Below are 144,179 nucleotides of genomic sequence, written 5' to 3' on the forward strand. Positions count from 1 at the left end.
TTTCCTTCGACGCACCGACCGAGGAGTCCGGTGCGAAATTCCGACATTGCCCTTCCACGCGCACTCCCTCCGCGAAAATTCTGGAGGGGCAAAACAAATTTTTCATGTCCCCCCCCTATATAAGTGAGGGTGCCCGGGCGGGGGAGGGTACGCTCACATTGTTTTCCGGCGCCGACCTCTCTTGCTTCCTTCTGCCTTTGTGCCTCTTCGTCTCAGTTTTAGCTCCTTTCCCTTCGCTTGCGCCACGGCGAACTCGCCTGATCCTGCGATGGCTCCGAAGAAGAGCAAGTTCCCACCTACCACCTTCTTCGGCCAGACGAAGATGACTCTGGCGATGCTTGGAGAAATGGAGAAGCAAGGGGTACTGACTCCTGGCCTCGGACGGGTTCCACCGGAGACGGACACCTACGCGAAGCCCCGAGAAGATGAAGTGGTTGTCTTTAAGGACTTCTTTCCTGCTGGGCTTCGCTTCCCCCTCGATCCCGCTGTCGTCGACATCTTCGCCCAGTACGGCGTCTTCCTACACCACATGACCCCAAACTCTTTTGCCCGTGTCAACCTTTTCATGTGGTTGTCGAGGACCTGCCGCACTGTCCCGACCCCGGAGAACTTCGCTTGGGTGATGCGGGTGCATTACTAGCCAAAGAGCATCTCCGTTCGTGGCTCTGACGGTGCATCAACAGAGATGGAGCCCCAGTATGGGTGCTACACATTCGCCTTTCAACAAACTGCTCCCAGCCCCGTCGGGGCGTCGAAGAACAAGTGGCCGGGGGACTGGTCTTCGTTCTGGTTTTACCACAAGGTTCCTCTCGACCCAGAGACGAAGCGCCACCCTCTGGTTGTCCGGAAGCTTGGCAATTTGGGCGACACCCCGAAGGTGGACGTGGCCCGCATCCCTGACAACGAAGCATATATGACCGTTCTTCGCGTGGTGTCAAAGGTGCTTAGCATGCGTGACATAACAGAAGAGTTCGTCGCATGCGGGTGCTTCCCTCTGAGAGAAGGCTGGACCATTTCCTCCTGGGCTCATTCGGAGAAGGAAGTTTATGGGCTTCCGATGCCCAACTTCAGTGAAGTCTTCGACATCGAAAAGAACGTAAGTTTTTTTTTTGCGAAGACAACAAGAACCTTTGTCTTTGTTTTTCAGAAATAGATGCAGCGGAGGTGGAGATCCGTGCTGACGAGATTCTTAGACAAGTGTCTGGGAATGAGTATGACTTACTGCTGTCCAAGCTTGCCGGTGCCTGAGGCAATCGGGTGTTTTCCTTCTTCGGCATCGAAGCCCCGCAATGTGCTGCCAAAGCTCTTCTTGATGTTCAAAAAGCGGGGGGAAAGGCTGGAGGCACCGGTGGTGCCACTGCCACACTTGAGAAGAAAAAACGGAAAAAGGGGGGCTCTGGCCCTGGTGGAACGAAATGCTCAAAGCTTCTAGAGTTCCTGACCTCCTCGCCCCTTCGCAGTGCTGGGGAGTCCGAAGACAATGGGGGAAACGGAAGTCCCGTCACCGCTTCTTCGCCTCCCATTGCTGCTCTGCCTATCGCGGCCGCCGCTCCACCATCGAAGCCCTCGCTGGCTTTGGAGTACAGCACCATGGAGCCAGGCAGCGATGACGAACTCGTCCAGGAGATCCAATCTATCCTGGCGACCACGGAGCCCCATGCGAAAACCTCAGCCGCATCCCCTTCATCTCCAAATTCATCATCGACGTCTTCGGATTCGTCATCATCGTCCAGCGGCGAGGACGTGGAGGGGTCCGGTCCTGGTCCTCAGAGACATGCCACTGCCCCCGAGACGGGCCCGACCGGCGTTGTTGGCGAGGGCGGCCGGGTTTCTCCCGCCGGGTCTTCCAGTCGAAGGCCCGCGACGTTCACCTCGACAGAGAGTAGCGGCTACCATGTAAGCACCTCCAACCCTGTTGAGGTGGCTGCCGCTCTCGGGATGCCGAAGGCAAAGCTGATCGAGGACAACATCGTTGGTAGTCTTTGGTTTTCGAGCAGCGATCGGGAGAGGAGATTCCTCGCTGAAGCCGGCTCCTCCTTCGGCTTTTCCCTTATGGAGAAACGCCTGATGTCCACCAAAGTGAGCCAAATTCTTCAAGACGTCAAAGACCTCTCTCTGAAGGCCTTCGTTGCTTCCCGCTGCGCATCCTGTCAACTCAAGATTGACAACGAGCGGACTTTGCATTTGGCAGGGGTAGAGGAGCGCGTGGCTAGCCTCGAGAAGGAGAAAGCAGCTCTTGAGGAGGCCCTCGTTGCCGCACGCGTCGAGGCAAAGAGGAATGCTGAGTCTGCCGAAGCCGCCAGACAGGATGCTCGCGCGGCGGAAAAGGTGAAGGCCGGCACTGAAAAAGCCAGAGCGAAAGCTGAAGAGGCCCGGAGAATTGTCGAAGATCAGCGTGTGCGCGGAAGGGACACTATCTAGCGATGGCGCACTGCTATCAGCTTCGCAGCAGATTCGGTGCAGGCTGATATGCATGGGCAGCTTGGGAAGTTTGCCCTTGACCCCCCAGAGATGTCGTAGGAGGAGACTGTCGAAGTAGCGGAGCTCTTCCGCTGGATTCGTGCCTCCTTGTCGATGGCCCGGTCTGACACCGACTTCAAGTGTGAGCTGTCCGCTACAGTTGCAGCGCAGACACTTGGCGCTGCCGTCTGCCGACTCCTTCCAGCGGAGAGTGGCAGCTCTTCAATGGGTATTCTTAAGGCTCAGCTTCGGCTCCTTCATGACACATCTGAATGGCCTTCGCTGGATTCCTTGTGCCCCGAGTCCCTTCCTACATTGCCGAAGAACATCACCAAAAACTTTGTGAAATATTTTCATGAGAAAGGCCGAGGACTCGTCGACTTGGAACTGGAACGTATGAAAGATCAGGTAGCTCTTCGATTTCAGCGGTGTTTGATTGTTTTTCATTTTTCTTCTTCTAACTGATGGGTTTGTACCTTCTCAGATTCAAGAGAAGGCTGAGATTTTCGTGCGAGGTTTTCTTGGAGAGGCTGACACCGGCAACCTGCGCAGCGGCGAAGGTGAAGTCCCTGGCCGAGGCGAAGGCGAAGTCCCGTTGCAAGGCGAAGACGCCGGGGGGCAAGCAGACAATGCGCCAAAGACCGGCGAGGTGTGATGACCGAAGGCCGAGTGATTTTTGTAGTAGTGTCGTATTGAAAACAGAAGTATCATTATATCTAACGCCTTCGGTGTCTGCGTAGGACTCTACGTTGGCCCCTGCGCGGATCACCGAAGGTATTGTTCCCTGGCGCCTGAACCGCGGGAATTTTTATGTTTCTGATTTAACTTGGGAAAAAGCCCGTGCTCGCCACCCTTAGCTTTCGTTTGATGACTTTTGGTCTGATCGAGAGCGCGTATATGAATATCAGAACACTGATACGAAGCGTTTCTTTGCGGAATTTCAACACGATCCTGAAAAGCACGCAAAAATTCTGCCTGAGCGCCGGCTTTGATGTGAAAAAAAAACATCTTTTGGACACCGATAAGCCGTATAATGCGCCCATGGGCCTTTTAGAGCCGAAGCCGGACCCTGTTGAAGACATGATTGCACTGCATGAATTCATGTATCGTCGCAAAGGGATTTTTGACGAAGGCTCTTCTTAATGTTACGGTGCCCTCGCTTGCAGGGGATGATTTTGAAGCGTTTCTTCGCCGGACTGCCGGAGAAATAATAGATGTTGCGGTCTGCCAAGTCATATCTGACTTGGACCGCCTTATCTTCGACGAAGAAACTTTAGATGTAACTTCATGATTTAGTTTTCGTGGATTCTTCGACTTAGCGCGAAGGGAAACTTTTATGTGAAGTGTATACTTGCATTTTCTTTGCTCTTATTGCGAAGTGTAATCTTTCTTGTAACGCGAACCGTGCTTTTTATATGCAAAGAATATATTTATGTTTCCTCGTCTTATCCTTCAACTGTGCAAATTTGTATTTTGCGAAGCACCAGCCCCCCTTTTGCACGGGCGAGCAGATGAACGTCGTCGATGCCACGGTCGAGCGTATGTAAGTTTTGCGAAGCGCCACACCCCCCTTCGCTCGACTTGCGGGGGGCGATGAAATTTTACGTGCGAGATTTCGACTTAGGCTCTTCGCTCATCAAGGACTTTCCTGCCTTGGGCTCTTCGCTCGTGAAGATTTTTATGCCTTCGAACTTTTCGCCTTGGGCTCTTCGCTCACAAGGGCTTTTCTGCCTTAGGCTTTTCGCTCATAAGGACTTTTATATCTTCGAATTTCTACCTTGGGCTCTTCGCTCGCAAGGACTTTTTTGCCTTAGGCTTTTCGCTCATAAGGACTTTTATGTCTTCGAATTTCTGCCTTGGGCTCTTCGGTCACAAGGGCTTTTCTGTCTTAGGCTTTTCGCTCATAAGGACTTTTTTGTCTTCGAATTTCTGCCTTGGGCTCTTCGCTCGCAAGGGATTTTCTGCCTTAGGCTTTTCGCTCATAAGGACTTTTATGTCTTCGAATTTCTGCCTTGGGCTCTTCGCTCGCAAGGGCTTTTCTGCCTTAGGCTTTTCGCTCATAAGGACTTCGTTATTAATTTAGTTGGAAGTAAAGCTAAGGGGAGCGAAGCCCCTATCCAGGATTGCGTCCCGTGCATACTTCTTTCAAGCGTCATCGCTTGTTTTATGCGCTGATGACTCCCCTTTTCGCTTGGCGAAGAGGGATAGACGCTTCGGTGCCTTCACCATATTCATGTTCCTGAGAGATTTTTCTTTTCGGGGGACCTTGCTTATATTTCACAAGGGGTTACACAGGGTTCCATCTCATTAAAAACCTCACATCTCCGACGTCCATAGTGAATGTGCGAAGGTTTCCCCCGTGAGGAAAAGAGTATGGTCCCTTCGATACATTGTGCGAATTTCTCGCAAACAGAAAATAAAATAAAAAATTGCAGAAATAAATACTAAGCTATTGAGCCCCTTCGGTTATTTTTCTCCACGGGCTCTTACATTGTTCCTACACATAGTACTTTTGCAGCATATCTTTGTTCCATGAGTATGGGTCTTCGACACCTTCCAGCGTGCGAAGTCTGCAGGCTTCTGGTCTCACCATGGAGGCGATAATGAATGGTCCATCCCACTTGCTGTGCATTTTCCCTTTTTGTTTGGCCTTCGGGATTCTGCGAAGCACAAGATCCCCTTCTTGAATCTCCCTGGGCTTTACCTTCTTGTTCTTCCATCTTTGAGTTTCTTCTTGGTATTTTTGCCAAGGTTGATTGCTGCTTGCATCTTCGCTGCCTCGATTGTGTCAATTGAAGGCTTTAAGTCTTCCTCTATATTGGCCGTCCCTTCGGACGTCCTCCAAGATTTGAGCTTGGTTTCTTCGGGGGTGACAGCTTCTTCGCCGTACAAGAGCTTGAACGGAGTAAACTTCGTGGTTCTTGACTCAATCGTATTGTGGGACCAAATTACCCTTGGTAACTCATCGATCCACTTCCCCTTCGGCAGCTCGGTGATATTCTTCTTTATGCCTGCGAAGATGACGATGTTGGCCCTTTCCACCGCGCCATTCGATTATGGGCGATAGACCGAAGCGAAGCATAGCTTCGTCCCAAGCTGTGTGGTGAAATCTCTGAATGTGGCGCAATCAAACTGCTTGCCATTGTGTACGGTGACCTCTTTTGGTACGCCGAAGTGGCATAGAATGTTTTGCTAGAAGAACTTCTGCAAGGCTCCGGCTGTGATATCTCTAAGAGCCTTAGCTTCGACCCACTTCGAGAAATATTCTACTGCGACTGCAACATACTTGTAGTTTCCTGGCGCTGTGGGCAAAGGCCCTACAATGTCGATGCCCCATCGAGCGAGGGGCCACACCGGAGGCAATAATTGCACTTCGTCTGGTGGAAATTTGCTGTATGGTGCATGCCTTTGGCAATTTGAGCATTTTCGGACCACTTCGTGCGCGTCTGCAACCGCCGAAAACTAGTAGAAGCCTTTGCGAAAAGCTTTGCTTACCAATGCCCTTGTTGCAATATGCGAAGAGCACATGCCTGCGAGAATCTCTTAGAGCAACTGTCTGCCTTCTTCGCGAGAGATGCACTTCAGGAGGGGCGCGCAGACACCTCCTCGATATAGATTTTCGTTGATGATCTTGTAGTTGCGGGCACGAAGAGCCATTCTCTTTTCTTCCTTGTCATCTTCTGGGACGAAATGCCCTCACAGATAGGCCATTATGGTTGCCCTCCAGTCTTCGCTGGTTATGGCATTGATGAATTTTACAGGCTCTTCGGCGCAGTTGACAGAGCCCTGCTTCAATGTTTCAAAGAACACATCGGGTGGCAACGGATCATATTGAGCTGCGGCCTTCGCCAGTATATCAGCTTGCTTGTTTTGTGATCTTGGGAAGCTTTGTATGCTGAATTCGAGGAAAAGCCTCTCCATGCTTCGGATGGCTGCTAGATACTTTGACAGCTCCGGCTTTAGTGCTCTATTGGATTTATTGATGTGCCCGGTGATTAGCTCAGGGTCGGATCTGATGGACAGCCTTCGCGCTCCCAGCGCTCTTGCCTTGCGAAGACCTAGGAGCAGGCCTTCGTATTCTGCCACATTGTTTGTGCACCCTTTGAAGTCAAGCCTCACTGCATATTTCAATTGAGTGCCCGAAGGGACAGTGAGGATTGCCGAAGCCCCTGCCCCATCTCTCTAGTATGCCCCCATCACATTCAAGCTGCCATATTGATTCTAACTTCAGTGTTTCTTGCGAAGGCACCGCTAGAGTCCAGTCTGCAAATGAACTCTGCCAAGACCTGGGACTTGATTGCTGTTCTGGGGACGAAGTCAATTGTGTGCTCTGCTAGTTTTGTGGCCCATTTGCCTATTCTGCCGGAGGCCTCCTTGTTTTCAAACATATCCCGAAGATGAAACGAAGTTGGGAATTTTATCTTGTGACTCTGGAAATAGTAGCGAAGCTTCCGCGAAGCCATGACTATTGCGTAAGCCATTTTCTCCATTTTGGAGTATAATAGTTTTGAGCCACTCAGGGGTTCAGAGACGAAATAGATAGGAACTTGCTTAAGTTCGCCTTCGATTGATCTCTCTTCGACGAGAGCTGCACTGACTGCGGCACCCGAAGTGGCGATGTACAACAAGAGCTCTGCCTTCTCCGAAGGGCTGGACATGATTGCCAGGTTTTCTATGATTGTTTTCAAGGCTACAAAAGCCTTCGCTTGCGCTTCGCCCCATTGCATGTTGCCAGCTCCTTTCAATGCCTTGAAGAATGGGAGACACTTTTCTGCTGACCTGGAGATGAATCTGTTTAGCAAAGCCAATCGACCTGTCAACTTTTGGACCCTCTTTCTTTGTGGTTGGCGGCTTCATCCGCCTGATTGCCTCGATCTTCTCAGGGTTCGCCTCTATGCCCCTTTCCGTGATCATACAACCTAATAACTTGCCTCTTCGAACACCGAAGACACACTTTTCGGGGTTCAGCTTTAATCCATGTCGGCGAAGGTTTGCAAATGTTTCCCGAAGATCTTGTATGTGATCTTCCCTCTTCCTGCTTCGAACGACCACATCGTCCACATATGCAGAGATGTTTCTATCTAGCTGATCCCCGAGTACCTTCTTGATCATTCTGTTAAATGTACAGCCCACGTTGCGAAAGCCTTCTGGCATCCTGATGTAACAGTATGTCCCGAAGGGAGTGGTGAAGCTGGTTTTCTCTTCGTCTCCCTTATTCATGAAAATCTGGTGATAGCCGAAGAATCAATCCAGCATGATCAGCATTTCTGAGCCGGCCGCTACATCGACCAATGTGTCGATGCGAAGCAAAGGGTATTCATCCTTCGGACAAGCCTTGTTAAGGTTGGTGAAGTCAATGCACATTCTCCATTACCCATTCTTCTTCGGCACCATGACAACATTTGCCAACCACTCTGGGTATTGCACCTCGCGAATGACGCCTGCGTCTAGCAACTTCTGCAACTCGCCTTGTGCTGTTTTCTTCCTCTCTTCGGACATTGACCTCTGTCCCTACTTTATTGGTTTTTCCTTCACGTTGAGTGTAAGTGAGTGTTCAATGACTTCTCGACTGACTCCCTGCATGTCCGACGAGGACCAAGCGAAGACATCTTGATTGTTTCTTAGGAATTGTATGAGCCTTGCCTCTTCATGCTCTTCGAGCTCTTTGCTGATGGTCACCATGCGATCAGGTACATCTTCGCATAGCGGTACCTTCTTTGTGTGTTCTGCTGGTGACACCCCTTCGTTTTTCTTGTGCATGTCTTCGCCAACAAATTCTTCGGTGTCCTCTTCGGACGCTTCAATGGTGTGCACAGTCTTGTTGGTGCTGTATGCATTGTCTTCGCATCTACGCGCTTCTTCTTGGTTGCCATGGACAGTCACGACTCCCCCTGCCGAAGGTATCTTCATGCATAGATACGGCTGATGGATTGCAGTTGCAAACATCACCAGCGTGTTGCGGCCGAAGATGGCATTGTAGGGGTAATTGATGTCTACCACATCGAAGGTTATTGCTTCTGTTCTTTACGTGGCCCCTTCGCCGAACATTACGTTGAGCTCAATCTTGCCGAGGGCTTCGATTCTTTTGCCTCAAAAACCAATGAGCGGGTACTATGATTTTTTCAAAGCTTGCTCTGTGAATCCCATCTTGACAAAGCACTGCCATACCAGAATGTCTGCGGAGCTGCCATTGTCGACTAAGATTCTTCCAACATCATTCCCAGCGAAGTGTACAGAATTCTTGCCAATGTTAGCTCTGATGACGAGGGGGTCATTATGAGGATAATGCGGCAGCCGAAGATCTGCCTGCGTGAAAGATATTGGGACATGGGACCACGGAGTTCGGAAACATTTGCCTTCGCTCACATGAGACACTGTTCTGAAATATTCTTTGCGTTGTCTCTTTGTTTCGTGCACTGGTTCATTGGACCCCCCGGAGATGGCATTGATGATGTTGACCATACTGCCGGAGGGGGCATCGGCTGCTCTTTCCGGGATCTGTCCTGGCTCAAACTTTGGTGGTGGCGGCAAAGGCATGGAGCTCCTTGACCACGTGTTGGCGTACTGTGGGGCGGGTAGCATCGGCATCGGCAGGTGCGAAGGTGGTAGCATGGATTGATGCGAAGGTAATGACATTGGAGGTGTGTATGACGGGTTGTAGTTGTAGACTGGGTAGGATACTAGCCAATTTGGTGTTGGGGTCCAAGTGGTGGGTGGAAGGGGAACTTGATGCGGTGGTTGCAAAGTGTAATTTACTGGTTTTGCTGACTGTGCATTTTTGCGTTTGAGCTCTGCCTTCGTTTCAATTGCGATTGGGCATTCATTGGTCCAATGACCTTGGTCCTTGCTGTGGAATTAGCAAAATGGTGTTTTTTCCCTTCAGCCCCCCTTTTCTCTTCGGTCTTTCTGGTAGCGGTCTTCGCGATTGTATCTGTCTTCGCGGTTGGACCTGTCATCATGGCTGGACTTGTCTTCGCGGCTAGATCTATCTTCGCGGCTAGATCTGTCTTCACGGTGATCTCTGCCACTCTTGTTCTTGTGGTGCCTGGTTTCGCGTGACTCCTCCTCGGAGACGCTATTGATAGTTTTCTGCTTCGACTGGTCGGAATGCCATGGCTTCTGGTGCGACCTCTCGCTGTTCCTTGACTTCCTCTTCTCATTCATTTCTTCGAGCTTCTGTCTCTTTGCACGGTCGGATATGCAATATTCTTGCATTATCTCGAACAATTTGGTAACTGTCTTCGGCCTTCGTCGGGTTAAGTATTCCCCGCATGGGCCGAGGCTGATCCCATTGACTACTGAGTCAATAATGCTCTGGTCGGTGACGTCTGGCCCTCTTGCGCGAAGCTTTATCAAACTCTGAAGGCACTCCTGTAAAGTCATGCTTCCTTGCTTCAAGTTATGGAAGTCGCAGGATGTGACTTCGTCGGGCCTGACGGCTCAAAAACTTGAGCGCAACTGGGAACGAAGCTGGTTCCATGATAGAATGCTTCCTGGGGGTATGTTTGCATACCATCGCTGAGCTAGTCCTCGCAGCGTGAGGACAAGTGCCTTCGCCTTGCACGTTGTTCCTCCTCCGACTGCCTCTATGGTGGCTTCGTACTTCAGGAGAAACTCTTCGGGGTCGGACTCATTGTCAAACTGAGGCAGTACTGCTGGGTTGAGACGATGAGGCCATTGTATCTCTTCCAGCTCTTCGGACAATGGCATTCTTCGTGGTTGGCCCCTTCGATAATACCCTTCCTCCTCTGGCTCAGACTGGTCAGAGATCTCTTCGATTGGTATAGTCCTTGTTCGAACCCTTGATGGTGCATGTCTTGGTGGGTTCGTTGCGACCGTGCCCTTCGGCAGTGGCTGCGGCGGCTGCGGTGCTTGCGTTTTTTCGAGCAGCAGTCGTTGTGCTCTGATCTTCTCTTGTAATGCCTTGCAGCAGAGCTCTTCTTCTTGCAGCTTGTACTGCTCTTGCCTTTCTGCTTCAGTCAACATTATTTCGTTCCCCTTCGCCCTCGTGATGATTTGAGGCTCCGTAGTTTCTTCCTGAAGAGCTTGTCTCTTGGCTCTTCACGCCTCTTCGAGGCGAGCATCAACCCTTCTCATTGCAGCGATGTCTTCGGCAGAGATGCCAAGGTCCAACAGATCGACTTCGTGTTGTCCTTCTGCGATGTCTTCGACGGTGATGTCTTCGTTGCCGGTTACGGGCTCTTGCCCGGCGGCGGCTTCGTCTTGCGGAGGTGTCGTCGTCATTGTCGTGTCTGTCGAAGTGGTAGTAGTGTCTCCCTTCTTCGCCGCCATGTGGCGTGGTGTGTCGAACCGACGGGTGGAGGCCAAACTATTGGTGGAGAGTGCCTCCGGAACGGACAAACACCACAACAGTGAGGTAAGAGCGCACCAATCGAAGAGAACAACTCCAAATCAGAAACAAGGCTTCGCACTGTAAGAAGGATTCTCTCTCTGTATTCCAATCTCTCCCATCAATGTATAGGGGTCGGGTATTTATAGGTGATGGTTCACCTACCACCATCCGTTATTACACAGTAATGCCCCCTAACAACTATATTCCCGGAATATTCCCGGGGTACAACCGTATTTTTACATCCTTTGATAAATTACATCCGAACCTCTTCTGCCTATTGGGCCCATTGGGCCCAGACTCGCTCATCACCATTCGGTGAACAAGATTCCCTTCGCGGCTTCCGAAGTGCTTACTCTCCGACGTCGTCCTTTGCTGGTCTTCAACTTCGCAATCTGCGCCCTGGTCTTCGCCGTAGGCGCCTTGGTCTTCGCATCTCTTCTCTTATCATTGTCTTCGCCTTTGGCGCCTCGGTCTTCGCCGTATGCGCCTTGGTCTTCGCCACTCTTCGCTTATCTTCGTCTTCGCCTTTGGCGCCTCGGTCTTCGCCGTAGGCTCCTTGGTCTTCGCCACTCTTCGCCCGAAGCTTGAGACCCTTCGACTGCTCGGCTTTCTGAGCCGGCAGAAGACCTTGTCGTTGCATTCAAATTGCGCGCGGGCCTTCGGTCAATGGCCGAAGGTGGCGCCCCCAACAACATCTTCAACAAACTTCAATCAGTTTTCTCCTCTAAGCAGTGTGGTTATAGTAAGGGTGAGCACATGTCGTACTCAGCAAGTATATTGGAAAATAAATGACATGCAAGACTAAATGAAGGATAAAGGCTGGCTAAATTAGCGGTATGCATTTAAATAACAGTTGAGAATTAACAGCCTATTTACTAATCATGCATTAACAACCTATTTACTAATCATGTATGAAACCATTCCACATTTATGATAAAGATATTGATAACTGAAATAACTAAGCCTTGGGACAATTAAGCATCGGAATTAAACAATGATTTCAATTCAGTAGACATGTGAGGGTTCGAGCCGCTCTTGACCGTGAGCACGACTGTTATCCGTCACGCGGTGCTGATCAGGCATTCTCACCACACTTTCTTAAGTATGGCTGTATGGCTACACTACGAGGCCTTTACAAAGACTCTCTAACCAGTAGTAGTCGGCTAAAGTTTCAGCCGCTAGACGTGTGCACCCTCCCCCAGAGCGAGCGTACCCTGTAGTCGTACCAATACCTATCCGGCAGGCCGAGTACCCCTCTTGAACCTAGTCCCTCCTCTTACGCCTTTCGGTAAGCTACTAATAAGCTAGAGACATCCAGTTAATCAGGCAAAACTAGAGCCATATAGTCCTTGTGGTTGTGCTGTGCTTCACAGGCTAGGGGCGGGCGGATAAGCAAGGCGTTGGCACGAGACCTAGGGCGGAATCACTGCAGGGGCGTGCCTTCGCGAGAGCTCCAACACTCTACGCTATGTGGCACGCACGCCGAGGGAAGAGGCGGCGGCGCACGGTGGCTGGCCGAGTTCCGCCCAGGGAACGCTGCCCTGTGTGGGTTTGGTTGGGCCCAAAGCTGGGCCGGTTCTGGCCTGTTAGAGTTTCTTCTTGTTCTTTTTTTATTTTCAGAACTCCCTTTCCCATTCAAAACAAATCTATAAATATATAGATGATGCATATTGAATCAGGGAAAAGTATCCAAAGTCCTTTTGAAACTCTGAGGAAAAATTCTCATAAATATTTTGGGAACGTGATGAGTCCAACTAAAATAATTGGAACTTGGACTCGAGAAACCATGCAGGTTGCATGTGCGGCTCGCGTCGGACTAGGATGAAATAGGTTCGTTCGTGGGCCCAATTAGGTTCGGACATGGGCCGCACAGGCAAGACAGTTTGACGGAGAAAGACAGGTGCTCGGCATAGGCCAATATCGATTCGGGCCGATGGATAGAAATTCGAGTCGCGGAGAGGAAGGTACAAAGGAGAGGTAATGCGCTGGGCGATTGAGATGGATCGAGTTGGAACTAGTATTTCAGAGCGACAATACTGGTGTTCTGCATTGACGGCGACGACAATGAAATATTGCCAGAAAACACCGAAATTAAGTTACGGCTCCGTTTCATGCATGATTCAATTGGGGAGAAAGATTAGAGAATAGGAAAATTCAATACGGCAAGACAAGTTGAAACTGGTTCGGGAAGGAAACAGAAAGGCTTTCATTTGTCCAGAATATATTTGTAGGCTTAAAACAAATCTAGAAAAGTCTAGATAAATCTTTAATCCACAAAAAATATATCCCGAGAAATCCCAAAAATTCCAAGAAAAATCCTAGAGATAGTTTGGGACACGAGAAGTCCAAATAAAGTACTTGAGTCTTGTGATTTTAGAACTTTCCATTAAATGAATTTAGCTCTAGGAAAATAAGAATAATTGCCAGAACAATCGAAAAAATTCCCGATATATTCAGAAGATGGACAATTATATTTGAAAAGATATTCACATCCCAAAATTGAAATTTTGGGGTGTGACAGCGCATGATTCTGAAGATCGTATTTTGCATATACAAGTGCAAATAATTGAATAACTCAATACAGTATGGAAGTTTAATCCAAGACAAATGTGAAACTATTCTTGTCATGCCATCAATATTGTTAGGAATCACTATTTTAAAGCTTTGACATTAGTCTTACAACATTCTGTATTTAGTTGCAACTTGAGTAAATATGATTTAGCAGGGGGGTTTTGGTTATTGCCTATGTCTCGATTAATTAATCCCCTCTTTCTTTCTCTTGGTATTGAAAATACTACCACATACAAACACTTAGTCATTCACCAATTGCCTGTTCTTTTTTACTTAGCAAATTAGGTAGGTTTCCTTACACTTATTATGACTTTAGATTCATTATCGTTTAATGTGTTAAGGAGTAGGTATTATTTTAAATTAGAGTTTGCCCTCTGGTTGATATATATGTTTCCTGCATTCCTGTTCCTAGCAAAGAAGAAAAAGGATAGTGGCAATATAATAGAATAGCTCATGGTTATGCCAAGGGTAGAGGAATTCAGATTGGGGAAGAACTAGTAGGCTATAACAACGAACATTTGAAAATTACACGAACCTGATTCTTGAGAAAGGACTAGGCAACTTCAGCCTCTAACTTCTTGACATGGTGGTATGGTTCCTCTGCCATCATCCCTCGGCCGACCCTGATATCCCTTGTGGTGACAACTACACGGCTACCACGAGCAAGGACGTTGACCAAGGGAGTTTTGTGCACACACTCAGTTCCAAACATCATCCATCATTAATAAGGTCTTATGCCCATCCAAGACTTCCTTAAGGATTCGCTCAAGTGCACCCTTTTTATTTGAACTAGTCTATCAACTCATGCTCCCGCACGGGCTAATTAGAATTAATATAAAAATAAGGTCAATAATTATAATTATCTATCTCATGCCTTTTTCATATATTAAATATTCTAACACATACTCTAAATATATATTTATCATTATCTAGTTACAATAGATTTCATTTTGCATCACACCTCCATATATTTTCGATATATATTTAGTTGAACTATTTGTTTATAAATTGGCATTCTTGTCTCTTCTATCATAAATGAATACATAGTGACATATATCGTTGGTAGTACTTTTATATAAATATATATTAATAATGATATAAACAATAATTTATAATTTTATGTTGGTGCACTTTAATATTTTATTATAATTATATAATTAGATTCATATTTAGGAGTAATTTAACTTGTAATAATAATAATATAATTGGATAATTTATATGCAAATTTAAGGGGGTATTTGTATTATTTTTATAATTGCATAGGTGGGTAATTAAGATACATGTTTAGGGGGTTAATTTAGTCTATTTTTTAATGACAGAGGTGGGTAATATATTAGGAAAGATAACAAATCCGATGGTTATTATAATTAGAGTTGTTGAATTTGATGGCTGAATGTTTCTGATTTTTACGAGAATTTATAGGATTTCTCTATTTTTTTTAGAGTGTCCACCTAGGATCCTAGATGGCTTTACGTAGAGGCTCCAAAGAAGCCTCTAATTAGTAATAGTAAGATTTCTAGCTGCTTGGTGATCACCTTTGGCTTCAACGATGGTTCTTTGTAACAGCTCAATCTTATCAAATTCTTGGTTAACGCTCAACCATATTCTCTTTGTGAACTCTTGTTGTATGATGTTCTTTGTTGAAGATATTATACCCATCCCACCAGCTCCCACAATAAAAGATCAAAATTTTCTTGTCACCATAGTTAGTTCCTCTACCCTGTGTCATCATCTGCACTAGATTCCTTGTGTCCACCTCTATCTTTTCACCGACCACATCTGATTTGTCCAGCTCCCCCGATGTCTCCCGCTTTGAAAGATGAGAGGATGCCAGCATTCGATTGCGGTCCTACAAACCAAGGTTGATGAAGTCGAAGGCAGTGCCACGGTTCTTGATGCCATCTAACCTCTTGTTAAGCTTCTTGATCCGTCTGTTGATTTCATGGGCATGGAGGGGATTCCGCATGCAAAAGAGCAAGGGGTTGAAGCTCCCCGCATCCATACCAGGCTGCCTCTCCATGGACTTGAGGTGACATAAGTCAAGGATGTCGCTGGCCTCATACATGGCGTCCTTCTCACCCATCCTGCACACTCTGTTAGTGATGTTCCGTCGATCCGCATCTGCGAGGGAGTTCTTGAGGTCCCCGAGCTTGGTGCACATCTTATCGATCTCGACCCCTAGCAGCATGTGCACACCTCTTCTGTCAGCATGTTTTGGACATAGGATGCCAAGATATCCAAGACTACCACCATGGATGTCAGCTTTCGTTTCTGCGCTGTATAAAAGTAAAAAGTAAGTACCATCTTCGACACGCCATTTTCTTACACCTAATTAAGGTCATTGGCACCATGCATGCAGTCATCTCGACACTATGTCAAAACCGGTTTTAAGGACAAAAACGAATGCATAACTATATGTATGTCAGGATCCAATTTCATACATATAGAAACATTATAAGTGAATAATCAGTAACAGTATCACAAAAAGGAGAATTTAAGCAACTAAAAGACTATCAGAATTATACAACTTATCCTGAAAACGAAGGCTTCAACTTTACAGGCAATCGACCTGGGGTTGCATGATGCACGTGCCAAGGATAGGAAACACAAGTTATCAGACTTCGAAAGAAGCCCAAAACGAGCACCTGACAAACCATTAGCTCAGCCTGCACGTGGCATTTAGGAGTATGATGAGATCGAGCATATGGGATAGATCAGACTCGACAAATGAGTCCTAGCGCTCATAGGAAGGCAAGGTTTGGCATGGTATGGCTGCCGTGTGCAGGAAGAGATGGGAGGAGGATGATAGGTGGACCTCGGAGAGAGATGGAAAGGAGTGACAGGCTAGCTACTAAGGAAGAGACCGGGTAGCAAGGGACGCTCGGATGGATTGAGATTGATTCGTGCCGATGGACGGAATTCGAGTCGCGGAGAGGGGTCAACGGTTGGGACAGAACGAGTTGGGTCTCAAGTTTTAGGGTGGCGATGCTGGTCGCTGAAGCTAGCCGAGGGCGACTGCGGAGCATCGATGGAAAAAATACAGAAAAGGAGCGATGGGGCACTGTTCCGAGCATGACTTGACCGGGGAGAAAGATTAGAGCACAGAAACTCAAATGGGCAAGATGAGTTGAATTAAGTCCGGAATGAAAAGAAACTGGATTCATTTGCTAGAATATATTTTTATTTTAGTTTAAAACAAATCTAGAAAAGTCTAGATAAATATTTTAAACCACAAAAATATTTCAAAGATCCGAAGATTCTTGGGAAAAATTCCAGAACATAGTTTGGGGCATGATGAGTCCAAGTAAAATACTTGGGACTCGTGAAAAGATTTTAGAGACTTCCAATAAACGGATTTAGCTCTAGGCAAATGAGTATAATTGCCAAAAAAATTCTAGAAAAATTCTCGGGAAACCCTAAAGATGGCTAAACACATTCTGAAAGAAATTCACATTCTAAAATTAAATATTTTAGGGTGTGACACACTACTGATTGATTACTGTCTAATAATTTCTTTCGTGGCAGATGTTAGTTTTACCGAACAAAGAAAAGGAGAGAGAGATATCCAGAGAGAAAGAGGGGCGTGCTATATTCACCTGACGTGATCTATTTGCAGTTTGCAGGGTCCTGTTGGGTCTTGCACTACGGGATTCCCATACTTTACCATGTGCCTGAGGCACACGCAATGACCCATAAACACTGGGTAAAAAGTTTGCCGTGTGTAGCACACGACAAGGCTACACGGCAAACAGAAGCCATCAAAGCCATGTCTATCATGGGTTTTTTATCGGCACACGGCACATGTTGCCGTGTGAAACTTTAGCCCACGACAAAAAAAAAGTTGCCTGAGGGGCTCTCAGACGGTGATGGTCTCTCTGCCGTGTGCCTGACGGCATGACACACGGCAAAGATGAAAGCTATGTCGTGTGCCTTGTCTCGTGCACACGGTAAAGCTTGGTCACTTTGCCATGTGTCATGGCCAAAGCACATGGAAAAAATGGTTCCAGCTTGGCATATATGCCCTCTTTGCCGTGTGCCATGGCCCTAGCACACGGCAAAGAGAGCATATTTTCCCTGTTTTGTTCCGTCATGGCACCCCAATCAGCACAGACAGCTCACATATATCACAATAAACATCACATGTATTTCATATATCATAATACGCATCACAGACATTTTATATAGTCAAAGTTATCTAGAAATGCAAATAAACTCGTTCATCCACAACCACAAGCCATACAAGTTCATACAAGTCGATATAAGTCCAAATCAAAGTAAACATATATGTCCATATGAAGCAAGTCCATACAACTCACTAGGACGCCGGCGGTGGCGGCAGCGGCCCCGACGGCGGCTGCGACCACGCAGGCTACTACGACGGAAAGTGTGGCGCCCAGTGAGGCAGAGCCGGCCACTGAGGCGACATATCTGGATTGACTGGCCCATCATTAGATGCCGCCGATTGATTCTACACATAGGTGAAGAGATTGCATGTGTTGGACAAGATTTAAGTTAGGAACATTCGAACTAGGTCATTGTAGTTGTATTCTAAGTCATTCTAGTTTTATCCTTCATTCAAAGTGCAAAGTCACTATGAAAAATGAAACTACAAGGTTGTCAAGTCACTCACAGGAGGAGTATTAGTAGCTGCATGAGGTGGAGGTGAAAAGGAAGCACACGGCAAATAGGCGCTTTGCCGTGTGCTTTGTTTTTGCCATGTGCTAGACAGGAAGCACACGGCAAATAACTTATTTGCCGTGTGTCCGATATTGTGCACACGGCAAACAACCTGGCACATGGCAAACGTGCAGTTTCCAGCTGTAGTGTTGAGCTTGTTGCTCTGGGACGTACCGATGGAGGATGAGAGGAGCCAAGGCTCTTCTTAGCATTGCAAGTCGCAACTCGCAAAGCCTGGTTGCCTACTAAGACGTTTCTGCAAGTCAACGGGCCTCTGCAAGTCTTACGGATCGGGCCATACCGGTGTTGCCAATTGAAACCGGTAGGAACAGCATGCTTGCTGCGGAGTTAGCGTGAGGAATCGACATTAAGAATGAACATAGTGGCTGATTTTTCTCATTTGATGACCCGCTCAAGCGAAATAAATACTAAGTATACTTCTTTTCTTCACACTCAATAATGATTCAATTTCACATTTCGCATAAACATTCAAATTGAAATTTATCTATAGTACATGTATAAATACAAAATCGTTTCATTTTTTGTCATTCCAAAAATTGTAAATTTCTCTAGCTACAAAATGATTGAAAAAAATAACTATAAATTAGCTACATTCAAACCATCCAACAAACCTTTTCTCAAATTCAAGTCATCGGTTCTATATGTCTCAAATAAATGAGTAAATCAAAAACATCGTGCTTATTCTAACTCTTTCTAAAAAGCACAAATTTCTCTAATTATGAAGCAACATGAAATTAAGCATAAAGACCATCAAAGAAGAGAGGATAAAGTTGCTAATCTTTTGAGCACTCGGATGAATGAAATCCCCACAAAATTTGAGAAAAATAGGCAGCATAGCCCTCTCTATAGCGCCATGGAGAAGAAGAAGCCCGAGCTCGGTCAAATTGTTGGCTTGAGCTCAGGAGGAAGATGGTGTGCTGAAATAGAGAAGGCACATTAGTATCGGCTGGTGGCTCCAGCCGGTACTAGATCTCTCCACTTCATACTGGCTCGAGCCACCAGGGAACTGTTCTTTCAGCCCGGTACTAATGTGTGCATTAGTACCGGCTCAAAGCCAGCCCAGTACTAACACCACAAACGAATACTCCATTTTCTGGCGGAGTGGTAGTGGAAATAGCTTGCTGCGTGGCTGGAACGATGCCTCGGTGTGACGGATTGTATCTGTTCAAAGCTGGTACACTGTTCAAAGCTTATCCACGTCAGCAAAAACATTATATATCTTGAATCCTACAATCTTTCATCAATAAAGTGTGGAGCAGAGCGCCCAACTTGCTTAAACAAAATGATGAGTTGGATCCTTACTAGCTGATATGTCATTGTTGGAGAATGCCTAATTATGTATGTAACCCCATCATTTTTGTTGTAAATTCTCACGTGCAATGATAGATGCTAAAGGTGGAGAACGCAAATCAAGTACACTATTCCAGATACAGCTATACATCTACTGTTTCTCCGGACCAAATCAGCACGCGAATTAAACACGATAGCAATCGATCAGCAACCACATTTACGTTGTCAGTCTGTAAGGAAAATGGCCCCATTAGGCCTTTGTGATTTTGGTGATTGAGTAACAACACAATCAATGGGACAAATACGTTTGTCAAGTGAACATTAATAGATCCCAGAGATGAAGTAAAAAGGCCAAGCAAAGCAAAACACGAAGAAAGAACTCAAAGAAAGAATGAAATGGACGAGTTCTGCAGTTTCCAGTAGCACCGGATGATCCGAAGCAGGGGCACCGGAGCATCCGGTTGCCATCGGATAAACCGACGCCTTAGCGTCGGTGCAATTTGCTGCACCAGTTGGAGAAAGGCCCAGTTGCATCGGATGATCCGACGCTACCAAGAATAGATCGTCGGAGCATTGACCAGAGGATTACTCAGAGACGATGTCAAGCGTGTTGAAGCGAAGCCTTCAGCACCGGATGATCCGAAGGGGCACCGGAGTATAGCGTCGGAGCAATGACGTCAGCAGATAGCTGAAGAATTCTTCAGCACCGGATGATCCGATGCCCACCGGATGAACCGACGCCAAGCCATTGGTTTATCCAGTGCCTCCTGCATCACGCTGTCAGAGCCCCAATGGCTACCCCGTGGCTCAGAGTGACCGGATGAACCAGTGCCCCACCGTCGGTCTATTCGACGCTACGCAGAAATGTGGCCAACAGCTCTCAATGGCTCTATTCACTTGGTGGCCTATATATATGGGTTCCCCCGGCCATTTCGGAGTTGCTGGAGTTCAAGGACATCACACCCACACCCAAGAACATCTCCAAGCCATCCAAGAGCTTAGTGTTCATATCTTTAGACCTTAGCACATTCTTGAGAGTGTTAGTGCTAGGTTAGCTCTTAGTGAGTGAGAAAGCAAGGCCTTGAGCCTTTGTGCTGTGGTTCTTTGTTGAACCAAGAAGATATCTTGGTGCGCCAGCCCCTTGGAGCTTGGTGGCTCACCGGCACGTCATCGACCCTCCGACTTGGTGTGCAGTGGCGACGACAACCTTGTGCGGGGGACGTGAAGACCCACAACCTTTGTTGAAAAACTCCTTAGTGGAACCTGAGATCAAGGTGACCGTGGTTAAATCCGCGGAAGAGACTTGGTTTCCGAGAAGCGATACTCTTAGTGAGTGCTTCAACAACGTGGATGTAGGTGTGCCTTTGTGGCTAACCGAATCATGGGATAAACACCTGCGTCGAGAGTTTGCTTCCTTCTATCCCGCTCTTTAAGCTTCCGCATTTCATAATAGCTACTTGTGTGCCTTTACTTTCATAGAGTAGTTTCTTGATAAGAAAGGCTATAGGTTGCTAAACTCTTTTGGGATAGGGGTTTTATACTAGAACAATATTAGTTGCACATATAGATAGCATGTTTTAGTTTAATATTGTGCAATTTAGTTGGAGCCATAGGTTAAAGTTTTAAGTTGTCTAATTCACCCCCTCTCCCTCTTAGGCTAGAGCACCTGATCCGGTCTTTCACAGTCGCCCATATATAGGTTCTAGTGGCCTGACATGGATTTTGGCAGCTGCTTGACAGTGATGGGTTCCCCCCAGCCGCCGACCGTGTCTCTTAAAATTTACATAGCCAGAAATGGATGCGATGGAGACAGGTTTAGCTAAAATTCATACTTTGAATTCGCACATTCGCATTTTAAAGCAGAGCTTGTTTTGAAAACTTAAACATTTCTATACAGACTTGGATGGAGAAAAGCTTTGCACGAAAACTGAAGCCTTTTCAACGAGCACTATAGACACTGTTTATTTTTAAATGAATTTCTAAACGGTTATCAAAATTAGTTTCAAATTGACTACATGTACATCTAATAGGATATGAAAAATTGTACAAAAACTATATTTAGGGTTCTATGTTTCATTGCAGACCATGTCCAAGGGATAGGTGAAAAAATTTCATTGCCTTCCAGGAACAATTCAAAATTCTTTTTCCAAAGTACCATATAATACTCACCATAATATCTAACTGTGATCCAAAAAATCTACAAATTGGTGTGGCAACATGTTTTTGGTTCATAAGCTTCCCAAAAAAAAATATTAAATGGTTTGGATAAAGTGGAAACATACATTGTTCACAAATGGATACATCTTTAATATAGTTTCTTACAACTCAACTCAAAATTTAAGATTTAACTACCATATAACATTTTCGATCTCGTATGAACTTCAAATATGGATATAACCTTGTGGTTACCATAACTTTAGCAAATATGAAGTTATATTACTGATTGTTATGTAAAAATATTTTTTCTATTCTCTTCTTTGGTGGGAAAAATGATGCCATATGAATATGATTCAAAAAATAGCAATTAACACAAAAACAAATAATATTAAATGAAAGATCATGATTTTACAAAAAACCAGAAAAAAAGAATCAACAAATTTGAAGTTACTATGACAGAGAAATACCAGTTTCAAATTTGTAGTATGAATTAATATGGGAAATATGAAGTATCCAGCATGCTCGGCGCCGCACGTGTCACCCTGGACTGCTGGTCAGGCATGCACAAGGCCAGTTAGATCGGGGCCAAAATATGAGCAAACACTAGCTCAGGTATAATAATATTTAAAAATATTTATTGCCCATGGCCTTCACAAACCAAGGTAGGGCGCTCGGTTCTTGTCATGGTGACCCCGGTTCGAATCCCCAATTTTGCCTCCTTTTTTGTTCGAATTAAAACATGGGAAACATATGTATAAAACACTTAGTACCTGATATATTGTCCAAACATTGTTGTAGCGTAATGGAAAGGTGGGTGCCTCTTATCCTGGTTACCAGGATTCGAACCCCTCCACCCCATGCGCTACTTTTTTTTTCCTTTTTAAGCCATACTGACTAAAAAAATAACGCCTAGCATCCCATGAATGAGAGCATAGCTCATTTATTTTCTTTTTAAGCCATACTGATAATTTAACTAAAAAAATAACGCCTAGCATACCATGAATAAGAGCATAGCTTGAATAAGCATCAAATAAGAGAAGCAAAAACTTGAAAAAAATGATGAATGTCAAAATATATAGTCAAAATAACTATGACGATTTCTATGACACTAATGTTAAAACATCATACTTTGTGGGCTCAATTATGACGAATTCAATAAAACGTCACTAAGTTTTGGGCCTAGGGCCCATACCTTTAAATTCATGACGAAAATCTGAAAATTGTCATGGATTGTATGCAATTGTGACGCCGTTTAAAAATGTCATAAAATTTTCGTCATAGATCACCACATTTCTTATAGTGAATATTCGAACTAGGTCATTGTAGTTGTATTCTAAGTCATTGGTTCCAAGTCATTGTAGCTTTATCCATCATTCAAAGTGCAAAGTCACTATGAGAAATGAAACTACAAAGTTGTCAAATCACGCACAGGAGCAGGAGTAGCTGCACGAAGAGGAGGTGGATAGGAAACACACGGCAAATAGGCACTTTGCCGTGTGTTTTGTTTTTGTCATGCACTAGACTGGAAGCACGCGACAAACAACCTATTTGCCGTGTATCCGATATGGCACACAAACAAAAAATCTAGCACACGGCAAATATGTAGTTTCCAGTAGTGTTGGGCTCGTTGTTCTGGGACGTACCGATGGAGGATGAGAGGAGCCACGACTCTTCTGTCACACCCTGAAATTTTTGAATTTCAGAATGTGATTAAAAGTAAAAATAAAACAACAATTTTTGTCATAATTTTAAATTTTTTCCAACATTTATCTTCTTCACAGGAAAATTAGTATACAAAAATAATAAATGGTTGCCCATTAAATTAAATAAGGTTGTTCTTCTCGTGTTGCATTCATGTTGCTTTGCATTGTTTTATTATTTGTTGTTCAATTTAAATTTGAATTCCCTGATTTTAAATTTGAATTGAATTTGTTTTGGTCTTCTTTTCAAAAATGCAAAACCTCTCTTTCTCCCTCTCTCTCTTTTCAGCCCAACCCACTCCTTCTCCCTCTTTCTTTTTTCTTCTCCTGCAGTCCACAACCGGCCCAAATCTTGCTCGCTCCTTCCTTCTTTTTTTTTTCTTTCCCGCACAGCCCAAACCCCGCCGCCGGCCCAGCTCCTCTCTCTCGGCCCATCTTGGCGCCTCCCCTCTTCCTCCTTGCGCTCTCTCATCGACAGGCCGGCCCCACCTGTTGGGGCCGCCTTCTTCCTCCGTGCGCGGCTCGGACTCGAGCAGAGTCCGGCCGGCACCCGCGCCCCCACGCCTTTCCCGTGGCCCGCACGCCAAGGATCCTCGACCGGCCCTATAAATAGTGTTGCGTCCCCCTTCTCGACCTTCCTGACGCCGCCGCAACTCCTCGCCTCACAAACCCTAGCTCCGCCGCCGCCATTGGAACTCAAACATCAGAGCCACTAGCCGCGCCGCTGTTCTGCCATCTCCCCTCGTCGTCCTTGCGCCCTCGGAACTTTGCGTGGTGGTGAGGAAGCTCGACGACCTCTTTTCTCTCTCTCTATCTCTCTCTCTCTCCAGCCTCGTTTTGGCCGCACCTGCTCGTCGTCGCCGCCGCTCCGCCTCTTGGCGCCGCTCGCCCCTGTCCGGCCTTCTCCTCGACCACCCGAACCCCTAGATGCGTTCGCCGTGATCCCCTCTCTCTCCCAAGCCAACCTGCGCTCGAAACTGTGCCCGGACGGCCGATTTCGGCCAACTCCGGTGAGGTCGCCGCCGCCCACCGCCGCAGACCTCGCCGCCGGCCGACTCAGCACCGCCGCTCGATCCGCCCAATCATCCTTAGCCGTCCGATCAAGATCCGAAGATCCAGATTAGATCTAACCCGAGTCAAGGAGACCCAATACCGGTCAACCCTCGGAGTTTTTCAAAAGAGCCCCTCGATTTCTAGAAATCAACCCGCGGTTCATGATGGTTCAAAAATATTTACAAAACAGCCCTGTTATTTTTGTTTTAACCCCTATCTTTTTACAAAATCAAACCCGCCGTCCAAGGACTCTAGTTTTGCAGATCTAACCCCAGCCTTTAATCTTTTTGCAAGCACTTTTGCTTGTGTCTTGCAAATCTTCTTTGCTAGCCCCTGAAATCTATAGTTAATCAAAAATAGGTCCCTACAACCTTGTTTCTTCCATAGTTTTCACGTTTTAGCTCCGTTTTAGTTCGTTCATGTTGCGTTAGTTTTTTTTACCTTAAGCTATCATTTAGTAGTGTCGTTGTTCTAGAGTTTATGTTTTTAAATTAAATATAAATTTAATTTGATTAATAATCCCTCAACTAGTTTTTTTTCTTAAAAACTAATTAGATGTTTATTCCGCTTTTTCATAATTAATGTTAACTTGATTAATATCAACTCAAATGTGTTTATAATTTAATTTGTTAGTTCAATGATGATCATATAAAGTCATGCACTTAGATGCTCTCACAAGTTTCTTTAAAATTAATTGTTTAATTAGTAAATTGTACATAGATAATTAATCAAAATTTGACTAAGGATCTATTTCATTTTTATAAATGCAAGTATAATATGAGTTACATATAATCTAGGATAATTCTTTTAATTATCCTTTACATTTATTTTCTAAAGAAAATAAATGAAGTTTATAGTTCTTTTGTTTCTTTGATAACACAAATCTTCTGATAGCTATTTCTTTTCAACCGTAGCTTTGTTTTCCGTGTTTCTTGTGTTGTCGTAACTGTAACAACGAGCCCTATCTTTCTATATGCTCTTTTAAGCTTTTCTTTTTGTTTTGATGTATTGTTCTTAGTTGTACTTGTTTGCTTTGTATGTTTGCTCGGTGATTGATTCGAGTAGAACGATCGTTGTTGAAGCTTGAAGAATCAAGAGTTCCAAGTGAGCAAGAGCTGAAGAGCAATAAGAGTAGCTTTTCGTTGGTGAAAGGCAAGTGACCCTAACCATCTTTCTGTCTATGCTTATTTACAAGAATACTTTGATTAATTGAAACATGGAGAACCACCCAGGAAAACAGTACAACCACAATACTATATGGCTCTGGTCTTGGCTAATTAATTAGAAACTCTAGCTTGTGATAGTCTTACCGAAAGGGCAAGAGGGGATGCATCGATGGGGTATAGCCCGGTCCTCTTGGGGTAGCGGTCTTTGCTAAGGAGCTGACCATTAGGGAGGGTTATGCTCTGCTTTGACTTGAAACCTTAGCAGGTTGTCACTTGTTAGGGAATATTTGTAAAGGCCTCATAGCGTCCCTATGCAATCACACCTTGGAAGTGTGGTATTGTGCCCGATCAGCACATGCGTGGTTGGTTTCAAAGTTCTTCAGAACTTTTACGCGAATTGTGGTGAAAGTGTACAACCTCTGCAGAGTTAAAACTAACCGGTTAGCCGTGCTCACGGTCAAGAGCGGCTTGGACCCTCACATGATTAATAAACTTAAAGATGGATATAAATCACATTCTGGTTATTTTTTGTGGCCTTACTGAGTTCCAATCATAAGTGTACTCATCCTTGCTTACTGCTGCTCAGAAAGAGAAGGTGTCAGAAGTATTTTGAAGATGATGCTGAGTTCTAGGCGTACGCAACCCCCAGTCGATTGCCTGTGAAGTTTTGAAGCCTTCGTTTCCAAGATAAGCTGTATACTCTGATAGTCTTTAATTGTTTTAATTCTCTTTTACGTGATACTGTTACTGATTATTCACTTATAATGTCTCTATATATATGAAACTTGATCCTGGTATATATATAGTTATGCATTCGGTTTTGTCCTTGGCCTTGCAAGTCGCAACTCACAAAGCCTGGTTACTTACTAAATGTGCGCATTAGTACCGGCTGAAAGCCAGCCTGGTACTAACAGCTGCAGACGAATACTCCATTTTCTGGCGGAGTGGCAGTGGAAATAGCTCGCTGCATAGCTGGAACGATGCCATGGTGTGACGGATTGTATGTGTTGAAATCTAGTACACTGTTCAAAGCTTATCCACCTCAGCAAAAACATTATATATCTTGAATCCTACAATCTTTCATCAATAAAGTGTGCAGCTGAGCGCCCAACTTTGTCTCTATGAGCTAATTCTTTAAGAAGAGACAGTACACACTCTCTCCTTGCTTAAACAAAACGATGAGTTGGATCCTTACTAGCTGATATGTCATTGTTGGAGAATGCCTAATTATTGTTAGACGCGACGGCGAAGAAACGACGAAGCACAACGAAATCAACCACAAGTGACACGAGGATTTAACGTGGAAAAACCCTTCCAATGCGGAAGGGAAAAAGCCACGGGTGCCAGCCAGCAAATCTTCACTATATCGGGTATGTGTTTTACATTGCCTAGCGGTGGCTTATAAGAGGAATAATAATGCGAGGAGAAAACCCTAAAGCGTTTATGAACCGTACCGCGGTGGGGCTCCGCCAGCCCCCCGCCCCCCCCCCCTCCCCCGGCGTCCCTGGCGCGGGCCTTCCACAATGGGCGACTTCCGCCTGCGCTTCGCTCCGGCCCAAGCCTTCGACGACGGGCCTCCGCTTCGCTCCGTCGGAAGTCGGTCTTTTCTTGTGCAATGAATTTGGATCACAACAGAACAATTATGTATGTAACCCCCATCATTTTTGTTGTAAATTCTCACGAGCAATGATAGATGCTAAAGGTGAAGAACGCAAATCAAGTACACTATTCCAGATACAGCTACGTCTACTGTTTCTCCAGACCAAATCAGCACGCGAATTGAACGCGATAGTAATCCATCGGCAACCGCATTTACGTTGTCAGTCGCCCATATATAGGTTCTAGTGGGCTGACATGGACTTTGGTAGCTGCTTGACAGTGATGGGGTCTCCCAGCCCCCGGCCGCGTCCCTGAAAATTTACATAGCCAGAAATGGATGCGATGGAGACAGGTTTAGCTAAAATTCATACTTTGAATTCTCGCATTCGCATTTTAAAGCAGAGCTTGTTTTCAAAACTTAAACATTTCTATACAGACTTGGATAGTGAAAAGCTTTGTATCAAAACTGTAGCCTTTTCAACGTGCTCTATATAGTTGATTTATTTTTTAAAAAAATTTATGGTTATATATATATGCTGCCATGGGACACACATGTCAGCGAGGAAAGTCAATCCAATGATTAAGTTTGTGATCATTGAAACATGCCCATTGCGATGCCAATTACCTGACTACGTACGCAATTGTATGCCATCGTCCAGTAGAGCAGTGATCAGCAGTGGCTGGTCTGCCATGCTATTTCCTAGTTTATTTCTCCTTCCACGTTAATTACGAATATATAATGCCATTCTATTTTATTTCCCTATCAGGATATCATGATGAATATATTCATGAAAGCAATATACACAAATACACAAAATTTCCATACATGGAAGGCAAAGGGCTTAAGAGTTTCGTTATCATTGTGCTCGTCCTGGGTCTAGTTCTTGAACAGACCCACCAGGTGGAAGCTAAACACCCCTGGTGTTGCGAAACTACCCAAGGGAAAAAGTTCTTCAATGACTGCGTTAAAAAGGGATTCGAGATTGGCTTTTGTGCAAGCGGCTCAGGTTGCATCCTTCAGGTTGACCATGACAACTGCTTTGGCCGGTGGTCGGTGCCTGCTGGTAAAAATCACTTCACGCTTTTTCACTGTCCTTTTCCTTACTTTGAATTCGATACAGAACTCTGTTGATATGAAACACGCATGGCTTTCACTAATTTGCAGGTGATGAAAATACCGTGGATGTCTTATAAGCAAGTGTGCGCACGCGATCGAGGGGATTTCACTCAGAAGTGATGGTCAAACTGTTCTTGTGTTTGCTACTGAAAGGCCAATAATTGTTTGTCATATATTACGACCTCCGTTTTTGTACGTTTGATGTTAGGACATCTTGCTTAGTTCATTTTTGAACTAAACAACATCCTCTTAATGTCAAATACAAAACCGGAGTACGTACGTATATCCAAGATAGTGTGCCATGTCATTTTCATTCTGCTTCATTGCCTTCTTTGTTTCTTTTCGATCAATAAGGCCTTTCATTGTGATGTTACCTATTATATGTCTTCAAAGTTTGCTCAGCTCGAGTTGTACTGTACCTTGGGATAATAAATAAAGTCGTCATCGATTGCATCACTGTTTATCTCTATTTGTCCCTGCAGTGTTGTTGTCGAGTTCTGCCTCTATTTATCTATTATATATATGCACTGCACGCACACTAATGAAATTGCAGGTGGAATATACGTACACACTGCAGTACTGCACCGCCCAACGAGAAGTTCATATTGCCACTTACCACTGAAATGTTTGCTACTCTAAATATAGATAAATGTAAAGAGGCACTAGATGTTTATGCACCAAACCAAACCTGATTATTAGGCCTCCACCGTGTAGTTCCTTGTCCAGCAACTGGTGACACGACGGCTTAGTCGTGCCATGCCATGCCGGCACTATGTATACGCTCCACAGCCCAGGCACAACACTACGCGCGTCGTCGTGCCATGTCGGCACGATAGGCATGGTTGGCCCTGCGTGCTCGTGCCGACCCAAGCCTGACGCTCAGCGGCGGTGGCGACAAGAAGCGCCGGAGGGGGAGCATGCACCGGCCAGTTATCTCCGCCTGCTCGCCTGCCACCCATTGGGCTCTGCTGCTCCAACGTCGTCCATCCTTGCATGCTCCCATGCCGGTCGTCGGCCTCTGCCACGCATTCCGCTCACCGTCCTCCGCCGCGCTATCACCACCACCCCCCGCATGCTGAATGCTGGCCTCCACCCCGCGCGCCTGCTACTGCCTCTCCTCCCCCCCCCCCCCCCCGCCCCGCACGCCGCCTGCTGTCGGTGCTTGCCCCGCGCACCCCGACCTCATGCCTGCTTCACCACTAGGCTGGCTGTCCGCCTCCACCGTGCCCCCGCCAGCTGCACGGCCTCCATTAGCTGGGGTAGGGGAAGGGCCGCCCGGGGGGGTGGGGGGGCAGGGGAGCCAGGGGAAGGGAGAGAAAAGACAAGGGAGAGAGGGGGGTGGGGACTGGAAGAAGGGGATGGGGAAGAGAGAAAGAGAAAAGTTAAACGGGCTGAATAGTGCCAGCCCATTAGTCGTGTCGTGTCCGGCCGGCATTGTGTGTCGGGTCCTGGCTAAACGGAACGACACATTGGGTCAGATTGGCACAAGCCTTAATTCATAGTAGGCTTGATTGGGCTACTGTTGTGTTTTTTCATGTTGTGCCTTCGTGCGTTCCCATTGGGTTGAGACCATTTGACCATCTATCCGTTGACTTGCCTGCTAATATAATAGTAGGCTATTTACTTTTTATCTATCCTGTGGCGTGAAATCGATGAGCAGCAAAGTTTGATAAACTGGTAGCTAGTAATGCACATCACCCGAATGCCTAACCTGCATAGCCACACACAAATTCACCAATTTCGCAAAAGAAATAAAAACTTAATGGGATGACTGATCAATGTCTAATTGTCTATGCGAATTAGGACATGTGGATTAAATGACCGCGGTCCTAAGCAAAGAAATCCCTGCTGCAAAAAGGAAACTCGGTGCTGGATTCATGTTGTCTGCGTTTGCGCTGCACAGTAGTATAGTATGGTTAAGTCTGAATTGCATAACATCAGCATGTGGGTAGCGTGCACAGGCGCAACTGCAAGAGCGGTAGCTAACAGCAGGGTTCAATCTCCACGGCAACCGCTTGGTGCGAAAAACATGTCTTATTGATCAGAGTGACCTTGCCAGAAGTATCCATCATGTGAATATTTCCAGTGCAGCATACACAATACAAAGAAAAAGGAAGCCACGCGTACAGCAGTAGAAGGCAAACAAAAGGAATTCTTTTAGTTTTTCTGTGCATACAGCGAATCGATCTAGGCACTGATGTAGCCAATAAACAGCAGAGATGGACATTACACCTTCAGGCAGGTCCAATGAAAGAAAGCAGAGCAAAACACAGACAGAATAAAAACAGAGCAAGTCCTGGTTTGTTCTTGTGCAGGCAGTTGGTGAGAAAGGCGAGAGGCTGGAGTCGTACAATCCTCTCTGTTCCTGGCGTGGAAGTGCATCAACTGCTGGGGCATAAGTATCAAAAAAAAAACCTGCTGGGGCAGCAGATATTCTATTCAAACTACATTTCTCGATGATGTTTGCTTTTGTCTCTGCAGCCTCCCATTGGTGTATGCTGTGTATGCTGCATACCCTGCTTCGTCGGTCCATTGGTCTGATGAGGGGGCGATGCGGTCTGCCTCATTGCAGTGCGGGCACTCTCGACGCAACCAGAGAATTAAATAGCGATAAGCATTGCACCTGCACATATATAGCATGCATGTCAAGATATGTTACACTGGATGAATAGGCACACTTAATCCATGGGAATCACTTGAAAAGGCAAATGCAGTCAACTGAAATTAACAGAACAACACGTGAGGCAAATTTACCTGAAGCGTAGGCACAGGGGCTGACGTTTGTTGGTAGATGCACGTCGTCCTACCGGCCACTCATCTTCAATGGTGCATGTGGTCCTGTAAGCATGCCGCTTGCATAACAAAGTGGATTATAGATTTAATCGACCAGAGGAAAGCAAGAAATTAGAGCAAGCATAACAAAGTATCTGCAAATAAAATATATTAGATGAAGCAGCTGCAGTTTAACTTACATTGGAGAATGGCGGAGCGGCTGATATTGGTCTCGAAGCGGAAAGGATGTCCTGTGTATAGCACGTACCATTTTCTCTCAACACCTTCATCGTCTGCATATGCCTTGACTTGCTGGATATGTTTGAACTTGTCCCACTCGCAGCTAGTTTTCCCTGCAGCTATGGACGTAAGTAGAGGTAAGCTGCAGTCTAGCAGCAATTGCCTTGGCGTTACATCTTGCGGGTATCTTGGGACTGTTTCAATGTCATAATCCACCAGACTGAGTTTTTGTAGTGCAGGCACGCCTTCCAATACCTTCATCTTTGGGCACATAATGATGACGAGCTTCTGCAGTTTTGGTAGATTACTAATCCTCTCCAGGTCAGCGTTTCTTAACACGTCGAGGTGAACAACCGAAGTAAAGTTCTCTAAAGAACTTAGATGCTTCACATCACATATGCATAGTTTTTTCAAAGCTCTTGCGTGGAAGGCAAGGCCAGCAGGCATGCACCTCAACTTGCACTTCGAGAGTTTAAGCACCTCCAAGATGGGCATGGCTTTCACTTGCAGCTCCCACTCCCATTCCACCCACTCGACCAGTCCTTCAAAAATCAGCTTACTCAATCTGGGAAATGAAACCCCTACCTGCGAATGGTTGTGGCAGTGATGATTTGGTTGTAGGAATTCAGGCCCAACACGCTTGATCGCTGGAGCACGGACAATCTGTAGGAGTTCCAAGCAGGGGAGCTGACACAAGCCATTAGGAAGTTCCGTGCAGCAGGCTAGGTCATCCATCATCAGAATCCTCAAGCTCCCAAGAGGCATAACTGTTGTCGACATCATCCACCTTGGAAGTCGCTGACCAAAGTACCCCCTGATATTGAGGTTTTCTAAGCCAGATGGAGGGTGGAGCTCATTAAATACCTCCTCAATTTGTTGCTGCTGCTCCTCAGGAATGCCTTCTTCATCTTTTACCAAATGGCCATCATGCTCAATTCTACTTGTGCATTCTAAGAACAGATAGCTCAATCGCACCTTGTCACCAATCCTGGCCTTTTTTGCAAATGAGGATGAAGACACGTTCTCTAGGCCACTTATATTAAGATTAGTTAGCTGGCAGAGAGGTCCCAGTTCTTCAATGCTACACCAATCACCATCCATGTGCGCTGGAAACCCACATAATTTCCTTAGATTGGTTAGACCATGAAAACCCTTAGGTATGCTGCTTATTCCTGTGTCACGAAGGCTAAGAAACCTCAGGTGTTGCAACTTTACAATGGAACTAGGAAGATTCACCAAACTCTTACAACCACGAAAGCTAATATACTGCAGGAATTTCATATTACCAATGCTTCCTGGTAGCCTAGATGTATTGGTTCCTTTTATGGATAAATACCTCAAGTGTTTAAGTTGATTCAAATATTCAACTAATGCATCAAAATTTGCATGTTGTACATATAGTGTCCGTAAATTTGAAAAAACAAGGAATGAATCACCAGGCTTGATTTTTATAGGCCCAACTGATAATAGTGTTCTTAGTGATGTCTGTCCTTGTAATGAATACCACTCTAACTCATCTGATTCTGATCCTCTTGTTTCCAGCGATATGCGAAGAAACTTTTGTGAATTGATTTTGTCAGCAATATCAGCTTTGTTGTTCTGTGCTACTAGTTCTTCATTTCTAGCCAAGTATTGAGCAAATGAGCGGACAACATCATGCATATTGCAAACATTTTTTTCAGCATACCTTATATCAGGCTCAATAAGGTTCCTCTGTATCAACTCATCGTAGTACTCTTTTCCTATTTCCTCCAAGTCACGTGAGGTTCCATGAACAAATCCTTCGCTAATCCACATGCCAATGATCTCACAAGAGAGGAACTCTCTGCTCTTGGGAAGGAGTGAGTAGTGAAGAAAGCAAGGCTTCAAACTAGAACTTAAATCTTCATAGCTAAGATATATTGCATAGTTCAGCTCTTCAGGCATTTGGGATACTGACCATATCGAGTCATTTAGGACATTTTCCCACTCCCGTCTCCTTGCTGTTTTTTGACGTAAGAGACCTCCCATTACTTTCACAGCAAGTGGTAAATAATCACATTTTGTTATAATTTCCATTCCAATATCCTTGAGCAGTTCAATCTGGTCTTCATCATTTCCGTTTCCAACTACCTGCACAGTAGCCAGGCCAATTAGTAGTTTGTAAAGTATCACTTATGCCAGAGCGTCATGATATTTTCCTTCATCACAAAATAAATACAAATGGAGCCTGAGTTTACGGCCGTGTGTATAGATAGATGTTAACAAACAAAAATTGGTAAGGACATTCGTCCCAAGAGAAAAATAACATAGTTTTTACCATACACTTGTAGAAATCAGATAATTATGTCAAAAGTACATATTTAACATAGCTATTACTATGTGCATTGTTAGATGTACTACGGGCTGTGAAAAGTATAACTAAAAATTGTTATATGTTCACAAACTATATTTCGCTACTGCGAAAAAGCCTATCCACAAAACTGTATCACTCATGGTTCCCAATATCATGTTTTTGATGAAAATACAATATATGAGTTCAGAGGTGGAACTATTATTGACTAGCGTTGAATCGAATTGAAGTATAATTACAAGATTAGTGAACAATAATATGCTATAAAACTATAATGCTTTGGACAAACTAATTGTTTAAAAGTAAAACTAATTTATTTGACCAAAACATCATATTTAGCGGCGGAGAGAGTATCATATTAGCTAAGACGTGACTCATGCATCGGTACTACCCCTATTTTAAAATACTTAATAGTATTTTTGTAGACCACGTGCTTAATTAAGAAACATAAGCCCAAGCACTTGTTATCATAGAGTAGCAAGTAGCACTCATTTCTTTTAGACTAGCCGATCAATCCGTGCTTCCACAAGGGCTAATTAGAATTAATATAAAAATAGGATTCATATTGTAACACCCTAAATTTCAAATCAGGAACCTAAATAAATTTAATTAGTTTTGATTTAGGATCGCTAAGGTTTTGTTTGCCTTATCTATCATTTTAGAGCATTTATCGAGAATTAAAAATAATTTATTTAGCCTAAAACAAATATAGGAAAATAGGTTGTGAGCATTCATGCCGTTATGCATCTTTTATTGTCTGTGGTTCAGTTTGAGTTTGAATTCTTTGAATTCAAATTTAATTTGAACTTGTTTGAATCAAAGTTTAAAGAAAATGGAAAACCTTTCTCTTTTCCTCTACTTCCTTTCAGCCCATCTGGTCCATTTCCTCTCTTTTCTTTTTTTTTCCCGGCCGCTGGCCCAATTTCCTTTTTCTCTCTTCTTTCTATCCCCGTGGCCCAAAACCTGCCCGGCGCGGCCCTTTCCTTTCTCCTCTCCCGGCCCAGCTCACACGCGGCCCGTCCCACGCCCCCCTCTCGCCTCCCTCACCACCAGGTGGCCCCCACCTGTCGGGCTTGTCTCCGAGCCCATGTTTTCAAGTCGTCCGATTAATCGCGATTAATCGCCCAGGTCGGTTCTCCAAGTCCGACTAGCACCACCGACCCGACCAGAGCGACCAGAAACCTGGTCGTCCGATTAGTCATCCACTAATCGTGATTAGTCGGTCGACCAGGGCATTTCTCGACCAGGGCAGGACTTGGGCTTTAGGATACCTATTGGGCTACCAATTCGGCCCGTTAGGGTTGCAAGAGACACCCGCCTGAGGCTAAAATAGCGAGCGAGAGAAAGGGGCAGGCGAATCCAGCCGGGAACCCCCAATTCCAGCCGCCAGAAACGAGTACCGCCATTCTCGCGTCGACTGCGACCGCGGCTCCCGGGCTCCGTCCTCTCCAACGGCGGCTAGCGTCCTCTTTCCCTCCCAGCGCCACCACCACCTCTAGATCCTCTCCTGTCCTCAGTTCCTCACTCCACCAGGCTCCTGTGCATCTCTCCCGGCGCTGTCCAGTTGCAGAGGCATCTACTTGCACCCCGGCAAGGAACCGCGGAAGCAGCAGGCAGCTGCTGTAGCCCCTTCATCCTTGCGTCGTCACCCTTTTGAAGTTGAAGATGAGCTCATCTTCATCTGACGGTAAGCTCCCTATTCCCCTTTTGCTCCCTTCCTGCAAGGCTGCAATCCCGCTTCCTGCTTGTAGCTTGGTGTTGCTCTGCAGTGTGCATAGCTGCTGCTCCGGCTCCTCTGCAGCTCTACTTGTTTGTTTCTTGCATTTGCTTGGACCTACTGTGTGTTCATCTTCTCAGTGGTGTGCTATGTTGTATATGTGCAGAGACAGTACGCCGGCGTGCAGTGGTGGAAGTGTTGATGAATGCTCCTAAAGGGCATGCTCCTGCTCAGAATGATACAGCTGCAACCACAAATTCTTCTGCAGGCTCAACTGCTCCAGATGCTAATGTTCAGTCCCTAATTGAGAAAGCTCTTGCAAAGCTGTCACCTGAGCGTCGTGCCGAAGCCATTGATCCGAAAAGAAAGGCTCGATCGAAAGACCCAGCATGGAAGTATGGGTGGTGGCCAGATACTAGCAAGAAAGATTTTTTGCAGTGTATTTTTTGTGAGAAGAGGGTTCCTGCAGGAGTAAGCAGGTTTAAGCAGCACCTTGCTGGGGGTTATGGTGATGCACACTGTTGTGAGGAATGTCCTGAAATAGTAAAGAGAGAGATGCATGATTACTTGAAAAATAATTCAAGGACTGTGTTTGTGAGTGTGCCCGATGTAGATGCAAATGAAGAGGAAGAAGGTGCTGCAGCTGAGCCTCAAGCTGGAACACCAGTGCCTAGTTCTGGGACAAGGGTTAAGCAAGCAAGGAAGAAAATTGCTCAGGCTTCCATTGCTAACTTTGTTGTTTCTGCTGCTCCCAAACCACAAACTCAAAAGCATTCGAAGTCAGTGAGTGCCATGCTATGCAAGACACCAGAAGAAGTAGTTGCAGAGAGGCACAAATCAAATACTTCTCAACCTACTCTTGAGCATTGCACAAAAAAATCTAAGGAGGCCAAGCAAATTGTTGATGACCACATTGCTGATTTTTTTCTATGAGAATGGCATACCATTGAATGCCATCAACTCAAGAAGTTGGGAGATTATGGTAGAGTCAATTGGACAATATGGTCCTGGGTTGCGCTCACCGTCATACCATGAACTAAGGGTTCCTTTGCTTGATAGGGCTGTGAATAGGACAGCGGAGTTGAGGAAGAAGCATGAGGAAGCTTGGAAGGAATATGGCTGCACCCTTATGTCTGATGGGTGGACTGACACAAGCCACCGCCATCTAATCAATTTTCTTGCCAACAGCCCAGCAGGGACCTTCTTCTTAGGGTCCGTTGATGCTTCAAGTGAGGTAGCAAATGCACAAATGTTAGCAGATTTGTTGGAGAAGCAAATTGATAAGATTGGGAGGGAATATGTGGTGCAAGTTGTCACTGACAATGGATCCAACTTCAAGGCTGGAGGAAGGTTGTTGATGGAGAGGATTCCCCACTTGTTTTGGACACCTTGTGCTGCCCATTGCTTGGACTTGATGTTGGAGGACATTGGGAAGATAAAGGAGTTCAACACTTGCATAAACATGGCAAAGAAAGTATGCATATTTATCTACAAACAGGGGGGGTTCTTGATCAAATGAGGGATAAGATAGGTGGAGATCTTGTGAGGCCGGCTGTGACTCGCTTTGCTACTTCGTTTCTTACATTGGCAAGTATGCATAGGCATAGGAATGGCCTGAGAGCTTTATTTGTTAGTGAGGAATGGAATAAGAATAGCTTGGCTTCTTCTAGTGAAGGCAAATAGGTTGTTAATATTGTCCTTTCAATGCCTTTTTGGAACACTATGGAAAACTGCCTAAGAGCTTCACAACCACTTCTCATTGCTTTGAGGATAGCAGATGGAGATGAGACACCAGCAGCTCCTGAAATTATGGTAGCCATGGATGTTGCAAAGAATACCATCAAAGAATCATTGAAAGAGAAGCCAAGTTTACTTAAGGAGGTATTGGAGTGCTATGACAAGAGATGGGAAACCCAAATGGAGCAAAAACTATATGGGTCAGCCCTCTTTTTGAATCCAGGGAAGTATTTTGACATAAGAGAGAAAGATAAGAGACAAGCTGCAAGGCTAAGATCAATGTTCAATGATGTTTTCTGGAAGATGGTGAGTGATGATGATGAACAAACCTAGATTAGTAAGCAAGCAGATGATTATGAGAGGTCTGAAGGTGATTGCTTCTCAAAGCCTTTAGCAATCAGAGATAGGAATAAAAAAAATACAAGTAAGTTTTGTGTAACTATCTGGCTAGTTCACTTATTCCTTGTTGGCTATAGAAATGCACTAACTAGTATGTAATTGTATTTATATTGCCGTTCTTTGGTGGGGCTCATATGGTGGCCTAGCATTTGAGCTCCAGAGTTTAGCAAAAAAAATTATTAGCCTCTGCTGTTCTGCATCTGGATGTGAACGTAATTGGAGCGCATTTGCTCATGTAAGTACTAAGTACTTGTGTTGGAACCTGTTAAGTACTAACTACTAAGTACTTGTATTGGAGATAACATTGTTGCTTTTTTGTAGGTCCATACCAAAAAGAGAAACCGGTTGGAGCATAAAAGGTTAAATAAGTTGGTGTATGTTAGCTATAATCGGAAGATGCAAAACAGGTTTCAAAAAATTAAAGAGATGGGTTCCAAAGGAAAGAAATGCAACCCACTCTTGCTTGAGGAATTCCAATGGGAAAGTGAATGGGTTGATGAAAATTCTGAAACAGTTCCTGGTGATGGCGATTCTTTGACATGGACTGCTGTGGATGAAGTGGCTGGTGCAACTCAAGGTCTAAGGGGGCGTCACTTGCCTAGGGCTGCTGCTGCTCGTGCTGCTACTGCTGTCAAACAGACCTATGCTAGGAATTGGAAGCATCCAAGAAACACACCCGCCCAAGATAATGTTGATGCAGATGCAGATGATAGTGATGTGGGAGATGAAGCACAAGATGAGCCAAAAGATTCTGATTCAGCAACAGCCATGGAGGAGGATGAAGAAGCTGGAGATGGACACTTCAAGTTGGATGATGATTTACTTAATTAATAATTAGTCTTTAGCTCTAGCCTCTAGCAAGAGGCCTTTATTTGTGTGTTTTCAATTATTGTACTGAACTATTGAACTTTGTTTGGTTATGTATGCTGCATTGCTGCTGTAGCAGTAGTGCTCTGTTATGGTTTGCTAAATCTCTACTGCAGTACTCCTTGTTTAATATTTTTCAAGGCAGCATGAAGGTTTCTCACTTTCTCCTAACAACTTCATTTTTTTGTTTCAGCAGCAGGGATTCAGCAAGAAGAATATGGAGTTTTGGACAAGAAGCTGGAGTTTTGGAGAGCAAATATCAAAAGTAAGTCACCAAAACCTGCAGAATTGCTTGCTGTATACTATATTGTATATATATAATTATATATACACTATATAGTATATACTGAACATGTAGACATATGGACGATTAGGGAACGACCAGGCTCGACCTGGTCGTCAACTAATCGCGATTAATCGGCTGGTCGGTCCCTAGGCGACCAGGACCGACCAGCCGATTTGAAAACATTGCTCTGAGCTCGGGTCCGAGCCGGACTCCCGGCCGAATCTGACCGGGATCTCCGTGCCACCGTGTCCCCCGAGCCCGCCAGCCCAGGCCCCTCAGCCACCCCTATAAAACCGCCGCCCCGCGCCCCTAAACCCACCAAATCCGCAGCCGCCGCCTTTGTCTCGAAACCCTAGCCGCGCCACCGCTTTTTTGAGCTCGGAGCCCGCCGCCGCCGCGCCGTCGTTCCGCTGCCGCTACGCCACTCTCGACCGCCGCAAGAACTTCGTCGGAAGGTCACAAGACTCCACATCCGCTTCCCCCCCCCCCTCTCTCTCTCGCCCTTCTATGCTCGGAAAAGCTCGCCGGAGCATGTCCGACGTGCCGCTCCGCCATCCGCTGAAGAGCGCCACCGCCCGGTCTCCATATCACCGTCCAGAGCCCGTAAATGAGTTCACAACCTCGCAAACCTGCTCTCCGACCCAAACCCGAGTCGAATCGGGGCCGGAATCGCGTGTACGCGAAACGCCGGCGAGCCGCTGCCGCCCAGCCTCGCTGCTGGCACCTTGCGCCGCCGCTCTCTCCGCCCAACCCGCCTCTGCCGTCCGATCCGAGATCGACGATCCAGATTAGATTCAAACCCGAGTCAACCCAACCTATACCGGTCAACCTTGCACTTTTGCAAAAGAGCCCCTCTAATTTCCCAAAATTAACCTGCGTCCAAGCCTTTTTAAGAATAAACTCAGAATAGTCCTTTTCTTTATGTTTAGGCCCCTGTTGTTTTAAAGCTCTTACAAATAAGCCCTTATAGTCTTGTTTTAGCCATAACTTCATCGTTTTAAATCCATTTTCGACGATTCTTGCGCTCACGTGATCCTTGCAACGTGTAGAATAGTTTTATACCTTTGTTTTGTACTGTTTATATTGATTGGTGTACTGTTTCTTATTTGTTGCACGTGTTTGCTTGTATGTGCTCGTTTGATGCGTAGATGACACGCCGTTCGAGGGTCAACAAGAGCAAGACATTGAAGACACTGGTCAGCAGTAGCAGTTCGAGGAAGGCAAGTGGCTCCTTGATCATACTTTTGTCCCAAATAATTCACAGTTTATTCACATCTACTTTATTGCATGCATGTGTCTATAATATGATGGGAACCCAATTAAGGATTATACCTTAGTTTGTTTATCCATGCCTTGATCAACCCGGGAGATTTATTTAAGTTGTGTAGTATTGCTAGTTGTTCATACATAGATCATGGTAGAGATACTTAATACAAATGCTACACATGTTACCTCATGTTCTATGGTTAATGTTGTTAAGCAAGATCATATGATTTAATTGGAACATGGAGAACCACCCAGGAAAACAGTACAACCATAATACTACATGGCTCTGGTCTTGGCTGATTAATTAGAAACTCCAGCTTGTGACAATCTTACCGAAAGGGCAAGAGGGGATGCATCGATGGGTACAACCCGGTCCTCTTGGGGTAGCGGCCTTTGCTACGGAGCTGACCATTAGGGAGGGTTATGCTCTGCTTTGACTTGAAACCTTAGCAGATTGTCATTTGTTAGGGAATCTTTGTAAAGGCCTCATAGCGTCCCTATGCAACCAAATCTCGGAAGTGTGGTATTGTGTCTGATCAACACATGTGTGGTTGGGTTCAAAGTTCTTCGGGACTTTTACGCGAATTATCGGTAAAGTGTACAACCTCTGCAGAGTTAAATCTAACCAGTTAGCCGTGCTCATGGTCAAGAGCGGCTTGGACCCTCACATGATAATTGAACTTGAAGATGATCTAAATCGATGCTTTATTTATGATGTTGATGATGGTTACTTTATATGCTTATTTATGGGATAATGGTATAAAATTACATGTAGTTAATGCTTGCTAATAAAACTTGATCAATTAAAAGTGCTTATCGCAGTTAAACCATGTCAACTATTCCTTGATTCAGCCTTGCATGTAATATATAGTTGTTTCTTTGCCACTTGTTGAGTACCAACCATAAGTGTACTCATCCTTACATAACGCTGTTCAGACCAACATAACGATTGCCCGGAGTATCCAGAGGATTTTGAAGATTTCTAGGTGTATGTCTCCCAGTCGACTGCCTGTGCTTGAGGACTCCGCTATACTAGAGTGAGGCAGGAGAAAGCCAGTTGTTCGGCCCAGAAATCATCAAGGAGGCCGAACAACAGGTGCAGATTGTCAGAGAGAATCTGAAGGTGGCACAGTCTCGACAGAAGAGTAATGCAGACACTCGACGTAGAGAGTTGACATTTGAAGAAGGAGAGTTTGTGTATCTTAAAGTGTCACCCATCAGAGGTTTGCACAGATTCAAGGTTAAAGCGAAACTGTCACCTCGCTACATTGGTCCGTTCAAGATATTGTCTCGGAAGGGTGAAGTGACATATGAGCTAGAGTTACCATCTCAGTTGTCAGATGTGCACAATGTGTTCCACATATCCTAGTTGAAAAGGTGTTTGAGGGTGCCAGAGGAGGAGCTGCCACTGGTGGAGTTGAATGTGCAAGATGATTTGACTTATACAGAACATTCGGTCAGAATTTTGGATACCTTGGAAAGGATTACCAAGAGTAAAAGGATACAGATGTGTAAGGTTCAGTGGAGTCATCATGCGGAGGATGAGGCAACATGGGAACGAGAGGATGAGTTACAAGCAAAATTTCCCCAGCTTTTTGCTAACCCAGCCGAATCTCGAGGACGAGATTCATTTTAAGGGTATGCGGTTAATTATTTTTCCCGCCTCGGTTAAGACTTTTGTAGTAGTGATTCTAAATCTCACATCATCTATTATCTATCAAATATTCTAACACATATTTTAAAATACATATTATCGTTATCAAGTTGTAATATATTTCATTTGGCATCACAACTTCATGTGTGTTCGATATATATTTGATTGAATCATTTATTTATGAATTGGTATTCTTATCTCTTCCACCATACATGAATACAGGGTGACACATATGGTGGGTAGTATTTTTATATAAGCAATTACATACGATATATTAATAATAATAGAAATAATAATTTAGAATTTTATATTGGTGCACTTTAATACTCCCTCCATTTTTGATAGCTATATTTCAAAAACTTAATGTTAAAAAATGATAGTTATATTTGCAATTGGTATTAGCTATGTCAATAAATAGCACTAGTAACGAGGAGCTCCTAGTTAAAATATTGGAGAACCAACAAAAAAATCCATGTTGCTTTTATTATATGATAAGTAAGGTTATTTTTTGGTCATTGTGTCAAGGTGAAATATAGTTATCAAGAGTGGATGGAGGGAGTACTATGTTATGATTATACAAGTTAGATTCAATTTACTTTAGCTCTTAATAATGACATAATTTAATCGATATGCAAATTTAAGGGGTTATTTGCATTATTATATAATGACATAGGTGGGTAATTTACGAAGATTGGGGAGTTACTTTAGATTTTTTATATAATGGCAGAGGTGAGTAATTTAGATACATATTTAGGGAGTTACTTTAGTCTATGTTAATAATAGTAGATGTGAGTAATTTATTAGAAAAGATATTGGATCCAATCACTATTATGATTAGAGTTGTCTGATTGATGGTTGGATGCTTTTGATTTTTTTGAGATTTTCTAGGATTTTTCAATCTGTTAGAGTTTCAACCTAGGATCCTAAGCGTTTTCATGTGGAGGCTAGCCTCCAATTAGTAATATTAACATAGATCCTTCATGTAAATCCTCATAAGTAACTCCCTAACATTCTAAAAATATCATTCATCCATACATTCAGCAGGATCTAATCATCATTAACAATAGCATCATAACGAATCTTTGTCACCCTGAAGTAATCCCCTAAATTTGTAATGCAGAATAGATAGAGATAAGGAACAAGACATTGTTGTTATGGTGGAGATGGATGCCGTGGAGAAAAACACTAGTCTATGGTTTAATTTAATTTCCTAAAAGTACTTAGATATAACGTTACCCTAGGATGTCTATATAGTTATAAAGAAATATCCACCTCTGGCATTACGAAATTAATCTATGATAACCACCTAAATCTTTGACATTGTTGATGTAGAAATCGATATGTCCAAAAGACAAAAACTAATGTGGTCGCAAGGGATCCACCTCCTGGTGTTAATATCCGTGCAGCTAAGAATCATCGTACTTTAGTGTGATGCTGCTGTATTATGAGTGAACTAAAAACAATGATTCTATTCATTCTGAGTTACGAACCTTCTTCTTGAGCAACAACCATGCATCTTTGGGATCAAGTTTATTGACATAGTGGTAGGGCTTTGTTGCCATCATCCCTCTTGCAACCATGACATGTCTTGTGGTGATGAGGACACGGCTACCATGAGCTAGTGCAGCACTGACCAAGGGAGTTTGGAGCACATCCTCCCATACTTGATGCTTCCAAACATCATCCATCACCAATAAGGTCTTTTCCCCATTCAAGGCTTCCTTAAGAGTTCGCTCAAGTGCGCCTCTCGTATTTCCTGTAGTTTGGTGGTCACCCCCAGCTTCGATGATAGCTCTTCTCAGTAACTCAGTCTCATTGAAGTCCTGGTTCACACTTAACCATATTTTCTTTGTAAATTCTTGTTGGATGATGTCATGATTGAAGATCTTCTTGGCTAGGGTTGTTTTACTAATCCCACCAACTCCCACGATAGCAAAAACCAAAATTTTGTTGTTCTCACATTTTGATAGCTCTGCTGATGTTAGCATCTCCACCAAATTTCTTGTGTCCTCCTCAATATTCTCACCGACCAAACTTGACTTGTCAAGCTCAGCAGATGTCTCACGGCTACCAGGACGAGTCACCCTCTTGCTACGGTCTTTGTATGAGTTGAGGTTGATGAATTTGAAATGTAAGCTACGTTGCTTGATATCTTCTAACTTCTGGTTAAGGTTCTCGATACGGCTGCCAATCTTGTGGGCATGGATGGGATTCCGCATGCAGAACAATAGTGGGTTGAAGCACCCTGCATCATGGCTTGGACCACGCTCCATGGCCTTGAGCTGACAGATGTCGAGGATGTTGGTGGCATCATACATGGCCTCTCTAAGCTCTAGTACCCATGCCTGGACACTCTGGTCGCTGATGCTCCTCCTATCAGCATCAACGAGGAAGTTCTTGAGGTCCTTGAGCTTGATGTCCATTTTTTCGACCTCTCCGGTGACCCCCAGCAGCATATGCACCTCATCCCTTGCCATCTCTGTAAGCATGTTCTGGACGTAGGATGCCAAGGCATCGAGGACCCCCGCCATGAATAGCCAGGTTTGGTTTCTGTATGTTGTACAAAAATTAAACAAATATCATATTTTACGTGGAATTGATTTCAAAATGATGTCAGAGCTACTTTGAAAGGTTTAATTAATTCTTATCCTTTACGTACTAAGAAGAATGAAATATTAAAGGAAGGAGAATAATGAATCACTATACCAACAACAAGCTAGCAATTTGTTATAGAGAAATTGCTTGATATCAACAAACTCCTAACTGGCAACACTCAAGGGTCTGAATTGGAACGTAATGTAGGCACACTGACACAGGACGGCAGAGCTAACTTGAAACCGAGCCAAAATTTGTTATAGAGAATTTGTATGTTTGTTTTTAAATATCGGTAATGCTAGATGCAATGTCCAACAGAGATTTATTACCGTACCTCGATTATATTAGCAAGCTAGGGGGGACTGGGGAGGGGTGTAGTCCCGGATCTTGAGCTTTTTGGTAGTGATATCCCGTCAGTTGAATTTGAATCCTTTTATTGGTTACAACAGTGATCTCCCATCAGGGGAAATAGGCAGTTCCTAATTAAAGTCCAACGATGATACTGCATGATGCAACAGACAAATTGGATAAAAATTAGAGGTCTCCGATTCGTACGGGCCCCATTCAACGGCAGGAACCAAGAGGCAGAACTAAGCATTACAATTGCACAAACTAACCTGAGGCCGGCAAGTCGAGCGACCACCAGAACCGATGCCAATGCCAATGTGGTTCCTAGGATGGGATCTGATTGTGCACAGGGTTAGAGGCGGACAAATCTGGCCTCAACACGGTCGTCGTCGGTTTCACACAGCTACTGCTAGAGGGAGGTGAAGGCCGATCGATGGCGAGGATTGCGGTAGGCTGGGTACTGGGGGACGAGATGAAATCGACTAAGGTGGAGAAGGGAGCTAGGATCTCTACCAGGAGGGCTTTTTGCTCCAACGTGAGGTTGTTATGGAGCTGCCGTAGCTGGCAATGAATTTGGTGGCTTCGTTTTGCTGCTGGAGTTAGAGTAGGAGTTGGCAGTGGGAGGTGGCAAGGGTAAATAACAGTAGGCATCTAGTACAACTGACTACAGTCTGCCTCGAGTGGCTCGAACCATCACGTGTGAGGTGTGACTGCATCGGGTTCAGATTGCAGGCTGCAATGATCCATGCCCTCCCGTCGCCCGTGAAAGAGGAATACAAAATTTCTTCAAGGAAATAGGGAAATCTGATGTCTCCTCCAACAACACCTTATAGTTAGCTCATAAAAATTTAAATTGTCATTTTGCTTATATGAAAAAGAAAGAGAGTGTACTAGCTCATCTTTATTAAGAGTTAACTCATAGAGAGAAGTGTGCTTCGCACTTTATTTATTACATGAGAGATGTTGTGAGAGCCAAGATAGATACTATTAAATAAATTATGAAGATGTCAGAACAATAGATTAACCGTTTAAGGCTGTGTACAAGCAAATAAATCCATGCAACTTTAACTTTGCCAGTGGCGCGGCGCCACACTTGCAACGAGGGTGTGGCACGTTAGTGTGGCAGCCGAGGTGAATTAATAAACGAAGATGGGTTCCCCGAGTCTGTTGTAGTGCACAAGTCCTTTCCTTCAGAAAAATATAATGCTGTCATTGGACTGCATGCAGCTGGCGTGGTAGGTACGGCATGCATGTAACAGTAACTTAATGCGAACCCCCTGCTTTCAGATTCATGGCCATGGTAGTGATAGAGAAGGGATTCAGTCAGCAGTGAGCAGTGACAGATGGTCAGAGGACGAATCTTGTAACCAAATTATTGCTCATGACATATGAAGCCATCGCTGCTAATGGCCACGGAGAGGAAGCCAAACAAGTACTCTTAGCTTGAAGTTGTTTTGTAAACTTGGGTAGGTTAAAATACATTAGAACCAGGATGAAGTTATTTTTTCTTCACTGGTAAAATCGTTCTGAGAGAAGCACATCCAAACGGCCCTAATAACGAGGGTGTGGCAGCCGAGGTGAATTAATAAACGAAGATGGGTTCCCCGAGTCTGTTGTAGTGTACAAGTCCTTTCCTTCAGAAAAATATAATGCTGTCATTGGACTGCATGCAGCTGGCGTGGTAGGTACGGCATGGTAGTGATAGAGAAGGGATTCAGTCGGCAGTGACAGATGGTCAGAGAACGAATCTTGTAACTAAATTATTACTCATGACATTAGAAGCCATCGCTAATGGCCACGGAGAGCAAGCCAAACGAGTACTCCAGCTTGAAGTTGTTTGTAAGCTTGGGTAGGTTAAAATACATTAGAAGCCGGATGAAGTTATTTTTTTCTTCAATGGTAAAATAATAACAACTGGTATGGTTTAAGATCAGCATGCAGGGAGAAATAAAAGGGTGTAGAGCTCCCAGGGTTGTTGGCTCGAGTTGCTTGAGAACCCATCACGTGCGACTGCATCGGGTGCCGATCTCAGGATGCATGCTCTCCCGTCTCGTCGCGCATGCAACAAGAATAATACAATAGACTCGCTCCTAAAAAGACAAATCCATGCCGCACCGCATGCCAACGAGGAGGGTATGTATGGGAAGCCAAGCCGAGCCGAGCGGGTAAGCGATGAGCGCAGCTAGCTTCGAGGAGAGGAGGATGAGAGGGAGAGGACCAGATGACAATGACAATCCAGAGGAGGGCTCCGATCCGGCTGGGGGATTGGCTTTCAATCAAGCTTGAGTATGTTAACCTCACTACCGGAAAATGGTAGTTTGCCGTGTGTGCAAGGGTTTGCCGTGTGCACAAAATCGGGCACACGGCAAAGGTCTTTTTTGCTGTGTGCCGCACGCGAAACACACGGCAAAAATAAAAACACACGGCAAAGAGGCTTTTTGCCGTGTGCCTGGCTTGGCACACGGCAAATTAGAAACTTTGCCGTGTGCAATAGTTTTTTGTCATGTGTCTAAAGTTTAGCACACGACAAAGTGTTTAAAAATTTTTTGATTCCACACTCCGAATTTTTTCTGCTATCCACATATTGTACATGGTACTCCATGTTAATTTGTGGTATTTTTCTTGGTCTTTTTTCTATATGTAATCATTTTATTTCATTAAACATATTTTTTGGGGATAAGTCAAATTTCAACTACAAGTGTTTTGAATAACGGAATATAATGAATCGAAAAATAATATTCACATTATTGAGTCCAGTGTGAGGCCGCATCCACAAAATAGGAGGGAATTTCGAACATCTGGCTCACGAATCATGACCACGAACATGTGGCTGAATCGCTTTATAATTGTATAAAAAGCAAACAAAGTCCGAAAAACATAAATTTTGTCATGATATCATGATTTCATACATCGAGGCTGTGGTAAAAAATCGACAAGGTTTTACACAAGTTATCACGTACGTTCCTTACAAATCGAAGCATCTCCGGAGAAAATCCATTGAGTTGAGAAGGAGTCGTTTAGATTTTGAGTCAAAGTGACGGACAAATTGGGGTTTGACTTCAAAACTTTTTGTATATGCAACACATAATTTAGATTCTTTCGTGCCAATTTTTGGTTATTTTTTGAATTCGTTTGACAATTATAATTTAGTTGTGTGCAAAAGGCATAAAATTGGAAAATACTCATTTGCCGTGTGCTGGCACACGGCAAACAAGTTTGCTTTGCCGTGTGTCGTATCATGGGCACACGGCACAGTAGAATAGTTTGCCGTGTGCCGGATCTGTAGCACACGTCAAAGCCGTCCCGCCCCACTCCTTATCCTCTCCCGGGCCGACTCACACACGAACACAACGCCACACACCGTCCGCCGCCCCTCCCACCCCGCGTCGGCCGCCGCCCCTCCCTCCCATCCATCCCCTCCGGCGAGGCGCCCTTCCCTCCCTCCGGCGAGGCTGAAGCGGCGCTCCTACCTCCCTCCGGCGCGGCCCAGGCGGCACCCCTCGCTCCCATACCATGGCGGCGCCCCTCCCTCCCTCCACCCCTCGTCAAGCAGGGCCGGCACGCCCTCGCCCCTCCCTGAGCAGCTACGGCGGCGCCCTCGCCATCCTGGACTTGCAGCCGCGCGGCCCCGCCTCTCCCTCACCGGCGATGGTGCGGCCCCTCCCCTCCCCGGATCTGTGACATGGATGGCCGCCGCCATTGCTCCCTTCCCGGATCTACGAAGTGGATGGCCGCCATCGCTCCCGCTTATGGATGGCCGTGTGCGCCGCCGCCGTCGCCCCCTCCCTATAGCGCGGCCCCCTGGCCTCGACCCGAGGTGGTGGCCCTGCCTCTCCTTGGCCTATGGCGGCGCTGCACTGCCTCTCCCCGAGAGCAGCGGCAACGGCGCGGCTCTGGCCTTCCATCGACGGCCTGCGAGCAGCGGAGCGGCAGGGGCTGCTGCGGTGCGGCGGCGGCGGCGGCGGTGTGACATCGACGGTGGAGGCGCAAATGGCTCCAACGGCGGGGGAGCGAACGGCGACATCGGCCGACATGGCAGTAGCGGCGGCGGCGGGGGTGCGGGCGGCGGCAGGAGTGCTGCCGGGCCCGCATGAATTTCCTTTTTTTATTTGTTATTTATTTTTTTTGCCAGGTGTCGGTAAATGCACACGGCAACCTCTTTGCCGTGTGCCTGACAGAAGGCACACGGCAAAGAGGTCCTTTGCCGACATTTGTATACCGTGTGCCTTTTGCCGTGGGCTTTTCGGAGTCTCCCGTAGTGCCTCAGGCCTCCGGGACATTAGTTTCACGAGCGCAGCGCACGTGAGTGGCCAGCGCGGCAAAAAGGGGTCAGGCATGAGGGCAGGATTCAAAACCCCCAGGGCGATGGGCATGCTCTTTTCCAGCGGGATGCCATGGCAATGGCCTGTGTCCCAGGCCATGGCCCATGGCAGGCAGATGAGAGGGCATGCGATGAGAGGAGAGGACCAGATGACATGACAATCCAGATGGCCAAGCCGAGCCGAGCGGGCATGCGATGAGAGGAGAGGAGAGGACCAGATGACATGACAATCCAGAGGAGGGCTCCGATTCTGGTTGATTGGCTTTCAATCAAGCTTGAGTGTGTTGGCCTCAGGCCTCCCGGACATGGGTTTCGCGAGCGCAGCGCACGTGAGTGGCAAGCCCGGCAAAAGGGATCAGGAATGAGGGCAGGGCAGGGATTGGAAACCCCCAGGGCGATGGGCATATGGTCTTTTCCGGCCGGATGCCATGGTAATGGTCTGTAGTACTATTAACTACAGTTCAAAACCAGCATATGTATACAATATTGCACCTCACGGGGCTGCCTCGACCTCGAGTGGCACTCCACTAATAACCATCACATGTGAACGAGTGCATCGGGTTCAGATCGCAGGATGCAGCATGCATTTGCTGTCCCGTCGCGCATGCAAGAAGAGTAATACAAAGCTCCATGAAGGAAATAGAGATATCTAATCTCCGCTCTTCTCTGATTATAACACCAATTGGCTTATAAAACTTCAACTTACCATTTTACTTACATAGAAAAGAATGTTCGCTCTATGCTTTATTGATAAGATAGAGATCGCAGGATGAATCATGTGCTCTCCCGTCGCGCATGCAAGAAGAATAATTCAAAACTCCATGAAAAGTCGAACCATTCATTATTCAGTGCATATACAAAAGATTCGAAAGAGCTGCAATTCTGTCAGGGAAAGTGCTGCAGATGAATTAGAATAATCATGACATAAGCCTTATGTTCCATACAAATTTTGTTGCTAGTCGGCACGGGCGTAAGAGCAGTGATCAACTGGAGAGATAAAGGAAAGCAGAGTAAACACAAAGATTAACTTAAAACAGAGCTGCTGTCTGCTATATCTCTGGACTCCTCGCATGATTCATTTTATCGCTGCTGTCTGCTATATCTGCCTCCTAATACGTCTGCACGCTGGATACATCGCTGCTTCGGTCCATTGGTCTGATGAGGTGGCGATGTGGTTTGCCTCATTGCAGTGCAGGCATTCTCGACGCAACCAGAGAAATAAATGGCGATAAGCATTGCACCTACACATATAAATATACTAGGTGATTCCCCGCGCATTGCTGCAGGATTTGAATATGCTTTTCGCTAAACTGTGACAAAAAAATATAATAAATTTGATGGATAAAAGATGTGCACGAAATTGATCTGATTGATGGTTAACGATGTGGTTACTTGAGAGAAAAGAGAGAGGTGCCCATGGCCCAGTGGCGAATTTTCTCTTGTTGTCGAGGTCGTCGGTGGCGTGTAGGCCATATTCATGTAGCAGGGAGTCGACACGTCACTATGGCATAGTCTTGTAGATTGCATGATATGTTGACGTGGATAATAAAATGCTGGTGCAGTGGATTTTAATTGCATACGATAGTGCATTTGAGGGACCGAAACTGGCGACCAGAGGGGGGTGAATGGGAGCCGATCAAAATTTCTTTCGAAATCGATCTGTCAGCCTATATCCCGAAAATCACCACAAACCCTCGAATCCTAGATGAGGTGTGGAATAGCTATAGAAGAGCTAAACCAACACAAATCACCCCTAGGAACAAGCGAGAGAAAACACGGAAGCTATCGAGAAAAACTGCAGACCTCACAGTCAGGAACCGGTGAATTAAAATTCAGCGTACTCAACCTGGGAAATGAAACCCCCACCTTGGAATGGTTGTGGCAGTGATGGTTTGGTTGTAGGAATTCAGGCCCAACGCGCTTGATCGCTGGGGCATGGACAATTTGTAGGATTCCCAAGCAGGGAAGCTGACATAAGCCATTAGGAAGTTCCGTGCAGCAGGTGAGGTCATCCATCAGTAGAATCCTCAAGCTCCCATGAGGCATAACTGTTGTTGACATCATCCACCTTGGAAGTCGCTGACCAAAGTACCCACTGATTTCGAGGGATTCTAAACTTGACGGAGGTTGGAGCTCATTAAATACCTCCTCAATTTGTTGCTGCTGCTCCTCAGGAATGCCTTCATCATCTTTTACCAGCTGGCCATCATGTTTAATTCTACTTGTGCATTCTAAGCACAGACGGCTCAACCACACCTTGTCACCAATCCTAGCCTTTTTTGCAAATGAGGACGAAGACACGTTCTCTAAACCACTTATATGAAGCTCAGTGAGCTGGCAGAGAGGACCTAGTTCTTCAATGCTGCACCAATCACCATCCTTGTGCGCTGGAAACCCATATAAATTCCTCAGATTGGTTAGACAATCAAAATCCTTAGGTATGATACTTATTCCTGTGTCATAAAGGTTAAGAAACCTCAAGTGTTGCAACGTTACAATGGAATTTGGAACATTTACCAAACTCTTACAACCACGAAGGCTAATATACTGCAGGAATTTCATCTTACCAATGCTTCCTGGTAGCTTAGATGTATTGGTTCCTTCTATGGATAAATACCTCAAGTGTTTGAGTTGATTCAAATGTTCAACTAATGCATCAAAATTTGCACCTTGTACATATAGTGTCCGTAAATTTGGAAAAACAAGGAATGAATCACCAGGCTTGATTTTTATAGGCCCAACTGATAATAGTGTTCTTAGTGATGTCTGTCCATGTAATGAATACCACTCTAACTCATCTGATTCTGATCCTTTTGTTTCCAGTGATAAGCGAAAAAACTTTTGAGAATTGATTTTGCCAGCAATATCAGTTTCTGTGTTCTGTGCTACTAGTGCTTCATTTCTAGCCAAGTATTGAGCAAATGAGCGGACAACATCATGCATATTGCAAACTAGTTTTTCAACATAGATTATATTGGGCTCAATAAGGTTCCTCTGTATCAACTCATTGCAGTACTCTTTTCCTATTTCCTCCAAGTCACATGAGGTTTCATGAACAAATCCTTCGCTAATCCACATGCCAATGATCTCATAAGCGAAGAACACTCTGCTCTTGGGAAGGAGTGAGTAGTGAAGAAAGCATGGCTTCAAACTAGAACTTAAATCTTCATAGCTAAGATATATTGCATAGTTCAGCTCTTCAGGCATTTGGGATTCCGACCATATCGAGTCATTTAGGACATTTTCCCACTCCCATCTCCTTGCTGTTTTTTTACGCAAGAGACCTCCCATTACTTTCACAGCAAGTGGTAAATAATCACATTTTGTTATAATTTCCATTCCAATATCCTTGAGCAGTTCAATCTGGTCTTCATCATTTCCGTTTCCAACTACCTGCACAGTAGCCCAGGCCAATTAGTAGTTTGCAATATATCACTTATGCCAGAGTGTCATGATATTCCTTCATGACAAAATAAATACAAATGGAGCCTGAGTTTACCACTGTCTGTATAGATACATGTTAACAAGTAAAAAAATGGTAAGGACATTCATTCCAAGAGAAAACTAACATAGTTTTTACCGTACACTTACAGAAGTCAGTTAATTATGCCAAAAGTAGATAACTAACATGGTAGAGTAACTTAGTGGCAATTTGCATTTTAAACTACCAGCTCACGACTATCGAATGAATAATGTGTCTTGATCGCACCACATAACTATTACTATGTGACATACTGGCATTGTTAGATGTAGAGGGTTATTTGCATTATTTTATAATGGCATAGGTGGGTAATTTACATGAAGATTAGGGAGTTAGTTTAGATTTTTTATATAAATGTAGAGGTGGGTAATTTAGATACATATTTAGGGAGTTACTTTAGTCTACTTTTAAAATAGTAGAGGTGAGTAATATATTAGAAAAGATAATAGATCATATGGCTATTATGATTAGAGTTGTCCGATTGATGGTCGGATGTTTCTGATTTTGTAAGAATTTCTAGGATTTCCTTATTTTTTGAAGTGTCCACCTGGGATCCTAAGTGATTTCACGTGGAGGCTAGCCTATTAGTAATAGTAAGATAGATCCTTCACGTAAATCCTCATAAGTAACTCCCTAACATCCTAAAAATAAATATTTATCCATACATTCAGTAGGATCTAATCATCATTAACAATAGCATCACACTAAATCTTTGTCAGCCTGAAGTAATCCCCTAAATTTGTAATGCAGAATAGATAGAGATAAGGAACAAGACATTGTTGTTATGGTGGAGATGGATGTGGTGGAGAAAAACACTAGTCTATTTTTAAGTTCCTATAAGTAAACCTGATATAATGCTACCCTAGCATGTCTATGTAGTTAAAAAAATGATTATCTACCTCTGTCATTACGAAATTAATCTACGCTAACCACCTAAATATTTGACATTGCCAATGTAGAAATCAATATGTGCAAAAGACAAAAACTAATGTGGTCGCAAGGGATCCAGCTCCTGTTGTTAATATCAGTGCAGCTAAGAATCATCGTACATTAGTGTGATGTAGCTGTATGATGAGTGAACTAAAAAACAATGATTCTTTCATTTATGAGTTACAAACCTTCTTCTTGAGCAACAACCATTGAAAGTGATCGGGTGCTCTAGCCTAAGAGGGGGAGGGGGTGAATTAGGCACTAATAAAAACTTAGACCTATGGCTCCAACTAGTTTGCACAAAGCTTAAACTAAAACATGCTATCTAGATGTGCAACTAGGTTGTTCTAGTGTGAAACCCCTATCCCAAAAGAGTTTAGCAACCTATAGCCTTTCCTATCAAGAAACTATTCTATGAAAGTAAAGGCACACAAATTGCTAGTATGAAATGCGGAAGCTTAAAGAGAAGGGATAGGAGATAGCAAACTCTTGACGCGGGTGTTTATCCCGTGGTTCGGTTAGCCACAAAGGCACACCTACATCCACGTTGTTGTAGCACTCACTAAGAGTATTGCTACTCGGTCACCAAGTCTCTTCCGTGAACACAATCACGGTCACCTTAGCCCCGGGTTCCACTAAGGAGCTTCTCCACAAAGGATGGGGGTCTCCACGTCCCCCGCACAAAGTGTCTTCGCCGCTCCACACCAAGTCGGAGGGTCGATGACGTTGCCGGCGAGCTCCACGCTCCAAGGTGCCGGCGCACCAAGCTCTTGTTTTGGTTCACTAATGAACCACAGCACAAAGGCTCTAAGCCTTGCAAACTCACTCACTAAGAGCTAATCCTTTACACAACACTCTCAAAGTGTGCTAAGGGCTAAGGATATGATCTTGATGCTTTTGTATGGCTTGGAGATGTTCTTGGGTGTGTGTGGGATGTCCAGCAACTCCAGCAAACTTCAAATGGCCGGGGTGAGGCGTATATATAGGCCACCAAGTCTTGTAGCCGTTGCTCCAACGGTTAGCTGAAAATCTGCATACCACCGGAAGAACCGATGCCTCTTGGTGGGCTAGCGTCGGTTCATCCGGTCACTCATAACACGAAGTAGCCGTTGGACTCCTGTCGGCTGACGCAGAGACCACCGGTTGAACCGATGCTTTGCACCGATGCCTCACCGGTTCAACCGGTGCTGAAGGAATCTTCTCCTGGACGCTGACGTCATTACACCGGTGGTATGCACCGATGCACCGTTGGTTGAACCGGTGCTGAAGAAACTTCTTCTGGGCACTTGACATCGTCTCTGGTACAAAGGACGGCCATTGCACCGATGCCCTATTTTGGACCGTCGGTTCAACCGGTGCCTATAGGCTGACTTGGCTTCGATTCCCTTCTGCACCAAAGTATCAAGGCGTCGGTTCTTCCGACTACCATCGGATGCTCCGATGCCCTGGCGTCGGTTCTTCCGGTGCTCCTGAATCGAAGAGCTTTCAGGGCGCTGCCCTGAGACCCGCGAGGGGCGGCTCCCCCTCGACCTCCGTCCGCTAACCGGGTAGCGGAACCCCCGTAGGGGCAGTCCATCGGGCCTTGCTACGCCTATCTTCTCTTTCTCTTTGTTATCACTTGAACCTAAAAGCCTGAGAATGATCATCTTAACAATCATATTAGTCCAAGTGTTGTGTTGTCATTCGATCACCAAAATCACTCGAAATGGCATAAATGGTGCCATGTTCGTTACAACCATGCATCTTCGGGATCAAGTTTATTGACATAGTGGTAGGGTTTTGTTGCCATCATCCCTCTTGCGACCATGTCATGTCTTGTGGTGATGAGGACACGGCTACCATGAGCTAGGGCAGCACTGACCAAGGGAGTTTCGAGCACATCCTCCCATACTTGATGCTTCCAAACATCATCCATCACCAACAAGGTCTTTTCCCCATTCAAGGCTTTCTTAAGAGCTCGCTCAAGCGCACCTCTAGTATTTCCAGCAGATTGGTGGTCACCCTCAGCTTCAATGACAGCTCTTCTCAACAGCTCAGTCTCACTGAGGTCCTTGTTCACACTCAACCATATTTTCTTTGAAAATTCTTGTTGGATGAGGTCATGATTGAAAATCTTCTTGGCCAAGGTTGTTTTGCCAATCCCTCCAACTCCCACGATAGCGACAACCAAAATATTGTTGTTCTCACAATTTGATAGCTCCACTGATGTTAGCATCTCCACCAAATTTCTTGTGTCCTCCTCAATATTCTCACCAACCAAACTTGACTCATCAAGCTCGCCAGATGTTTCACGGCTACCATGACTAGAGGATGCCATCCTCCTGCTGCGGTCCTCATATGAATTGAGGTTGATGAAGTTGAAATGTAAGCTACGTTTCTTGATATCTTCTAACCTCTGGTTAAGGTTCTTGACTCGGCTGCCAATCTTGTGGGCATGCACGTGGATGGGATTCCGCATGCAGAACAACAGCGAGTTGAAGCAGCCTGCATCATGGCTTGGACCCTGCTCCATGGCCTTGAGCTCACAGATGTCGAGGATGTTGGTTGCGTCATACATGGCCTCTCTAAGCTCCAGTACTCATGTCTGGACACTCTGGTCGGTGATGCTCCTCCTATTAGCATCCACGAGGAAGTTCTTGAGGTCCTTGAGCTTGATGTCCATTTTTTCGATCTCTCCGGTGACCCCCAGCAGCATATGCACCTCATCCCCTGCCATCTCCGTAAGCATGCTCTGGACATAGCATGCCAAAGTATCCAAGACCCCCGCCATGAATAACCAGGTTTCGTTTCTGTTTGTAGTACAAAAATTTGAGAAATATCATATCTGATTTGGAATCGATTTCAAAACGATGTCAGAACTACTTTGAAAGGTTTAATTCTTATCCTGGACGTACTAAAAAAATATTAAAGGAAGCAGAATAATTAATCACTATACCTACAACAGGCTGCTAATTTGACATAGAAATTGCTTGGTATAAAAAATTCTTAACTAGCAAGAATCAAGGGTCTGCATCGAAGCATGCCAAGGAACGTAATCTATACCTATTTGTAAAACGAGTAAGGTTTCCACCTTAAATTTTGGTTTGGTCCGTCTTGTGTCATTGACAGGTGGATCTTAGTCCATCCCGTATGCGAGTCCGACTAGCCTTTCCTCAATCGAAATCCTAATTGAAATCCGGACAGATCAATCCGAATCCCAATCGGATCCCGAACAATCAATGTCTCGCATGATCATAACATGAAAAGTTCATAATATTATGTAGATTTATTATATTATCCGTAGCAACGCACTGACACTATGCTAGTGTGCGCACATAGGAGGACAGAGCTAAATTGAAACAGATCCAAAATTGACTCAGATGAGAAGATGGATGGTCGAATATTAAGAACCTAGGATTTGCACGCTCGCCACTGCATTGTGGTAATTGGTAACACAAGTCATGCCACCGTATACTTGTTTGATGCAAGAAAATATGTCTAATTTAGTCCCTACCGAGCTTCACCATTTCTTCAAATTAACATTTACAGCTGAATTTAAACCCAAAATGAATTTGCATGCTTCTTTTTAAATATCGGTAATGCTGTATGGAATGTCCGAGAGAGATTTATACCTTGATTAGCGCCCGCGGGGGGGGGGGGGGGGGGGGAGGGCAGTCCAGGATCTTGAGCTCTTTGGTAGTGATCTCCGGTCAGCTGAATTTGAATCTTTTTCGCAGTTACAAAAGCGATCTCCCGTCAGGGGAAAGAGGCTAATGCTAAAGTCCAATGATGAAGTTTTGGTTTTCCTTTGCTTGTTTATACATACCGATGATTCTGACAAATTAGATCAAAATCGGAGGGCTCTGATTCATCGTGGCCCAATTCAAACGCTACAAACCAAGAGGTAGAACTAAGCATGACAAATTGCACAAACTAACCTGAGGCCGGCAAGTCGAGCGACCACTGGAGGCGATGCCAGTGTGGTTCATAGAATGGGATCTGATTGTGCACGGGGTTCATAGAATGGTCATCGTCGGTTTGACACAGCTTCTGCTTGACGGAGGTGAAGGCCGATCGATGGAGAATTGGAGAGGATTGCGGTTGGCTGGGTACTGGGGCACGAGATGAAATCGACTTAAGTGAAGGTCTATGGCCAAGAACTGCCGTAGCTGGCAACGAATTTGGTGGCTTGGTTTTGCTGCTGGAGTTGGAGTTGGAGTTGGCAGTGGGAGGTGGCAAGGGTAAATAAGAGTAGGCATCTAGTACAACTGACTACAGTTTAAGATCAGCATGCATGTGTTAACTCTCATGGGAGTGCCTCGAGTGGCTCGAACCATCACGTGTGACTGCATCGGGTTCAGATTGCAGGCTGCAATGATCCATATATGCCCACCTGTCGCCCGTGAAAGAAGAATACAAAATTTCTTAATGGAAATAGGGAAATCTAATGTCTCCTCCAACAATAATAACATGAGGTTGGACCGGTCGCGCCAACTGGTCAAGACCGGTTGGACGCAGAAAAGCTAGCGAAATCTAAAATCCCAAGCTCAGGAGGGACGCCGTCGGAGCTTAAGATGTCCTTGAACGCCGTAGAGACGAGCAAAGAACAACACGAGGTTGGAAAAGCTAGGGTTTGAGAAAAATAAGAAAATTGTAAATTGATTGATTCGATTGGGTTGAAAGACCTCAATCGGCCGTGGCCTTTATATTTATAGGCCTAGGAAGACGTACCCCTTCCAGATCGGGTTACAAACGGACTGTACAAAGCAAATCCAACCAGACTCGGATTACACAGGCACAGACTTGTCTGACCGGTCTGCCCAATCGGTCAAACCAGTCGGCCTCGGTATTTGCCAAATTTGGCTGCCAACATATGCCCCCCTGCCTTTTTGGTGAGCTTTACAAGTCAAAAAGGAAGTACCAGAAACTAGCCTAGATATATGATTTATACAGAAAACACAAGGCTAAAAATAATACTAAGGGCGATACTCTATACCGGCCGTCTTCGCCTTCAAGTGTCTTGCCACACGCTGGGATAATATTTCTTCAAGTATCTTCCATTAAGAGCCCTTGAAAGATGTTCTCCTTGCATCGTCTCCACCATATAAGAATTGCCGAAGATAACCTTAACGATCTTGTACGGTACCTCCCAACTTGGCGACCACTTGCCGAACTTGTTGCTCTTCGTCCCAAGAGGTAATATTGTCTTCCAAACCAGCTCACCAACCCGAAAAGATTTTGCTCTTACCTTCTTGTTGTAAGCTCTATCCACCCGAAGCTTGTTTTTCTCAATTTCATTCAAAGCTTGCAACCGCTTGTCACTCACTACATCAATATTGTCCATCATCAAGTCATAGTAATCAACAGCAGTAAGATCATTTTGCTTAGCCAATCTATAAGAGTCCAGATTCACCTCAATGAGCAAAACGGCCTCTTGATCATAGACAAGCTCAAAAAGAGTAACTTTAGTAGCACCATGCCTAGATATACGATGAGCCCACAATGCTTCAGATAAAACCTCATGCCAGATTCTCCTCTATCTTCTTCTTGATGAGCTTTATCAAGATGTTATTACTAGACTCGGCCTGACCATTGGCCTGAGCATAGTATGGAGATGAATTGAGTATCTTGATCTTATAAGATTCAGCAAAATCACGTACCTCCTTTGAAATAAATGATGAACTTTGATCCGTTGTCAAAGTTTGAGGAATACCGAATCTATGAATAATATTTTTTGTAATAAACTCAATTACCTCCCAATGTGTCATATTCTTCAGAGGAACCGCTTTGGTCCACTTAGTAAAATAATCCGTAGCAACCAATACGAAGCGATGTCCCTTTGAAGAAGGGGGATTAATCTGACCAATGAAATCCATCCCCCAACCTCTAAACGGCCATGGCTTGATTATAGGATGCAATAATGCAGCAGGCACTAACTGAACATTACCAAATCACTGACATTCTTCACACCCCTTATAATATCTGAAACAATCTGCCATCATAGTTGGCCAATAAAAACTGGCTCTCCTAAGCAACCACTTTATTTTAGGAAATGATTGATGCGTACCACAAATGCCTTCATGAACTTCCCCCATAGCAACACGGGCCTAATCAGAATCCAAACACTTGAGGAGTACATCTTCGGCGGTCCGACGATAAAGCTCATCATCAATCAAAATATACTTAAATGCCAAACGCCGAATATTCCTTTCCGCACCATGACCAGAGTCCTTTAAATAGGTCACAATAGGCACCCTCCAATTAGCAACGTCGGTCCTCCCTTTAGAATTGGAAGCAATGGCCGACTCGTTGTTCTCAGCAATCTAACCGGTCAGACCGATCTCTGGACCGATCAGACCGATCTGGGCAGTCAGACTTGTCGGAGCGTCCGGTCTGACTGGTTCATCCAGAACCAGTACCTCGGCTTTTGCTCGCATCGGCTTTCTCATGTTAAAATATTTTTTAGTAACATTGTAGTCCGATGCTTGCTGGGCCAAAGCATTCGCCTTTCTATTATCTTCTCTTGGAATATGTCGAATCACAAATTCATCAAAGCAAGAGATAATATCAAGGCATCTATCAAGATATGCATTCAAGCATCCGTTGTAACATTGGCGTATCTTAGATACTTGCTACACCACCAGAAGTGAATCTCCATAAGCTTCCATATGTTTAACACCCATTGATTCCAAGAATTCCAAACCAAATAGAAGTGCTTCATATTCAACTTGGTTATTCGTGCATTCTTCTTCCAATCAGTTTGAGAATTCAAAAATAGTGCCACTCAGAGAAATTAGAACAGCACCAATTCCTTGACCATCATCACAAGCCGATCCATCAAAGAACAACTTCCAAGGTGTGCAAGTAACATAGCTGACTTCCAAGTCATGCTCATCATTAATCTGATGTTCAAAAATGAAGTCTGCTACAATTTGGCCTCTAACAACTCTTAAAGATTCATAGGCCAAATCATATTCAACAAGTGCATAAGCCCACTTTTCGATTCTACCACTCAAAATTGACTTTTATAGCATATGCTTAATAACATCGGCATGACAAGTAACTATGCAAGTACTAGATAAAAGATAATGTCTCAACTTGGTACAAGCATAATATAATGATAAGCACAACTTCTCAATAAATGTATACCTTGTTTCTGCATCAATAAGTCATCGGCCCACATATGTAATAATATACTCCTTCCCTTCAGTCTCTTGAGTCAAAATAGCACCAATAACTTTGTCTTCTGCAGCCACATAAAGCCTAAAAGGAATACCTCTCTTAGGCGCCTTGGGAACTGGTGGTGAAGACAAATACTTCTTGATCTTCTCAAAAGTTTCTTGCCATTCTACCCCTCAAGTAAATTCAGCTTCATCTTCCAATTGAAGAATAGGAGTAAAAGCATCTATTTTTCCGGACAAATTAAATATAAACCTTCACAAGAAATTCAGCTTGCCCAGAAACTTTTGCAAGTCTTTCTTGCAAGTAGGAGCCTCCACTTTCTTCATGGCTTCAATTTTGTTTGGATCAATCTCTATGCCTTTCTTATGAATAATGAAGCCCAAGAAGTTTCCAGACAATACACCAAAAGCACATTTGAGCGGGGTCATCTTCAAACCATACTAACGCATCCTCTCAAGAGCAAGTCTTAAATCATCCAAATGATGACTTAAGCCAGCCGATTTAATCATAATATCATCAATATAGACTTCCAATATAATGCCAAGTAAATCATGGAAAACCAAATTTATAGCTTTATTAAGATCTCTAAAATCAATGCATACTCTAATCTCGCCCGAATCTTTCTTTTCAACGGGCACAATATTAGAGATCTACTCCGCATAACGACAAGACCGAATAAATCCAGCATCTAGTAAATGATTAATCTCTTCTTTGATTTGGTCATACATAACAGGACTAAAACGCCTAGCAGGTTGTTTATAAGGTCTAAAACCGGCCTTGATCGGTAGCCGATGCTCAATCAAATCACGGCCCAAACCAGGCATCTTAGAGTATTGCCATGCAAAGCAATCGGCATATTCTTTTAATAACTTTATTAAATTGGCTTTACAATCATCCGATAAATTTGCATTTACAAAAGTCGTCCTAGGATTAGAACCATCTCCAATATCTACTTTTTCAATGGATCAACCGACGTAAAACCTTGGCTTAACTTATCAAAGTCACTGAAGTCTTCAATGGCCTCGCACATATCGTTCGTCCTCGCCGATAGTGCCCAATACGCTGCTGCAGCCATTCTGCGTTGGACCAGTCTGATCGGTCTGGTGCACCTGTCTGGCTGGTCGGCCGGTCTGACCGGTCAGAGTCAGTGGTCTGACTGGTCGGTTCTGTGTTGCCGCCCTGACACATCATAGAAGTAAATGCAGCCGATTCTCCATCCGCTTTAATACAACAGATACAAAACCCTCCTTGGTGCAACTAATCAAGTCATAATCGATCAAGTTCAGACCCGATAAGCACTTGATGTTGTGATGTGTACCAACGACCTCGGAATCGGTGGTTGCAATGAAAGAAGAGGCATGACTATGCACCACGTCAAATTCATCGCCGATCCACTGAATAAGAAATTGATGCAAGGAAGATGGCACACATTAATTGGCATGAATCCAATCACGTCCAAGTATAAGGTTGAAGTTACCTTGCACCTCGAAGATGAAGAATGATGTCGGGATCGTCTTGCTTCCAACGGTCAACTCCATTGAAGCAACCTCCTTGGCACCAATGGGATCACCTCCTCCAACATCGCTGACCATCATGTTGGTCTTGATCAATTCTTAGTCCAATCTGCCAAGCTTCTTATGCAATGAATAGGGCATCAAATTCACAATCGCCCCACTATCCACAAGCATGCGAGAAACTGACTTCCCGTTTATGTGCCCCCTCATGTAGAGAGCCTTCAAATGATTATCAGAATCTTTGGGCTTCTAAAATATAGCTTCACGCGGCCCAAAATCCATATGAGCGGTTTCCTCCTCCGGGATCACCAAGTAGTCATTGGAGAAACGCACAACATTAATCTCCATATTGGAATGTTCAGGAGAAGCTACATAATCCACCAACTATTCGTCTTCTGTTGTTGAAGGGGCTGCTGGAACCTCTGTTTTGCTAGGAGCCGAAGTAGGAATATCTTCTTCGGCCTTCTGCTCAGACTCAGACCCGACCGGTCTGACCGGTTGTTTTGAGCGGTCAGACCGGTCCGGGACACCAGTCAGACCGGTCGGCTGGGGCAGTCCGACCGGTCCTGATGGCTGGTCAACTGGCTTGACCTGCCACATCTTGCCTTGAGAGATCCTTGGTCTGTACTTTTCGAAGTGCTCATCCCTCAACTTCTTCGCCTCTTTTTCCTTCTGTTCCTGGCGGCGAAGGCGCTGCAACCTCCTCTTCTGAGTATGTGTCAACCCCGACGGGCACCACCTAGGCTGAAATTGGTCCTTGGAGCTGCTGCTGCTGGCCTCATGATCATTGGCCAACACAAGTTTTTGAGAAGTATCGACCGATTTCTCAAAGATCATCGGTCCTTTCTATGTACCCTGGATCTTGCCATCCTCAACTTGCACAACATCGGCGAATGGAGCCTTCCCAGAATCCCCTTGCATTGGCTCAGGTTCATCCTTCTTCTCCTTGATGTGATATTCTTGACGCGTGGGACGAATTTGGACCGGCCTCTACTAAGACCGGTCTGACCGGTCGGGGTAGACCGGTATGGGGTTTTGCCCCTGACCAGATTGGTAATGCCCCAATCGGTCATGAACCGACTACTTTAACCTGTCAAACACAGCTCCTCTGGAAATTCGCTCCCCTTGGAAGTGTGGTGGATACGGCATCGTGTAAAATTGCATCAAAAATCCCCCATGCTCCCATGCGATAAACTGATAATCCGATGCCGGCAGAGCCCAAGGCATAGTGGCATACATCGGCTTCATCTGTTGAGGAGGGAACAAGATAACCACATCACCCTTGCGCTTGCTTGATTCTCCCCTAGGACATGATGGTGCGCCTTGTCGCGGAGGTGACCTTGATCCCTTTTTTAGCGACCGATCGCTTCGAACGGCCTTTGAGTACTTGTTCGGCAATTGACCAAAGGTGGGCTTCTGATTTGCGAGCATACCCTGTACCTTTGGCTGGTTTGTCTTCCACGTACCCACTTCCGGACATTTAGGCTTAAACGTTCGGGGCTGACCACCAGGTCGGTCTGACCAGGCACCAGGACTGGTCTGACCGGTCTCGGCTGAGAAGCAGACCGGTCTCCTGAAGAAGAGCCTTCTTGCCCCCCCCGGGCGCACGAGGCTTAAGGATGATTCTCAGGTTCTTCTTCCCATCAGGAGCTTTCTCCTAAACCACCTCCCTAGCTAGAATCTTGTTATCAACAGTTAACAGCCTCTCATCACCAATGATCAGGTTCTTCCCTTTTGCTCCTTCGGCTTGATCCCTTTTGCCACCAGGTCCATTACTCGACCAGTTTTCTTGGACTTGGGGGGCACCAGGAATTCTTTCTAGAAGTGGAGCTTCAAAATTCCCGACATGAAACCAGTAACTCTTCCACTTGGCTCCTTTACTCGCCGGATCATAAGCCAAGTACTCGTTCGGGTCTCAGGACGGAGTACTAATTCACATCCACCGATGCAAGATGGATCATAAGCCAAGGAATGCTTCACAGAAACGAGTAAAAATGGAAAGATGCAAGATGGATTGGGGAGTGAGATGATGTAATTGGACTCCCCTGTATTGCAGAAGAGTATAAAAGAATTCAGAAACAGGAAGCGCAAGACCGCGTTCCACAAAATCAAGGAACACAACGGTGTCAAGGGTACCTTCAAAGGGATATTCTTCTCCTTCGCCTGCACGCCATTGGATTATAGCCTGACTTTGGAGAAGACCCATGTTTTCCAGTTCTTGTACAGCCGCTTGGGACATTTTACTCTTGCGCCAACCCGTCGAAAGATCCGCAACTACTTTGTTTTCAACCTTGGACTTGTTCTTCTTGGGAGCCATTTCAAAGCCACGAGCTTGGGCTCGGGGGCTATGAGAGGGGCTATGGATGGCACAAACAGTGGGCAAATGAATTTGACTTTGACGGCGGCTAGGAGTTAAAAGGTTTAAAAACCTAGAAGTGACTGAACGGGTTTATGTGGCTTCTGATGGCAATTTCGTGAATACCAAGAAGATCAACAGATTCTTTCCTTTTCAAGGAAGTTTTGTCACATATTTTGCCACGAGTTTTTGATTATTAAGTCTAAATTGAAGAGATTTAAATTCAAGACTCGGGGGCTGCGGGATACGTGTATCAGAAATTTATTTTTCAAATTTTTTGGAAAATAATAAAGATAAAAGACTGAAGTGACCCTCAGCCTGATTCTGCGATTCAATCTAAGGCTCGGGGGCTACTCCATATGGAGCGTGAGTACTTCGCGCACCATATATGATCAACATTTTGGGGCTTGAGCACCTCACAGCCTCGAAACAACCGGAAGTACCTGAAGGACTACTCGATGTATCTGAAGGAAGGCTCAGAAGATATTCTGACTACTTGAAGTACTCGAAGATGCCCAGCCAAGTACTCGGCGCCTGCAGGACTCGGCTACGAAGAGCTCGAGGGCTTGTCAGACCCGGGATAGCGGAACTGCTCACAGGCATAGAATGTTCTAGAGTGAGGAATAGCACATGGATGTACCTTACCTCTCTTGTAACTACCCGAATAGGTGTAGGACTAGCTGCAGTACAAGAAAACTACCCGACCATGTTGTAGTAGGACTCCAGCTGTACTCGGCTAGGACTTTCCATATAACACTACCCCCCGGATATATAAGGGCGGGCAGGTACCCCCTCAAAAACATCAACACCTAAGGCAATACAAACCACTACACAAGACGTAGGGTATTACGCAACTCGCGGCCCGAACCTGTCTTAATCTTTGTGTTCCTTGCATCATCAAGTTCCAGAGCCGTCGATCCCTACTTACAAACCTTACTGCTAAGGGTATCCCTGAGCAGGCTTGGCGGTAAACACCGACAGCTAGTGAGCTTGCCTAATAGGCAGGCCAAGCGCCCGTACGTCCCTCTCGGTCCCTCGATTCCCAATCCCTAGCTGCAAGACCGCACCCCTAGCTTCTCGAATCATCGATCCGGCAGTGAGGGCGCGACGAAGCCAGACGGACAAACAAAAGCAAAGGCTCGTCGGCTGCGAGGACGGACAGTGGTAGCGGCTCCGGGGCCGGGGCAGATAGATGGCATCATGGGCGTGACAGTTGGGTAGGCCACGAGATGCGAGTAGCGGTCAAGCCAACGCATTGACTAGGCAGGACGTAGGGCTCGAGCGTGCATGGCGTGGCGCACGCGCAGCCAGGGCAAAGCACTGGCGCTTTGCCAGGACAACATGGCCTCCAAAGCTAGTGCTCCAGTTGTCCATGCCTTGTGGTGTATGGACGAACAAGCAGAAGCAGGTTTGAGCAAAATCAAGTTGAGCTTATTAGTGATAAATTCGATATTTTTTAAAAAAATATTATTGTAATTTACGAAATGTGGGCTATCAAAAAAAATTTTACACTTCTTGAAACTTTGAACACACACCTCTCGATTTCTTGGCCCGCCTGCTTGACCCACGACTTTCACGCCATCGGGCCCACAGCACCACGCCATCCTCGTGACTCCGAAGGTTATGCGAGTCTTCAATGTTGACCCTCCTTCGCTTTGGATACCTGCGATCTCCTTGCGAAGCTGTCGATGGCCTGTTGGCTTCGCCCGGTCCTCGAAGACAACCCTCGAAGGCCGGCGGAAGCCCGAAGTTGCCCACTCTGCAGGAAGAAGCATCAAGTAATGTGGTTGTCACGTCATAGGTCAGTGTCGGAAGGTTTCTTATGCAGGTTAACCACGATCATCTGCGATCCCCCAACAGTGAACTGATTTGGTCTGGCACGGTCGCCGTCTGCAGTTCACAGCTACTGCTCAACAGAGGTGATGGTGGGGGAGGCAGAGTTCTTTGTAGGTTTCCAAGAAAGAACAATGGTATTGCAGGCAGCGTTTGTGTGGTTGGTTCCGTATTTTTATCGACTGGTTGATGTGTAAGAGGAAGACATGCAGAGATTTCCATCAATTGGTGGATGAATTATTGGGCTGACCCGACAAGTCTCCTCTACCTTCCAAGATGAAGTTGCTTTCCATCGTCAATTTATTGCCATCCAGCTAGAAATTTCATCAGCTTTTATGGGCATTGAAAAAAACAGGGACGTGACATCCCTTGGCAGCAAAGAAGAGAAAAAGTCTCCCGGTTCCCCTCGTTCAATGGTCGGGAAGACTATATCAAACGCTTGCATGTATCTTCAACGTCCGGGCTGGCTCTACGATATCGAGGACCCTCGAGCAAACGAAAAATTATGGCCTCTTTAGACTAAATATTTTATATTTATAATATGGTAAAAGAGATAGTAGTGCTAATGATATATATTTAATTTTGAAAACATCGATAGTAGAAACTAAAAGAGAGGAAAAATAAAATTAGTTTAAGCTTAAAATTGAAAAACTAACATGCTAAATAAATAAAAATGAAATAATTTACTGAATTCAAGATGAATGTGTGAGGGGTATGGTGGGCGTCTGCTCCAAGTACCCATGCAAATTAAGTTGAGTGACAGGGTAGTAGAATACTCCCTCCTTCCCTGTTTATAAGGCATACACGTATATCAAGATTCAAACCTTGTCATCTTTGACCAATAATTTGACTATTAAAATTTTATTTTTATAATGCAAATTTCATATGATTGGATTCATAATCAAATATATTTTACAATGATTATAAATTTATAATCAAAAGTGATATAATATATGATAAATAAATGGTCAAAATGTTGTTTAGAAGACCGTGTCATGTTCCACCATGCCTTATAAACGGGGAAGGAGGGAGTACTTGCACTCGCTCTGCAGCAAAACTGTAATTCAGATTGCAGGTGGAGCGGGTTTTAAAACAGGTATTGCGGCCAATGCGGCACAGCTGCAATATTTTTTGGCCCAACAGTGAACAGTCACTGAAACCCGCGAACACTAGATAGAACCCGCAAGACCCACAAGACCAGCGACAACCCTAGCGCGGTGGCAGTTCGCCCGGCCGCCGGCGCCGCAATCCCGGCCGCCAGAACTCGCCCGCTGCTCCGGCGCCCGACGCCCCACACGGCCTGAGCAACCCGTGGCCGTTCCTGTGGCCGCGCCCGCCGGGCACCGGGCAGTGGCCGTCGCTGCCGCTGTTCCCGTCCCACCCGCCTCCCGTCCCCGCGTGGCCGTGGCCGCACAACTCGGGGTGCAACCCGTGGCCACCGCTGCCTCCGTTCCCGTTCCACCCGCCGTCGTTCCCGGCGTGGCCGCTCCCCCGCCCGCCGGTGCCGCATCTCCAACCCGCACGGACCCAGAGTGGAGCATCGTCCTGCTGCACTTCAACCCCATCGGCGCGCACCACAGGTCGCATCTCCGATGCGCCGCTGACTTGTGGCCGTCCACATACGCCGCCTCTCCGCCCTACGCCGCCACTGCTCCAGCGGCACTAGATGGAAGCGGCAGACGGAGCCGACCTATTCGGCTGGCATTCCTCCATGGTGGGGCTGGAGGACGGGAAGGATGGGGAGGAGGAGGGCTCTGATGAGGAGGAGGACCGGCGGCCGATCGGGAGCACGGAAGTCAGGTAATGAGGATTCAAATTTCAGTACCTCTGTAACTACTTGTTTTACTGAATGTCTTACCATTTAGCGGCATGGTGGTACTGAAGTACTGTGAAATAACTCTGTGATTCCTTGCCTTTTGTTCTATCGATCCCGGTTTGTTGTTCTGCTGGCTTTGGTACTGAAGTACTGTGAAATAACTCTGTGAAATAAATCATCATCCATTTTCTTAACATATGTTATTTCAGCCTTTAATTCATGATGGCATGAAAGAGTGGAGCTGCTGCAAGCAATGAAGCCATGATTTTAGCTTATTTTTGGCGATATCAGGGTAAGGATCCCTTTCTTTCTCTCCTGGCATGCACTGGAAATATTGCCACTTCATTCTATAGTCATGGTCTTGCTTAGAGGCTTTACTCTGCTCCACACTTCATTCTATTGAATCTGTCACTTTATATTGCGTAAGGTTTGTTGTGTAGCTAACAAATCTGATATGAGTTGATGAAGCCTCTTGCACTGCTCTGTTAGATTTATTTCTGAATTCAATAGTCTAATCACAGTTTAGGGGTCTTCGAAAAATAATAAGAGTAGTTCTGGAAGTACCACAAGAAAGTTCGAATTATGTCTGTCATTCTATAAATAATACTGCATTCAGTTAGGTTCTTTCCAGCTTGCTAGCTGTTAGATTGCCCGTACAAGATCTGAGAGCTCACATGCACAAGATCTGAACTAAAAGAAGATAATTGACTATCTCTTCAGCCTGCAAGGGGGCCGGAGCGGAGCGCTCCTGATGCTGACCCGCTGCCCCGTTTGCTCATCTACTGGATCGAGAGTCGACCCGCCCCTCCTTTAATTTAGCCGGACATGATCCCCGGAGCACCACGGGTTGAACCTCCTGTCAGTGGCCGCATACAGGGGCAGCGGCCAGCAGATCGACGTGCTGACGCGCGGCTGGTTCGCATGCATATGTGCTTATTTATTCAGTGATCAAACACAGTTTATTCTCATGGAAGAAAATCATGCACAAAAGCTCATATGGATCAAAGAAGTTCACAGAAATAGCTGCTGCTCCGTTGGAACCGTTCCATTGCAGTCAGCCAACAAATAAAATAATGATGCAATAATGGAAAAAAAAAACAACTCTGGAAATTCAGAATATGATCAGAGCTAGTTACAAAGTTCCCATCCAAGATCCAATCCATGCAATACATTATTTACTAATAAATGTAATAGGGTAACAATCAAATAAGATTTGAACCCAAGTACTTGGATAACAGACATAGCAGCAAGGAAACACGGCATCTGGAAACTAAACTAAATAAATGAGGATGTTCTGCCAGCTTTAGAACTAACGAGCTTGAATCACTTCGTGCACCATAGAAGCATCATCGGCTACAAACATACATAACACCTTTAACCAGATGGGATCCTAAATATAAAAGCTAGCAATTTATACAGTGTAACTTGAATGCAGAACACGAGGCCCGGTACTCTGAAAAGGAGATACCATAAACACCACAAGGAGTCCTGGAAAAGAGCAGTGTAACACGTGTTACTTTGAGTTTCACAACAACAACAACATAGCATTTTTTCCCAAGCAAGTTGGGGTAGGCTCTAGCAGGTTTATTTGCTGTTAGTAGCAGGTTTATGGCAGCTACGTATTGACAAGATCAGAATTGAATAGAACATGAAAAATTCCTGTCAGCAGGAATGGTAGCACAGAATAAAATGACACCCTAGCAGGTTTATTTCCTGTTAGTAAAAAAGAACTATCGTAGATAAGAGCTCTATATACACTCTCTAGCAGGTTTATTTGCTGTTAGTAGCAGGTTTATGGCAGCTACGCATTGACAAGATCAGAATTGAATAGAATCTCATCTTAAGTCATGATAAGATGCAAGTTCACTCTGCAATTCATAAACTCACAAATGTCGTCAGCTAAATACATTGGCTGATTAATTACAAAAAAAATACATTGGCTAGCTATGGCAACGTGATTTAACGAAGTCATGCACAGATCAAATTCATAAACTCACAAATGTCATCAGCTACTTTTGAAGTTATATAGCAAACTATTCACCACAACTAAATGTATACCGAGCTACTTTTGTTGTATATTGATGGTCACCCAAGTGTGCAATGCCAACAATAGTAAGTGAAAGGATCAGAATAAGGCACAGAACAATCTTAATGTGCAGGTGGGGAACTTGGACAGATGATAGAGTTATATGATACCCAAAAAACAACTTTAGTGTTGACCCGACAATGAAAGAAACATACTACTCATGATAATCGCACATTGATAGAAAAATGAGAACATACTGAAATAAATGAGGGAAACAGCATGCCATATACGAAACCTTATTTTCCTTTTCTTCTACACCCTTCTACTCTGCAAGAACTGTCCCACAAATGAGCTTCATATTTCCCACTCCATCTATACCTGCACATATGGATGCTTTGTTAGCAAGTCCGTCAAGAAGCCCAAACCAGTAGACATCCCAGATAAACAAAAACATCAGCTTAATTTTCTTTTACCAGAAGCTCAAACCAGTAGCTACAGATTTTGCTATGAAACAGATATGCTGAACTACTGGTTTCTTGCAGGTAATCTTAATGCAAAGGAGACAGAATAGAATATAACAAAAGTATCAATTAGAAAACTGATTCCAGGTAAAAAAAACTTGTAGGCATTACTCCTAGAAAACAAGGGCGAAAAAACAGCTCTTTTCTTTTCATCCTATTCTGCTGCTAAGCCACCATGATCTTGTAGAACCAATATTCCTAGCCTTTCCCGGTTTCCCCTTTGTAGTCAGACGACATAAACATATTACTTATCAGATACGATAATGACTTAACTGATTAAACTCTCTCGCGCAGAAAAGTCAGAAATATCTGACAATATCAATCATGTGACAAGAGGAGCTCACTGTGTACAGTACACCAGCAAGCTTTTATACATGTTCTGGCTTTGATTTTTGGATAGTGGTATAGTAGCAAATAGAGTAGCTCGGTGTAAAGTTTCATGACCATAGGATAACTCATGCTATAGATTTTAATAGACCTTGCTTTATGCCTAGGATAAATATTTTTATTTATACAAATTGTTCTGCTAATATTAATTAGCTGAAACATTTACAGTTACTCTAATGTGATTCATGTATTCCTCAGAAAAAGTTTGGAAATTTTTAGTTAAGTCAAACTGATCCAAATAATTTATGGTAGGAAGAAATGTACTAAATAAAGACAAATAGTTTCTCTATATAGAAAAATCTCATATTTTTACTAGAGCTTCTATTAGAGTACTAAATCCTTCTGGTAAAGTTTGAGCCTCTAGAAATTAGTGTAACAGTCTATGGAAATTAGTTTTAGTCCATACAGCTATTTGTTTCTCTATTTTTTTCCTGAGCTGTTTACTACTCCATAAAATCTGAAAAATTAACAGTAGATGCCACATAAGAGTAGGAATTCTCAGAAAAATTGTAGCTTCTTTAATTGTATGGTTTGTTCTGTATAAATGAATCTTGCTCCTAGTAGTAGCTATTTAATGTCTTTTTAATAATTAATATGCTCAATGAAATTAGCTAAAAATTTCACAGTAGGCATGTTACTCAGATATGTACCTTGCATAAAAATTTCAGTACCAGAAAGTATATGTAACCATAGTTATGGCGTTACAGGTTAGTATAGTGTTAATTAAGAAAAATACCATTTCTACATGTCAAGAAAATGAAAGACAACAAACTCCTAGTCCTTTTATGAATAAAATCATGTTAGATAGTACTCTATAAACGATTGCCCAATAAATAGAACATAATCTCCAACTTAACTGGAATTGTGTTGGTTTGCAACTTTATAGTGAATTAAATCATGAATTGAGATCATCACGTAAACTCATGCATATGCATCTCGTGTAGATTCGACTACTCTCGCCGACAGTACGTACGAGCTGGTGCCGGAGTCCGAGAGTGAGCAGCGTGAAGCCCAAGCTAATCTAACCGAAGCCGCCGAAGACCCGAACTAAAGTTCGGAAGAGCCCAAGGCTAACTTTGCTTAGCAAGGCAAGCCCCGGAGCATTTCCTATCTATTGTAGATTTATGCAACTGCTTATATTTCTATATACATGTGCATTTATGTTTACAGGAGTTGATTGAAACCTTAGTTGCATGATCCTAGGTACCTATGCTTGAACACTAGTTGGTTTAGGTCGCTAGTTGGCTAGGCTAATGGTTCGGTAGAAGTCGAGTGATTTCCTGTCACTCGCGAGAATTATAGGAATTGAATGTCCACTACATACTACAATTATAAGGCTCACGGGCGGGGCTGTGGTACTTGTGATGCCCCGTCTGTTTAGTGAAAATGGATAAGGCCACAGTGTGTGGTCGTGGTGGTTAAGTGTTTGAACGTACTAACCACATGCCGAGAATATGGTAATCGGTAAGCTTAAGTACTGGATTGAACCGAGGCCGGAACATACTCCCCACCATCTTGAACTCGTTCACATCTAGCTAATGGCGAGTACAGAGTCGTCGTACTGCTGTACTTGAGGGCAGTGGGCCTGTTCCGTGAAGCGGAAATTGAAGGGAACTGTTACGTGGGTGACTCTGTTCCCATGCGTGTGTTTAGGTATGCCTGGCCAGGTTAACAAATTCGATTCAAATCGTCCGCCTCTCACGGATTTTGGGACTGCTTAACCCTTTTGCCACATAGAGTAAGAAGTGAAAGATGATGATGATGAATATGGTTGTTTGAATGATGAAGAATAATTGTTTTCCACCATGTATGCTATTGGATAGATGCTCACTTAGAATGGTTAATTGAACTAGAATTTTGAAGCTAAAATTTGAAATTAAGGATTCACTCTTAGTTGCTTTTCGGCGAATCAAACCCCTCCAGCCAAAAGCCTTGCATGTCTAGATAGTGGGCTAAGTATACCCATAGTCGGGTCAGCCTTGCTGAGTATTAGTATACTCAGCCTTGCTTGTGGCTCAACTTTGTTTTCAGGTGATACGTTTGAAGATCAGATAGCTAGCTTGACTTGGCCGTGTACTTTACCTCCTGGTGGGTCGATGGAGTGGGATACGACTCTGGCCAGCGATGGCAATGCCAAGTGATGTCATGTACGGGCTTCATCATGACATCTTGTATCGTCGTTTAGAACTCGCTTTATTTCCGCTGCAGTTAAACTCTGAACTACTTTCAATTTGAACTTCAAGTACCTTTCTAAGATTTCGATCTTGGTTTGTAATAATTAAGTTAAGACTCGGTAATGTAATATATTTGTGAAATGTTGTACTCTCTGGACTCACCTTCGTGTGAGTTGCATGTAAGCTTTGGGTTTCGAATGCAGTTCAGGTGGTTTTATCGGGACTTTACCCGACTGGACTGTCGGATTACTTCGTTTGAAGTGCGTGTTAGCCGGGATTACCCTTATAGTGATGGTTAGAGCACTTGAGCCGGATTAATTCGAGCGGTTCTGCCACAGCTGGTATCAGAGCCGAACAAAGCGGACACCCGAGAGTACGACAAGATTTCAAAAGTTTTCTTTAAAACTTAGCCACAAAATCGCGTTTGGAAAATACGTGGTTTGCTAAGGATTGTGCATAGTACGTAAAGCCCTAGGGAATATTATGGGAGTTACTAGGTGGCTATCTAACTTATGGTTGATTTATAACTAACTTCCAGCACATTTCTTTCTGTACTTTAAATTATGTACCGACGCACCTACGCGAAGGTAAGATGGTAAGGATCCTCAGTCAGCTGAGGGAGTCTGACCTTCCCGTCGGTGATGCGAGCCGAACGCTGCCCTCAAGCAGTGGCTTACTTGAGGTGCTGTCAATATATCGACTATTAGTTGATTATATTGGGAGTAAAGTGTACTCAGTCAGCTGAGGGAGTCTGACCTTCCCGTCGGTGATGCGAACCGAACGCTGCGCTCAAGCAGTGGCCTACTTGAGCTGCTGCCAATATACCGACCATCGGTCGATTATATTGGGAGTAAAAGAAACCATGAATACCCTCGGTAGCGTATGAGCACTGTCCATGCGGTGTTGGACGCATGGATGCCGCTTCTATAGTGAGCGGTAATGTATGGGAACGCTTTCATGGGTGCTGGCATGAAAGGTTCAATGAATATATATCTATCAATTTTCTGCATGTACACTAACCACGATTACGTAAGTTAAGAACGGTTAGAACTAGGCTAGATATATATATAGGGAGAGACGTAAGTTGTGCCATGCCACCGATGCTAACCCCGTAAGTCCAAAGCTATTTGGCAATTGTTTTCCTTGTGAGGACGAATAGGACCTGCATGCATCTTGATCATAAACAGAAAGCCAATAGAAATGGATGTGGATTAGTTGGGAATATTAAGGTTTGCATCTGAGCACGATTCTTTTCTCTCGATCAAGGTCTATCTAGAAATCTGTCTTTTCTACCGTATCTAGAGAAATGGGACTTATTGGATATATCAAGGACCTTATATGCTGAAGTGCCCAAGGAGAAATTTACTCCAAAATTTTTCTACTACCTGTTGTTAAAATTTGAGAATTTTTCGACTAAGTATACAGAGGGGTACACTAGAAACTTTGACACCTTGTTTTCTGTCAGTTTTGAGCACTTGGGTTGCACGAATTTTTAGGTCCTCCGAGAGAAGTATTTTGCAGAAATGTTCAACACCAAACTTGTAGCAAATTTACTGAACTAGCTACTGATAAAATTTGGTAATTTTTGGCTTACCACACTCAGTTCACTAGCTCTTTGTTTGCAGGAATTTCTGGGTGGACAGTCACTGGAAAACCTAAAGATATGACCATCTTAGAGTCTGATATAGCCCAAGGGTTGACTAGCAAAGTTGTGCACAACTATCGTAGGCATGTTCGGGTGAAATTTGAGAATTTTTGGGGAAGAGAGCGGGAGATATGAATTTTCTGGTAAAGACCAGTATTCTGCCCCCAGCGTGTCTGTGACCGTTTGAGTTCGACATCTTTCCGCACTTATCCTATTCAGCATGGAATTATTGTGGATCCCAAATTAAAGGAAAAAATTGCACATTGCAGATGGATCCAGGGATACACAATACCCTGAAGGCTTAGGAAGTGCTAGTGGTAGTGAACAGCCCACACCGCCACCCCCACCGTGCAACCTGGCTGAATTCATGGATGTTCAGACTGTTATGCTTCGACAGCTTGTCCAGGGACAAGTAGCGATTGGTCAATTCCTGCTGCAACAACATTATCAACCGGATGAGCACAATGTCCACCAACCTCAGGTTGTAGGCTATCCAGAGCTCAATGAGGAGATAACGAAGACAAAGGATGTTTTCTCCGACTCTCTAATGCCGCCATCACGACTTCCGATGAAGCTTAAGGATCACCAACTAACGTGTCGGACTCTCAAGCATGGCCCAAGCGACATAGACTTGGCTGGATGGGAAATTACATGCACAGAATTCGTTCCACGTGGTAGACGGCAGACTAGCAACACTATCAACGCCAACACCGTCCTAAGAGCAAGAACTCTCTCGCCTGTCCGGGAAACGATGGACCTTGCCAGGTGCACTATGCCCAAGAAAGGTTCAGTAGGTGTGCCTGCCAGTACATCCTTAGTTAACAAACCGCCTGCTGGTTCAAGCAAGATGAAATGTTGCTTCAATTGTGGGAATCCTAACCACTTTGCTCGAGACTGCTCCCAGCCCAGACGACCAAAACAGGGTCAAGATTCTATACAGAGCAACAAGAATAAGGACATGAGACATACTATTCTGCAACGAAGGGTCAAAGTCACCACACTTGCCGATCTTCCTGAAGGTACACCAGAAAGGAAGGGTACGTTCTCCTATCCAACCCACCTAGCTCCTTAGTTAGTATTTTGAAGAGGAGTAAAGGTGCTTCCCTTGTATGTGTTACAGGAAATCTCAGTTGCTCTTCTTGCTCATATAATTCTGTTGAAAACTAAAAATGGTGCATACAAATACGAGAATATCATGTAGGATCATTACATGCATGGTTCTGGCATTGCCATTGCCAAATCACCTGCATTTTTGGGGCTCCGTCTCCATTAACATCATATGCATCTGGGAAGGACTTTTGATTATCATCTGGCTCTATCTTCCTTCCTAGCCATGCACATTATTTGGGTTGCTATATTTTCATCTTGTCGTGGTGTTTGTCACTGACATATGGTGCCGCGACGGAACCTAGGGCCTCGTATGCGCTACAGCCATACGCTTGTGTCACTAGGTGCGCGCTGGTATCATAGTCCGCGATAGCAACTCCGCGACATACAATTTTTCGCAACTTGCATAATGTGATGACTTGGGTTCTAATTCGGGTCAAAATAAAAATAATAAGGAGTACCAGCATGACTCCTACGGTTGCTAACACGCATTCCAACACATGCACCATCAGTCATGCATCATGACCGACACATCATAATCAATGCAACACGCCATGTGCATAATTTCATTAATGCATAGGTCATCGTATCCATGCATTGTATCATCGATCTCCTGGCATGTTGGCATTTTCATAATATATCATAGCATTAAACAAGTGTGCATCTTTCTCAAATAAATATCAACTCCATTAAAATAAAAGCAACTTTGAGCAAGAATGTCTTGAGAAAACCTTGCTTATGCCACATAATAAGATCTCGGGTTAAAAATGCCTCAAATAGTAGTAGAGTTGATCCTGTTGTTTTCCATAATACGCATGTGCCAGTGCAACTATTCGATTATATACGTATAAGATCCTTAGGAGTCACCATACCGAAGTTGAAGTCACATGGGACACCGAAAATTTTCTAAACCAAAAATTTTCTTGTTTCCCCAATCTCACTCCAAGGTACACGCACGTTCCTCTCTAATTTTACTCACCCGAATCTCGGGACGAGATTCTTATTAAGGGGGGTAGGCTGTGACACCCTAGGTGTTTAAATAGCTAAACCAGAGTCATTAGCACCAAATCATGCATCCTTAACCTAGAAGCGTTGAAATAGATGTGTTGTGTGTGTGTCTATGTGTATATGTGCATAGGTCGAAAACTTTAAATAGTTTCTAAACTGATGCAAGTTTGCTTATGAAATTTCATAGGCACCTCACTAAAATCATAATAAACCAAAGTCTAGTTGAAGCCATGGGAAGAAAGTGAGTTTTTGCACATGAAATGATAAGTCGATCCACATTACTTTTTCTCCCATAATTAATTTCAGAAAATGCTGAAACGATCCGAAAATACAAAGTGCAAACCATAGCTCTGACTTCTCTCTTTCTCTCTCTTCTCTCTCTTTTCTCCCTCCTCAGCTCTGCTTCCTTGCTTCCCGAGCGCAGGGCAGAGCAGCTTGCTGCACCGCCCGCGCTCGCTACGCCTGCTGCATGCCAGCGCTCGCTGCCCTGCTGCCGCCCTGTAGCTGCGCTTGCTGAGCTCGCTGACGCCCCACTCCAACCGAGCACGCCGCGCCCCGACGCCCGCAACGCGACGCGTGCTCACCGCCGCTGCCTGACCGTCTCGCTGCGACGCCGCCCGTCCATGAGTGCCTCTCTACGCCACGCCCGCAAACCCCCAGGCCCCTTCCCTCTAGTCAGAACACTCGTTTCCCTTCCCTCTCCACTCCTCTCGCCCAAGAACCAAGCCTCTACCTCCCCTGTGCCAGAAAAGCTCACGGCCGCCACCATTACCGCCGCCGAACACGCCCTCCACGCTGAGCCGCCATCCGGGCTCACCCCGACCTACTATGACCGCCCAGACACGTTCGTCGCCTTCCACTCCATCTCCCCGAGCCGCCATTCAGTCGCTCCCGCCACTGACCTCGCTGAAACACGAGCCATAGCCGCCCGCCATGGCCGCCGCCCAAGCTCCACTGCCGAGCTCCCTTCTCCAGCCCTCCTCAGTCCAAGACAACCCCCGAAATGGCATCCTCACCTCCCCCTGAAGCTACACGGTGAGGTCCCTGCCGCCCATACCTGTCGGAACGCCGCCGCCGCCGTCGCCATTCGCCACCGCCGGAGCCGCTGCTCCATGGAGCCGCCTCTCCGGCCCTCTCCCTTCCAAATCGAGCACCCCAGCAAGACCCCCACCTCCTACCGAAGCCGCCACACCCGGCCGCCCCCGCCAAACACCGCCGGCGAGCTGCCACCGGCGCCACAGAGCCACCACCGCCGCCCCTTTCCATGGTGCCGCCGCCACAGTCCGCCTCCGCGCACACCGAGACCACCTACGGGTTCCACTTGAGCCCCTGGTGCTAATCCCACACTTCCCCCTCGCCGTCGGCGAGCGACCTCGCCGGATTTCGGCCACCCGACGTCTCCCCTGCTCCAAGTCCGGCCAGGGACCTATTTGCAAGTCCCCAAAACTTTCCAGGGGTATAGTAGCAAATAGAGTAGCTCGGTGTAAAGTTTCATGATCATAGGACAACTCTAGCTATAGATTTTAATAGACCTTGCTTTGTGCCTAGGATAAATATTTTTATTTATACAAATTGTTCTGCTAATATTAATTAGCTGAAACTTTTACAGTTGCTCTATTGTGATTCATGTATTCCTCAGAAAAAGTTTGGAAATTTTTAGATAAGTCAAACTGATCCAAATAATTTATGGTAGGAAGAAATGTACTAAATAAAGACAAATAGTTTCTCTTTATAGAAAAATGTCATATTTTTTACTAGAGCTTCTATTAGAGTACTAAATCCTTCTGGTAAAGTTTGAGCCTCAAGAAATTAGTGTAACAGTCTATGGAAATTAGTTTTGATCCATACAGCTATTTGTTTCTCTATTTTTTTCATGATCTGTTTACTACTCCATAAAATCTGAAAAATTAACAGTAGACGCCACATAAGAGGAGGAATCCTCAGTAAAAATTGTAGAATCTTTAATTGTATGGTTTGTTCTGTATAAATGAATCTTGCTCCTAGTAGTAGCTGTTTAATGTCTTTTTAATAATTAACATGCTCAATGAAATTAGATAAAAATTTCACAGTAGGTATGTTACTCAGATATGTATCTTGCATTAAAATTTCAATACCAGAAAGTATATGTAACCCTAGTTATGGCGTTACAGGTTAGTTAGTGTTAATTAAGAAAAATACCATTTCTACATGTCAAGAAAATGAAAGACAACAAACTCCTAGTCCTTTTATGAATAAAATCATGTTAGATAGTACTCTATAAACGATTGCCCAATAAATAGAACATAATCTCCAACTTAACTGGAATTGTGTTGGTTTGCAACTTTATAGTGAATTAAATCATGAATTGAGATCATCACGTAAACTCATGCATATGCATCTCGTGTAGATTCGACTACTCTCGCCGACAGTACGTACGAGCTGGTGTCGGAGTCCGAGAGTGAGCAGCGTGAAGCCCAAGCTAATCTAACCGAAGCCGCCGAAGACCCGAACCAAAGTTCGGAAGAGCCCAAGGCTAACTTTGCTTAGCAAGGCAAGCCCTGGAGCATTTTCTATCTATTGTAGATTTATGCAACTGCTTATATTTCTATATACTTGTGCATTTACGTTTACAGGAGTTGATTGAAACCTTAGTTGCATGATCCTAGGTACCTATGCTTGAACACTAGTTGGTGTAGGTCGCTAGTTGGCTAGGCTAATGGTTCGTTAGAAGTCGAGTGATTTCCTGTCACTCGCGAGAATTATAGGATTTGAATGTCCACTACATACTACAACTATAAGGCTCACGGGCGGGGCTGTGGTACTTGTGATGCCCCGTCTATTTAGTGAAAATGGATAAGACCGCAGTGTGTGGTAGTGGTGGTTAAGCGTTTGAACGTACTAACCACATACCGAGAATATGGTAATCGGTAAGCTTAAGTACTGGATTGAACCGAGGCCGGAACATACTCCCCACCGTCTTGAACTCGTTCACATCTAGCTAATGGCGAGTACAGAGTCGTCATACTGCTGTACTTGGGGGCGGTGGGCCTGTTCTGTGAAGCGGGAATTGAAGGGAATTGTTGCGTGGGTAACTCTATTCCCATGCATGTGTTTAGGTCTGCCTGGCCAGGTTAACAAATTCGATTCGAATCGTCCGCCTCTCACGGATTTTGGGACTGCTTAACCCTTTTGCCACATAGAGTAAGAAGTGAAAGATGATGATGATGAATATGGTTGTTTGAATGATGAAGAATAATTGTTTTCCACCATGTATGCTATTGGATAGATGTTTACTTAGAATGGTTAATTGAACTAGAATTTTGAAGCTAAAATTTGAAATTAAGGATTCACTCTTAGTTGCTTTTCGGCGAATCAAACCCCTCCAACCAAAAGCCTTGCATGTCTAGATAGTGGGCTAAGTATACCCATAGTCGGGTCAGCCTTGCTGAGTATTAGTATACTCAGCCTTGCTTGTGGCTCAACTTTGTTTTCAGGTGATACGTTTGAAGATCAGATAGCTAGCTTGACTTGGCCGTGTACTTTACCTCCTGGTGGGTCGATGGAGTGGGATACGACTCTGGCCAGCGATGGCAATGCCAAGTGATGTCATGTACGGGCTTCATCATGACATCTTGTATCGTCGTTTAGAACTCGCTTTATTTCCGCTGCAGTTAAACTCTGAACTACTTTCAATTCGAACTTCAAGTACCTTTCTGAGATTTCAAACTTGGTTTGTAATAATTAAGTTAAGACTCGGTAATGTAATATATTTGTGAAATGTTGTACTCTCTGGACTCACCTTCGTGTGAGTTGCATGTAAGCTTTGGGTTTCGAATGCAGTTCAGGTGGTTTTATCGGGACTTTATCCGACTGGACTGTCGGATTACTCCGTTTGAAGTGCGTGTTAGCCGGGATTACCCTTATGGTGATGGTTAGCGCACTTGAGCCGGATTAATTCGGGCGGTTCTGCCACAATGCCAATCTATTGGAAGTAGTGTTTTGTCAGTTAATGTAATCTGCACATGCATTTAACCTGTAGTCAAAGTTTCCTGCAAATTCTAGTGATAAATGTTATTGTTTTCGAAACTTGCAGATCTGAAGCAAGCGGTTGTTTTGCAATATTTTGAACATTTTGTTATTGTTGGTGTTAAAGATTTGTGATTTGCTTTTCCTGAAATTTTTAAGAGCAAACTCAAATGTGTGTAGTACCATGCAGTGTAGGCAAAGAAGCTACTAGCACAAGCACATGCGCATGCGGGCCATGCGGGTTCCCGTAGGTTGGCCACCAAGACCACGAAGCTAAATTCGGCAGCCATATTACCCGCCCCGCCTGCACTTTGAACTGTAATGTTCGATGCTCAGCACTGGCGATCTGTTTTGTGATTTTCCGATTTAGTTTCAGATGTTCATGTTGAATCCATGATGGTGCCTATGAGTTTACGACGCTGCGGTCTCCAAAGCTAGAAGACATGTTACCCCCGTTTTTCTGAGATGCGTCATCTCCGTTTTTCCGATACCGCGGCTGGCTCCGATCCGAAAGAAATAGATGTAATGTTTTGCGTCCTGGAGGCATATGTTTTTATATATAGTCTGTTCGGCCCCCCTTATTCCTAGGCCCCCGGCGGACGCCTTTCCTGCATGGACCCTAAGAAACGTCCTGTTAACATCAATCACCATTTGTGAGGAACGAGAGTACTCTATCCTGTCTGTGATGAGTGAATTGTCAACCGTGCGGTGTGATCGTGCGCTTGGTCTTTGGATTGCAGGTACACGGGCGTCGAGTGTCGATGGAGAGTTGTCGTGGAGGAGCTCGGGCCGGGCGGTAGCTGTGGCGTCCATTCCTGGATCGAGGGCGCAAGCGGCGACTGAAGGCGGGTTTCTTGGTTTGCGCCACAAAACCAAGGAGGCGGACGGCGGTTGAAGACACCAAGTCGTGGAGGCACGGGCGTCGATCTCGGGACTGACAGAGGCGACGGGAGTCAACGGCATCTAGGGCCTCGCTGCGGGCGAGGAGGTGACGGGCGTCGGGCAGCATCTAGGGCCGTCAGAAGGTCGAGGCGGGAACAGCGTCTAGGGCCACGGTGTGGAGGCGGGAATCTTCCCGCGCGTGAGGTTTTGGCGGTTTTCTCAAAATCGGCCACCTACTCGGGTTTCGCGGACCCTCCAAAACCGCGGACCGGAACATCGTCGACGTGGCGGCATCACAGCAAAGACTTCAAGTCGAAGAAAGAAGCTCCGCCGTCGATCGAGTCTGTGCAGCAGGCTGCTGTAGATCCGACCGGTCTGACCGGTCCCCTGGACCGGTCTGACCGGTCTGGCCGCAGCAGCCGGGTATAAAAGCCCCCCTTCTCCAGGTGGAGGGTTTCGAGTCTCTTGAGTCCTTTTCGGTTTTTCCTCCCCCCTTCCCCCTGCTCAGGTTAGGGCCAAGGTCTCCAACGCAAAGAGAGTTTAGATTATAGCTTTTCTCTCCAATCTAGAGGGTGGATGATGGGCGCATGGCTCTAGCCTTTGTATAGGTGAATTCCTCTGTGATTAATGAATGAAATTTGTTTGAGATTCACTTGTGTGTGCTGAGCATCTCGTCCTCCCCTTCTCTCTTGCGTTTTGGGTACAATTCTCCTCTTTTGATTTGTTTCTTGTTTGGAGGAGAACAACCCTTGATTTCGTGGTTCGATGAACTCTTTGGAACGATTCCTATGCATATTGCCTAGTGCCAAACTCCTTGGAATCATGGGTTCTCACAAATTGGCGATTTTGTGTTCTTGAGAAAACCCCTATCCTCTTTGATCTTTCCTCGATTTCTCTCGATCCGTGAATCTTTTGGGTGAGATCTTTTGGGGATATGTTCACGGGGTAGTTACGAAGCTTTCCTCCAAGTTTGACTGGATTTGGACTTCGTTTGCTCGAGATTCGTGGTTTGAAGGTTTGTTTGCGGGTTTTTTGGACAACATCGGTCAGACCGGTGGGCTAGACCGGTCAGACCGGTCAGTCTGGTTTTGAATTGCCCGACCGGTCAGACCGGTCCAGTTCACCGGTCAGACCGGTCTGTGTATGCTGCGCTGCGGTTTGAGAAGTTTCTCTCGCTTTTGCTTCCGTGCTGCGACCTGGGTCTTCTGCTTCGAGATAGCTTGTCTATAGCTATTCTCGCTGACCTAGGTTCGAGGGCTTGCGGTGATTTTGGGACATAGGCCGACGTTTCAAATTTTGAAGAAATTTTGATCGGCTCCCATTCACCCTCCCTCTGGTCGCCAGCTTCGGTCCCTCAATTGGTATCAGAGCTTGGTTGAGGGTTTCAGTACCTTAACCGGTTCGAAAACCACTTGGCGACCATGGCGAGTCTTGGGAAGATCCTGGTGTTTTCCGGCGAGGACTATGCCTACTGAAAGGTTCGCATGAGAGCCTTCTTGCAGAGCATGGGAAACGAGGTCTGGGATATTACCAAGAACCAGGCTTACGTGGTGCTTGCCGCTCGGGTCACTCCTCTCCATGTGACTGAGCACGAGGCTAACGCCAAGGCTGTCAATGCCTTGTTCGCTGGCGTTTCTCGTGCGAAGTTCTCACGCGTCCAGGGTTATCAGGAAGCCCACAAGATTTGGACGTGTCTTGAGAACTACCACGAGGGCACACCTCAGGTGAAGGCCATACTGTTCGAGACTCACCGGCGTGAATACAAGAACTTTACACGGGAGCCAGGTGAGAGCATTGACTTGATGTTCAGTTGTTTTCAGTCGATTGTGAACAAAGTCAATGCAAACAGATCAGCTGATGCCCTTGAGTACACAGAGCACGAGAAGGCTCTCAAGTTGCTCTACGCACTTGACCGCTCTGTGTGGGATCTCAAAGTGAACACCATCATTGAGTCTGCTGGCTATGAGACTCTGACGGTGAATGAGCTTTTCAGCAAGCTCAAGGCTATAGAGGTGGATAACCAGACACGAGCCAAGCTCAATGGTGCGTCGCTCTTGTGACTGGCCCCGGTGGATCGAGCTCTAATGCTAACTCTGCTCTTGGCTTTTCTCTTGCCTCTTTGCCTTCTGTTACAGATGAGCAGCTAGAGACGCTGGGCGACGACAACTTGTGCCTTCTCATCAGCATGTTCCAGCGCGTCTACCACAACAGGCAGAGGAAGAAGAACCCCGGGTGCTATAACTGCGGCGATTTGAACCACTTCATCACCGATTGCCCCAAGAAGTCCGGCGGTGGCCAAAACAACCACTTCGACTACTACTGCCACCGTGACCGCGACGAGGGAGGCTCCAGCAAGGAGTGTCGGCGTCACAAGCACCGCAGTCGTGACCAAGGAGGACGCTTCGACAAGGAGTCGCTCAAGAAGCGCTTCCAGTACAAGGCCAAGAAGCGGGAGAAGGCCTTTCTGGCGCAGCTCAGCGACCTCGACAAGAGCTCCGACACCGACCGCTCTTCTTAACCGACCTCCGACGACGACGACAAGAAGAAGAAGCGGGACAAGGAAGCCACCGGCTTCATCGGCCTTTTCTTGGCGGCCGGTCGGCGAAAGAGCTTCTGCACCATGGCGGGTGAAGCCGATGGTGCTCGTGCGTCTTCGGGAGGACATGCTACTCCGACGCACGCCGACTCTTCTCCTGGATCTGAGAGCGATTCAGAGGTAAACTCCACAATCGACCTGCTTGATACAGAGGTTAGGGAGTTGTACGCCGCTCTCGACAACCAGAAGAGGCTGCTTAAGGAAGCAGCTAGAGAGCGTAGAAAGCTTAGGGCTGAGCTGGCTTGTGCTAGGGAGAAATCTAGTGAGGATTAGTGCGCTGGCTGCATATCTCACATGAACGATCTTGTTGCTCTCCGTGCCAAGCATGATGAGAACATCGCGAACTTAGATGTTGCTAAGACTTCGCTTGCTGACGTGTCTCATGAGCTCGCTAAGGCCAAGCATGAACTATAACTGGTTAAGGACGCTCCTATTGTTAGCGATGTGCTTGAATGTGATGAGTGTCCTATCTTTAAGTCCAATCTAGCTACGTTGCAGTCCAAGTTTGCTACTGTTGTGTGCGAGCTAGATGAGATGAAGTCTAAGCCAGTTTTGCTTGGTGCTTGTAAGCTTTGTCCCACGCTTAGGTCGGAGCTAGATGAGAAGAACGCTTTGATCAAGTCTTTTGGGAAGACTAAGGTCGTAGAGTTTAGCCCACCTATTGACTGCTCTGTTTGCCCTGATTTGATTGCTGATCTGGATAGTCTTGCGGTAGAGAAAGCCAACTTGGAGAATGAGAATACCTGTCTTAGGGCGATTCTGAGTTGGGTTTCTAGCAGTGAGCCACAGTTGGGCATGATGATTAAGCAGTTCAAGTGTGGTGATGGGTTTGGGGTCGGTTACACATACACGAAGTCAGACTTTGACAGGTCGTATGGTAAGATTGGCAAGGCTGCTGGAAACACTGCTAGCACAAGCACACAGCCTACGCTTGTTGACCCCGCGGATGGTGTGCTTAAAGAACCACCGAAAGCGCCTCCGCAGAAGCAGGTTTGGGTTCCAAAACCCAATGAGCTGAGGAATCCCCTCGACACGCTCCCTGCTGCCGCAGCACAGGTTGCCTAGAAGAAGGGGGCTGCTCCTCGCCATCTGCAGGCTAGGCCTCCACCTCCCAAGCGTGAGGTGAGGTACCACTGCGAGTACTGTGACAGGGAAGGTCACCTGGAGGAGTTTTGCTTCAGGAGGTAGCGGGCTGTGAGGCGAGAGCAGGAGAGACGGAACGTGGACATGTACTCTGCTCGGGTTCATGGTCCTTCTCGGCGTGGTGGTAGGCAAGATGCTAGGGCGCGCCGTGTAGGTGGAGGTCAGGGAGACGGTGGTGGTTACCGTGCTCCAGCGGGTGGTCGCTTTGCCGGTCGTGCTCCTGGTCGTTTTTAGTACGGCTATGGACCACGGGACCGAGACTTTGGAGGAGGTTTCGTTGCTCCACGCTTTCCTCACGGTGGTGTTCGACAGTCACGCGGTAGACGGGATGAGGGATACGCTTTGCCTAGTTTTGCTAACCCTTCTGTAGAGCAAATGGCTCGACACTGGTTTGCTTCTCACTTTGCTAACCCCAATGTTGAGACATTTGCTCACCCTTTGTCTCACTACTGATGTGCAGGTCGGAGGCTTGGAGAACAGGTGGATCATGGACTCCGGTTGTTCGCGCCATATGACCGGGAATGACAAATGGTTCTCCAGCCTCACCCCGATGCGCTCTAAGGAATACATTGTGTTTGGGGATAATGGAAGAGGAAAGGTACGTGGACTTGGTGTTGTTCGAGTTTCTGATCGCTTTACCCTGAGAGAGGTTACTTTGGTTTCGAACCTTGGGTTCAATTTGCTTTCTGTTTCGCAACTTCTTGATGAGGGGTTTGAGGTTCGCTTCAAGGAGGGCTGTTCGCGTGTTTTAGATTCCAGAGGAGATTTGGTTTGCCGGATTACACCTCGCGATCGGGTTTTCTTGGTTGACTTCTCTGGAACTCCTCTTGGCCCTTGTCATTGCTTGTTGGCTGGTCCTTCTTTTGATTTGTGGAAGTGGCATAGGAGACTTGGACATTTGAGCTTCTAATTGTTGTCGAGACGTAGCTCACTTGGCCTAATCCAAGGATTGCCCAAATTGAAGTTTGAAAAGGACCTTGTTTGCCATCCGTGTTGCCACGGGAAGATGATTGCTACTTCACATCCACCTGTTAATCAGGTGATGACCGCTCACCCTGGAGAGTTGCTACACATGGACACAGTTGGTCCTTCTAGGGTGATGTCTGTTGGTGGGAAGTGGTATGTCCTTGTGATCATGGACGACTTTTCTCGCTATTCTTGGGTCTTTTTCATGAGAACCAAGGATGAGGCTTTCGAGTTTGTTCGAGACTTGATCTTGAGGTTGAAAAACGAGTTACCCCAGGCCATGCGAGCGATTCGCAATGATAATGGCACAGAATTCAAAAATTCTCGTTTTGACGCCTTTTGCAGTGATCAAGGGCTTGAACACCAGTATTCCTCTCCCTACACTCCACAGCAGAATGGAGTTGTAGAGCGGAAGAATCGGACGCTGGTTGAGATGGCGAGGACGGTGCTCGATGAGCATAGGACTCCTCGCAAATACTGGGCTGAGGCAGTTAACACCGCTTGTTACGTGTCCAACCTTATTTTCTTGCGTGCTTTCATGCACAAGACTTCTTATGAGTTGCGGTTTGGACGCCAGCCCCGTGTTGACCATCTCTGAGTTTTCGGTTGCCAGTGTTTTGTGCTGAAAGATGGAAATCTAGATAAGTTTGAGTCTCGCTCGTCTGATGGCATTTTTCTCGGTTATGCTTCTCACTCCAGAGCTTACCGTGTGCTGATTATGATACTAACATCGTCAGAGAGACTTGTGAAGTCACTTTCGACGAGACTGCACCGTGCAATTCTTCTGTCTTTGAAGTTGCAGGAGATGATGAGCTCGGCACCTCCATCTTTGAAGATGAGGAGGAAGAAGCTGCGGAGGGCGAAGCTGAGGCTACCACGCATGCTGTGGACCCAGTTGCCTCCGCTACGAGCTCGGATAATGATGACGGCCCCGATCCGACTACGTCTACTTCACTGGGGCCGGTCGAGCAGGTGACTCAGGCTTCACCAGATGTACCTGAGGAGACACCAGATTTGGTTGAGGAGGAGGCGACTTCGACAAGGGAAGCACCGCGACACATTCAGCACCGCCATCCACCTCAACGGATGCTAGGTGATCTCAACGAGCGAGTCACCAGGTCCAAGGTAACAAGTATCGCTGGCTTTGCGCATTCAGCGTTTGTTGCCTCTTTCGAGCCCAAGGATATTGGACACGCTCTTTCTGATTCTAATTGGGTCCATGCCACGCATGAGGAACTTGAAAATTTTGAAAGAAACCAAGTTTGGGTTTTAGTCGAGCCTCCACCTGCTTGCAATCCCATCGGAACGAAGTGGGTTTTCAAAAACAAGCAGGGTGAGGATGGGTTGGTTGTTCGGAACAAGGCTCGTCTTGTTGCCCAGGGGTTTTGCCAAAAAGAGGGTATTGATTTTGAGGAGACTTTTGCCCCTGTTGCTCGTTTGGAAGCTATTCGAATCTTTCTTGCATTTGCTGCTTCCAAGGGTTTTAAAGTTTTCCAAATGGATGTGAAATCTGCTTTCTTGAATGGTTTCATCGAAGAAGAGGTTTATGTGAAGCAACCCCCTGATTTCGAAAATCCAAAGTTTCCAAACCATGTTTATAAACTTCAAAAAGCTCTTTACGGTTTAAAACAGGCACCTAGAGCTTGGTATGATAGATTGAAAACCTTTTTGCTGGCTCAGGGCTTTAAAATGGGATGTGTGGATAAAACCTTGTTCCTCATGCGATCTGGCAATGACTTTCTATTAGTTCAGATATACGTGGATGATATTATCTTTGGTGGCTCTTCTCACGCTCTTGTCTCCAAGTTTTCTGAGCAGATGTCCAGGGAGTTCGAGATGAGCATGATGGGTGAGCTGCAGTTCTTCCTCGGGCTGTAGATCAAGCAAACTCCTCAGGTTACGTTTGTCCATCAAGATAAAAACACCAGGGACTTGCTGCGGAAGTTCGACATGAGTGACTTGTCACCTCAGCCGACTCCGATCAGCACTTCGACGGCGCTTGATGAGGACTTGGACAGCGAGGCGGTGGACCAGAAGGAGTACAGGAGCATGATCGGCTCTCTCCTGTACCTGACGGCGACGCGGCCGGACATTCAGTTCGGCGTCGGCCTTTGTGCACGGTACCAGGATTCTCCGCGCACCTCCCACAGGCAGGTGGTGAAACGCATCTTCAGGTATCTGAAATTCACCCTGAATTTGGTCTTTGGTATTCTGCGGATTCTTCTTTGGTTTTGGTGGGCTTTTCTGATACCGATTTCGGTGGGTGTCGGTTGGATCGCAAGTCGACATCCGGCACTTATCAATTTCTCGGTACATCTTTGGTGTCTTGGTCCTCTCGCAAGCAGGCTAGCGTAGCGCTTTCTTCCACAAAAGCTGAGCACGTTGCCGCTGCTAGCTGCTGCTCCCAGATCCTTTGGATGAAACAAAACTTGCAGGATTATGGATTGAGTTTTGGTAGGGTTCCCATCTTTGTAGACAACATGTCAGCCATTAGCATTGCAAAGAACCCTGTCCTGCACTCCAAAACCAAACACATAGATATCCGGTTCCATTTCCTGCGAGATAACCATGAGAGAGGCCACATAGACTTGGTCCATGTCCCTTCAGATAGGCAAAACGCAGATATTCTCACCAAACCGCTTGAGCAGGACACCTTTGCTCGCTTGCGAGGGGAGCTTGGGGTTTGTTACCCCTTTTGATCGCTGACTTTTCTTTGGTTAGCTCTTTGTAGGTCTTTGTTTTTGTTATTCTCTTAGTTTTCTAGGTTTGGTAGTTGCATTGTACATGTTTGCATTTTGCATTGCTTCACTTGCACTAGCATTCTTGTATACATTGCTATGATCTTCTAGTGCCTGCTAGTGTGAGTTGATAAATTTGATCATGTATAGCTTGCTCCACTGTGTATATGACATCATCTGAGTTAAGCTATTTTGTTTTGAAAATATGAAAACATGATCACCCTGTCTTGGCTACTAGCATGTTAGGGATTGTTGATATGCTTTGCTATCTTATTCATGCTAGTGTAGCTTTTCGTTCAGCAATTCATACTTGAAATGATCTAAATTTGATAAAATTGCTTGAACTGTTCTGGAAATGGATTGAAAAGATCCAGGTGGGATTGCTTGTCGCACTGATCGAGTTTTCGGGACGGCTCACTTTGCACTTGTGAGAACCCGGGTAAGGCTGTGCATGATTGAAACGAGTGTCTTAAGCTTCTGATTGTCTTTGGCATAGGCTTGGCCTCGTTGCTAAGTAAAGCATGACAAGCTTTCAACCCCTGGCATTAAGAATTGCTTGATATAATTTGATTGAAAAATGAATGTTTGCAACATGCTTTGGCTGGTTTGGCTCACCTGTATGAGTATGATTAGCACTGCTTTCATTTCCCTACTTGTTAGTGCTAGATCATGGGTGATGCTTTTATTTCTCCTAAACTGAACTTGCCTAGCTCTAGACTGATTTGATATACCTTGTTGAGCTAGATACAGGTCTTGTTTATGGATGCACACATGCTTGGGACTAGATGTTGCTCATATCCTTGTATCCCTGAATGCTTTCACTTACACCTCCTGCATTGCATTCATTGCATAGCATCTGGTCAGGGGGAGTCTCAGTTTCAGGGGGAGTTTTAGGCATCTTTTAGGCTTGATGTGTGCATGTGCCAACAAGGGGGAGAATTTTTGGGAGAAGTGATCGAACAAGGGGGAGACTTGGTTGATTCTTTCCCTCCGCTTTCAGCATGACTGCGTCGAGCGTTACCTCTGTCTTTGAGGAGTCATGTTTTGGCTTTTGATCGATTGTGTTGAGCCGTTGCCCTTGTCTTAGGGGATCGATCTGTGCTTGAGTAAGTGACTGGTCTTGCCTTTCTGAGCTTTTTGTCCCTTGCTTGAGTTCTTCACTTTCTTGCTTCTATTTTATCACTTCTCTGGTTTCAGGTGGTGTGTTGACAATGCACTCATCAAGGGGGAGATTGAGGAATGTTGAGTACTCTATCCTGCCTGTGATGAGTGAATTGTCAACCGTGCAGTGTGATCGTGCGCTTGGTCTTTGGATTGCAGGTACACGGGTGTCGAGTGTCGACGGAGTGCTGCCGTGGAGGAGCTCAGGCCGGGCGGCAGCTGTGGCGTCCACTCCTGGATCGAGGGCGCAAGCGGTGACGGAAGGCGGGTTTCTTGGTTTGTGCCACAAAACCAAGCAAGCGGACGGCGGTTGAAGACGACAAGTCGTGGAGGCATGGGCGTCGGTCTCGGGACTGATGGAGGCGACGAGCGTCGACGGCGTCTATGGCCTCGCTACGGGTGAGGAGGTGACGGGCGTCGGGCAGCGTCTAGGGCCGTCAGAAGGCCGAGGCTAGAACGGCGTCTAAGGCCTCGGCGTGGAGGCGGGAATCTTCCCGCGCGAGGAGTTTTGGCGGTTTTCTCAAAACCGGCCACCTACCCGGGTTTCGCGGACCCTTCAAAACCGCGAACCGGATCTTCATCAACATGGCGGCATCGCGGAGAAGACTTCGTTTCGAAGAAAGAACCTCAGCCGTCATATGAGATCGTGTACAGGGGGATGCTACAGACCAACCGGTCTGACCGGTCCCTGGAACCGGTCTGACCGGTCTACACAACCGGTCTGGCCGGTCCGTGGAACCAGTCTGACCGGTCTCGGCGGGTATAAATACCCCCACCAGCCCGTGGCTGGTTGAGGCTCTTGAGTCTTTTCGAATCCTTTTCGTTTTTCCTTTTCCCTTCCCCTGCTCCAGGTTAGGGCCAAAGACTCCAACGCAAACAAAGGTTAGAGTTTAGCTAATCTCTCAAATTAGTGGGTAGGATTATGGGCGGATGGATTTAGCTTTGTATAAGTGAATTGCTCTGAGATTAATGAATAAAATCATGTTGAGTTCATCTTTGTGTGCTGAGTTTCCGTCCTCCCCTTCCTCTTTTGCGTTTTGGACTTGATTTCTCCTCTTTTTGGGATGTTTCGTGTTTAGAGGAATCAAGCCCGTGGATTCGTGTTTTGCCGAACTCGTTGTGACGATTCGGATCTATCTAGCTTAGTGCCAAAACCCCTAGAATTGCGAGTTCTCACGAATTGGAGATTTTGAGTTCTTGAGAAAACCCCAATTCTCTTTGATCTTCCTTTGATTTCTCACGATCTATTAATCTTTTGGGAAAGATATCTTAGGGATATATTCACGGGACAGTTGTGAATGTATCCTCCAAGTTTTGTTGAATTTGGACTTCGTTTGCTCGAGATTCAACTCTTGAAGTCTTGTTCCCGAGTTTTCTGGGAGCGACCGGTCTGACCGGTCCCTTCCACCGGTCTGACCGGAGACTTGCACCGGTATGACCGGTCTCTGCAGTCCAGTTCTGCGTTTCGACTCGTTTTGCTTCCGCATAGTTCCCTAGGGCGTTGTTGCTCAGAGATAGCTAGCCCATAGCTATTCTCTCATTTCCTAGGTGTGAGGGCTTGAGGTGATTTCTGGGATATAGGCTGACGGATCGATTTCGAAAAAAAATTTGATCGGCTCCCGTTCACCCCCTCTGGTCGCCGGTTTCGGTCCCTCACATATGGATAGAGTACAACCAAAGTGAGGGTCCAATCCACATTGCATAAGCCTAGAGCTTATTCACCAGATAAATTTATTAAACCTAATTAAACTATAATTGGCACATGTTGCTACATGGGCTAATTTTGTACTAATTAGGTTTACGGGTGATGAAATTTATTTTGTTACTTGTCTATGTTTCAGACTTTTAATTAGAATCTAAACATCTGATATGATGGGACTTAACCCAAGCTCGCATGTCGCTATTGATCATGATCGCGAAATGATCGCAGCGCGGGGCGGCCAGACGGCTCATCCTGTAGACGTCAAATCCTCTAGCTTTCTTGAAGTTGAAAGGTACTCGGGCCACGGAAAGCTTTGTGCCGAAAGCAGGCACCCGCACATGGAGATCGACAAGGAGCAGCTCAGCCTCGGTTTCGAACAGAACACCCTGGAAAAAACATGCCGTGCGCAAGAAAGCAAGCGGAGGCGGCTATCTGTTCATTCTGTTAGGGAGCCAAAGAAAGCAGAGTAAACGAATACATTAACTAAAAACAGAGCAAGTCCTTCATTTTGTTGTTGTCGTACCGCCAGTTCGTTGGCGAAAGGTGCAAATCTGAACTCCTCACATGTCACATCTAACGACTGCATCAGCCACAGCTTATACAACCATCTGAATTATCTGACGCGAAAGGAACAGATATTCCATCAACCTAATGCTAGCACAAATGCAGAGCACCCAAAGGCCCATCTACATTTCCCCCTTGGAACCTGCACTTTTATGTGTACACGCTGAATATACCGCTGGTTCGGTCCATTGGTCTGATGAGGGGGCGAGGTCGTCTGCCTCATTGCAGTGCGAGCACTCTCGACGCAACCACAGAATTAAATGGCGATAAGCATTGCACCTGCATATATATACAATGCCCAAATATGTTACCCTGGATGAACAGGCACACTTAATCTATGGGAATCACTTGAAACGACAGATGCAATCAACTGAAATTAACGGAACAACAGGTGAGGCAAACTTACCTGAAGCGTATGCACAGGGGCTGACGTTTGTCGGTAGACGCACGTCGTCCTACCGGCCACTCATCTTCAATGGTGCATGTGGTCCTGTAAGCAAGCCGCCTGCGCTTGCTGCGGGCTGTGGATGATAGATATAATCGACCAGAGGAAAACAAGAAATTAGAGCAAGCATAACAAAGTATCTGCAAATAAAATATATTAGATGAAGCGGCTGCAGTGTTAAGTTACCTTGGATAATGGCGGAGCAGCTGATATTGGTCTCGAAGCAGAAAGGATGTCCTGTGTACAGAACGTACCATTTTCTCTTAACACCCTCATCCTTTCCATATGCCTTGACTTGCTGGATATGTTTGAACTTGTCCCACTCACGGCTAGTTTTCCCTGCAGCTATGGACGTAAGTAGAGGTAAGCTGCAGTCTAGCAGCAATTGCCTTGGCGTTACATCTTGCAGGTATCTTGGGACTGTTTCCATGTCATAATCCTCCAGACTGAGTTTTTGTAGTGCAGGCACGCCTTCCAATACCTTCATCTTTGGGCACATAACGATGACGAGCTTCTGCAGTTTTGGTAGATTACTAATCCTCTCCAGGTCAGCGTTTCTAAACACCTCGAGGTGAACAACCGAAGTAAAGTTCTCCAATGAACATAGATGCTTGACATCATATATGCCTAGTTTCTTCACAGCTCTTGCGTGGAAGGCAAGGCCAGCAGGCACGCACCTCAACTTGCACTTCTCGAGTATTAGCTTCTCCAAGATGGGCATTGCTTTCACTTGCAGCTCCCACTCCCATTCCTCCCACTCGACCAGTCCATCAAAAACCAGCACACTCAATCTGGGAAATGAAACCCCTACCTGCGAATGGTTGTGGCAGTGATGGTTTGGTTGTAGGAATTCAGGCCCAACACGCTTGATCGCTGGAGCATGCACAATCAGTAGGAATTCCAAGCAGGGGAGCTGACATAAGCAATTAGGAAGTTCTGTGCAGCAGGCTAGGTTATCCATTGTAAGAATCCTCAAGCTCCCAAGGGGCACAAGTGCTGTCGACATCATCCACCTTGGGAGCCGCTGACCAAAGTACCCGCTGATTTCGAGGGTTTCTAAGCCAGACGGAGGTTGGAGCTCATTAAATACCTCCTCAATTTGTTGCTGCTGCTCCTCAGGAATGCCTTCTTCATCTTTTACCAATTGGCCATCATGTTCAATTCTACTTGTGCATTCTAAGAATAGACGGCTCAACCGCACCTTGTCACCAATCCTGGCCTTTTTTGCAAATGAGGATGAAGACACGTTCTCTAGGCCACTTATAGTAAGATTAGTTAGCTGGCAGAGAGGTCCCAGTTCTTCAATGCTACACCAATCACCATCCATGTGCGCTGGAAACCCATTTAAAATCCTTAGATTTGTTAGACCATGAAAACCCTTAGGTATGCTGCTTATTCCTGTGTTTCGAAGGCTAAGAAACCTCAGGTGTTGCAACTTTACAATGGAACTAGGAAGATTCACCAAACTCTTACAACCAAGAAGGCTAATATACTGCAGGAATTTCATATTACCAATGCTTCCTGGTAGCCTAGATGTATTGGTTCCATTTATGGATAAATACCTCAAGTGTTTGAGTTGATTCAAATATTCAACTAATGCATCAAAATTTGCATCTTCTACATATAATGTCCGTAAATTCGAAAAAACAAGGAATGAATCACCAGGCTTGATTTTTATAGGCCCAACTGATAATAGTGTTCTTAGTGATGTCTGTCCTTGTAATGAATACCACTCTAACTCATCTGATTCTGATCCTCTTGTTTCCAGCGATAAGCGAAGAAACATTTGTGAATTGATTTTGTCAGCAATATCAGCTTTGTTGTTCTGTGCTACTAGTGCTTCATTTCTAGCCATGTATTGAGCAAATGAGCGGACAACATCATGCATACTGCAAAGATGTTTTTCAACATATCTTATATTAGGCTCAATAAGGTTCCTCTGTATCAACTCATCGTAGTACTCTTTTCCTATTTCCTCCAAGTCACGTGTGGTTCCATGAACAAATCCTTCACTAATCCACATGCCAATGATCTCATAAGAGAAGAACCCTCTGCTCTTGGGAAGGAGTGAGTAGTGAAGAAAGCAAGGCTTCAAACTAGAACTTAAATCTTCATAGCTAAGATATATTGCATAGTTGAGCTCTTCAGGCATTTGGGATACTGACCATATCGAGTCATTTAGGACATTTTCCCACTCCCGTCTCCTTGCTGTTTTTTGACGTAAGAGACCTCCCATTACTTTCACAGCAAGTGGTAAATAATCACATTTTGTTATAATTTCCATTCCAATATCCTTGAGCAGTTCAATCTGGTCTTCATCATTTCCGTTTCCAACTACCTGCACAGTAGCTAGGCCAATTAGTAGTTTGTAAAGTATCACTTATGCTAGAGCGTCATGATATTTTCCTTCATCACAAAATAAATACAAATGGAGCCTGAGTTTACGGCCGTGTGTATAGATAGATGTTAACAAGCAAAAATTGGTAAGGACAATCATTCCAAGAGAAAAATAACATAGTTTTTACCATACACTTATAGAAATCAGATAATTATGTCAAAAGTACATATTTAACATGGTAGAATAACTTAGTCGCACCACATTCTAAACTACCAGCTCACGACTATCGCACCACATAGCTATTACTACAGGCTGGGAAACGTATTACTAAAAATTACATCCATGTCACTGTCCGCCAGTGTTTGGTATATTGCTATATGTTTGCAAACTATATTTCGCTATTAGGAAAAAGCCTATCCACAAAACTGTATCGTCACTCATGATTCCCAGTATATCAAGTCTTTGATGAAAATATAATATATGAGTTCAAAAGTAGAACTATTATTGACTAGCATCAATCGAATTGAAGTATAATTACAAGATTAGTGAACAATAATATAATACCTCCATCCTTAAATGTATTTCGGACAAACTAATTATCTAAAAATAAAACTAATTTATTTGACCTAAACATCATATTTTAGCGGCGGAGGAAGTCTCAAATTAGCTAAGACGTGACTGATGGGTACTACCCCTATTTTAAAATACTTAATAGTACTTTTGTAGACCAGGTGATTAAGAGACATATGCCCAAGCACTTCTTTTCATAGAGTAGCAAGTAGCACTGATTTGTTCTAGACTAGCATATATATCAACCTCTTCTTCTACACGGGCTAATTAGAATTTATATAAAAATAAAATTTGTAGCTAATAATTATAATTATATATTTCCACACCCTCTTTCGTCTATTAAATATTCTAACACATATCCTAAAAAAATATTTATCATTATCTAGTTGGAATATATTTCATTTTGCATTACACCTCCATATATATTTGAGATATATATATATAATAATATATATAAATAATATATATATAACCATTTTTTTTAGTTGATACATGAATACATACTGACACATAATTACATAAAAATTATTATAATAATAATAGAAACAGTATTTTAGAATTTTCTATTGGTGCACTTTAATTCTTTGTTATAATTATACAATTTAGATTCAGATTTAAGGTTACTTTAACTCTTAATAATGACATAGTTGGAAAATTTATATGCAAATTTAGGGGGTTATTTGCATTATTTTATAATGGCATAGGTAGTTAATTTATATGAAGATTAGGGGGTTACTTTAGTCAATTTTTGTAATGGTAGAGGTGCGTAATTTATTAGAAAAGATCACAGATCCCATCACCATTATAATTAGAGTTGTCCGATTGATGGCCGGATGTTTCTGATTTTTGTGAGATTTCTAAAATTTCCTTATTTTTCAAAGTGTTCACCTAGGATCCTAGGTGGCTTCACATAGAGGTTTCAAAGGAGCCTGATAGATGCTTCAAGTGAACCCTCATAAGTAACTCCCAACCATTCTAAAAATAAATATTCATCCATACATTCATTCGGCAGGATCTAATCATCATTAACAATAGCATCATAACATATCTTTATCAGCCTGAAGTAATCCCCTAATTAATTTGTACAGCAGAATAGATAGAGATAAGGAACAAGATATTGTTGTTTTGGTGGAGATGGATGCAGTGGAGAAAAATACTAGTCTATGTTTTAATTCCCTAAAAGTAAATCAGATATAACTTCACCCTAGGATATAACACTAAAAAAATAATTATCCACCTTTGTCATTACGAAATTAATCTATGATAACCACCTAAATCTTTGACATTACTGATGTAGAAATCGATATGTGCAACAGACAAAAAGTAATGCGGTCACAAGGGATCTAGCTCCTGCTGTTAATATCAGTGCAGCTAAGAATCATCGTACATTAGTGTGATGCTGCTGTATGATGAGTGAACTAAAAGATAATGATTTTTTTTCATTTATGAGTTACGAACCTTCTTCTTGAGCAACAACCATGCATCTTCAGGATTAAGTTTATTGACATAGTGGTAGGGCTTTGTTGCCAGCATCCCTCTTGCGACCATGTCATGTCTTGTGGTGATGAGGACACGGCTGCCATGAGCTAGTGCAGCACTGACCAAGGGAGTTTGGAGCACATCCTCCCATGCTTGATGCTCCCAAACATCATCCATCACCAATAAAATCTTTTGCCCATTCAAGGCTTCCTTAAGAGCTCGCTCAAGAGCGCCTCTCGTATTTCCAGCAGATTGGTGGTCACCCCCAGCTTCAACGATAGCCCTTCTCAGCAGCTCAGTCTCACTGAAATCCCGGTTCACACTCAACCATATTTTCTTTGTAAATTCTTGTCGGACAATGTCATGATTGAATATCTTTTTGGCCAAGGTGGTTTTACCAATACCGCCAACTCCCACAATAGCAAAAACCAAAATGTTGTTGTTCTCGCATTTTGATAGCTCTGCCGTTGTTAGAATCTCCACCAAATTTTTTGTGTCCTCCTCAATATTCTCACCGACCAAACTTGACTCATCAAACTCACTAGATGTCTCACGGCTACCAGGACGGGAGGATGCCAACCTCCTGCTACGGTCCTCATATGAATTGAGGTTGATGAAGTTGAACTCCAAGCTACGTTTCTTGATATCTTCTAACCTCTGGTTAAGGTTCTTGATTCGGCTGCCAATCTTGTGGGCGTGGATGGGATTCCGCATGCAGAACAACAGCGGGTTGAAGCATCCTGCATCATGGCTTAGACCCCGCTCCATGGCCTTGAGCTGACATATGTCAAGGATGTTGGTGGCATCATACATGGCCCCTCTAAGCTCGAGAACCCATGCCTGCACACTCTGGTCGGTTATGCTCCTCCTGTCAGCATCCATGAGGAAGTTCTTGAGGTCCTTGAGCTTGATGTCCATTTTTTCAATCTCTCCAGAGACCCCAAGCAGCATATGCACCTCATCCCTTGCCATCTCTGTAAGCATGTTCTGGACGTAGGATGCCAAAGAATCCAAGACCCCCGCCATGAATGGCAGCTAGCAAGTTTTTTTAACTGTAACAAAATTAGAACAAATTAAATATCAGCACGGTTAGGCCGTAAAATAGAATATCTACAGTTCTTGCAGAAAAATGTTTTCTGCTTCTACATTCTTATATTGTACAAAAGTAGATGCTAAAAAGTTGGTCCTCTGCTTGTCATACTGATGCTGAGATCCTGCATGAACGCACGACGCAACTTGCAGTTTTGTACTTTAAATAACTAGATTGAAATAAATCGATGGCGAAGAGGCAGAGCCTATGCATGAAAAATTTCTCAAATAACGGTCTTGGAAACAGACCTGAGGCTGGCGAGTTGGGCGACGGCCGGACTGGCGCCGTTCGTGTGGAACCGGATCTGATGGTGGACCCACCCGGGTGCGACGCGGTCGTCGTCGGTACCTGACTTGGCGACTGCTCTACGGACGCAAGCACCAAGGCCAAGAAGAGGTGGTAGCTTGAAGGCCAATGGCGAGGATTATGGTTGGCCTGTGTCGTCGGTAACTGTAGAAGGGAAGAGCACCTGGAGAGTTCTAATTCCAACCTTAGGTGATCAGGGGGGGAGAGCCGCCGTAGTTGGCCATGAATCTGGTGGCTGCCTTGAGTTGAGGAACGCAGGGTGATTCAGGGAGGAAGATGGTGATTGACTACCTAGCAATAGCAAGGGATCGAATCCAATGGCAAGTTTCTAGAGACAATCCTCACTCTATGCATACTAGTCTGAAAGCAGGAGGGCTATGCGCAATGGTGGAGGAGCGAGCGAGAAGGGGGGAAGTGTAGGAAGAAAAAACGATTACAATCAAGCGAGCGAGAGCCTTGGATCTTGGATATGTAAGATTTTGAGAGACGCTAAGCAAGCACTATCGACCTGACAAAAAAAAAGTAAAACCTGCTTTGTAGGCATGCATGAAAAAGAAGACTAGAGACGGAATGAAGCCGCGTGATGTGCGTGCCCGCGCAGTGAGCCAGTCCGGAGCCTTCGTCATTACACTACGTAAACGACCTACCTTCTTCACGCCCAGGCACACATTCCGTCTTTGAGAAGCAACCAGCGGATTTAGACTGGCCGACAAGAACCTAATTCCGCACTTACCCAGAATCATTGCCCCATCAGCTCATCATCGCTTTTAAAGATTCTGGTAGAAATGTCCGTTGTGGAAAGTGGGTTTTTAATGTCTTTTCGAGCACTATTTTCACTTTATATCTCAATCGTATTGTTGCCACCAGAAAATCGATCAGACGATTCCTCGCGTGCTACACACCGCCTAGAAGATTTGTTTTGCTCTAGTGCAGGTCCTTATGTTCTTGAGATTCGGGGCGTGCCCGTCAATTTGACCACTCAATTGACAAAGTATGTAACGGGAACCGCTAATTTACGGTCAACCGTACGGAGGAGCTCGTACGGTCGATTTTCTGACCGTTCATTTTTTTCTATTTTAGTAAGTTTTTTGTCGTTTTCTGATTTCAAGAATTTTTTTCAAGAAAAAAATTTTGAGAAAAAAAAGACAGAAAATTTTGACGAGAAAAATTTTAGAGAGAAAAATTTGAGAAAAAAAATTAAGATGGAAAATCAAAGAAAAAAATTGGAGAGCAGAAAATTTTTTGAAAAAAAAATTAGGAAACAGGGAACCTTCGAGAGAAAAAAATATTTGCAAAAAAATTTGGAGAGACCGGAAAACTTTGATGTGTAAAAATTTAAAGAAAAAAAATTTGCATCTCAAATCGAAAAAAATTTGTAACAAAAACTTTTGCATCTAAAAATCAGGAAACAAAAAAGAAACAAAACACTACTCGGAGGGCTCAGCGCCGCCGCTGCTGGCGAGCGCCTGGGCAGGTCCCCGCCGCCGAGGGCGAGGCCAGGGGAGCACGCCGCCGCACCGCGCGCGGAGCTCACTGCGGGAAGCCCGCCGCGCGCCGCCTCACCGCTCGGCTCCGCTCCATCTCGTCGCGCTCGTGCTGCTCCACACCCCCCTCTCAACGCCAAGGATGACGTCCCGCTCCAACTGCAAGCTGCAAGCAGCAGCGCGCCGGCCCCGCACTCCATCGTTGCATCCGCTATTGCTAGCAGGTTGTAGATCTGGCTGGAGAAAAACGAAAGGAGAAGGGGAAAGCAACGAGGGGAATGGAAAGACGGAAGGATGAAAGAGTGGGCACGGGTCACGCGGCAGTTTTTGTGGGGTCCACTCACGTGCCCTCTAACAGCGTGTCCACCGCTGCGAGGGCTGCGTGCGGTCGACCGCAAAACCAATACTGCGGTATGTAACTATCGTATCTGCTAGTTAATAGAATCACAGTGCTGAGCAAATGCGACACTTGGATAAATAAGGCATATGAAAATCTATGGGCTAGATGATAGAATTGAAGTACGCAGAACCAATGACCAATGGCTGATGTGAAAATTAAATATTTAGGCACCATCAGCCAGCAAATAGAATTAACAAACTGAGCAATCGCCGAACAAATAAATCATCATAAATCGGATCAGCAAGCTGATGACAATTAATCTGGCGTCACCACCAGTCAGCTTGGATCTAACCGAGACAGCGCTGGCAGCCTGGCAGTAGTCTTAAAAGTCACTAGCCAATGAATCAAATTGCGACGAGATAAAAGGTCGGTAAAAGCTCACTATAGGCCAAGACTAGAAGCTATCGGCTAACGATAACTAATTTGATACTTTGGTAATGGAATCAATTTTTTGATAGCTGTTAAGCAACAGATTCAACAGATATAAGCCGATAGATCTAAGCAAGGTCAAGATAACTATGCGTTGGTAATTAACGTCTAGAGCACCTGATAATGATGACGCTTGGAAGCGAACCGGAGGTTGAGGCAATAAAGCTCTGTTCACCAAAAAGTCAGCGAGAATCTACATTGCTTCTACTCCTAGGGGTTGGCGTTGGGCCAACAAGAAAATTGCATTGATGTGTTCATCGAGAAATTCCATATTACATTAGCCGGAGGTATATATTTATAACCTGGAGTAATGACTCAAGACTTGCCTGGCAAGAAAAATGTAATAGAAAATACTAGGATACACAGACTCTAATTTTTCTTCCGTAGAGTCCTTCCTCATAAAGCTTCCTTGACCGATCTGTATGTGTCCATCCTTAACATGCATCTTGGAATCCGCTCAATATTCATTGAAGGACGCGGCTAAGGTACAGCCGGCCGTAAATTAGGCCGGCCGTACGGCCTACCCTTTTTTGGCCATGTGGGTAATAGATTTTCTTTTTTGGTAAAAAACGGCTATCCTTGTGCAACTTCATTATCGGAGGAGAATAAAGACAAAAAAATATGACATCAGCATATACAAAAGTAATCTCAAGTTTAAAAAATCTGTAATTTTACGCCTGAGCATCAAAATTAAAATCTAATTGCACCATTAAGTTGCCCTCAACAAAAACATCAAAACAAGATCTCACTTCAATATGTTTCGATGATATTTTTCTCATAAAGTTCCAAAAGCAATATTGCTTGAAGTTGAAAGCATATCATAATAAACTCCAAAGCAATTTAGAACAAATGTACAACAAATAAAATAGATTGATTTGAAGCAAATTAGAGTAAATATACAAGCAAAAAACAGATTCACAATAACATTGTCTCATCACGTAACCACTAGATACACCCTGCTTATAATTGGCCTTTGCTTCGCTGCACATGACCTACAAAAATATAATGTAGTAAATTAATATAAATTGATAACACAATGTACATGCTAAAATGCATGTTAAAAAAGTTCTGGAGATGCACATGTATGATCAAATAAACTGTGAACTTCAAAAGTGCCTTATTCCCTAAACCAGAAGCACATTATTGTCCCAAATGACCATGGTATTGCCTAATGCAGATCATATTGCTGCCTACTATAGTACCAACAAGATTCAGCAGAAAAACAAAGGAAAAAATAAAAAAATTATCTACAGAATGTAACTAAGTTATCTGATTTAGCATCTAATGATGCTGATGCAGCTGCTCCTACATGTGCATCAACTATCCATACTGCAATACGTTATGCTTCAGCAGTTACCACAAGGTGATTCATCAATTTCTGCAGCTCAGCATGCAAAAAGGCGCATGTCATCTTCTGTAGAAAAGGAAGCAAAAAGTAAGATAGAATGGATCTAAACGAGCTACCACCAGAATTGGATTATGATTTTCTAGATGATCAAGATACAAATCCTTCATATTGCATTCAGGCAGTTGTTAGCAAGCAGGGGCTAGTAGATGGCATTGTGCAAGTTCCAGAACCACAAAACTTAGCTGATTTTTACAGTGGTGAAGCTGCTATTGTCAAACAACGTGGGAAGTCTAAAAAGCTTGTGCTTTGTTTCACATGTGGGGAGCCTAAAAAATGATGCTGGCCTAAAAAGGCAATTCAAGCTTAAACGCTAAGCTGCTGATTTGCTGAGCCAAAACTGAGATAAAGGTTTGTGGAATAATGCAGTCTGACGAACAAAAGGTAGCTATTGTTGTGTCAATCCAACCAAATAAGAGCTACAAAAATACATTAGAACTAGTCTAGTATACCAAGTAGCATATTGCATAATCTACACAAATTGGTATGCAAAATCATATCAAATGGGAGCAAAAAAACACATTAGCAATACCCATAAACTAGCCAACACATAAATAGTACTTTGCCTAATTAATAGAATATTATTGCCTGTCTATGATCAGGTTAATGCCTGTGTTAAATAGAAAAGTTGCTTAGTATACAGTGTGGTACATATTTCGAAAATGATCTCAGCAATGAGGGTAGCTCACCTGCGATTCACGGCCGTGATGTTTACCCAAAATGATCCAAGCACGTGCTCTGTTGATGACTGCAAAAAATCAAACAGGGGATGAGCACACGAGTATCCTACGCCATGACCATCTCCAAAAAAAAATAAACACCACGCGAAACCATATTGTTGCCCAGTGAGAAACATGTTGCGACATTTATTAAAGAGGTTTAATCATCATTCAACATGTAGGTATATCTCTACTGAGCAAAACAACAATAGCAGAGCCACTCGTGAAGCAAAAGCAATCATGTAAAGAGAAACCTAAACTACCTTAAGTTTTCTGTGTGTTCTTCCAAACCATCTGCTGATGGCATGTTGGACCTAGCTCCCGTGAGGTTGACAAGTAATCTTAAAGTAGTTGACCACTGTATAGTCTAGTAATGTAACTTAGAAAATATGATACTACACATGAATTGTACGAATTGAAAGTCACGACAGAAAAATGGCAGATGGTCACAATACACGAAAATGCTAAAAATTAGAACACAAAAGTGTTTAGCTAGTATGATTAATTTGCATGCTGGGTTAGCACAAGATGCATACATGAAATCCAAAAAAATTATTAGTAGGAGCACATGGAAGTGCTAGAATCAGAATGCAAAAAATGCTACAATAAAATGAACAAATTGCTTGATGATTCAGCGAAAGTTGCCAACTGAATCCGAGAGGGTGTATGGTATTGCTTACCAACCTATTTTTTCTTCATTAGACATATATTGGTTGAGACATGTATCTATTGCTCCCGTACAAGATCCAAGCTCCCTACAATCACAACTCAGTTAATGGTGGGAAAAGGAAGTGCAAACAAGTTCCAGCTCTCATCCCTTGAATCATAAATATGAAATATTTTTTTGGGATGATATAATAAGCCCGAGGTTTCAATACAGATGTGAACAGCAAAAAAAAATCCCTTAGCATGTTACAAACAATGGAAAGCCTTTGATAAACTGATTTTACTCTATTACCAACCATGCACAAACCAATCCCATTTCATTACCAGTATGTTCTCATTTAATCCATTTACAACACAAAGGTAATTCATTCACTTCAATACAACTATAGGATTTTGTTTTGTCAAATTACATGATTACTGAATCGTAAGTGCCTTATTAAGATCTATTAACGCGTCAGGGGTGATGTAAAAAAAATCAAAAACACAAAAGAGAAAAAAAATAGAGGTCTGTGTGAGGGGGCAGCATAAGTGCTTCCAGCCCCAAATATGTCCTTCCAGCAAACATCCCCACATCCAAAACTGAATCCAAAAAAATTCACAGCACATTACCTGAATTTTTTTGAGATGGTACATCATTGCCTAATTAGTAGAGTATTATTGCCTATCTATGATCAAATTAATCACGAACCATGACAACAGATATAGAAATGATCTATACTCTATGGCATAGATGTGGATAACAAATCTAATGACTTGAGCACAACTGAAAAGCATGGCTAGCCAATATTGAACATTGAAAAATGCAGTAGTTTGAGGCAAAGATATAGAGGCCATATGCAGAAAAGATGGGCACATTTTGCTCATCTGATAGCAGTGCCAATACCCTGTCGACTAGGTCCTGCAATCAACAATTAAGAAAATGGATTAAATACCATAAAAACGAAGTTGAGGCAAGTACAGTATACATTAGATTCTAAAATAGAAATATTGCATTCAAGTTCAGAACATAAAAAGATGGTAGATAATCTGAACATAAAAATGCTATATTAGAACACAAATGGTCAACTAAGAATGAACATTTGCTTCAGAGATTGATAAGCATATCTGAAATGGAAAAATTATTGTAATATAACAAAATGCTAAAGCTTGATAAAAAAGATGCTAGACTAAAGATGAAGAAATTGCTTTGTTCGCATGTCATAAATTGTCTACAAGTGAATTCCAGTAGAACTCATATCTAATCCATCAAAACATGGAAAAAATACTACTATCTAAAATATAAAATCTGCTTAGACTGATATGAATATTTGCTTGTCGATTTAGCTTAAGCTGCGTACATGTAACTTCAAAAATGCTAAGGCATGATACATGAATCCGAGAGGGTATATGGTACTGCATACTGATTACTGATTAGCTAACAAATAAATCCTCTAGCTATTGGTTTGATTGCATCACTATGAGCCAGTTCTAGCACCAAAACAACAAGCACAAAATTGATAAGTAGAAATGGTAAAATCAGAACCACATCGAAGAACTAGATCCCTAGCCCCTCACCTCGAATCCTCGATGATGGAGATTGAAGAGCATCCATGGAGCTCCAGCAGAGAGTGCGATGTAAGGCCAGGGGATGAAGAGGAGAGGCCTTCACCCCTTCATCAAGGTTGGCAGTCTGGAGACCTCGGCCACCATGGTCGTTGACCTCCCCCGTTTCTCCTCATGGATCCAGAAAGCCCTCTCAGTAGAGCAACACACAGCCGTGCGAGCTCCACCGCTGTTGCTCATGGTGCAGGGGGCGCCAGATCCAGCGAGAGGGTGGGGGCATAGGGGGCGTGGAGGCCTCGTTGGCCTCGACATTATCGTTGGCTCACCGCGCATGCTCGCGAGTCACCGCGGAGGCAGAGATCCGCGCCGCGCCGCGTCGTCGTGTCCTCGCACGCGTGCTCTCATGCTGCTGTGAAGGGAGGTTGCAGGGGGGTTGAGGGGAGGACGGAAGGAGGTTGCGGTGGGCTGGGGAGAGAAGGGGAGGACGTGGTGGCGGGGTGGAGTGGAGGAGCGGTGGGGCGGGAGGAGGAGGGGAAGAGGGAGAGAAAATGATTGCTTCTAGATTCTGGAGAGTGGGGAGGAGGAGAGGCGCTCCAAGAGTCAAGACGATACGGCGGTGCTCTGATTAATGGATGATAGATCCAGCCGGCCGTTTCGGTGAGCAAAATTACGGCCAGCTGAAAAGAAGTCATTATCTTCATTGAATTATCGGCTCCCTTTTGTATACTCAATTGGCATAAATTAGCAATTTTTGGTGTGAACACATATCCTAAATAAGCTCCTAATTACGACTACTTGTTGCTCTTGTTCGACTAAAGAATCTGTTACCAAAACAATTGCACCACGAACTAGCAACGTCCCTTTAAGAGCTAATGCAACACCCTAATTTTTAAGTTGGGGACCTAAATAAAATTTGTTACGTTTATTGCAGGCACAATAAGGTTTCGCTAAATTTTTTTTATTTCTTAACATTTACTGTGAATTTAAATAATTTATTTAGCTATAAAAAGAAAAATAAGGTCACATAGGATTTTGTGCATCCATGCTGCTTGCATTGTTTTGTTGTTTGAGGTTGAATTAAATTTGAATTTAAATTAAATTTGCTTGTAAAAAGATCTCTTTTTCTTCTTTCTCCTTTTCTCCTTTTTCCTTTTCCCCCTACCTTCCCAACCGGCACAGCCCAACTCTCTCCCTTTCTTTCTCTTTCCTTTCCTCCCCCCCTAGCCCAGCCCAGTTTTCATCTCTCTCTCTCTCTCTCTCTCTCTCTCTCTCTTCCTCCCCGCTCTGGCCCAACCCCCTCTCCTGGCCTACCTCGCCAAATCTTGACTGCGATCTTGATCCCCCACCACACCACCGTCTACAGATGTTCCGCCACCATCGAAGCTCCGCCATGTGGTGAGCACCCTCCCTACCCCTTCTCTCTCTCTCTTTTCGCTTTGCCGAGCCGAATGCGCTCGCCGAAGCGGCCCCGCTGCTCCTCACCACCGAGCACGCCCTCTGCCACTCTAGCTCGCCATCCCGAGCCACTAAGCACTTTCCCTGTTGCCCTTTCTCCCTCCTGGACCCAGCCATGGCTCGCTTTGAGCTCCGAAGTACCAATTCTGGAACTCGGGCAACCCCGCGTCGCTTGCTGCTGTGCGCCGCCGTCTGCCCGTCGCAGTGCTGCCGCCCACTTGGGAGCCTCCTCTAAGCTGTCACATCTAGATCCAATCTAATTCAACCAAGTCATACCGGTTAGACCCAGCCTGTTTTGCAAAACAGCCCCTCGGTTTGAGTAAAATCAATCCTGCAGTCCAACCTAGTTCAAAAATAATTGCGAAACAACCCTTTTTCTTTTATTTTAGCCCCTATCATTTTATAAAATACAATCCGCAATCCAGGAACCCTAGTTTTGCATGCTAGCCCCCGAGTTATAGATTTATTTATGTTTAGACCCTCGATTTCTTCTCCTAGACCCCTTTTAGATTCAAATCTTCTACAAATAAGTCATTGGAATATGGTTTTAGCCATAACTTCATCGTTTTAGCTCTATTTTCATAGATTTTTATGCTCACACGATCTTTGCAATGTGTACAATAGCTTTGTAATCTTGTTTAATAATGATATAATTGGATAACTTATATGCAAATTTAGGAGGATATTTTCTTTATTTTTATAATTGTATAGGGGTAATTTACATGAAGATTAGGGGTTACTTTATATTTTTTTATAATCGAAGAGGTGGGTAATTCAGATACATATTTAGGGGTTACAGTCCATTTTAATAATAGTTGAGGTGGGTAATTTATTAGGAAAGATAACAGATTCAATGACTATTTTTATGAGAATTTCTAGAATTTTTTTATTTTTTTAGAGCGCCCACCTAAAATCTTAGGTGGCTGCATGTCAGGTTCCAAAAAGAGCCTCCAATTAGTAATAGTAAGATAACATAGTTCGGCATCCCCTTTTGTTGTGGTGGCTACTTGGAGGGTGTTTGTCTTTCTTTTCTTTTTTTCTCTCTTCTTAAAAAAGAAAATATAAAAAAATATAATGGTGTTGCAGCGGCGGCGCCTACGTAGCTAGGGTGGCGTTCTGGTGGAGATGCTGAGGCCATTTGCGGTGGAGTTGAGGAGCAGTGGTAGAGTTTAGGAGCTGCGCTGGCGCCGGCGGAGTGATAGTGTCGGGGCCTGTGGCTGATGTCTCTATCTAGCAGGCCAGCCAATTGGCCAGATGTTAAGTTGAATTAAGTGATGTGTGGCGTTATAGATTCATATGTGTTGATGTTCCAATCCATTCGGTCGATTGTTGACTTTGAATTGTCTGGGGGTGAAAACTGAGTTCACTGCCCAGCTATCACCAATAAGTGCAGTAACAAATGGGTTCAGCATCAGCTCCTTGTATGGAGATCCCAACAACCATGCACTGTCCAGTATTTCTTGGTCGGCACCACTATTTCTTGAGCTTTCCTTTTGCTCCTGCAGCTAGCTCTGCTAATGGTTTGGGTTAAAATAGATTTAATGGATTGTATTTTGATATGGATTGTGTTTGGATGGATTCAAATAGGTTGTATTAGCTAATGGGGTGGGGTGGAGCGGGTTCTATGTAAATATGAATTGAAGTGGATTGGGGTGGGCTGAAATAGATTTTTAATGCAAAACAGTATGACTATATATAGGTTAGTCCCGTAAGAGCCGGATCCTAGAAATAAAAACCTCGCGTTCACATTATAAAATTTTATCGAAATTGACTCAAATTTGTTGGAGATGGCTCAGTATGACTAGCAGCTACTTTGTGCAAAATAGTGTGACTAGAATTACACGTGAGTCCCACGTCAAGAGCCGGACCCTAGAAATAAAACCTCGCATTCACACTATAAAAATTTATCGAAATTGACTGAAATTTGTTGGAGATGACTCAGTATGACTAGAAGCTACTCTGTGCAAAGCAGCGTGGCTAAAATTACACGTGGCTAAAATTTTATCGAAATTAACCGAAATTTGTTGGCGATGGCTCAATATAACTGACAGCTACTCTATGCAAAACGGTGTGGCAAAATCTACACAATAATTTTTTTTGGGGGGAACGGGTTCTTATTGGTTTGTAACCATAGTTTGGCTAATAGTTTATTATATCATGAGCTGAAATGTTTGGGTTAGATTGTTTTGTGGTGGTTGTGGTTTGGAGTGGGGTGGGTAATATTAATTTTCCTAATGAGAATGGATTAGTGTGGATATAGTTTGGTTTCCAACCGATTTGCCGGACTACGTGCAGCCTCCCATATCTGGTCTCATACGCTGTGCATGCTGCATATACCGTGCTCCTTCGATCCATTGATCTGATGAGGTGGCGATGCGGCTCACTGCAGTGCAGGCACGCTCGACGCAACCCAGCCCGCCAGACGACGATAGTCATTCTGCATGCATTTCCCATATATGTTGTGGACAGCAAAGGCAGGCTGCCGCCAGTCCTCCGTCCGGGAACTCCCTGGCTGCCAATGGGGAGTTTGAGGCTTGAGCGCATCCGGCAGCCGCGAGCAGAACTGAACAGAAAGGCGAATTGAACAACCCAGCGCTAGAGTCAGGAGGTGGTTTTGATCGTCGAGGCTCCGATCGATGGAGCCAGGAGATTGATCGCGCTGTCGCGTTGGACTGCTCCGCTACGGCGCTACCTGCACTGATTTGGAAACAGAAGTTCAGGCTTGTCGCATTTGACTAATCCATCCTTCTCTCTCTCAAAGAAACAGCAGATGGCTACACTATACTTTCCACAAAAAAAAAAGGTGGCTACACTATACTAATGCCAGCAGCTTGATCCAAGAACTATGCTGCAAAAACTAGGCGAATAGGCGTTAAAATCTTGTCTCAGGACATGATGAATAGCCGAACCATTCACTATTCAATGTCTACACAAAAGATTCGAAAGAGCTGCAATTTCCGTCAGGGAAAGCACTACGGGTGCAGTAGAATAATAACGAAATAAACCTTGTATATGTTCCATACAAATGTGTTCGTAGTGTGCGCAGGCGCAAGAGCAACAACAATTAACTGGAGGGAACTAAAGAAAGCAACAAAATAGATTAACAAAAAAACAGTCTTGTTTTGTACTAACAATTCTGGACTCATCGCACCCAATGACTCGATCTGTCATTACACTCTTGATGTTTTATATGGTTGCTGGTGCCTGGTATTTCAGCCTCCTAACTCGTGTACACGCTCGATATATACACTGCTGGCCGGATGCTGAGTTTACGGGTGACCGTAACTCCAGCAACTTACGGTCGATTCGTTTCCTTCGCTTTCCCCGTTCCTCCTTCCTTCTTTCCCTTCCCATTCCTCTCGACATATCCGCTCTCCTTTCCCCTCCCCTGAGCCGCTCCCCTTCCTCCCTGGATCCGGCGCACCTCCCCCGGCCGATGCCGCCGCCGCCGCCCCCCTTCCTCCCCGGAGCCGCCCTCCCTCCCCTCCCCCTGAGCCCGCTCCCCTTCCTCCCTGGAGCCGCGCGCACCTCCCCCGCGGCCGATGCCGCCGCTCCCCTTCCTCCCCCGGAGCCGCGCTCCCGCCCCTCCCCTGAGCCCCGCTCCCCTTCCTCCCTGGGCCGCCGCGGGCTCCCCCATCGGCGGCGCCGCTGGATTCGCCTCCCTCGGCCGCCTCGTGCTCCCCCGTCGCCCGCCGACGCGAGATCCCGCCTCCCCTGGGCCGCCGCGCGCTCGCCCGCCGCCGCCGCACTAGATCCCGTGCTTCCTGGGCCGCTGCTTGCTCGCCCGCCGGCGGATCCGCCTCCTTAGGTTGTGCGGCGGGCCACCGACGGGGAGGCGGTGCCGCGGGCCGGCGGCGTCGGTGGGGAGGTAGGTTTTTTTATTTCAATTTTTTTTACCGACCAAATTTTTTACCCAAACTTTTTTTTCTTTTGATTTTGATTCAATTTTTTTTCGGATGCAAAATTTTTTTACCAATTTTTTTCTATTTCTGAATGCAAAATTTTTTTTCCAAAATTTCTCAATTTTTGTTTCTAATTTTTTTTCTTGTCAAAAATTTTTCTCTCTCCAAAATTTCTCTTAGAAATTTTTTCTAAAATCGAAAAATGACAAAAAAATTCTAAAAACGGAAAAAAAAGCTGTCGGAAAATCGACCGTACGGGAGCCTCCCGTACGGTTGACCGTAAATTAGCGGTACCCCACTGCTGGTTCGGTCCATTCATCAAACCTGGAGGCGATGTGGGGAGCTTCATTGCAGTGCAAGCACGCTCGAGCTCGACGCAACCAGGGAACCAAATGACGATAGGCATTGCACCTGCACATATCGACCTTGCATGTTAATACATTTGTGATCCTTGGGAATCACATTGCAGAGGGGCTGACGTTTGCCTGCTAATTTACCTGAAGCGGAGGCAGAGGGGCTGACGTTTGCTCACAGATGCACGTCGTCCTACCAGCCACTCCTCTTCAATGGTGCATATTTCAGAGTAAGGAATCACTTTCTGTGGTTGATAAATTGAGTTGGCAAGAGGAAATTAACAAAATAGACAATGATGGAGCGGCTGCATTGTTAATTTACCTCGGGCAATGATGGAGCGGCTGATATTTGTCTCGAAGTGGAGAGGATCTCTCGTGCACAGCATCCTCTGGCAATGACGGTACACCCCATGGAAGGGAACCACTCCATCGAAGTGCATATGCCTTGACTTGTTGGCGACTTGGGGCTCCACTCCACTACACCCCATGGCTCCCTCACCGCGGAAACAACAAACCATCCTATTCCATCATCGTCGCCGTCTTGGAAGGGAACCGCCGCACGTACGCCGGATGCGCCTTTGCCATTCAGATTCTTACTTGTTGTCCGTTCAACACGCCGTGACAAGACAACAAAGCCCGCCACATGCCAGTGCCACTAACTTACCAAGCACTTCAGCAGCGGAGACGAAGACTATCGATGTCTGGGCCTGGACAGCCAACCCGTGTCTGATTGCCAAGAGGGTCTGGCTGGTTTTCACTAGCAAGGTAAGAGATGCTAAGCTGTCTTCAGTGCAGGTGCGGGAGTCACCTCCCGAGCATTGGCAGCAGGGGTGCAAGTACCCGATAATTCTTCACCTGGAAGAAATCCACGACTACACCGTCGCCACGGTCGACGAGCAAGGTGCCATCTCGCCAGCAAAATGACGCCTTCCACTGTGCCATCTGGGGATCCTTGATGGGGCACCTGTGCCCACCCCTTCTGTCGAGCCCCTCCCTGGCTCCCACTGGGACCGGGACCACCGGGACAGGGAGGGAAATTATGGCGGGCGCCGCAAGGACAGGGAGGGGAGAAGCCGGCGCTACAACGACGACCATCCCGACTTCGAGCACGGCCATGGCGGGCGCCGCCACGAGGATGATGAAGACCGCGACAAGCACGGCCGGGATTGGCGTCGGGGCCACGATAAGGGGCCTGACGCGGGTGGCGTTCGCCGCGAACGTGAACGTTCTCCACGACGCCGCGACTGGGGCCAAGGCAACGGCAGGCGCCATGCTGCGACAACTACACAACAAGTTGGTACCACCCTGCCCGCCACTTTACCTCACAGGGAGGCGCTGCAGACCAAGGAGGGGCCAGCTCTGCAGAACCTCTTCACTCTGCAGGCCAAGGCGCTGCAAGGCGGCGCTCAGGAGCTTTTGAGCGTTGTGGGCCGGGATGACACAAGCAAGACGGCGGCCGCGTTGCTCATGCTGCTCAACGACTACATAAGCAAAGGCTTGTGCATTGGCAGCCAAGCTGGGGATCCTGGAGGCTCCGTTGCGCGGGAATGAAGCCTCTTCCGCACCGATCCATGTTGTGCCGGCGGTGCCTGCCCCTGAAGTCCCGGCGAGTACAGTGTTTGCTCGCATCAATGAAGCTTTTCGGGGGGCCCAGGCAGCTGCTGGCCTGGTGGAGGACCACTCAATTGCTGCAGTGGAACTTGCTCTGCGCCGTGTTGAAGCCGTCGCCTTCGCGAGCACTGCTGATCTTGGGCCTCGGCCTGCTTCGCCTGTTCAAATGCCCCAGGTCTCTGAAGGCATCCACCTGCAAGAGGCCCTGGATGTTGAAATGGAGGAGGTTGATTCGGCCCAAGAAGATGAACACACTGTTGCTGACTTCTTCGCTGCACCAGCTCCATCGCTGTTGGCCAGCCAGCAGTTGGTGTCCAACAGCACTGCTACCACCGCAGTGGCTTCTCCATCAACGACTCCAGGCTTGCTGGCTGGCAAGCAAGGGGTGCCCATCAGCGCCAACAGCACTGCGGCAGCCTCGCCTTCTCCAACTCCGGCACCAGCACCACGCCGGCGCCCACGACGTGGCTTCGATATGTCCACGGTACGACGCAGTGCGAGATTATCCAATGCCCCACGCATCCCAGCAATGCAGAAGGCGCAACAAAACCTATGTCGCAAGCTTGGGATACTGAACAATGATATGCTGCCCTTCGAGGCTGCACTGCAGGAGTTCATTGCAATGTTTAATGGCCCTTTGCCGCAGGACATCATCGCCGCCCTTACAGCAATCCTCCACATTGAAGACGGCGACGACACGCTCGACCAGGCGCTCGCTGGTCTGGTTGGCGAAGGGGTCGCGGAGCTCCAGGCTGATGTGAGGAATGTTGAGTACTCTATCCTGTTTGTGATGAGTGAATTGTCAACCGTGCGGTGTGATCGTGCGCTTGGTATTTGGATTGCAGGTACACGGGCGTCGAGTGTTGACGGGGAGCTGCCGTGGAGGTGCTGTGGCCGATGGACCGTGCGGTGGACGGCGGTGAAGGGCAGCCGGGACCGGAGCTCGGACCGGGCGGCAGCTGTGGCGTCCACTCCTGGATCGAGGGCGCAAGCGGCGACGGAAGGCGGGTTTCTTGGTTTGCGCCACAAAACCAAGGAGGCGGACGGCGGTTGAAGATGCCAAGTCGTGGAGGCACGGGCGTCGGTCTCGGGACTGACGGAGGCGACGGGCGTCGACGGCATCTAGGTCCTCTCTGTTTCTCCAGGCCGCCGCCCCTACGTCTCCCTCCCTCTATTCCTCTCGTTTGAGTTGATTTTGTCCATGGATTGTTGAAACCTTGTAAGGGATTTGATTGGGAAAGGAGGCCCTATCCTCCTCGTGCCCTCTGGGCTTTTGATTTGATTCAATCCCCTGGTTTTGTGCCTTGTGTAATGGATTTTCGATTTCGTTTTTGGCACACTTGATTGAGAGGAGACCTCGAGTTCTTTGCTGTGATTCCCGTGCTCCCAACTCTGACCTAAACTCTCTGGAATCACTGGCGTGTTCGAATTCGAGTTCTTGAGTGTTTGAGAAAACCCCAATCCCTTTTGATCTCATCCATAATTCTCACGATTCGTTGATCTTTGGGCCGAGATCTCTTTGGGATATGTTCACGGGGTAGGGGCGAAGCAATCCCCCAAGTTTCATCGGTTTTCGTGATGGTTTGCTCGGGATTCACTGTTTGAATCCAATTTCTCGGGGGGGGGGGGGGTTCTGGGTGCTACCGGTCAGACCGGTAGGCACGACCGGTCAGACCGGTCCAGGCAGATCAGTTCTGCAATCTTTCGGTTTCGCTTCCGATTTGCTTCGTGGTTTCGCTCGCTCGTTCAAGGCCTTTTGTGTTGGTTTAGCATTTCCATAGCTATTCCAAACTATGGCCAGAACGCTTGAGGGCTTGGGTGATTTTCGGGATATAGGCCGACGGCTTGAATTTCGGAAGAAATTTTGATCGGCTCCCATTCACCCCCCATCTGGTCGCCGACTTCGGTCCCACAATTAGTATCAGAGCTTGGTTGAGGTTTTCAATACCTTAACCGGTTCAAAAACCACTCGGCGACCATGGCGAGTCTTGGTAAGATCCTGGTGTTTTCCGGCGAGGATTATGCCTACTCGAAGGTTCGCATGAGTGCCTTCCTGCAGAGCATGGGAGCCGATGTCTGGGAGATTACCACGAACCAGCTTTACGTGGTGCTGGCTGTTCGGACCACGCCTCTTCAGGTGACCCAGCACGAGGCTAACGCTAAGGCTGTCAATGTCTTGTTCGCTGGCATTTCTCGTGCGGAGTTCTCACGCGTCCAGGGTTTTCAGGAAGCCCACAAGATTTGGACGTGTCTTGAGAACTACCACGAGGGTACACCTCAGGTGAAGGCCAGACTGTTCGAGACTCACCGGCGTGAGTACGAGAACTTCACACAGGAGCCGGGTGAGAGCATTGACCTGATGTTCAGTCGTTTTCAGTCGATTGTGAACAAGGTCAATGCGAACAGATCTGCTGGTGCCCTTGAGTACACAGAGCATGAGAAGGCTCTCAAGTTGCTTTACGCACTTGACCGCTGTGTGTGGGATCTCAAGGTGAACACGATCATTGAGTCTACAGGCTATGAGACTCTGACCATGAACGAGCTTTTCAGCAAGCTCAAGGCCACGGAGGTGGATAACCAGACACGAGCCAAGCTCAATGGTGCCCCTCCTTCCAAGAGTGTCGCTCTTGTGACTGGCCCAGGTGGATCGAGCTCTAACGCTAACTCTGCTCTTGGCTTTTCTCTTGCCTCTTTGCTTTCTGTTTCAGATGAGCAGCTGGAGACGCTGGGCGACGACGACTTGTGCCTTCTCATCAGCAAGTTCCAGCGCGTCTACCACAACAGGCAGAGGAAGAAGAACCCCGGGTGCTACAACTGCGGCAACCTGAACCACTTCATCGCCGATTGCCCCAAGAAGTCCGGCGGTGGCCAGAACAACTCCTTTGACTACTACCGCGACCGCGACCGCGACGAGGGAGGCTCCAACAAGGAGCGTCGGCGCCAAAAGCACCGCAGTCGTGACCGGGGAGGACGCTTCGACAAAGAGTCGCTCAAGAAGCGCTTCCAGTACAAGGCCAAGAAGCGGGAGAAGGCCTTCCTGGCGCAGCTCAGCGACCTCGACAAGAGCTCCGACACCGACCGCTCTTCTTCACCGACCTCCGACGACGACGACAAGAAGAAGAAGAAGCGGGACAAGGAAGCCACCGGCTTCATCGGCCTTTGCTTGGCGGCCGGTTGGCGCAAGAGCTTCTGCACCATGGCGGGCGAAGTCGATGGTGCTCGTGCGTCTTCAGGTGGACATGCTACACCGACACACTCCGGCTCTTCTCCTGGATCCGAGAGCGATTCAGAGGTAAACTCCACGATCGACCTGCTTGATACAGAGGTTAGGGAGTTGTACGCCGCTCTCGACAACCAGAAGAGGCTGCTTAAGGAAGCAGCTAGAGAGCGTAGAAAGCTTAGGGCTGAGCTGGCTTGTGCTAGGGAGAAGTCTAGTGAGGATGAGTATGCTGGCTGCATATCTCACATGAACGATCTTGTTGCTCTCCGTGCCAAGCCTGATGAGAACGTCGCGAACTTAGATGTTACTAAGATTTCGCTTGCTGACGTGTCTCATGAGCTCGCTAAGGCCAAGCATGAACTAGAACTGGTTAAGGATGCTCCTATTGTTACCGATGTGCTTGAATGCGAGGAGTGTCCTATCTTTAAGTCTGATCTAGCTTCGTTGTAGTCTAAGTTTGCTACTGTTGTATGCGAGCTAGAGGAGATGAAGTCTAGGCCAGTTTTGCTTGGCGCTTGTAAGCTTTGTCCCACGCTTAGGTTGGAGCTAGAGGAGAAGAACGCTTTGATCAAGTCTTTTGGAAAGACTAAGGTCATAGAGTCTAGCCCACCTATTGACTGCTCTGTTTGCCCTGGTTTGATCTCTGATTTGGATAATCTTGCGGTAGAGAAAGCCAACCTGGAGAATGAGAATACCTATCTTAGGGCGATTCTTAGTTGGGTTTCTGCTAGTGAGCCGCAGTTGGGCATGATGATCAAGCAGTTCAAGCGTGGTGATGGGTTTGGGGTCGGTTACACATACACGAAGTCAGACTTTGACAGGTTGTATGGTAAGATTGGCAAGGCTGCTGGAAACACTGCTAGCACGAGCACGCAGCCTTCGCGTGTTGACCCCGCGGATGGTGTGCTTAAAGAACCACCGAAAGCACCTCCGCAGAAGCAGGTTTGGGTTCCAAAGCCCAATGTGCTGAGGAACCCCCTCGACACGCTCCCTGCTGCCACAGCCCAGGTTGCCCAGAAGAAGAGGGCTACTCCTCCCCATCCGCAGGCTAGGCCTCCACCTCCCAAGCGTGAGGTGAGGTACCACTGCGAGTTCTGTGACAGGGAAGGTCACTTGGAGGAGTTTTGCTTCAGGAGGAAGCGGGCTGTGAGGAGAGAGCAGGAGAGACGGAACGCGGACATGTACTCTGCTCGGGTGCATGGTCCTTCTCGGCGTGGTGATAGGCGAGATGCTAGGGCGCGCCGTGTAGGTGGAGGTCAGGGAGACGGTGGTGGTTACCGTGCTTCAGCGGGTGGTCGCTTTGCCGGCCGTGCTCCTGGTCGTTTTCAGTACGGCTATGGACCACGGGACCGAGGCTTTGGAGGAGGTTTTGAGGCTCCACGCTTTCCTCGCGGTGGTGTTCGTCAGTCACGCGGTAGACGGGACGGGAGATACGCTTTGTTTGGTTTTGCTAACCCTTCTGTAGAGCAAATGGCTCGACACTGGTTTGCTTCTCACTTTGCTAACCCCAGTGTTGAGACATTTGCTCACCCTTTGTCTCACTACTGATGTGCAGGTCAGAGGCTTGGAGAACAGGTGGATCATGGACTCCGGTTGTTCGCGCCACATGACCGGGAATGACAAATGGTTCTCCAGCCTCACCCCGATGCGCTCAAAGGAGTACATTGTGTTCGGGGATAATGGAAGAGGAAAGGTACGTGGACTTGGCGCTGTTCGAGTTTCTGATCGCTTTACCCTGAGAGAGGTTGCTTTGGTTTCGAATCTTGGTTTTAATTTGCTCTCTGTCTCGCAACTTCTTGATGAGGGGTTTGAGGTTCGCTTTAAGGAGGGTTGTTCGCGTGTTTTGGATTCCAGGGGAGATTTGGTTTGCCGGATTACACCTCGCGATTGAGTTTTCTTGGTTGACTTCTCTGGAACTCCTTTTGGCCCTTCTCATTGCTTGATGGCTGGTCCTTCTTCTGATTTATGGAAGTGACATAGGAGACTAGGACATTTGAGTTTTGATTTGTTGTCGAGACTGAGCTCACTTGGCCTGATCCGAGGATTGCCCAAATTGAAGTTTGAGAAGAACCTTGTTTGCCATCCTTGTCGCCACGGGAAGATGATTGCCACTTCACATCCACCTGTTAATCAGGTGATGACCTCTCACCCTGGAGAGTTGCTACACATGGACACTGTCGGTTCTTCTCGGGTGATGTCTATTGGTGGGAAGTGGTAGTTCTTGTGATTGTGGACGACTTTTCTCGCTATTCTTGGGTCTTTTTCATGAGAACCAAGGATGAGGCTTTCGAGTTTGTTCGAGACTTGATCTTGAGGTTGAAAAACGAGCTACCCCAGGCCATGCGAGCGATCCGCTCTGACAATGGCACAGAATTCAAAAACGCTCGTTTTGATGTCTTTTGCAGTGATCAAGGTCTTGAACACCAGTATTCTTCTCCCTACACTCCACAGCAGAATGGAGTTGTAGAGTAGAAGAATCGGACGCTGGTTGAGATGGCGAGGACGATGCTCGATGAGCATAGGACTCCTCGCAAATACTGGGCTGAGGCGGTTAACACCGCTTGTTACGTGTCCAACCGCATTTTCTTGCGTGCTTTCATGCACAGGACTTCTTATGAGTTGCGGTTTGGACGCCAGCCCCGTGTTGACCATCTCAGAGTTTTCGGATGCCGGTGCTTTGTGCTGAAAGATGGAAATCTTGATAAGTTTGAGTCTCGCTCGTCTGACGGTGTTTTTCTCGGTTATGCTTCTCACTCTAGAGCGTACCGTGTGCTGATCATTGATACTAACATCGTCAGAGAGACTTGTGAAGTCACTTTCGACGAGACTGCACCGTGCAATTCTTCTGTCTTTGAAGTTGCAGGAGATGATGAGCTCGGCACCTCCATCTTTGAAGATGAGGAGGAAGAAGCTGCAGATGGCGAGGCTGAGGCTACCACGCGTGCTGTGGACCCAGCTATCTCTGCTACGAGCTCGGACGATGACGATGGCCCCGACCCGACTACGTCTACTTCCCGGGGGCTGTTCGAGGAGGTGACTCAGGCTACACCAGCTGCACCTGAGGAGGCACCAGCTTTGGTTGAGGAGGAGGCGACTTTGACACGGGAAGCACCGCGACACCTTTGCTCGCTTGCGAGGGGAGCTTGGGGTTTGTTACCCCTTTTGATTGCTGACTTTTTCTTTGGTTAGCTTTGTAGATTTTATTTGCTTCTCTTTGTTTTCTAGGTTTGGTAGTTGCATTGTGCATATGCATTGTACATGTTTACATTTTGCATTGTCTCACTTGCACTAGCATTCTTGTATACTTTGCTATGATCTTCTAGTGCCTGCTAGTGTGAGTTGATAAACTTGATCATGTATAGCTTGCTCCATTGTGTATATGACATCATCTGAGTTAAGCTATTTTGATTTGAAAATCTGAAAACATGATCACCCTGTCTTGGCTACTAGCATGTTAGGGCGTGTTGATATGCTTTGCTATCTTATTCATGCTAGTGTGGCTTTTCGTTCAGCAATTCATACTTGAAATGATCTAAATCTGATAAAATTGCTTGAACTTTTTCTTGTAATGGATTGAAAAGATCCAGGTGGGATTGCTTGTCGCACTGATCGAGCTTTCGGGACGGCTCACACTGCACTTGTGAGAACCCGGGCAAGGCTGTGCATGACTGAAATGAGTGCTTTAAGCTTCTGATTGTCTTTGGCATAGGCTTGGCCTCGTTGCTAAGTAAAGCATGACAAGTTTTCAATCCCTGGCATTAAGAATTGCTTGATATAATTTGATTGAAAAATGAATGTTTGCAACATGCTTTTGGCTGGTTTGGCTCAACTGTATGAGTATGATTAGCACTGCTTTCTATTCCCTATTTGTTAGTGCTAGATCTTGGGTGATGCTTTTATTTCTCCTAAACTGAACTTGCCTAGCTCTAGACTGATTTGATATACCCTGTTGAGCTAGATGCAGGTCTTGTTTATGGATGCACACGTGCTTGTGACTAGATGTTGCTCATATCATTGTATCCCTGAATGCTTTCACTTACACCTCCTGCATTGCATTCCTGGTATGGCATCTGTTCAGGGGGAGTCTCAGCTTCAGGGGGAGCTTTAGGTCTATTTAGGCTTGATGTGTGCATGTGCCAACAAGGGGGAGAATTTTGAGAGAAGTGATCGAACAAGGGGGAGACTTGTTTGATTTTTGAAAAACTTGTTGTGCACAGGGCTTCGAGAGTGCATCATTTTGGGAGAGTTGCACTTGTGAGAGGGAAAAATTTTGCTCGGAGAGTTTCTGCTTTGGTTTTGGCTCCTGGTTTCCTTGTTTTTCCTCTGCTTCTTGGATGACAGCGTCGAGCGTTACCTCTGTCTTTGAGGAGTCATGTTTTGGCTTTTGATCGATTGCGTCGAGCCGTTGCCCTTGTCTTAGGGGATCGATCTGTGCTTGAGTAAGTGACTGTTCTTGCCTTTCTGAGCTTTTTGTCACTTGCTTGAGTTCTTCGCTTTCTTGCTTCTCTTTTTATCACTTCTCTAGTTTCAGGTGGTGTGTTGACAATGCACTCATCAAGGGGGAGATTGAGGAATGTTGAGTACTCTATCCTGCTTGTGATGAGTGAATTGTCAACCGTGCAGTGTGATCGTGCGCTTGGTCTTTGGATTGCAGGTACACGGGCGTCGAGTGTTGACGGGGAGCTGCCGTGGAGGTGCTGTGGCCGATGGACCATGCGGTGGACGGCGGTGAAGGGCAGCCGGGACCGGAGCTCGGACCGGGCGGCAGCTGTGGCGTCCACTCCTGGATCGAGGGCGCAAGCGGCGACGGAAGGCGGGTTTCTTTGTTTGCGCCACAAAACCAAGGAGGCAGACGGCGGTTGAAGACGTCAAGTCGTGGAGGCACGGGCGTCGGTCTCGGGACTGACGGAGGCGACGGGCGTCGACGGCGTCTAGGGCCTCGCTGCGGGCGAGGAGGTGACGGGCGTCGGGCGGCGTCTAGGGCCGTCAGAAGGCCGAGGCGGGAACGGCGTCTAGGGCCACGGCGTGGAGACGGGAATCTTCCCGCGCGTGAGGTTTTGGCGGTTTTCTCAAAACCGGCCATCTACCCGGGTTTCGCGGACCCTCCAAAACCGCGGACTGGATCTTCATCAAGACGGCAGCATCGCAGAAAAGACTTCGTTTCGAAGAAAGAACCTCGGCCGTCGGATGAGATCATGTACAGGGGGTGCTGCAGGCCAACCGGTCTGACCGGTCCCTGGCACCGGTCTGACCGGTCTAACCAACCGGTCTGACCGGTCCAGCGCACCGGTCTGACTAGTCCCGCGGGTATAAATACCCCTTCACTTGTGTTAGGTTAATTGCGGCTTTTGTAATCTATTCGTGGACTCTCTGTTTCTCCAGGCCGCCGCCCCTGCGTCTCCCTCCCTCTGTTCCTCTCGTTTGAGTTGATTTTGTCCATGGATTGTTGAAACCTTGTAAGGGATTTGATTGGGAAAGGAGGCCCTATCCTCCTCGTGCCCTCTGGGCTTTTGATTTGATTCAATCCCCTGGTTTTGTGCCTTGTGCAATGGATTTTCGATTTCGTTTTTGGCACACTTGATTGAGAGGAGACCTCGAGTTCTTTGCTATGATTCCCGTGCTCCCAACTCTGACCTAAACTCTCTGGAATCACTGGCGTGTTCGAATTCGAGTTCTTGAGTGTTTGAGAAAACCCCAATCCTTTTTGATCTCCCCCATAATTCTCAGGATTCGTTGATATTTGGGCCGAGATCTCTTGGGGATATGTTCACGGGGTAGGGGCGAAGCAATCCCCCAAGTTTCATCGGTTTTCGTGATCGTTTGCTCGGGATTCACCGTTTGAATCCAATTTCTCGGGGGGTTTCTGAGTGCTACCGGTCAGACCGGTAGGCACGACCGGTCAGACCGGTCCAGCGCACCGGTCAGACCGGTCCAGGCAGATCAGTTCTGCAATCTTTCGGTTTCGCTTCCGATTTGCTTCGTGGTTTCGCTCGCTCGTTCAAGGCCTTTTGTGTTGGTTTAGCTTTTCCATAGCTATTCCAAACTTTGGCCAGAACGCTTGCGGGCTTGGGTGATTTTCGAGATATAAGCCGACGGCTTGAATTTCGGAAGAAATTTTGATCGGCTCCCATTCACCCCCCTCTGGTCGCCGGCTTCGGTCCCACATGATGTCCAGGAACTTCAGGTGGAGGCTGGAGCAGCTCAGGTGGATGAAATCTTGCCGGTGGCCATCTGAAGCACGGAAGGAGCCAACTGACACAATGATTGGTCGAGCCTTCACCCCAACAATGTCATGTTTATCTCCCTGTTCCCCATTCAGCGGGCCCAATTTGTTTTCCGAACCTGCAAACTCCGGCTGCGTCAGTTCAGCCTGTTGCCTGTCTTTTAAACGCAAACTCGTCGACGCATATTTCAGACCCTGCAATTTGTCGTTCTTCCACTCTGAGCTACTGGTTCGACGCCTTCTGCATGTCACGCCTGCCCTCGCTGCAAGGGCGTGTTTCTTTACTATGCGTTTCTTTACTACCCACAATACTCCACAAATATTTTTTTGAACACAAATAGAATTCAATCAAACATGCTACGAGATGTACAGACCTGAGTTGCAATCCCTGCATGGTCAGTGCCAGGTATCCAGAGTGCAGGTCTCCCTTTCATTCGGAAATACCTAACCATTATATCCTGAGTCACTTAAAGAAATGGGGACTCTTTTAGTGAGAAAAGGCGAAACAAAAGAAATGGAAGGAAATAAAAATGAGGCTTATCAGCTTGCATAGTACATGATGCTACAAGAATGTTTTTAGACACAGATTATCTAGGATTCTAAAGTACATCAATGAACTTCAACGAATTGACTGTTACAGTATGTTACATAAAAGTTCACAGCACTTGTAGAGGTTAGCTTTAGACAGACTTCATAAATCGCTAGTGACTAGTATTCACTTTACTATGTAGCATCTGTCACTCATTCATGTGTTCATTGAGAGAAACCAGTTGCCAGAGCAATTGAAAGATAGCATTCTCTTCAAGAAAAAGGTTCAGTCAAAGGAGCATATCGATAATATGCTCATCTTAATTACTCCCTTCATTCAAAATTTGCATGGCTAGTTAGCTGCGGGAACAATAACTGAGGAGGGTATGAATTATGAAATCAAGAGAAAGAAAGAAGGAAATGACCAAGCTAATCCTATTTAATCACTTCGTAAACATGAGAGTGAATAGTTAGGGAGCGCATGCAGGTGAGAGAGGAGATAATAATGAGGGAAACGAAGGTAAAACATCAATAAATTCATATGCAAGCTTTATATCTTGAAAGAAGGTGCAGAGAACTATATGCCATATAATTAGAAATGGAGGGAGTATTTTCCAAAGGCGTGACAAGAATTCAGAAACTAAGTATGATAAAAGAACACAGTAAATGTAAGATAAAATCATGAGAATGTAATGAATGAACAGTCTGTTGATGAGGTGATTGCTGGCTAGTTTTAAGATCAATCGTTAAACCAAATCAGCTTGTAGTTAGTCAACAGAATAAGTACAATAGAATTGGAATTTAATCATCGAACCTCAAGGGTGACGAACATAGCATGGCCCATATGAAGTGATCCGGTAACATTTGGGGATGGCATCGGGATGACAAATGGATCTCCTCCACGGTCAAAATTAGGCTTAAAGAATCCTTGAGATTCCCACCTAATAGATCATAATGTATAAGGAAGTTTGTTGAAGCACAGAAACAAGTATAGAGTATTACATCAGGAACTCATAGTTCATTGAAGCAAGACGAGCAGGCAACGCAAACATCATCATGAAATGTGGAGCATTGTTCAAGTACTATTTGTTGATTAGGACTATCATGTTTTTCAACCCTGCATTCCTGCATGGGTATAAAACAACAACTGTCAACTTCCATGGATTTGTTAATTGTGTGCTGTTCTATTTTCCCTATGTGGGGGATGAATCTCGTGTTTGATTTCCGATTTTTCTAATAAAAATTAGTTTATACTGCCATCAAAATTATATTGAACTATTTTGTTTCGTATCTGGCTAACTGCCATCACTTGACATACTAATAATAGCAGGGCAGCAGAAATAGGTTCAAGCATGCGATGCTCCCATGTCATCTATCAATGTACCAATACACAAATTGTAATTCACAAATATAGAAAAATTAATGCCACTGCACCCAAAGCAAGGAACAACTGACAATGCACTGGCTCGTCAGGACTTCTATGAATTCCATATACCTACTAACTTGCCCGCCGCATCACAGTTCATTGCAACCACAATCAGAAATGGACAGGCCCACTCAATTCGTCTGCGAAAACCACTAGTAAGCAATAAGTACACATTGATCCACTTTCAAAACTGAAGGATAACCGCAACAAATCTGCATAGTAAACTAGTGCAGTAGTGTTGCATCAAAGGCTGCTCTCAATCCTTGAAAATCAGTTGGTGCCCATCAAAACTTTCTTCCTCCCGTATGATTGGCGGATCCAGGGGGTGCAGGGGGAGCTCCAGCCCCCCTACCCCCATACAGCCTATGGAGCCCCCAAAGTCCCCTAACAGTTATCAGCCATGAATGAAGAAGAGGAATAAGAAAAGGAGGAGGAAGAAGAAAAAGAGACGATGGAGAAAGAAGAGGAAATTGAGGCTACTCCCTAAATTCCCATCCTAGATCCGCCACTTGCCAATAGTGTCACCGCGACCTCCTCTGCTCCGGCGAGCATGCTTGCGTTGTGACCTCGAACTCTTCCGAGCTGGCCTGCACCGCAACCGTTACCCCCCCCAGCGGCGGATCCAACGGGGTGCTGGGGGCTCCAGCCCCCCCTAAGAGCCCCTAATTACACGTAAATCACTATAGCAAAAGCCTCAAATCACCATTAAATTTTCACACAAATCAACATCTCCATTGTTTCAGCCCCCCTTGTCTCTCATCCTGCATCCGCCACTGCCGCCCCCCCCCAGTGCAACCTCGACTCCTCCAATGAGCTATAGGCCACAACCGCTCCTCTGGTCCGGATGAATGCAACCTCGACTCCTGAGGCAAGCTAAGCGGTGCCATGGCCACGCACTCTTGACTTGCCTCCCACAAACTTTGGCGGTGCCTTGAACTCCTCCGGCGAGAGAAGCTGTGCCGGTGCCGCAACCTCATCTCCTCCAGCCACTCGGGCGGCCTTGTTGTTGTGATCTTGCCTCCTCCGACAAGCTGCGTGATGCTCGCCACCATTGCCGAGAGAGTAACTCCAAGAGAATCTCTATATCCATCCCAATTGTTAGGAATAGAGATTTTAATAGAAAACTACCCTCCAAGAGTTTTCCTAAATGGACATCTAAATATAGCCATCATATATTCTGGATTTCTGCTCGCCAAAGATAGATAGCGAAAATGGCTCTCTAGAGTTTAAATAAGATATAGAAAAGTTGTTGGAGACTGAAAATGTATGGAAAACGATTTTTATGTAGATGGCTCTCCAAATGATGATTTAGAAAATAAAATTTAGAAAGACTCTCGAAGATGTTTTAAGAAACAAGGAAAATGGATGGTCCTTCTGGACTCACGTGAAAGGATAAGAACGACGAACCTGCTTTCGGTCAAGAAGAGCTGAGCGGGTCAGGCCAAATAGATCAAGAGTTGGCCCATACATGGGTAATTTCACATCAATTAGATTTTTTAGGGACTAATTTTTAGGCACTGTCGGAAGAAGATGAGTTTTTTCCTTCTAATTATTTTTAATCATATCTAAAAAGTAAAAACTAGTAAATATTTAGAACCTTATTTTTTAAGTACTCTTGGAGATGGAGAAGCTCTAGCAACTCTTCCGGCCGGCGGATATCGGTTGCTGCTCCCGATGTAAAGGCCACGCCCCGCTTTTCTGTGCCAAGTAACACCAGTGACCCAGACCAGGACCGGCGCTCCACCATCTCGGCTCCTCTTTTATTCGCAGCCATGTCGGGCGGCGCAAATGGTGCCTCCGCCGGCGCTGCTCACATCGTGATGCTCCCGTGGCTCGCCTTCGGGCACATCACCCCGTTCGCGCAGCTGGCACGCAAACTGGTCTCCGCCGACGGCGGTGGCGTCCGCGTGACGTTCCTGACGGCCGCCGGGAACGTGCCACGCGTCGAGGCCATGCTGGCGCCGTCGGCCGCGGGCGCGGTGGTGGTTGTGCCGCTCCACCTGCCCCACGTCCCGGGGCTGCCCGCGGGGGCCTCCAGCACGGCGGAGCTCTCCGCCGACGGCGCCGAGCTTCTCAAGGTCGCCCTGGACGGCACCCGGCCGCAGGTCGCGGCGCTGCTCGCCGAGCTCCGCCCGGTCGCCGTGCTCATGGACTTCGCCACGCCGTGGGTCCACGACATCGCCGCGCCGCTCGGCCTCAAGGCGCTCCACCTCAGCGTCTTCTCCGCCACTGCGGGCGCTTTTAGCTGCGTCCCCGCGCGCCGCCTCCACGGGCCGCACCCGTCCGCGCACGATCTGCGGTCGGCCCCGGCCGGCTTCCCGGAAGGCTCTTCGCTGGCGACCATCCCGGCGTACCAGGCCGCCGACCTCACCTACTTATTCACCAGCTTCGACGGCAAGCCGTGCGTCTACGACCGTGTACTGGCCAGCATCGAGGCGTGCGATGGCATCGTGATGAAGACATGCGCGGAGATGGAGGGCAGCTACATTGACTACCTCTCCGGCCAGTTCGGCAAGCCTGTGTTCCTCGCCGGGCCCGTCGTGCCGGAGCCACCGCAAGGTGAGCTCGAGGATCAGTGGGAGAACTGGCTCTCCGCGTTTCCCGACAAGGCCGTCGTCCTCGCCTCGTTCGGCAGCGAGACGTTCCTGCCGGTAGCCGCGGCGACGGAGCTTCTCCTCGGCCTCGAGGCCACCGGCCGGCCGTTCCTCGCCGTGTTCAACTTCCCCAGGGGCGCGGACACGGAGGCGGAGCTCCAGGCGCGCGTCCCGCTGGGATTCATGGAGCGCGTCAAAGGGCGAGGCCGCGTGCACGTGGGGTGGGTGCAGCAGCAGCACATCCTGCGCCACCGGAGCGTCGGGTGCTTCTTGAACCACGGCGGGTTCAGCTCCATGGTGGAGGGGCTCGTCGCCGGCTGCCGCCTGGTGCTGCTGCCGATGAAGGGCGACCAGTACCTCAACGCCGCGCTGTTCGCGCGTGACCTGCGCGTCGGCGTGGAGGTGGCGCGCCGTGACGAGGACGGGTGGTTCGGGCGCGGGGACGTGGCCGACGCGGTCGCTGGAGCGATGGCGGATGGAGGGGATGGTGACCTGCGCAAGTGGAGGGAGTTCTTGACGGACGATGCCGTGCAGATGAGGTTCACAGACGAGTTCGTCCGGCAGCTCAAGGAACTCGTAAGGGAGACCTGAGCTGATATTTTCGCTTCCAAGTTCTAAGTATGTTCACTCGTTAGGAGGAGCGTCCGTTGTGTTCAGGCGTGACTTCAGGGACTTGGAAAAATGATAATGGCAGTCTTTGCAAAATTCGGGTTGTGCTTCCCGAATCGAATTGAAGCGTAGCTTTTAGTTCTTTTCTAATCTTGGGTCGCCCGCCCATGATGGGTTAAAACTCTGTTATTTTTATTATTGATCTTGAGCCTATGGCTTTGTTTGTGTTTGATGCTCAGCTGTGTCGGATGGCAGAGGCTGGAACTTTGTTCCCTTATTTCAAAAAAAAAAACTATGTTCACCAAGGCTCTGTTTGTTTTAGCTTCATGTAGCTTCTGCTACTCCAACTAGCTTGAAAAGTTAAAAGCTCCCTCAAACAAACCAGCTTTTCCCACCAGAGCAAACCCAAAAGCTCATTTTTGCCTAGCGTTGAGAAGCTCGGTGAGACGAGCTTCCCGAGCTTATGCTGTTGAGGGTTACGAACCTCTCCACGAAACTTCAATAAAATTACCTGCTTTTCCCACTGGTATATATAACAAAAACTCATGTTCCCCACCTCTCTCATGTGTCCTGCACCGTGGCCCCCTGCCGAGCGCAGCCATCCCCTTCTCCTGCTCCCCTCCGTTGCTGCGCTGAGCGGCGCCCCGCCCTGCTCCGCGCCATTCCAGATCCGCCCCCTACTACGGCTCCTGATCCCTGTCTGGTCCGAGCGCACCCCCCCTGCTCGCCCGTTAGACTGGAGGAGCTACGCCCGTGCAGCAACTGCGGCCGACGACCCTAAACCCTAATGCTATCACCAAGCGACACTACCCACATGGAAAATTGAAGAACAAATGTGGTGCTTTGAAGCCACAATACAACTTGTGGTTGGAATTGAAGAGGGCTGCAACCGGTCTTGGTTTCGATGTTGTAAAGGGAACAATTATAGCAAGTGATGAATTGTGGGAGGAAAAGATAGAGGTAAGCAAAACTGAAAGTTATTTATTTGTTTAACCTTTCAAAATCAAGTTGTGATAGCTAATACACATGACTTATTTTTCAGGAAAACAAGAAATATGCAACCTTTCGTGAAGCACCTATGGACAACATAGATGAGCTTGATGTTATGTTTCAACACCTCAATGTCACAGGTTTATCTTCGGTCATGGAGTTCAAAAAACAACATCTCCCATTGATGTTGGTGATGATAGACAATGGACATATTGAATAGGATGCAAAAAAAAGGAAGGAAAACGTAAAGCTATTGTTGTTGATAATCATTTTAGCCCTAAGAAGAAGGGTAGGAATTCTATGGTTAAGCAATTGTCACAACTTATCGATGTGTTGTCAACTAGTAAGAGAAAAAATGAACAAAAGGTTAAAGATAACATCATAGAGCTCATGGATCAAGTTGTCAATGCAGGGGCTAGGGAAGGGAGTGATGAGCATTTTATAGCCACCCAACTCTTTGTTAAGCGTGAAAATCATGCAGTGTTTTGTTCCATCAAAACTAATGAAGGAAAGGTGGCTTGGTTGAAGAGGATGTATGAAGAGAGGAAAAAGATATAGAGTAGTCTCACTTATGTGTTGTATCCTTTTATGTAATGCTACCCTTTTTATTTTAGCTGTGTTTATGTTTTTTTTAGACAATGGAAATAGTACCAGGCTTTGACCCCAGAGAGGCTACAGCCAAAACAAAGTTTGCAGCCCAAAGGACTGCGATCACTCACACAAGACTAAGCACGAAGTTTGCAGCCAGCTAACAGTTTGCTGAAAACACTTATTAAGAGCAAATTCTTTTACTAAACTTCCATCCATGGTTGGCAAAGATCTGCATGACCAGGACCTCCATCGTTTGACATGCCTCCTGTAGCTCCTCTTTGTCTTCATCACACCTTTGTAGCTGAGCCCATAGCGTGAGCCAGTGTGTGCCCCGATAAAGTACCTGCATATAGGTTTTAAATGGTGATCTGTTAAACACTATGTCATTCCTACTTAGCCAGATAGCCCAACATAAAGCAGATGCTCCTGTTAGTAGTTTTCTTTTTAATTTGGTTCCCACACCTCTGAGCCAATTACCAAATAAATGAGTAATACTTTGAGGTGGACTTAAATCAAAGTCATAGTGTACAACTCGCCAAAGGAAGTTGGCCATATGACAGTCGAAAAAGAGGTGTTGAATAGTTTCATCACTAGAGCAAAAGCAGCACAGTTTGTTACCATTCCAGTTCTTTCTTCTTAAATTATCTTTAGTAAGGATAACACCTCTTTTTAGGTACCACATAAAAATTTTAATCTTCAGGAGCATCTTTAGTTTCCACAGATGTTTGTCAAACTGTACATTACCATTGCTAATAAGTGCATTATACATTGAGCTAACGGTGAACGTACCAGCTTGAGTCAAATTCCACCGGAAGGCATCAGCATTATTATTTAACTGCACATGACTAATGCGAGCAACCAAATCATGCCAAAAATACAGATTGTGACTTGTCAACGTTCATCTAAAGGACACATCAAGAGGTACTCGATCAAAGACTGATGCTACCGTTGCATGTTTTTTCCGCACAATATTAAAAAGAGAAGGGTACTGCTGTCTAAGTGTATGAATGCCTATCCATTTATCTTCCCAGAAACGTATTTGGTTGCCATCATTTAACTGAAATGACCCAAAATTCAGGAAGGAATCTTTTACTTTCATGAGACCAGCCCAAAAATGAGAGTCCCCTGGTTTCTTTTGAACTTGAGCGATAGTTTCGTTCTTTAAGTACTTCTTTCTTAATAAGCTCTGCCAAATACCCTCCTCATTAATGAGCTTAAACAACCATTTACTCAACAAGCATCTATTTTGAATATCGAGGTTCTTAATGCCTACCCCCCGACTTCTTTAGGTTGACATAAGATATTCCATTTGGCTAATCTATATTTCTTTTTATGTTCTTCCGACTGCCAAAAGAATCTTGACCGGTAATAGTCCAGTCTTTCAAGTACCTGTTTTGGTACTTGGAAAAAGGATAACATAAACACCGCTAGGCTAGTTAAGACTGAATTTATCAGAACCAAACGTCCACTGACCGACATGTGTTTTCCTTTCCAACTACTAAGTTTTTTCTCAAACTTTTCTTCCACGATCCGCCAATCTGCATTCCTGAGCTTCCTAAAATGCATTGGTATGCCAAGGTATCTAAAAAGGATATATCCCAGATTGACAACCAAACAATTGCGAGTAATGGTGTTCCATCTCCTTAGCTGTCCAAAACAAAAAATTTCGCTCTTGTGAAAGTTAATTTTAAGCCCAGATAATTGCTCAAAAGCACTTAATACCATTTTCATATTAGTAGCTTTTTCAATATCATGATCCATAAATAGAATGGTGTTGTCAGCATATTGCAAAATAGACAAGCCACCATCTACAAGATGAGGAACAATCCTAGTAACCAGACCCTCTTCCTTGGCTCAATTTATTAATATTGCTAACATATCTTCAACAATATTAAATAAAATAGGTGAAAGCGGTTCTCCTTGTCTCAGACCTTTCAAAGTTTGAAAATTTTGTCCTATCTGATCATTAATTTTTATGCCCACAAGACCCTTTTGAATGAAAGCTTCAATCCATTCACACCATTTTTGTGAGAAACCTTTCATTCACAATGTTTGTTAGACAAAACTCCACTTTACTTTGTCATATGCTTTCTCAAAATCTATTTTAAATATGATTGCACTCTTCTTTTTCCTATGTAGTTCATGAATGGTCTCATGTAAAACGACGACCCCTTCCATGATATTCCTACCCGGGAGGAATGTAGTCTGTGTAGGACTAATAACTTTATGTGCTACCAGCGAGATCCTATTAGTGGCCACTTTGGTGAAAATCTTGAAGCTTACATTAAGCAAACATATGGGTCTGTACTGTTGGATTCTAATGGCATCTTTACACTTTGGTAATAAAATGATTGTTCCAAAGTTGAGGCTATAAAGAGGTAGCTCCTGTTTATGAAACATTGAGAACATTGCCATAAGGTCATCCTTAATAGTTCCCCAAAAAGCCTGATAGAATTCAGCCGGGAAACCATCAGGCCCTGGGGCTTTATTATGTTTCATTTGAAAATAGCCTCTCGTACCTCCGCTTCAATAAATTCTAAAGTTAGGATCTCATTTTCTATATCCGTTACTTGGGGAATGTCATCTGTTCGAGTCTCATCCAGATTAAAATTATTAATATCTGATGGACCGAAGAGACCTTTATAATATGTGGTGATATATTTCTTTAATTCATCATCGCCACTTACTATATGGTTCCCATCTTGTAACTTATAGATTCTCATTTTTCTGTGTTTACCATTTGTCGGCGTCCTGACCCGGCGGTTCGGACCCAACTAGTGATGATGCTGCGTGTTCTTCGTCCCAGATGTTGATGCAAGAGGCAACACAGTCACGCACGGGTTTATCCTGGTTTCGGCCGTGGGGCCGTATGTCCAGCAAAGGGGTGTGCAAGAGCACTATACTGTCTTGCACCGGACGTGCCTGTAGTAGGGGGTACAAGCGAGGCGAGAGAGGGAGGGAAGCTCCCAAGTCTCTGCTAGAAGAGGAATTGATTGAGGCGAGTGCCAATATCGGGGCTCAGAAGAGCATATGTGCTCCGTGAGTTGCGCTGAGTGTCGTGTTCTACCGGATGGAACGACCCCCAGAAATAAAGCCCGCCTCCTCCTTTTACAGACACAAGGAGGGACGGTGCACATGCACAGGGAGATCGCGGAAGTCTTCGTCTTCCCCCCGAATCGCGGGGGTGTAGTGGTCGAGCACTATGGAAAGTACACTGTGGGGTATGGCGCCTAGCGTGGCAATCGTCCTGGGTATCGTCCTTGGCCTGGCGGAGATCGCGCCGGCGTCCTGGCAGCTCCAGCGAGCGTTGTGGTCGTTGCTGTAGGGGGTACCGTCCTCCAGGCGTGGCGTGGCGACGTTTCGAGGGTCCTGCAGGCCAGGGTCTTGTCCTGGTCAAAGCAAGAGCCGACTCCGAGGGTCGTGCCCATGCCGTTCGAGGGCTCCAAGGAGGGGAAAGTCTGAATTAGGTACGGGGAGTTGGCAGTACAGTAGCTGGAGCAGTGTCGAGCACGTCTTGCACTGCGTCATAGGTTCCCACAGTGTCGCTACAACGTCCGGAATGGCAGAGCAGTGACCGGAGTTGGCGGACGGGACTCCGGTCATAGCCACTGTGCGGAGTGGAAGCCTGACGCCATCTGACCCAGGTGCTATGGAAGAGTGGTTGGAATTTAATGCTTCCGTGCGGCGGGCGGGTGAGCGGAAGGGTTGTTTGTCCTTTTCCGTCGAGGGGTGGCCTCGAGCGAGGCGGAGATGATTCGCTCCCCCGAGGGTAGGCTCGCTACCCTCGAGCGAGGCAGAGACGATCCGCTCCCCCGAGGGTAGGCTCGCTACCCTCGAGCGAGGCGGAGACGCGGGGCGCGGTCAAAGGTCTCGGCGGGGAGCCCTCGAGCGAGGCGGAGATCGCCCCGCGGGTTCGAGGGGGGTGCGGATGGGCCACACTGAGTACGTGGGCCGCGTATTGTGCTTTTTTGAGTCCTTTCCTTTCTTCCGGATTGGAAGGAGGTTGTTGGCCTTTGTGGGCCCGGTTGCCTAACACGTGTTTGAGTTTTTAGGGCGATTTTAGTCCCCTGATTAGGGTGCCCAAAATCGTGGTACCGCTGAACCATCTGGCAGGTGCGTGTTAAGAGTAGGGGTTTTGGTTAAACACGTGGAACTTCATAATCGACGGTTGTCGATCCATTCGAGGGTGCGGCCAGAGCCGCGGTGTGTGAGGAGCCCCCGAGCCCTGGCCTGTGTGAAGGCGTTCAGGGGACCCTCGACTTTTATTACGACCCTCGTCGCCCTTCCGCAGGGAGGAGGGGTGAAGCGCTCCATGCTACCCATGCCCGGGCCGCGAGCTATGGCTGCTTCAGTGAGCTGTTATCGGGTAGTTCAAGTGGACGTCCGTGGCCCATTTGATAAGGGTTGGCTCATGGTCCGTGGACATGTCACATAAAGCGCTCGCAAAGGTTCGCTATGCCGGGCTCGGACCCATTCGATAGAGTCCGAGGCCTCGATGCTCTCCCTCGATGGGATCCCCCTGCTAGGCACCCTCGACTGGCCTTGAACATTGCGTAGGATGTCTCAAACTCCGTGTTCGAGGGTAGCTTGTACGGCACATGCATGCAGTCCCTGACTCTGGTGATCTGGGGCACCTGTCGAACCCTCGACGGGCCAGGCTTCAAATCCCTGATCAGTAAGGCCTCAGAATAAGGTTCCTTTGAGGGTGAAGAGCCCCCGAATGGAATATTCCGTCACGGTTTGCAAACGGCGTGGAGTCGCAGGTCGTGCGCGCGGGTCTAATGCTGGTGGTGGGCGACGTGGCCCGGTACATGCGGTGCAGTTCGGGCACGCCTTTTCAAGCGGCTGCCTCGGGTAGGTGAAGAGGCGTGGGCGGCGGCTGACGGATGGAACAGTGCTACAGTTGCACCGCACCCGTCGGTTACCGCACCGTAATTATTGCCAAGTGCGCACGTGGGAGACTCCGCGGTCATGGGGCCCAGCTGTCAGTGACAGCGAAATCTACCACATTCAATGCGGTGGATTCGGGCTGCGGCGGTGAATACGCCAGTCTTAATGGATAAAAGCGAGGAAGAGGGGATTGTTTGGGCTCACCCGGCCACTTTGCCTTCGTCTCCCCTCCCTTCTCCGCCTCCCCTGCATCCTGAGCCCAGAGCTGAGAGCGAGAGGAGGAAGAAGGAGAGAGCGAGAGCGCACCTTAGCCACCGTAGAGGTTGCCTTCCCGCATCCCCCAGCGGTTTGAAGCGATGTCGGATGTCCAGGAGCCGTTGTCGTGGGGGAAGTCCACCGCCACCACGGCGGTCTTGGAGCAGCTAGTCGCCGACAGGCTGCTGCCGGTGAACATCAACTCAGAGCGGCCGGCATGGATTCCCCCGCGGGCGGAGGAGACCGAGCTGAATCCCCCCGAGGGCTACGTCGTGAGCCTCGTGCTGCTCCATGAGCGGGGATTCGGCGTCCCCGTCGGCAGATTCATGCGGGCGCTGTGTGAGTACTATGGGGTGGAGCTGCACATCTTCGGCCCCAACTCCATCTCGCAGGCGGCGGTCTTCGTCGCTGTCTATGAGGGGTATTTGGGAATCGAGGCGCATTGGGATCTATGGATCCATTTGTTCCACAGCGAACTCTTCATCGAGAACGTGCGGGGCCAGCCAAGGAGGTACGCTCGCGCCGGCGGTCTGATGCTCCACTTGCACCCAACCCGGAAGAATTTGTACATCCTCAACAGGATGACGACAAACAATGCCGGGTGGACCCGAGGGTGGTTTTACCTGCGCAGCTTCGGCAACCGGCTCCCGGCGTTCACCAACAAGGTGCTCCGGGAGAGGCCGGAGAAGTGGGACTAGGGGGTATCGCCCCCACCGCATCAAGCTAGGCTCAAGGTGCTCACCAATGCGTTGCGGCATCTGGCGAGGAGGGGGTTGACGGCGGCAGTCGTCATCGCAAACTTTCATCGACAGAGGGTGATTCCTCTCACGTAGAGGAGCCTGCCAATTTTCGAGCTCACCCCCGAGGCCTCGAGCACGGGCTCGAGGCCTCGGGGGTGAGCTCGAAAATTGGCAGGCTCGTACATGCTGCTCCCCCGCGACGCCGCTGCCCGAAGGGCGAAGAACGCGGTGGCAGAGTTCCCCGACAGCCCAAACGATCTCTGGGAGATCAAAATGCACCCCGAGACGGGATACCTTTCTGTGGTAAGTTCCAGTTTCAACTTGTGATACTCCTCTCCCCACTCCCAGATTCTGACTTGGTTGCGTTTGCAGGGGGTGAGCCGCAAGGGCTACACATCGAGGCCTCCGGTCCCGGAGGAACGCGAAGTCAACCGCCTGCACGCAGAGGCGGTAAAGAAGCAAAAGGACGTGGCAGAGGCGGCCGCCGCCAGGAAGAGGAAGAGGAAGGAAAATCACGATAAGGCATGCAAGATTGCCCACGCGGAGGGAAAGCCACGCCCGAGTCCACCGAGGAGGAGGAGGAGGACTCCTCGGACGCTGAGCTCAATTTCTCGGATGACGTTGAGGCGGCGACAAGCGCAGGTTCCTCGCCAGTCTATCGAGGGGCTGGCGACGAGGACGTGCCAGTGACGCTGGGTGAAGCGAGGCTCACATCGGGGTCGTTGGTGGATCCGTCCCTCGCGAGGACAGAGCGGAGGTCACCCGCGCCATCGGCAGGACGAATGTCGCCCACGCCAGCGAAGGGCAGGAGATTGCCCACGCCCATGACGGGGCAGAGGTCGCCACCACCGGCAACGGGTGGGAGGACACCCGCGCCCGCGGTGTCGACGGGTGGAGGCGGGTCCGCGGCGAGCGCGGAGACATCTGCGCAGACAGCCTCGAGGCTTCAGCCCGATCCGAGGATGGCGCCCTCGGGTCAGTCATCGAGAGGCGTCAGCGTGCCGCGGGCCTGAAGGAGCGGAACAAGCAAGCGTAGCATGAGCACCCGGTCAGGGTATTTGATCTTGATTTCATCCTTCGCATTCGTTTAATCGACCCCCCAGTCCTGCTGACTCCAACGTTTCTTCCCCGATTACCAGCTCCGGGGCCATCGCCAGGGATGCAGCCCAGCTTGCGCCGACCAAGGCCCTCAAGACCGGGGCGCGTGCCACGCCACACATGGCGCCGCAGCCCCTGCCCGTCGTGGACATTGTGGCGGAGGCCGCGAAGCTCCAGGAGGCGATGGCTCGAGGGGCCCAGAAGGCCCAACAGGCTCGAGAGCCGGAGAGTGGGGGCGACGCCGGCCAGGGCGGTGCTGTAATAGCTGCTCAGGCTGACGCCGAGGGGGAGGTCAGCCGGGGCGGCGCAAATGAAGCCATCCGGCCGGACGTCGAAGTTAAAGCCGGTCGGGGTGCCGCAGATAGCGCCACCCTGCCAGCTACAGGAGAAGGAACTGGTGGGGGTGCACAGGAGCGCCACGCCAGCCAAGGAGAGGCGGAGACCCCCACCCCTGAGCCCCCGAGGGCTAGGGTCGAGGGTGTCACAGAGGAGGAGAAATCGGCGCCAAGGGCACCGGCAGCGGAGGAAACCTGCGTCCCGGAGCCTGCAAGGGCCGGGGATGAAGGTGTTGTTGCGGCAGCGATGGCACAAACAGCGCCAGAGAACGTGGTGCCAGTGGTGCAGCTGCCGGAGAGCAGCGAGGAGTTCGGGGACTCGAGGGACATCGACCCTGCTACTGCGGCCAGCGCCGCCGACCGGATTGCCGAGTTCACGTCGACCTCGGAGGAGGTACTCAACGCAGGGAGGTCCTAGGGGCCCCGTCACGGAGCGATTATCCAGTCCGGGGTCCCCTTGGAATTTCTCCACGGCGAGCAGGAGGAGGAAGCCGTCTGGAAGGCGTAGTTCGAGGCAGGCTCTCAGATTCTGAACCACCTCGATCGCACCTTGGAGCTCCATAGGACGACGGATTTCCAGATTAGTCAGGTAGGTAGCTCCCTCCCGGGAATCGTTTGTATTTGGCCTTGATTTTGTGCGTTTCACTCACGCTTTTACACTTGCAGCGGCTGAGGGATATTTCGCCAAAAAGAGCGCCGAGCTGACCCAGCTATACACCCAAATGCGTTGGCTTGGATAGCACAACGCCGACCTAGTGCTCCGGAACATCGACGCCAACACCAAGATGACGGATCTGGGGGCGCGTTAGCGGGCGCTAGAGGAGGAGTTGGCGCGGACCGCCAACGAGCTTGACGTCCAGAAGGCCACGGCAGAACAGAAGGCTCAGGAGGCCGAGGCGCAGACTGCCGAGCTGCAGTGCGTTAGGACTCCTTGTCCTCGCTCAAAGAGGCCGCCCGAGTCCAGCAGGAGGAGGCGCAGAAGAATATCGGGGGTGAGTGCTCGAGATTTCATTGTCGTTAGATCTGAATTTATCGCAGCTTATCTTGATTCCTCTGATCAGAGCTGAGGCAGAGAGTGGCGGACGAGACTCCGGTGAAGGAGGCAGTCAACACCGCACTCATGGCGGCGCAGGCTAAATACGCTGACCTGGAGTGGACCGCTGTGAGCGTGTGCCGGGAGCTCGAGGGGGAGGGCGTCGTGTCTGGTAGCTCGGTGATCAGCCGCCTGCGAGCGCTAGGTGGCCGGATCGCTGAGCACGCCAAGAGCACCTTCCTCCTTGGTGTCCTGCGAGCCCTCGCCGTGGCCTCGACGCACTACATCATGGACCTCCAGAGAGTGTCGTCGGGGTACGTGGTCCCAAACGACGCCAGCCCGGACAATGCGTCAGCCATCATGGATGACGCCGATGCCACCGTCGAGGGGTTCGCCACCGTCCTGGCCAGGAAGCTTGAAGCTGACATCCCCCCATAGCTGAATTCGATGCTGTTGAAGACCCGCAAGGTGGGGATGATAACCTGTAGGAAGTTTGGGCCTCGGAGCCCATGTAAATAAGTTAGTACTTGTCGTAACAGCACTTCTAGATGTAAAAAATTGGTTGTTATAAATCGACAGTGTGGCCCATCGAGGCCTTGTGCGTTCGAGCCCTCATTTTCTTTACTCTATTTTCGTGTTCTCGTATGCGACTTAGGTAAACTTCTGCGAGGAATTTCGTGTTCACAAACGACTTAGGCGTGGGGTGGTGAGGGGGGTGCCATATCCCAGAGGCGTAGGCAGCCCCACGACTCGGTCGGCCCCGTACTATAGTTGCTTATGCCTCGCGTCCATTTTTTCCAAGTATACGAGAAACTTAGAAACAAGAATTTTTCGAAAAAACATTGGCGATTTTTTGGGGACATTCGGGGGTTCTCCCCGTAGTAGCCCCCGAGGGAGGCTTGGCTTTGCTGAGGGTAAAGCCAGGCGTACCTCTGTGTTCGTGCGCATCCGAACCCCCGAGGGTCCGAAAGGTTCCCAAAAAATAAACAAGTAAAGCATACTCCTTTATTGTTTTGGGAAATCGTAAATGCGAGTACAAACGATGTACAAATAGCTTGGAACTCTAAGGATAGAAGCGAAATAGCTGCTGTATGTTCCAAGCATTGGTGAGGACCTCTCCGCTTTCGTTCGCCAGCTTGTACGTGCCGGGCTTGAGCACCTCGGCGATGATGTATGGGCCTTCCCACGGTGGTGAGAGCTTGTGGCGGCCCCTGTAGTCCTGTCGAAGCCTCAGCACCAAGTCCCCTTTGTTGAGGTCTCGGCGTCAAACTCTCTACGCTTAGTATCTTTGCAAGGACTGCTGATAACGCGCAGAGTGTAGGAGCGCCACGTCTCGAGCCTCGTCCACTTGATCCAGCGAGTCCTCGCGGGCTTGCTGGTTCTGCTGCTCTTGATAGGCCTTAAGCCTCAGTGACCCGTACTCCAAGTCCGTGGGGAGCATGGCCTCGGCGCCATAGACGAGGAAGAACGGGGTAAAGCCTGTGGCTCTGCTTGGGATCGTCCTCAGGCTCCAGATAACCAAGGGTAGCTCTGTGAGCCACCTCTGGCCAAACATGTTCAACTTGTTGAAGATTCTTGGCTTCAGCCCGTGAAGGATCATGCCATTGGCACGCTCCACTTGCCCATTCATCTGTGGGTGCGCCACAGCCGACCAGTCCACGCGTATGTGGTTGCTGTCGCAGAATGCCAAGAATTTCTTGCCTGTGAACTGGGTGCCGTTATCGGTGATGATTGAATTCGGGACCCCGAACCTGAAGACAATGTAAGTAAAGAACAGAACAGTCTGCTCGGATCTAATCTTGCCGATGGGTCGAGCCTCGATCCACTTGGAGAATTTGTCGATTGCCACCAGCAAGTGGGTGTAGCCCCCAGGCGCCTTTTGCAGCGGGCCTACGAGGTCCAATCCCCATACTACAAACGGCCACGTGATGGGGATGGTCTGTAGAGCATGGGACGGGAGGTGCGTCTTTCGTGTGTAGAACTGGCAACCCTCGTAGGTCTGCACGACGTCGGTGGCGTCGGCGACCGCGGTAGGCCAGTAAAAGCCTTGTCGAAACGCGTTACCCACGAGGGTGCGTGGCGCGTCGTGGTGACCGCAGATGCCAGCATGGATGTCACGGATCAGCTCCTTGCCCTCGGGGATCGGGATGCAGTGTTGCAAGATGCCCGAGGGACTGCGTTTGTATAGCTCATCGTCGATTAGGATAAAGGACTTGGCCTACCTAGCGAGACGCCGCGCCTGAGCGCGGTCCGAGGGTAGGATCCCTCGAATCATCCAGTCGAGGTACTGGGTGCACCAGTCTCACAAAAGGGGAGCCTCGTCGATCGCCATTGCTTCGGCCTCATCCATGGAGGAGGTCTCGAAGTCAGTGCCCATGGGCTCGGCCTCGTCCACCGAGGGGTTCCCGCCGGGGGGCTCGGCGCTCGAGGGGCCCGGTTCCGCTGGATCCTTGAAATCGATGGAGGGCTTGGCGATGTCACGAGCAAAGATGTTCGGGGGGACGGTGGTCCGCCCTGACACGATCTTGGCTAATTCATCGGCATCCTCGTTGTACTTGCGTGGGACGTGGCTGCAGTATGCCTCCATCTTCGGATCGTGACAGCTAGACTCCTTCATCACTTGGTCGATGACGAGCTGAGAGTCACCGTGTACATCGAGGCGCTTGACGCCAAGCTCGATGGCGATGCGGAGGTCACTGAGGAGGGTCTCGTACTCCGCCATGTTGTTGGACGCAGGGAAGTGTAGGCGTATTACGTAGCGCATGTGCTCTCCGAGGGGTGACATGAAGAGGAGGCTCGCGCCGGCGCCGGTTTTCATCACCGACCCATCGAAGTACATGGTCCAGCATTCAGCTTGGATTTGTGGTGGGGGTAGCTGAGTGTCCGTCCACTCAGCGACGAAGTCGGCCAGGATTTGGGACTTGATCGCCTTGCGAGGGGCATACGCGAGAGTTTCTCCCATCAGCTCCACAGACCACTTGGCAATTCTATACTCGGCTTCCCTGTTGCGGACTATCTCTCCCAGAGGGAAAGACAAGACCACGGTAACGGGATGGGCCTCGAAGTAGTGGCGCGGCTTGCGCCGAGCCAAGACCACCGCGTATAGCAGCTTCTGGATCTGTGGATAGCGTGTCTTGGTTTCAGACAACACTTCATTGATGTAGCACACCGGCTGTTGGACAGGCAGAGCATGGCCGTCCTCTAACCACTTGGGTCGTCGCAGCTACGTACAAGTAGAGGGGCTCGCCGTCTATGGGTAGTGTGAGAATGGGGGCATGAGTGAGCGATGCCTTCAGCCTATCGATGGCTTCTTGAGCCTCGGGGGTCTACGAGAAGCATTCGGTCTTCTTTAGGAGCAGATACAGAGGCAAGCCTTTCTCGTCGAGGCGTGAGATGAATCGGCTGAGGGACGCTAGGCATCTCATGGCCCTCTGTACCCCCTTTAGGTCTCGGATCGGTCCCATCCGAGTGATGGCCGAGACTTTCTCAGGGTTGGGTTCAATGCCCCGCTAGGAGACAATGAAGCCCAAGACCATGCCTCGAGGGACTCCGAACACGCACTTCTCGGGGTTGAGTTTTACCCCCTTTGCTCTTAGGCAATCGAGCGCGATCCTGAGATCAGCGACCAGGTAGTCTGCCTTTCTGGATTTTACAACGATGTCGTCGACATATGCGTCAACGTTCCGGCCGAGATGGTCCCCAAATACGTGGAGCATACACCGCTGATATGTAGCTCCGGCATTTCTGAGGCCAAAAGGCATCGTGACGTAGCAGTACATGCCGAAAGGTGTGATAAAAGAGGTCGCGAGCTGGTCGGACTCTTTCATCTTGATTTGGTGGTAACCAGAGTAAGCATCAAGAAAGGTTAAAAGTTCGCATCCTGCAGTTGAATGAACGATTTGATCAATATGTGGCAAAGGAAAGGGAACCTTCGGACATGCTTTATTTAAACTAGTGTAGTCTACGCACATCCTCCAACTTCCATTCTTTTTCTTCACTAATACAGGATTAACTAGCCACTCGGGATGGAATACCTCCTTGATAAATCCGGCCGCCAGAAGTTTCTGCAGCTCTTCGCCGATCGCCCGGCGCTTGAGCTCGTCGAAGCGTCTCAGGCGCTGCTTCACCGGCTTGGAGTTGGGTTGGATGTCAAGGGAGTGCTCGGCGACCTCCCTCGGTATGCCAGGCATGTTTGAGGGGCTCCACGCGAAGATGTCTGCGTTGGTGCGGAGAAAGTCGACGAGCATCACTTCCTATTTGCTATCGAGGGTGGTGCTGACCTGCAACGCCTTGTTGTCGGGGTGATTCGGGTAGAGGGGCACCTTCTTGATACCTTCGGCGGGTTCGAAGCTGCAGGCGTGCGGTGCGTGGAGTCCAAGGCCTTGCTTGCCATCTTGTCGAGGGTGGTAGCGAGGTCCTCGTCCTCTGCTTGAGCTTCCGCGTGCTCAACGCACTCGACGTTGCATTCGTAGGCGTGCTCGAACGAAAAGCCGACGGTGATGATACCCCTCGGGGCCTGGCATCTTCAGCTTGAGGTACGTGTAGTTGGGGATGGCCATGAACTTGGTGTAGCAGGGACGGCCAAGGATGGCATGGTAGGCTCCCCGAAACCCCACCACCAAAAAGGTGAGCACTTCCTTGCGGAAGTTGGCTGCCGTGCCGAAGTAGATGGGTAGGTCGATCTGACCGAGGGGTTGGACTCGCTTCCCTGGCGCCACGCCATGGAATGGCAACTTGCTGGGGTGGAGCTTGTTCAATCCGATCCCCATGAGCTCCAAGGTGTGGGCGTACATGATGTTGAGGATGTTGCCTCCGTCCATGAGCACCTTCGAGAAGTGGGTGTTGCCGATGATGGGGTCGACAACAAGTGGATACCGTCCCGGGTGCGGGACGTAGTCGGGGTGATCCTCGCGGCTGAAGGAAATGGTGTCCTCTAACCAGTCGAGGTAGGATGGCGTGGCCTTGGTGACGAAGAAGACTTCCTGGTGCTCACGCTTGCGCTGCTGACAGGTCATGTTCGTCGTTTGCCCTCCAAAGATGAAGAAGGCGTTCTCTACCGGGGGGAACTCGTTGTCTCCACCTTTGTCACCAGGATCCTTCTTCTTTTCCTCGTCGCGATGTGCGATGCGGTTGTAATACTTTCGGAGCGTCTCGCACTGCTCGAGGGTGTGGTTGACTGAGCCCTTGTGGTAAGGGCACGGCTTCTTGAGCATGTCGTCGAACAGGCTGCCACCGCCTCGAGGGGGGCCTCGAGATCCTTTGCGGTCCGGGGCAGCGACGAAGGCCTTGTCGGAGTCCTCTGCCTGTCCCGATCCGCGCTGGTTTGGTGGGGCCGGCTTCTTTCCTTTCTTCCCCTGCTTTTGCTTCTTGGCGGGGGCATTGGTCTTGGCGCTGCCGCCCTCCGCGGGCGCGTCTTCTTTGCACTTGTTCGGCTTGTCGTCGAAAATGGCACCAACGGCCTCCTGGCCGGCGGCGTAGTTGGTGGCAGTGTTGAACAACTCGTTGGTGTTGGCGGGATGACTTCGCACAAGCTCGTGCACCAGGTTCCTGCACGTCGTTCCTTCGAGGAAGGCGTTGATGACCTCGACGTGGGTGACGCTGGGGAGCTCGGTGCCCTGCTTGGAGAAGCGTTGCACGTAGTCGCGCAGGGACTCATGGGGCTTCTGCCGACACCCTTTGAGGTTCCAGGAGTTCCCAGGGTGCACGTACGTGCCCTGGAAGTTGCCCACGAAGATCTTGACTAAGTCGGCCCAGTTGTGGATCTAGTCCGCGGGCAAGTGCTCGAGCCACATTCGTGTGGCGTCAGCAAGGTGAAGGGGGAGATTGCGGATGATGACCGCGTTGTCCGTCGCACCGCCCAGCTGACATGCTAGGCGGTAGTCGTTGAGCCAGACTGCGGGGTCGGTCTCGCCCGAGTACTTGACGAGGGTGGTGGGCTGTCGAAAGCACGGGGGAAAGAGAGCGGTACGAATCTCCCGGCTGAACACACGGGTGCCCAGAGGCTCCGGTGGCTCGCCCCTGTCGTGCTCGGGGTCGAAGCGGCTACCCCGTCGAGGGGTATACTTCCTGCCATTGATGATGTTGCGGGTGTCGCCATCGCCGGCATGTCCGCGCGTGTCATGGAGTCGCTCCTGTGACACCTTAGGTATCTGCATAGTAGGACTGTATTTATTTTATACACCATGTGCTTAATTTCTTGAACAAGGGTCTTAGTTAAAAAAAATAATAAGGTTAATTGTGTAAATATGATTTGATGCAAGGACCTTTCTATAATTTGATTTGAATAAGATGAGTGAATATTGCTTTTGTGGTGGGTTTCTTTGTAAAATTCAGTGTAATCATTACATGGCAGGAAATTTTACTTTTCAGTCTGAAATTAAGGTGAATTCATTTTGGAAAAGACAAAAGTCCAATAAATTCAAAATCCTTTCTATGTTTTCAAATTAACTCTTCAACCTTTGGTCAAATCAATTTTTGCACAACATCAAAGTTGTAGATCTTGAAAAGCTGAACAACTTTCATGTTGGGCACTTTTTTATTTGAGCCCTAGCTTAGGAGTTATTTTTGTTTTACAGTAGGACCCCTAAACTTTTCTGAAATTGCAAACAGGTCCAGCCTGTGTCTTCCTCCTCTCTCCCTCTCTGCTTCCTCTGCCGCCAGCGTAGAGCGGCGCCGCCCGCCACCGAGGGAGGGCCGCAGGCCACCTTCTGCTGCCCACCGGCACACGCGGCACCCCCGCAACCCCATGGCCCCACCCTACCCGAGCTAGAGTCCCCTTTTCCTCACCACGCTACCCCGGTCGTGCTCCGCGGCCGCCACCTCGTCGCTGCCGTGGCAAGCTCAGGGAAGAGCCCTGGTTTCCCCTTCTCTCATGCGCTTCAGCACTAGGAGAATCCCCGCATTCCAATCCCCTCGCTCTCTCGCCAGTTCCCCGCCCCAAACCCCTAGAACGCCGCCACCGCCCACCCGAACGCCGACGAGCTCGAGCTCACCGTCGCCCTGCTTCTCCACGGTCGCTCCGCCCGCACAGACCCCGCCT

The 144,179-nt window shown here is 46.8% G+C and overlaps 3 protein-coding genes and 3 long non-coding RNA genes across 9 annotated transcripts; 2 read left to right on the forward strand and 4 right to left on the reverse strand.

The window, feature by feature from the left end:
- Nucleotides 1-15,233: 15,233 nt before the first annotated feature.
- LOC120684699 lies at nucleotides 15,234-15,545 on the reverse strand. The gene has a single exon (XM_039966596.1). The coding sequence runs from the start codon at nucleotides 15,543-15,545 to the stop codon at nucleotides 15,234-15,236; it is 312 nt and encodes a 103-aa protein (XP_039822530.1).
- A 14,692-nt stretch (nucleotides 15,546-30,237) lies between these two features.
- LOC120684484 (putative disease resistance protein RGA1) lies at nucleotides 30,238-99,356 on the reverse strand. Of its 4 annotated transcripts, none has more exons than XR_005679316.1 (6): nucleotides 44,647-44,982; nucleotides 44,364-44,531; nucleotides 42,925-43,984; nucleotides 31,137-33,288; nucleotides 30,919-31,002; nucleotides 30,238-30,787 (listed from the first exon to the last, which is right to left on the reverse strand). XR_005679316.1 is itself a non-coding variant. In XM_039966335.1 (6 exons), exons 3-6 carry the CDS (start codon nucleotides 98,270-98,272, stop codon nucleotides 30,604-30,606), a joined length of 3,498 nt encoding a protein of 1,165 aa, XP_039822269.1. In that variant the 5' UTR covers nucleotides 98,273-98,298; nucleotides 98,585-98,635; nucleotides 98,668-99,296; the 3' UTR covers nucleotides 30,238-30,603. The 4 variants fall into 4 exon arrangements, 2 of the variants coding, with proteins under 2 accessions (XP_039822269.1, XP_039822270.1); XM_039966335.1 differs by lacking the exons at nucleotides 30,919-31,002; nucleotides 31,137-33,288; nucleotides 42,925-43,984; nucleotides 44,364-44,531; nucleotides 44,647-44,982 and adding exons at nucleotides 92,821-92,935; nucleotides 93,046-95,197; nucleotides 97,226-98,298; nucleotides 98,585-98,635; nucleotides 98,668-99,296; XR_005679315.1 differs by having other exon boundaries at nucleotides 30,775-30,787; nucleotides 30,919-31,016.
- LOC120684486 lies at nucleotides 67,126-71,890 on the forward strand. Its single transcript, XR_005679317.1, has 3 exons — nucleotides 67,126-67,773; nucleotides 67,999-68,081; nucleotides 71,668-71,890. It is a non-coding gene; the product is annotated as an uncharacterized LOC120684486 (long non-coding RNA).
- On the reverse strand, nucleotides 68,898-70,680 carry LOC120684487. Its single transcript, XR_005679318.1, has 2 exons — nucleotides 70,111-70,680; nucleotides 68,898-69,277 (listed from the first exon to the last, which is right to left on the reverse strand). It is a non-coding gene; the product is annotated as an uncharacterized LOC120684487 (long non-coding RNA).
- A 2,283-nt stretch (nucleotides 99,357-101,639) lies between the features above and the next one.
- LOC120684488 lies at nucleotides 101,640-105,592 on the reverse strand. The gene is made up of 4 exons (XR_005679319.1): nucleotides 105,300-105,592; nucleotides 103,764-104,643; nucleotides 103,050-103,108; nucleotides 101,640-101,947 (listed from the first exon to the last, which is right to left on the reverse strand). It is a non-coding gene; the product is annotated as an uncharacterized LOC120684488 (long non-coding RNA).
- Nucleotides 105,593-125,627: 20,035 nt separating this feature from the next.
- Nucleotides 125,628-127,513, forward strand: LOC120686094 (anthocyanidin-3-O-glucoside rhamnosyltransferase-like). Its single transcript, XM_039968251.1, has one exon. The coding sequence runs from the start codon at nucleotides 125,778-125,780 to the stop codon at nucleotides 127,188-127,190; it is 1,413 nt and encodes a 470-aa protein (XP_039824185.1). The 5' UTR covers nucleotides 125,628-125,777; the 3' UTR covers nucleotides 127,191-127,513.
- Nucleotides 127,514-144,179: the final 16,666 nt, after the last annotated feature.

Source organism: Panicum virgatum, chromosome 8N (genome assembly GCF_016808335.1).
Source record: "Panicum virgatum strain AP13 chromosome 8N, P.virgatum_v5, whole genome shotgun sequence".
Taxonomy (NCBI): domain Eukaryota; kingdom Viridiplantae; phylum Streptophyta; class Magnoliopsida; order Poales; family Poaceae; genus Panicum; species Panicum virgatum.

Excerpts from the sequence above, each read along its gene's own strand:
- LOC120686094 (XM_039968251.1), top strand. The coding sequence starts at position 125,778 with ATGTCGGGCGGCGCAAATGGTGCCTCCGCCGGCGCTGCTCACATCGTG.
- LOC120684699 (XM_039966596.1), bottom strand. The coding sequence starts at position 15,545 with ATGTGCACCAAGCTCGGGGACCTCAAGAACTCCCTCGCAGATGCGGAT.
- LOC120684484 (XM_039966335.1), bottom strand. The coding sequence starts at position 98,272 with ATGGCGGGGGTCTTGGATTCTTTGGCATCCTACGTCCAGAACATGCTT. Across the intron at positions 95,198-97,225 it reads GGTTGTTGCTCAAGAAGAAG|GTAGTTGGAAACGGAAATGA; the intron begins GTTCGTAACTCA and ends GCTACTGTGCAG. Across the intron at positions 92,936-93,045 it reads CTGCTCCGCCATTATCCAAG|CCCGCAGCAAGCGCAGGCGG; the intron begins GTAACTTAACAC and ends TATCATCCACAG.